General features: G+C 38.5%; 5 protein-coding genes across 8 annotated transcripts in view; 2 read left to right on the forward strand and 3 right to left on the reverse strand.

The window, feature by feature from the left end:
* The window catches only part of ssp3 (SCAPER domain-containing protein short spindle 3), a 212,984-nt gene extending 211,537 nt beyond the window's left edge, over positions 1 to 1,447 (reverse strand). For 3 of the 4 annotated variants that reach the window (XM_083130793.1, XM_083130792.1, XM_083130790.1), the window contains exon 1: positions 1,383 to 1,447. In XM_083130793.1, the coding sequence (XP_082986919.1) occupies positions 1,383 to 1,429 (47 nt within the window). In that variant the 5' untranslated portion in view covers positions 1,430 to 1,447. The remainder of the gene's footprint in view (positions 1 to 1,382) is intronic. The other variant, XM_083130791.1, reaches the window with a different exon arrangement.
* A 17,200-nt stretch (positions 1,448 to 18,647) lies between these two features.
* spz6 (Spaetzle domain-containing protein 6) lies at positions 18,648 to 63,676 on the forward strand. The gene is made up of 7 exons (XM_083131717.1): positions 18,648 to 18,869; positions 43,952 to 44,099; positions 46,726 to 46,840; positions 48,056 to 48,190; positions 52,009 to 52,143; positions 54,453 to 54,725; positions 61,749 to 63,676. The coding sequence occupies exons 1-7, from the start codon at positions 18,846 to 18,848 to the stop codon at positions 62,143 to 62,145; spliced, it is 1,227 nt and encodes a 408-aa protein (XP_082987843.1). The 5' UTR covers positions 18,648 to 18,845; the 3' UTR covers positions 62,146 to 63,676.
* Positions 63,677 to 72,813: 9,137 nt separating this feature from the next.
* Positions 72,814 to 93,245, reverse strand: LOC145995167 (uncharacterized). Its single transcript, XM_083131718.1, has 6 exons — positions 93,080 to 93,245; positions 85,759 to 85,841; positions 83,134 to 83,296; positions 79,786 to 79,871; positions 76,311 to 76,455; positions 72,814 to 75,754 (listed from the first exon to the last, which is right to left on the reverse strand). The coding sequence occupies exons 2-6, from the start codon at positions 85,831 to 85,833 to the stop codon at positions 75,603 to 75,605; spliced, it is 621 nt and encodes a 206-aa protein (XP_082987844.1). The 5' UTR covers positions 85,834 to 85,841; positions 93,080 to 93,245; the 3' UTR covers positions 72,814 to 75,602.
* Positions 93,246 to 99,446: 6,201 nt separating this feature from the next.
* LOC145995168 (uncharacterized) lies at positions 99,447 to 118,900 on the forward strand. The gene is made up of 7 exons (XM_083131719.1): positions 99,447 to 99,566; positions 106,097 to 106,184; positions 107,578 to 107,743; positions 109,798 to 109,883; positions 113,818 to 113,862; positions 115,379 to 115,535; positions 117,005 to 118,900. The coding sequence occupies exons 2-7, from the start codon at positions 106,110 to 106,112 to the stop codon at positions 117,109 to 117,111; spliced, it is 636 nt and encodes a 211-aa protein (XP_082987845.1). The 5' UTR covers positions 99,447 to 99,566; positions 106,097 to 106,109; the 3' UTR covers positions 117,112 to 118,900.
* A 6,173-nt stretch (positions 118,901 to 125,073) lies between these two features.
* LOC145995169 (ciliary microtubule associated protein 1A-like) overlaps positions 125,074 to 130,925 on the reverse strand; it is a 17,519-nt gene continuing 11,667 nt past the window's right edge. Inside the window, exons 3-4 of the mRNA XM_083131720.1 lie at positions 125,921 to 126,098; positions 125,074 to 125,562 (exon numbers count right to left, since the gene is read on the reverse strand). Coding sequence (XP_082987846.1) covers positions 125,241 to 125,562; positions 125,921 to 126,098 — 500 coding nt within the window. The 3' untranslated portion in view covers positions 125,074 to 125,240. The remainder of the gene's footprint in view (positions 125,563 to 125,920; positions 126,099 to 130,925) is intronic.

Raw genomic sequence — 130,925 nt, forward strand, 5'->3', positions numbered from 1 at the left:
AAGAAGTCTTTGAGCTGTTCTGCTTCACGGTAAGCATGTACTTTACTTCAACTTGATGATAAAGGAATGTAAATTTACATTCAGACACTATGTTAAATAATGTATAAGTATAGTAAGATCACCAGTATATGTGGTGTTTTAATCACCATCCTGGAAATATACACAAATAAATCTGATATGTTTATTATACTCTGTTTCTTTTGCACTTGTTTAATAGAATATATAATTAATGCTTTGACATTTGATATAAGTACTAATATTATTACTTCTCTTTCTGATCCTGGGAGAAACTTCAGCTAGAAAAGTAACCCCTTTAGCTGTACCCGATCTGAGCACTTGAAAAGTAAAAATTATTATGTTGCTAATGCCTTCATAATAGCCGACGATTTAAGAGCCAGAGATCTGGAACAAGCTATCAACATAATTTGAATTTAATTTGTAAAATCATCTGAAGAAACAGTACTCCCATCACAAAATGGTCAAGAGAAGTTTGAGTCAGGTCTGTCAATTCATCATAATGAAATACATGCCCACTTGAAGATATATAGTGCAAGGATTATATCTGGAATCAGAGAGGGAGAGAAGGGAGTATGTGTGTGCAACTTGCATAACGTATCAAAATATGCATTCTGCCCAGTGCCCATCCAACAATTTGGCAGCTGTCCCTGAATAATGAAAACCAGATTTTTCATAAATATATTTGGCAAGGTAACATGAACAGAAAAAACAACATTCATTTATGTAAAAGTTGTGAAAAAAGCGAGGAACAGCTAATACACCAATTTTGTACTTGAAAAAATTCAACCTTAATTTCAGGATTTTGGCTGGAAATCTCCCAACAATAAAGCCAATTCAATTAAGGTAAAGATTATTTGACCGTGGCCAGGAGTATGGTAATATTATCCATCCTGTGTTGGGATTGTGACAAACAATTACTGTACATGTCTTTACGTTTTTATATCCACGCTCCTTCAATAATTTAAAACATATTTATTTATTTCTGGTTAGGGGAGTTGAATTGTCAAAAAAGAATGAATTGATTGATTTATACATTGCATATCAATAATTAATCATTCACACTTCAACTATAACCTTACACTATTTTTCACTCAAGCTCAACATACAGCTAAAAGTCATTTCACACCGTCTCATTTATTTATATATGTAAACTTATACATACATATAAAACGTATTCAATTTTATGACTACACACTTCAACATGTGTGTTTACTACTTTCGTCTGCCCTTTAGTTTCGGTTTATTAGATTTGGCATATTCTTCATAATAATTCTTCTAACAAAATTTAATCATGAACATAAATATATATTATCAATCTGCTCTACATTTATTATTTTATTGGCAAATAGCAAAATTTCACTTACCTTACATACGATTCATAACAAACTTCGCAGCTGCAATAATCCGCCATTAAAAAGTTCACAATTAAGTTGTCAGGTGGCAGCAGCTTACAAGCTCTCTGCTGACAGATATCAAGTGCTGCCACCAGACGTTTGTATGCTGAACTCCTTCGCTTATTCCTTCGCTGTTATTCCGTTCGTGTTTAATCCGTTTCACTCTTATTCCTTTCGCGCTTAATTCGTTTCGCGGTTGTTCCTTCCCGCGCTTAATCCGTTTCGTGGTTGTTCCTTTCGCACTTATTCCAGTTTTGGTTACGCGATTAATCCATTTCGCGGTTGTTTTTTCGCGCTTGTTCCGGTGTTCAATTTTGGTTTCGCGCTTAATCCGCTTTCGCGGTTGTTCCTTTCGAGCTTGTTCCGGTGTTCAATTTTGGTTTCCCGGTTGTTCCTTTCGCGCTTATTCCTGTATTAAATTTAGGTTTCGCGCTTAATCCGTTTCGCTGCTATTCCTTTCGCGCTAATTTCGGTTATTAATTTTGGTCTCGCAGTTGATCCGGTGTTCATTTTTCGATTTCACGATTAATCCGTTTCGCTGTTCTTCCTTTCGCGCTTATTCCGGCGTTTAATTATCCTTTCGCGATTAATCCATTTCGCGGTTGTTTCTTTCGCGGTAATTACGGTGTTCAATTTTGGTTTCGCGCTTAACTCGTTTCGCGGTTGTTCCATTCGCGCTTAATCCTTATCGCGGTTGTTTCTTTCGCTCTTATTCAATTTCGCGCTTAAACCGTTCGCGTTTATTTCGTTCGCGCTTGTTCCCTTTTGTTCTTATTCATTTCGCGTTTAATCCTGTGTTACGTTTCGCGGTTTGCCCTCTCGCGCTTAATCCCTTTCGCGGTTATTCCACCGTCCCGAACTCAGTCTGTGTGAGAAATCCTGAGCTGTATAAAAATACCCAACGAAGACGGATCTGTATTTTAGATGTTTGTGTAAATTATACGTATATATGTGTGTTTTTCGTTCAAGATTCAAACGAAGACCTGGGCACAGGTGACTTTTTTTCATTTATTTCCTGTAATCGTCATGACTAACCTAAGTTTTAACCAGTTTTAAGGAATTGGAAAAAGCGTTACGTAAAGGCAAAAAAAATATAAAAAATAGGTAAAGTGCTCCCCTGTGCTATGCACCACGCCATGAAGGCGTATAGGGAGAGTGGGGTTAGGGCACCACACATTCTTGATCACGGCCGAAGGTGAGGGTGATGTGATCAACACCACGCACCTGGCCGCCTTTAGTCCCCGGAGTTTCCTCCAGGTACCCACTTTATGCGACGCTGGGTAGGCACAGGAGCCGCTTGAACAGGTGGAAAAATTTCCCGGTTCTCCCCCGCCGGGGATCGAAACCGGGTCTCTCGCATAGTTGTCAGACGCCCTAACGACTTTTTTTTACATAAAAAAGGAATACCCCCTATGCGGAAGTATTCCCCATCATTCACACGACTTTCACTCATATCAATTGGACTATTTTCTCGATTTTTCTCAGGACAGACAAACACAAATACCCATGGCTTACCCGGAACTCGAACCCGGAACCCCTGGCGTTGTAGCGCGCTGTGCTAACCACCCCGCCACGGAGGGCGACAACGACTGAGCTACCGCGGCTTTATGTGTCGACTTAAAACGAATGAAAATTCTGAGGACAGCAAAACATCATGTGCAGCACGGGCAAATTATTCTAATTGTGGACCGTCACTCGTCACTGTCAAGTGACAACGAGGACATTCGAAGGTGGTTCAAGAAAACCGACACTATGTGTCATTTGTTGCTGATACATTGCGGTATCTTGCTATTCAGGAGCTTGCTTTTCGAAGTGATGATGAGACTGAGGAAAGCCTTACGAGAGGAAATTTCTTGGAACTCTTGAGGTTAATTTCGGAAACGTATTGAACTTGGATCTCTAAATGTAAATAATACTCACAATTCGATTCAAAACGAATTAATCTGAGGAATATCCACACTTACTCTCAGTAAAATAAGCCAGGAAGTGGAAGAGGCGCAACGTGCAAGTGTTCGCATTGATGACAGATGAAACAAAAGAAATTTCGAAGATGGAGATATGTTGTCACTCCGGGTAAGAAAAAGAACGCTTTTTAGGATTCGTCGCTCTCTAATCATTAGATGCAGGCTTGCTCTTTGCATACATCAAGAAAGAACTTCTCTCCCAGGACTCCATAGATGCATTTAATACTGTTGTACAAACATACCTACGATGGAGTTAGTGCTCAGGGGCGGTTACTGATATTGTTGCAGTGTTGCACAACGACCGGATATTTTACAATGAAATGTCATACTTTTTGTTAGTATATTTTAAATTTGTTTTCCTATTAAATATATTGAACATAAACAAACAATTTTGCCTTTCATTGCTTCATAACGCAAATTTCATTACGATCCGTTTAAAGAAAGGAGGCAACCTGCGTGATTTCACAGTGTATGAGAAGACACACAGGTGCGCGTTTCAAAGCCGGGGCAACGGCCTGATCTCTACAGCGAGGAGTATTGGAGCGAAGTTCAACGCTGTTCTTCCTATCCCCTGCTTCAGACGGCTTGGTCGTTGCAATGGATGTACACAGAGCCGGCAATTGCCCCGGGGCCCCTATCAAAAGTAAGCTGTGTAGGGCTTCACCAAAAAAATATTTGAATCAGCTGGCTATGCTTGTGAAAAATTACATAAGAAGTTGTATTTTAAAAATAAAAAAAAATCAATATTGACGGATGTCTACACTCTTCTGGATCAGAAGAGTACAATAATGAACACTCACGTCAGCGGGTGAGAAACGTCCGACTGAATCCTCTTGACTATGAAAATGAACCTCAAATCCACTTTCAGAGTGGAAAGTTTTCTACCAGTGATTGTCAAATCACCTCATCACTGGCAGACAGGATTTTTCCATATGAAACTGTCGCAAAGAGGTTCAGTATTCTAAATGAACTTGCACTGGCAACTCCATCAGAAATTACATCTGCAGCTCACGAGCTTGTGAGCATCTACGAAGGAGGATCTGGAACCCTCGCTAGAGAATGAGCTGATACAGTTTGCACACCTAGTGAGCAGTAGCAATGTCAAACGTCAGGATGACATCCCAATGGAACTGTCTATGTATAATATTGTATGTAAGGACCCGTTCCGCAGTACATTTCCCAATGTCGAAATACTCTTTAGAATGAATTTGGTCTTAATGGTAACAAAGTGCAGTGGAGAAAGATCTTTCTCAAAAATGTAATTAGTGAAAAACAGGCTTCGTGCTGCCATGGGACAGGATCGCTTATCCAATCTTTGTTTATTAAGCATTGAACATGAACTTCTTCGTGAATTGGACTTCGATGATATAGTAGATGAATCTTCGGCGAAAAATTCAAGAAAAGTGTGCCTACTACAAGGTGGCGCAAAAGTTACCATCTGATTTTCTTAGCCTATAGCTTGGGTTTTAAATTAAACAAAGTAGGGTTTTTTGTGTTAAACTTTTACTGATACTTATAAGTTTCATGTCCTCAATTTTTAAAGATAACATCTAATAAATGACCACCATTCGAAATGATGCAAATTTGGCTCTTTTTATTGCGTTTTCCATGGTGTTGGAAATCTGCGGGGAAATGTTTTCAATTTCATGCTGAATATTGTCCTTTAGTTGCTGTAAGGTCTCTAGCATATTCACATAAACCAATGACTTCAAATATCCCCAAAGGAAAAAATCTGGAGCCGTCAGATCGGGGGACCTGGCCGGCCATGACAAATCACCAAAACAGGTTATTACTCTGCCCGAAAAAGTGTCACGCAAAATTGTCACAATTTTTCCACGTTCTTGTGGGGTATACTTATTCATTTTCGCACACAATAAATTTCGTGAGTTGCGCAACCCTTTATAAGTGTTAAGCCTTTGGGAATTTTCTTGAAGAAAGTGTAGTTACTACAATTTCCACAATTAACCTGTCGGTAATTGTCCAGTAGATGAACCGTGCATATGTAGTGACATATTTACTCTTAATTGTAAATAATATCATTTTTAATAAATTATGTACGTAAGTACAGAACCCCCTTAGTATTTACTACATTTTGTAGTAACGGTGTTCACTCTTCATAATATACTGTAGACATTTAGACGCAGAATTTTACTGCTGCTATAGCGCTACAATTTTCGTCCTGTAACTTTCTTTTACTGCGCTATTCTCCCCGCAAACTTATCTGCGATATGTTCGGTTGTGAATGACTACTGATTCTAAAATCAGGTCTACCATTTCAACTGTTGAAAATTGGTGGTTAACATATTGAGCTAATAAAGCTCCTTGTAAAAAATAATAAAAAAATGGGGGGGGGGCACAAAACATTTTGCCCAGGGGCCTCCACAAACCTTGATACGGCCCTGGATTTACAACACACCAAGGTCAGGAGACCCGTTTCGGATCCCCCGGAGTGTGAGGGAAGAAGAGGACGGACCAGCAATAAACACCGGGATTCAACTCTCACTATCCTGTGTCTAAAATGTCCACGTTAGTCAAAGATAAATATTTTCTTTTGGGGAGAATCTTAACCTAATTAACAAAATTTCTTTCCGCACCCCCTCAGCACCCCTAGATGAATAATCCTGGCGCCGCCGCTGAGCATAGGCGTTGACTTTCCGCAGCTCCAAAAAAATTCTTCAAGAAGCGTATGTAGATAAATATAAAAATATCGTTCATCTTCCAATATTTATGCAACCACGTTATTAGTACGCCATGGGAAGAGGCTTGTAAGTAAGAAAATGTGATTTAAAAAAAATGCAATTCGCGATTAAAATTATCCGATATGCCATCTGGTGAGATTTTCAGGGACCACTCCACGTAGGACACTTCGCTGTGTTGAAGCCGTTTAAAGCATGGGGAACATGCGAGAAAGTAACGTCTACTGTTAAGTTTTTTGCTCTAAATCGTTTTGTGGGCCAGGACAAGTGAAAAGGTTGCATGTGTTTTCTACCCCGTGGAATCAACAAAATTAAATTTGTTAATAAATCAGGGAAAACAGAACTGATTGACAAGATTGGCATAACTGAAATGCGGCAAGGAAATTACGAAGAATGCACGAGTCTGCTCACTTTATTTTTCGAAAATTGATTTTATTGCCATGAAAATAAGTTTAAATTGTTCTTTATGAATATAACTTTTTTTTTTTCGAAAACAATGTATTATGCATGTAATTTGCAAAAGGGGCAATTCGATTGAGTGCAAAGATGAAAATAGTTTGAGAATGAATTAATGTCTGTAATCATAAAGGTAAGTTAGAAACAGAAAATTGACATGCTAATGTTACTGTTTCATTCAGTAAATCTATTTTCAGTGAAGACTGAAGATAGCCTCAATGAAATTGTTGTTGTTGTTATTATTATTATTAGGCTATCATTATCCTGTGTTGTTATTAAACCAGCCTGCCTCTTTGGGGAAAGAACTGCAACGGCATGTTTACATTTTTCCCCTGCCCAAGCTTTGCAATACAGGTGAATTGCTTTATTTTCAAATCATTTCTGAGAGCCCCAGTTACAACCGAGGTGCAGATGAAACAGCACTGCTTTGAAGAACCAGTGCGAATACATTACTTTCGTCTACTTCTCGTGTTATTTTTGCCTATCATAATTAAATGCTTCGCTCTCAGTACAGCTTCACCTTCGTTATAGCTCCTGGAATTCACATCGCATTCGCAATATTTAAAAATATCGCGTAATTTAAACGTTTCTTCCATACCAGCCATGAAAACACGCTGCTATTACGTACTACTACTGAATGTAAACAAAGATTTATTCTACGTAGAGCGGCCATATTGGAAGCGACACTGGCGCTCATGTGGTAATTTTAATCGCGAATATCATAACCGTTTTCTAAAGGAGAGGAAATTTCGAAAATGGCTCTACTGACATCGGCGACGGTCCAGTCGAGCCTTAAGGAAGCCTAAACGAACGGCCTGAGTTAGATACTTCCTGCTCTTATTGCTCAGTCCGTAATATACACAAAGGCTGTTGAGGCGGGAAAAGCAAATACAATGTTCAAGTAAACATTGCTATGCTAATGAGCTAATTGTTTTGGTCCTACAGAACCAATTTAAACGGACACTCACCAAGACTCGTGCTTTCGTGACCTAAAACGGTTGTTTGCTTGTACGGCAGACCGTGTACCAATTCACTTTTGCCTGCCTGCTGTCTGCTTCTGTGGACTGAACGGAACAGCTCGTTCAGCTCTAATGAACGACACACGTGCGTGCAAGAGTACGAATGTGAGAAGTTTTGTAAGGAGGAGGTTATTAGGATGACCAATTCTCCCGTATTAGAGCTACTTTTTTACCCTCCCGACTCCTATATTAATATCGTGTATTTCTCCCGTATAATTCATTAACAACAAAGATCGCGAAATTTCAATTCATTGCAATATAATACGAAATCGGTGAGACAAAACTTCAAGTCGACTGCAAGATCTTGCAAGTTTAGCTTTCGGCGGGTGAGATTTTGAATAGTAAAATCAGGAATTGTAGAACAAAGATGTTTCAATATTTTCAGTGATTTAAGAAACAAACAAATTGAGCATCATCCCAGGTTGCAATGTCCACATTGAAAGAACTTTTAAACTGATGAGTAATAAATTGACTGATGAGAGAAGTCAAAGCAGCTGTCACGTTCTATTTGGCATGAGCCAGCTTAGCTCAGGGTAGAAACAAAATATACCTAGGGATGTTAGGATTGAGTAATAACGAAAGAAAACACAAGGTTTACCCACTACGGAAGGTCTAAACCGAATATATTCTGGAAAATTTGCATGTGTTTGTGTGTCTGTGTGTGTGTCAATCCAGCAAATGTAGAACTGTTTGACTTTCCACAAGCTGCAACATTGAAAATTTGTTTCTTATGTCTGCTTTCATTTGTGAGTAATGGTGTGTAACGTCATTGCATTGTAATCAATACTCGGTGGAGGCACATAGTGGTTCAGATCCCAGTTTAAATCGTATATAGGTCCAGTCCTGTCTGCGCATAAAACGGACTTAAAACAAACTTTATTTGTGAATAAGTACTATGCCGTGTTACTAAGACTCCTTTGGGTGTTAAATTGTGGAAAGATATATATATATATATATATACAGACACACATATATATACATATACATACATACACACACACACACATATTATATGTATATATACACACATACGGACACACACACACACTCAATATACTAGTAATGCTAACATCTTCCTAAAAAGATAAACTGTATATCAGTTATTCTAATCGTGAAGAATAGTGTAAATTTCGGTGATGAGAGGTTAGAATGTCTTCATTATAAAAAATATTACGAAGGTAATTAACATTTTAACACTTGTATGTTTTGGTATCAATGAGATCTATTTGAAATTAGGCAAAAGTAATATTTTTCTTCAGTTTTACCATATTAAAAAAAAAACAAATTAGTTGCTTTACTGTCATAAGATTACCTATGTAGTTGATAACACATTTCTTAAGCACCTTTAAAAATATAGTCACATTTACAATACAACTATAATCCACAAAATTTAATCTGAAATTATTCCAAATTTTATTTTATTAATGAGGCGGCGAATTTGTAAGGGTAGGGTGGGAGGGCATTTCGTTAGTTTCTTCATAATTATCGAAATGAAATTGTATTTCTTTCGTTGGAAAGTAGTTGAGTTGTAAGGGTAGGGTAGTTAGGGAATTTCGTTAATTTTCAAAATTAACGAAATGGAATTTTATTTATTGTGGTGCATCAGGCGGTGGAGTTTTAAGGGTAGGGTGGAGAGGGCATTTCGTTAGTTTCTTCAAAATTAACGAAATGAAATTGTATTTGTTTTAATGAAAGTTGAAATACTAGGATCATGAGGTCATTTCGTTAGTTTTCAAAATTAACAAAATTGAATTGTATTTTTTATGAATAAGTTAGTGTAGGGAAGAGTGGTGATGGCATTTCGTTGGTTTCTTCAAAAATATCTAAATGAGCTTGTAACTATCAATCAGGAAGTGGAGATGTAAAGTTAGAATAAACTTTCGATAGTTTCTTCAAAGTTGTCGGAATGAAATTTAAAAACAGAGTCAGTATTATATGTTCTCGTAAATAAAAAGTAATCATTTTTTTAAATCGAGTGGTGGCGTATATTTCCGTTTCACCTAGTGGCTTATCAGCACAGGACCATTCAGCTGCCATTTTAGGAGATATTCTAGTTGAGATCTAGGGACATATCTTTAAATGAAGGAAATTCTGGTCGGTACCAGTGCATATATAAAAACACATATACATACATACATTGTTTTGTATAATGAAAGTCAGGCACGTATCCAATGTGAGGCTCGGATGGCTGAAGCCCCCCCTTCCCCACGAAACCCTGAAAATATATATTTTGAATAGTGTATAGTGGTAATTAATTATACTTCATTAGCAGAACTAAACAACATGTAGAAGTTGTAATATACGGAGAAATTCATCTTCAGGGCTTCTAACCCCCCACCCCAACAATTTCGCCTTTAGATGGCGGCTGAAGGGATGAGACCCTCCGAAATAAAATTCTGGCTACGGGCCTGATGACAGCCACTTGTTAACTTGATTATCTTATGAGGCAGGTATTTGTAGAGATAAAATTGCTTCCAATTATTGACTTTTTATATAGTTAACCCTAGTGCAGATTACCGTAATTAATATTATTAAAGATTCAATACATCTGGTAAAGGTATGTTGTGTTCAAGAAAAAAGTGTTTGCCCACTCTGTTATTTCTTCCTACATTGTTTGTTTTTATGATCATAATGTAACTGAAGTTGCTACACAACTTTTTTCTACCAGTATTTGGTCAATTATGTATATCCTAGTCCAGCCATTGTTTCCCTTCCCCACCGGAAGGGTTCTTGGTCCTTGTAAAACTTGACAAGTCCAGCTGAACATGAGAGCCGCGTAGATGCAATGTGCGAAGAAAACTTTCACCATCGAAATTCGTTATAAAACGAAAAGTTTGTGATAATTTGCAATTGTGTTCATGTTTCGTGTTTAGATTCCCATTTCTCGATAATCGAGAATGCTTCGTCAACAGAGCATTAGTCAAAAACTCCTAGTTCGTGAATATTTCTCTGTATTTTTCTTATTTATTTGTCCATCACAGGACCGAAGTCCCATTTATGTTGAACATAATATACACAAAGACAAAGATAATGTTCATAATTCACACAAATGTTAGCAATAATGTTAATACATAAAATGATGTTAAAATTTATGATAGTGTAACAACATATTATACGTATCTAGGTATACAATTAAAACTCATGCACAGTAAAATCCAATAAAATACTAAGTTTTACACAAATTTTCACCTAATGAATCGAAAAATATGTCCAAATCATGATTAAACGATAGCTGAACTCTTACTATTGGAGAGCTTTGTGCGCTTTTGCGTGTAGAAAGGTGTTCTGTGCCTTGCTGTAAGAGGTGTTACGTAGAAGTTAATTTTCTCTATTAGATAAAATGAAGTGTTTGTCTATCATGTGATTATAGCGATCACCACAAATATCTGCCTCTCTGCTGACAAGCCATTTTTCGAGAAGGTGCATATGGTTGGTTGATTTAGTGTTTTAAGTCCACTTTATGCACAGTAAGGCTAATCGGGACTGGACCTACAGTTTAAAGTGGAATCCGAACCACTATGTGCCTCCACCGGGTATCGAACCCGGGACGCCTTGATTACAAGGCGACGACACTACCACTGCGCCATTTGGGAGGCCCTTAGAAGGCGCATATGGAATGGGCCGGTATTGTTAAGAGGTAGAGTGTTTTTATTTCTGTTGTTTTACGTCGCTTTTCTTCCATGTGTGGCTTATCCCGATGATATGAGGAAACTGACGGATACTCACAAAAAAATACCGGAAATCGAATCGTACCTGAGATCCCTGGCGCTGTGCTAACCACTACACCACGGAGGCCGGCCTCACCCCTTCGAAATTTCTGGATAAACCAAAGGGTAAAGGCCTCCCCGATGGCGCAGCGGTAGCGTCCTCGCCTTGTAATCAAGGGGTCCCGGGTTCGATACCCGGTGGAGGCACATAGTGGTTCGGATTCCACTTTAAATTGTAGGTCCAGTCCCGATTAGCCTTAATGTGCATAAAGTGGACTTAAAACACTAAATCAACCAACCAACCAACCAAAGGGTAAAGTAAGCGAAGTTATTTAAAACACCCAATCAACCCCAAGGAACACAACTCCATCACTCCAATTTTGATCATTGGGCATGCTTAATATTAACGATGACTATAAGAGCTACAATTCATCCATTTAGTTCTGCCGCCTGCTAGCCGGGCGAGTTTGAACTCCGTACTGCCCAGAAGAATGCATGGTATGTGAACTCTCCAACACTCCATCCGGTACGTGGTTATTCATTAGCATTGTTGCGTCATGTTGTCTTCGGCTGGGGCCTCGTAACCGTTCTACATCCACCTTACGCCTCCCCCTTCCAACCAGTCCCCACTCCCATATAGTATCGACTCGCCATATATGCGTAACTCCCTCCACATATCGAGACACATAACGGTGAGGGACATTCTTCACGTACCCGCCTGTTACCGAGCTACCTTGAGAAACCTGATTGCTGGCTGATGTCAACTGCCCCAAGGGAGCCTCATTCTGCACTAATCTCATCAAGAGTCACTCGAATTGCATTATTTTTATATTCAGAGATGTGCCTTTCAGTATCCTACCATGTGTGAGCGACAATCTCGAACTATAGGACCCACAGAGATGAAATCAGCACTTTCTAGTGATGTAGACATTACTTACATGGGTGAAGAGCATAGGTGTCACCAGAATTCTTATGTGTGTCAGGCAGTGATAGAATTTAAACAACACGATTCTGATTCTCCTAGATAGCAGTACAATTGAAACTTGAAATTTAGAGATTTAAATGTGTTGGTATTGTTGGTATCGTCGATATCGTTATTGCCAGTATTGTCTATATCGATATTATCGGTATAGTCGACATCGATAATAAATATTATTATGATTATTTTTATTTAAAAAAAGTGGTAAAGTGCTCCCCTGTGCTTAGCACTATGCCATGAAGGCGTATAGAGGGCATGGGGGCAACGCCCCACACTTTCTTGATCCGGTCGTGAGTGGGGGTGATGTGATCAGCATCACGCCCCTGACCGCCTTTACCCCCCAAGTACCCATGCCATTCGACGCTGGGTGGGCGCCGTAGCCGATACCAACGTTAGAAAAGTTCCCGGATTTGAACCGGCCGGGGATCGAACCCGGGACCTTGAGCATGGTAGTCAGACACGTTACCGATTTTTTTTCTTTATAAAAGGAAATACCCCCTACACGGAGGAATCCCCCACCATTCACTCTTTTTCTCACTTTTACACTTCTTACATTTTCTTTGTTTCTTATCAACTGGACGAACACAAATACCCATGCCTTACCCGGGACTCGAACCCAGAACCCCTGGCGTTGTAGTGCGCTCTGCTAACCACTCCGCCACGGAAGTATACAACTGAGCCTCCGTATTATTAACTAATCAAAATATATCAATTTAATTCCAAATTTATTGGTTGATTACATTAGGTTATTTTACGTCGCTTTTCTGCCGCTTTGGGCTAGTCGCGACGATGAGGTTGAGCGATGATACTTTGAAACTGACGAACTTACACACAAAGAACACCCATTCCTAGTCCGGGACGATTCCGGGATACACTGAGGTCGAAGCACGCTGTGCTAAGCACTCCATCCCAGGGGTAGGCTCCTTCTTTTCTTTGAATAAAATTACTGGATTCGAACCCGGAACAGCCTGGCGTAGCGCGATGTGGTAATCCCTCTATCCCAGAGGTATAGGCTCCTTTTTCATTAATTAAATTAAACAGCTAAAGTCATTCGACATCCATAATAGCTCCTGGATAGGGTTGGAAAGTTATGCCAGTGCAGGCAGGCCCATTGAACGGAACAGTGAGTAAACTGTTTCAGACCACACTCACGTATTGCCAGCAGAGAGTGGATGCTCACAGAACGGAAGAATTCTCAAGGCACTTGACCTTGCAGCACCTTGTCGCTTGCTTGACCTTAAAATGTTTTTCTGGTAAGTGTGGCAGCGCTAAATTTTTCTTTATGCTTAGAGAAAGAAGCTAATCGGGACTTGGACCTGAAGTTTAAGGCGGCATCTGAAACACCGCATCGTGTCCCCACCAGGATTCGAACCCAGGGCTATTTGATTACAATGAAAATGATTTTTTCTGGAACCTTCTTCAAAATCGAGCTCTAAATTAACTAGTTATATGTTTTAGTGATACGAATAAGTATACAGTACTGTTACTATTAATGTTGCAGCAAATAATAATAAAAAGTCTTGGTGCAACAGCTCTTTGATAGGCAAAGTAGCGTTCAGTTAGATTACACGTCATATATCAATCTCACATTTATACATTTTTCATGTGATGAAAGAAAGCGTCGATATCTATAATCCAAAACCGAATGGTCAAGTTGAAGCCACGTTGTCAAGATAGAATGAATGAGTATCAGATAATTAAAACATTAGTTCAGTTGTATCAGTCAGTATCGGGAATTAGCATTCATAAGAAATAAGCGTTTCGTTGGTCAGTTTATGTAAATATCCGAAAACACAACCACATCGATATATAGGCACAGTGTAATATAATACACACAACTGTTGAGGGCTTTTGTTTATAATGTATTTTCATGTTTCTCGGTCCAGGAGTTTGGGCTCTAAACGTATCAAAATAAAATATATTTATCAGCCTCCTTATCTCCATTAGGGGTTGAATTTCGGAAAATTCCTTCATAGTTTGTGCTTGGTATATCCGAAACTTTCAAGTTGCTAGATCCAGGGGTTGGGACTGTACGTTGACGAGTCAGTGAGTCAGGGCAAATTCTTTTGTGCAAGATAAACCTACACTCATTCATACACACTCACATATGTAGATGTATTGTGTAGCAGGTGACAGAAAAGACTCTCAAAATTTATGAGGAAATTCTTGACTCCGTGAGAAAACGTAGCAGACAGTGTGAAAATGATGTCCAACCTGGAGCCCCAAGTTACGCATCAGGCTAGCGGAACTTGACTTGATCATTGTGATGCATGACGCTTCTGTGCAGTGTACCATAAGCACCCATCCGATGCCCAGATGATTAAGGCATGGAGAAAAGCGTTTTAGGTGCCTGGATCGGTGGCTAAGAAGCACGGTGGAGGCCGACAGAGCATTTCTAACGAAATGGTATAACGGGTCACACAAAAAAATAAATGTATCACCTGAAACAAAAAAAAGTGCAAAATGCTTAAGTGCATTATCGAGAAACATGGAGGAAGGTTCATAAAAAACGCATTAACTGATGCATTAAAGTGCATCTCAACAGAAAGAAATATTCACTTGCATCGTATGATGCACTTTGGCGTTACCTTTACGATATACAAAATGCATCAAACTATAAACCTAATTCTTCGCAGAGACCATGAAACACACTATAGTGCATCAATCGATGCATTCTTGCTGCATAAATAGATTTGATGCATTTAGATTTCTGTCGAAGAACCCGAAAATCCATTCAAAGAGCCGCTGCAGCTGGCCATATCAAAATCAACTGCCCAAGAGATCTGAGGACATTCTACAAGTTGCAATGGGGCTGTTCATAAACTTTTCCGTTGGCGGCGCCATTATAGGTCCTTAGAAAAATTCGCTCGTCATTTGAAAATAATTAAGAGCGTATGAAGTTTCGCAAAAATTTCGCGGTTACGACGTCGACCCGTAAAAATTATGAAGCTACGTAACATGCATGCTCGTTCTGACAGCACAATGAAATCCTGAGAGGTAACTCGACAGCAAGTAACAGGATCGTCCCAGTTTTCCCACACTTTAGGTTGAACTCAAGAATGGCAACATATCTGGTACGCAATTGTCACAATTGCAACAATAAAAAATACATGCAGTTAACTACGCCCAAAGGATCAAAAACTACTTCTCTCTTTCTGTAGGATCACGAACTCTTTTTCATTCTTTAACCCGCATTCATCCTTTATTCGAGTCCACTCTCCTTCCCGGCGTAAACAAGAACTCGCGTCTTCATAATTATTATTATACACTAGCTGATTTCCCGGCGTTGCCCTGTTGTTTAATATATTCTAACTATAGCGTAAAATGTAACTAATTTTATTTACAGGTATTTTAAAGTATAAGTACTGTATACAAACTATGAAGTAATATATTTTACAAATTCACTATAATATAAATTGAACAACAATTTATGAACAACATTATAGTTCCACCTCCAGGAGCAACAATAAATAAATTGAACGGCATTGGGAGTGTCACTATTCATCTTAGCGACCCCGAAAACTATGGATACCACACTAATATTGGTTGTTTTACATGTCACCCTCTTCCCACCCCAACCCCTAGGGGTGCCAGGGGTGTCTTGGAGTTGAACGGCTTTGGGAGTGGCCATATTCATCTTATCGACCCCGAAAACTGTGGATTCCACACTAATAACGGTCGTTTTCGATTATTTTTACATGCCCCCCTTCCCACCCCCACCCATACGGGTGCCAGGCGTGTTTTACCCGCAAAGTATTTCTTTCCAGATTGTAAGTCATATGTGTACCAAGTTTGGTCATCGTGAATGTCACCTATTAGCTTAGCGACTCCAAAAACCATGCATTCGACACTAATCTTGGTCATTTTCGACATTTTAAATTTCACCCCCCCCCCCACCCAGATAGGTGATGAACTTGAAGTGGAACGACATTAGGAGTGTCACTATTCATCTTAGAGACCCCGAAGAGTATGGATTCCATACTAACATCGGTCGTTTTCGATTACTTTTGCTTGTCACCCCTCCCCACCACCACCAGGGGTTCCAGAGGTGTCTTACCCCAACAGTATTTCTTTCCAGGTTGCAAGTGATGTATGTACCAAGTTTGGTTGAAATCGCTTCAGGCGTTGGAGAGTTATGCCGGAACAAACATACATACACACATACACACATACATACATCCATTTTTATTTATTAAGATTATTTGCTATTAATAGGCCGAATGTATGAGGTACGTAATGTGCAAGTCTTATTTATCCTCCACCAAACTTGAAATACTTTGTGTCAAGCCTACTTTGAGGTTCCCTTGCTGTACACATTATCGCTTTAATCTGTGGTTTTAAAGTAAAATTAATCACAATATTTTAAAAAATATATATGATCTGATGTACGCGAAACACAACCGTATTTTCAGATGCTGGCCAACTACTGTATCGTGGAATGTTCACTCTGAACGAAGATGAATGACTATACAGAAAAACAATGTGGTGTATTGCAGTAAAATAAAGAACGCTACATTCGACTTCATTGCTTTTATCCATTTGCTTCAGTAGTTTAAACCACCAAACAACCGGTTTTATCTAATTATTCAACTACTCTCTTGTAATAATTTATGAAAAAAATCAAGCTTTCATTTTCAGAGCAAAAAATATTCTTAGGTCATTTTAAAAGAATTTTAAGGTCACTCTACAGGTCATTTTCTGACATTTTTTGGGTCATCAACTTCCGAGCCCTACTGATGACGCTGATGAGAGGCTTTCAAACTTGGGTGTAGCCCATGTTGGACATGGGGTCACGCCGCGGCTGAGATAAAGAAGTTGGAGCTGTGTTTATGACTTACCTACGATATGCTTTACAGGTAGTAATCAGTACATTGGCGTATCCCTTGGTTTACTGATCAATTAACGAACTGTTAAAGAGGATAGAGCCAAATGCTTAGCCCACTCGCCTTTGATGCGAGAGGTCCCGGATATGATTCCCGACGGGAGCTGAAAAATGTCGGCATCCATCAATCAAATTATCTCGATATATCCCATCCAAATACATCTTCTGCGTAATTAGTTATGTATCAAATCCAGAGAACCGTCGACCCATATAAGTTGATGGCCTGGATATCAGGGTTATTCAGATACTAATGAACCAAATTACGCGGATATCTAAATCTGAGATATCAGATTATTTATCATCTGGATTATTCGGATTGACATTATCTCATAATAGCCTTGGTCTTTAAGAACCTATAATAAAAATATACTTCTTTAGCATGTTATTTATTTCCTTTGAACTCATTGGAAGCCAAAGATTATATTGGGATAATATGGTCTTGTAGGACAACGTCAAAGAAGATTTGGCCTCCCCGATGGCGCAGTGGTAGCGTCGTTGTCTTGTAATTAAGGGGTCCCGGGTTCGATACCCGGTGGAGGCACATAGTGGTTCTTATCCCACTTTAAACTGTAGGTCCAGTCCCGATTAGCCTTACTGTGCATAAAATGGACTTAAAACACCAAATCAATCCAATCCAAGTCAAAGAAGATTTATACAGACTACTAACGTTAACGTGCATGAAGTATTAATCAAGAACTTTACTTTTCGTCAATTGGATCTGTCTCTTTTTGTTCTTCAATAAAATATCCAATTCTCTGTCTATTTGACATTAATTTCAGTGCAAAGGTAGTTGTTTTTATACAAATTTTGGGGACCTATTCATGTAATAAAAACAATAAAATATTACTGAATATACATATTTGAAATAATATTATTTTAATTTAATTTAGCATAATTATAATAGTAGAATAATTATAATTTAAACATTTATATTATTATTATTATTATATCTGAGACACTTGGTTCAGACACCCCACCCCCAAATACATTTCTAGAGCTACAACTTTAAAGATCTAGCACCTCTACAGCTTCAGCTACAGGTACAAAATTTTGCAGCGAGCTGCAGCAGCGACGCTACAAACAGCGCACTACTTCCGGCCACTGGTTTTCGATATGTTAACAAATTGAAGTCAATGGTGATTAAACCGTGAGCAGATACGTTCCCCGCGGCAGAAATAAAAGCGGACCCAAAACTCTGACCAAATTCTATTTACATCCGCTCTGGCACGTATTGCTGAAGACACGATTGTCCTACCTCGTAAAGCCTGTTTCGTTTACCCCAAAAATCAGAAGTCGCAGGAGGAGGGAGGGAGAGAATACTAATCAAGCGGATTCCTTTGACACCTTCGGGAAGAAAAAAGAAGTCGACAAAATTGAGCTGCTACCGTAGCCAAAGAGTTCCCTCAACCCGCTCGCTTCTTGACGGCACATCGCGCAACCTTGAACTTCGCTGTGGTTGGATGGCCGCTGGAAAGACGTGTTCAGTTGGCCTGGATTCAGAATTGACCGAGCGGTACTCTGTTCCGTGACAACACAGCCCAATACTTGAGTTCTCCCCGTACCTTCTTGGACACAGCACGCGGAGAGTTGTCCTGTTCGTTGTCCAGCCTTTTGCTGAACCAAAGTGACGATCTTTCTTTATTTTTTTTTTCCTGTTCCGAAGGAAATTCGAGATCTGCTAAGTGTCGTGTGTTTATTCCTGGTGAGACGGTGACCTTTACCTTCGAGCGATGGACGCGAAATCCGTTATGAAGGTAAGTTCAGGCTGTGCATGCAACTGGGGTCTTGTCAGGAATGAAAGGGTTGCGATATTTCTGGGGCGGGTCCATATTTTGTGATTATTTGCCAGGAGGACAATAGTCGTAAGACACACAGTTTCCTAGACTATAACTCGACTACAACCAGTAACATCTTCAAACAAGACTAGGATGGGTTGGTGGTAACGTTAAAACAGTGTAATCAAGGCGTCCCGAGTTCGATTCCCGATGTAGAGAATTGATTGATTGAGTTGCTGTTTTAAGTCCGCCTTATGCACAGAAAGGCTAATTGGGACCGGACCTACAGTTTAAAGTGGAATCCGAACCACTATGTGCCCCAGCCAATGCAGGGCCTCGAATCCCACCATGAAGTGGACATACCCTTTCTATTTTGTTGTTTAGTGTTGCTTTTCTGCCACTTTTGGCGACAATGAAGACGACTGAAGATTAGATGAAATTGATGAAGGGACACTCTCAAAGAACATCCATTCCCAAACCGGGATTCGAACCTGGGACCCCGTGATAACCACTCCGCCACAGAGGTCGGCCAACCACCGAGCGGTTAAAAAGATCTTTGACAAGAACTTTTGATCTCTTTTCACTTCTCTATTTCCATTTTCTCTCTGTTGCTATATTTTCTTCCTCTCTCATACTTTCATTCTATCTCACATTCGCCTCGCTTTTCTGTCACTCTTTCCTTCTTTATTTCTAGTTCTGCTATTTTACATAGCTTTTCTATATTTTGGGTTAATCGAGACGGTGAGGCTAAATGCTGAATTGATTAAATGAATTATGGGGCAAAGGCAATGATACAAGTACATCCATCCCTCAATCTCTCTCCTTGTGTGTATATACGAATCAATTCCACTATAAACGGTTAGTAGTTATACTAATCTAGTTAGTGGCATTGGCTGAAATCTTCTCATGTAGAACATTGATGTGGGCAGGAAAGCTGGCTAGGATTATTTTAATGGAGACCCTCTCAATTGATTCTCATCGTCGCGGTTAGCTAAAAGTGACAGAGAATAGACAGAAAATAAAATAAAAATATCCACACTTTGAATAAAAAGTCTCGTTCGCACAATGTTAATTCGGCATCATCCTGAATAACGTCTTGTAATGCACACCATAAGCTTATTTCTGTTCTACTTCTTAGTGTTATTTTTCGTAATGGAGATAATTGAATCTAAAAACGTGTCGCTATTGTTTCAAGAAATGTTATCTTTGTTGATGTATTTTGTTTCTGTAATTTTTAATTTTCTGCAACTTTTCCTTTGTGCTTCTTTTGTGATCCGTACAAAAAGACCACCATTGCAAGTCAGATATCCAACTATTCGAACCTACGAAGCACAATGAGCTCGATAAGTAAAAATATTGTAGTTGGACATCAGAAATTGCAATACGTATATTTTGTTTTAGTTAGTAATGTGTGTGTGTGTGAGAGTATCAAAAATCGCACTCTAGGAGGATATATTGTATAATGCCCGTATGTGATTACATGCGAGAGTCTCTCTAGACAACTAGAAATTTGTAAAATTGATAATACACTGACAACGCACCTGTCATTTAAAAAAATATTTTTATTACTTTCTCATATCTTTGACATACATTTGTCTGTATCGCTCTCTGTCTCTCTCTTTGTTTCCATCTCTGCCTCTCTCTTTGTTTCCATCTCTGACTCTCTCTTTGTTTCCATCTCTGCCTCTCTCTCTTTGTTTCCATCTCTGCCTCTCTCTTTGTTTCCATCTCTGCCTCTCTCTCTTTGTTTCCATCTCTGTCTCTCACCTTGTTTCCATCTCTGCCTCACCCTTTGTTTCCATCTCTGCCTCACTTTTTGTTTCCATCCCTGCCTCTCTCTTTGTTTCCATCCCTGTCTCTCTCTTTGTTTCCATCTCTGCCTCACTCTTTGTTTCCATCTCTGCCTCTCTCTTTGTTGCCATCTCTGCCTTTCTCTTTGTTTCCATCTCTACCTCTCTTTGTCTTTGTCTTCCCCTTTATCCGCCTGTCTCTCTTTTTGTATTTCTGTCTCACTCTTTCTCTGCTTGTCTCTCTCTTTCTCTGCATATCTCTCTCTGTCTCTCTCTCACTCTCTCTCTCTCACACACACTTTTTGTCTCTTACTCTATTTCTCTCTCTTCATTTTTTCTTTTTAAGTTTTTTTTATGTTTTTCCACCTCTTGGGTTAATCGCGGCGATGAACTGATTGTCAGACAAACACAATGATATGTCCATTCCTTGACCAAAGTTCGAACCTAGAGCCTCTGGCTTCGAAAGATCCCCGTTGCTACCAATGCATAGGCTATATGCCACACACACACACACTCTCAGTATACAGAGCTCTCCAGCCCAATTGACGGTCTCAATCTGTTGAGCAGCAGACTACATAGCCTTTAAATTGTATCTGGTATGGTCTGTAAGCAGGCCGGAAGCCACCTGTGACGTTTCTCTGTTACCTGAGTTCCGCTCATGAAGTTCAAAGGGGAGTCTTCTGAAGTTCGTTCCGAATGGTGGATTACCCTGGTTATTGCTTATGATATAATGCTTCTTCTTAGAACAGCGTAATGATAAAGATGAGCCAGAATAGAAGTATGTGACCTCTCGGTCCTGATAGGTTATACGTAGCTTATGACTAGGGCTCGGATAATTATGCATTTTGCATATTGCATATGCAAATGCATATTTAAGGATTTTTAACTAAAAATGCATATTTCATATGCAGGTGCATATTTGTATGAAAATAAGTTGATGTGCATACTGTATTTGTGTATCCACAACCAACACCGAGCATATACTGTATTTATTTTTCTTCTCCTCGCTTCCCTTTTCTTTTCTTTATCTTTTCTCTGTCTTTCTTCTTTCAACAACTTCAAACAAGTTACAACTTCAATAAAGCATCAAAATAATAGAAGACGTTAAAGAGGCCCTCGCCCAGGTTGAAGATCCTGTGTATGTACAGAAATTGGATGCAGTATTGAAAAATAACAGTGGGTATGCAACAATGGTGAAAGTTTGCAATATTCTGCATACAAATGGACAACGTGTGGATGGTCTGGAACTTGATGTGTCTGACTTTGTTGTCCTAAAATACAGTCCACTTGTATCTTGCGAAGTGGAACGTGTGTTTTCTGAATATAAGACTATTCTAGCTGAAAACAGAAGGAGTTTAAATTTCGAAAATTTGAGACATCATGTTGTTATCAAATGCAATCATGATCTTGATCTGTAATTTATTGTGTTTCATTTAACACAGAACCATATTAATTGAAAAAATCTGTGTAGCGATTGAGCAATCAGAGTAATGCATATTCATTGTCTGGCATGTAATCTTTCATAGTTTGTAATATACAGCATTTATAAATGAAATGGGTTTTTAAAGTGCATATTTAAGTGCATATTTTACACTTTTTTAGTACATATTTGCATGCATATTTTGCGTTTTTTTAGTGCATAACTATCCGAGCCTTACTTATGACTATACCCTGAATTTATTTGTAATAAAATATTTTATTTCTTGAGTTTGTTTTGAAGTCCACTTCATGCACGGAAAGGCTAATCGGTACTGGACCTACAATTTAAAGTAGGATCCGATCCATAATGTGCCTACATCGGGCATCGAACCCGGGAACCCTTGATTATAAGGTAACAATGCTACCACTACGTCATCAGGGAGGCCATTTGATATTTTATGACAGCATAAATAACAAAGTATCGACCAATCACACTTACAGGGCTTACATGCTAACTTTTTATTTTACATACTTTTATGTATTCAATGGGTGCTACAAACTTGTACTAATTTTACAGAAAAAATACATATTTTGTTATTTTTGTAATTATTTAACCTAATACTTCTGCCATAACTTGTGCCAGATAAGCTTAAAAGCGTTTTGTTTTTAAGGCCACATTATGCACAGATAGGCTAGTCGGAACTGGACTTACAGTTTAAGGTGGAATTCAAATCACTATCCAACCCTGGATCCCTTAATTACTAGGCGACGACGCTACCATTACGCTTTCGGGGAGCCCTACATAAGCTCAACAGAGTTATGAGTGTTATGGAATACATGATGTAGAAATTAGTATAGTAAGTCAGCAGAGTTGAAATAAAGAAATTGATGCATAAATGAGGGGGGGGGGGGAAACTTGTTACTTCCATTATCGTTGCTGTATTAAGCCCATTTTGTGCACAGATAGGTTAATCGGGGCTGGACCTACTGTTTCAAGTGGGATCCGAACCACTGTGCAGTGTGACTGCAACAGGTATCGAATCCTGTACACCTTGATTACGAAGCAACATTACCACTACGCCAACTAGGAGGCCCCTACTACGATTAGAATCTAGAAACCCTAAATGAACAACTTTGTCACAAATGTCATTTTGGCTTTCTTAAAAATGAGCAATGAAATGTCATTTCTTTGTTTTAATGTGTATAAATTAGTAAAATATTAAGATTTCAATCTGTAGTAGGTAACACTGTCGTCATGAAAACAAAGGATTCCCGGTGAAGACACATTGCACAGTCGTTTGGACCCCACTTTAAACTGTAGGTCCTGTCTTGATTAACCTATCTGAACATAAAATAGAGCTAAAACAATCTGTATGACATAACTAAGACAAATAATCTTTAAGAATTTGTTTTTATCAACTTTAGAGGGAAATTTCGTGAATCATACTTTCAAATATTCAAAATAAAATTTTGAAAACATATTTATATAAAGGCGATAAACCACACATAACAGAGCTTTCCTTATTCTATAACATGATGTGCCAAGATTTTTGAAATGTGCAAAGATTTGTTTTAAAAAATGGACACTGCGTAAACTTCCTCATTCTATTGTAGTGCATCGTAATCATTGCGTTTAAGCTACGTACTAAATTGTCGTCAAATGTCTAAGAATAATCTGTCCTTGAAAAAAATATGAATATTCGGTTTGCTGGGGAACTGCACGGATTATACTTGCGATGTCACGAGGAAATGGCCACTTAACTCGAAAGAAAAAAGTGTTCACTCTCTACATACCGTTAGTTTGTAAATTGTCACGTTTCATGACAAATCCACATTTTGCAATTTTTTTTTTGCGTGGGAAAAATGGTACGTGGTATTTTAAAAGCAGAAATGGCACTTTCTTTCTCCTTAAATTTATTAATTTATTACCACTCTTATTCATTTAATGCAATCGTTAAATTTATTGCAAAGGTTTGGACAACATCGTAAAAGTATTATCAAATGAACGAACGATGTCTTGCATGAAAACACAATAATTTCACTGAAACAAGAGTGCTTCATTAACCGTGTTTTTCTATTATCTATATGTTACACATGTATTTAAGATACAGAATCGATCTAGTTACAAGTGTTAAACACGCGTTCACTTGAGATACGATGCGTCATTTCTAGCAAGATTAGTAGCACTGTAACGAATGGGTGAATGGCATGTTTTGCTCTGATGACGTAATTATTGCGTAAAGTGAATGTATACGTGATACCTGATAGGGAAATCTGTTACGCTATGCAAATCCAAAAATAGCACAGAACTGAAGACTGGAAATCCAATACACAAATGCACATTTCCTGATCCTGATCTCAGTTGTATTTATCTTTATAAGTAATGAAGCTATTAAGAATTTCTCGCTTCAGTAAATTAAATTAAGGTAATTTTAGTTTCATTTGGGTGTGCTAGAGCAATAGTGTTCGGGGCGTAGTTTCTTCTCTATTTCATATGAAATATTCAAGCAGTTAGCCCGAAATAGTTCGCATAGTCAAAGTACAAAGTGCCTCCCCAATGACGTAGTGGTAACTTCGTAATCAAAGGGTCCAGCGTTCGATAGCAGATGATTCAGATCCCACTGTAGGTCCAGTAGCGATTAGCCTATCTATGCATAAAGTTAATTTAAAATTAACTTTAAAGTAGCAAACACTATTAATTAGGGTGACCAGACATATTCTTTTTAAGAGTATTATACTCTTTTAGAGGTTCATATACTGTATACTCTTTTCAATTTGCAAAAATCCCCATTATTTTACGCGTAAAAATGCCTTAAAATCCACAGAACGGAAAACGTCAAGATGTCAACAAACTGAAGTATTTACTCCTTGACTCAAGAATTTCCTATGAACAATTTCAAGTGCCAATTTCATATTCCATCAACAAGCAAAACATATTTCAAATTCATTGGAATTTAATGAGGGCTGAGCCGATACCACTTTGAACCGATACCGATACTCTTATAGATTTTATCGAAGTTTTAATTTTGCATAATTTCCAGAATAATTAGACTGTCAAGAAGTCGCGCGGGATTTTTGCGGGCCCCGTGAAAGAGCAAAATGCATGCGCACCTTCAACCTATAGACTATACTCTTCTTGGTCAACAAATATCTGGTCACCCTATATTAATAAACCTAATTATTAAAAATTCAATTCATTTTAGCATTGAAAACGATTGCGTGATACACTTGGTTCTCGACGCGTGCTGCTTTGCTGCTTATGGCTGCTAAAATTATTTTTTTCTCTTACTCGATCCTTCTGTCTTTCTTCTTTTAACTTTTCCATGCTTTATTTTTCTACCTTCTTATCTCTAGCTTTCATTCTCTCTCTTTTCCCGTTTCCTCTTTCCATCTCTCTTTTATCTGTTTACCCTTATTTCTTTCTCGATTTCTTCGTTCCTCTGTTTCTTTCTCTCTCTCTTTGTTTCTTCCGCTTCGTATAATTGATTGAGCGATTGATTGTAATAATAACACGTGGCGCAACAGCTCCTGAGGGCCAGGGCCTACCTACCGACTGCCGGCCTCACTCCCATCTTCTGAGGTGAGAAATCATCCAACCAGATACGGGGTGGCCAGCACGACGAACCGCCAGGCGTTGTTGTAGGTTTCCCTGGCCTGGTTACGCTACTCATTCGTAGCTCCTCAAATTCCTCACGAATGTGGGTAACTGGTTCCATACACCGGCCGAAATCTCCTGAGAATAGTTGTTGCGCTTCCCCCAGGAGACTCGAACCTGCACGCGTCCCATAGGCGTATTTACAAACCCTATAGTGCTGCAGAACCTCCAGCGATATGTGGGTTCTGATTGGCTCTCATTCCGGAAGTTAATCCAGTGTTCCCTCAAGATAACGCTAGATGGCAGGGTTGAAATTCACAATGTTGATTTAAGAGATCCATCCCAACAAGATAAGAAAGCTCTTCAAACTGAGGTTAATTGTGAGCACATTTTTTTGGAATTAAGGTTTTGAAAGACAGAAAATCAGAACTCTTCTAGAAGTTAATTGTTTTCTTATTTAAAGTCATATCAGTGCAAACATTGTAACTACTTATGCATATAGTTTCTATGTCACGTCCATGGTTGTGCATAGTTAGAGATCGGTTAGTTCATCCATCCAGCCTAACTATTGCCTATTTTTGGGGGAGCAGGAAAAGGTTTATAGTATCCTTGCCTTGACTCATCTCACCCAACATGTCGCTAGGTGCCGGGGCTTGCCCCGAGTCGATAGCTTCCTGGAGATGAGGCCTGCTCGAAAAATGTTTATAGTATGGTTGATTATACAGAAATGGATTTATTTAGTATATTCCAAGACATGAAATTTCTCCTTTAATGCAGTAATCACTTCGTTTAAGCTACAAGCGCTTTCAGAGATATCAACATTATTATTCACGATGCTTTCATATTGATTTTTATCACCTGAAAACGATTCAAAAACATTTTTAATTTTTTTTTCCATACAAATATATATTTCTTAATATAATTTCGACAATTTGATTACAAATTTTATTTCCAAATAATCACGAGTTTGATCTTTCCGTACTTATCCTGTAAACAGACAAATAAGGAACAACGGACAAGGAATATAAACTCTTCCGGTGCGCACAGCCAATAAGACAGCGTTGTGTACCTCTGGTTCTGCAGCACTCTAGGGTTTGTAAATACGCGTCCCGTAGTCGGAGCCCAAACCCTGAAACCTGAGACCACACGGCCATGGCGCGTGACTCATTGATTTATTTTATTGATTTTATTTTACTTTGTTTTTCTGCCACTCTTGGCTAATCACGACGATGAGGTGGAGTCATTGTAATGAAACTGATGAAAGGATACACACCAATAACACCTATGCCCAGATCTGGATTCGAACCCGAACCATGGAACCTATCTTTTCCACATACTCTTCCCATTGAACTCTTGGTCGTCCTCTTCCTCTCTTGCCTTCTGGTCTGGCCTCCAGCACCTGTCTAGGCTTGCGATCCTCCTCCATTCTTGTCACATGTCCAAGTCATTGCAGTGGCTTTTTTTCTCTATTGTTTCCAATAGTGTTTTTTGCTGTAACTGGTCTCTAATGGTGGTATTTCTAATCCTATCTCTTCTAGTCTTTCCTACTATTTATCGTAGGTATCTCATCTCCGCTGCTTGAAATCTGCTATTCTGTTTTGGTAATAATGTCAAGCTCTGTGTTCCACACAGCAACGTGGGAATGTAGATTGCCTTGTAAATCATCATCTTCGTTTGTTCACTATTTCCATTTTACCAGTTAATTTGTTGTTGAGTTAATAATACACTTGGTTTGCCTTTTGTACCCTATTATTCACTACTTCATCCATTCTTCCATCTGCCGTTATGACTGTTCGTAGGTATGTGTATCTATTTACTTGTTCCAGCTGCTTCTCTTTCCACTGTTTATTTAGGGGTACAGTTTTCTTTCTTTTGTTACCACCATCGCTTTACTCTTATCCACGTTCATGCTCATTCCTTTGTCTTCTATTGTACTCGCTCATTCAATTACCGCCTTCTGTAACTCCTGTCTATTCCTAGTTACCAGGGCAATGTCGTCAGCATATACAAATGACAGTACTTGTACCGGTCTCATCTTTCGGTTTCCTACTTTGTTTCTACCAGTTCTTAGTTTACATTGTTTGATGATTTGGTTCATAAGGATGACAAACAGCAGGGGGCTCAGGCTGTCTCCCTGTTTTACTCCTATTTCTAACCTAAATTCCTCTGAGAATTTCCCTGCTAATCTGACTGTTCCTTTCACTCTGTTGTATACACTTTGTATTCTATGTACCAGTGCAGAAGATGTTCCAATTTTCACCAGTGCATCCTATAATTGTTCCCTTGGTACCGTGTCAAAAGCTGCTCTCAGATCCAAAAAAGCCACATAAGCTTCTCTTTACTTATTTAATGCCTTTTCAATGACTTGCCGCAGTGTAAATATATGATTCTGTGTCTGACGATTCTTTCTAAATGTAGCTCTTCTACTTCATTTCGTAATTACATTTCCAGAATTCTTGTGTAGACCTTCATAGCTACTGAGGACAGGCATATGGCTCTGTAATTCTCGCGCTTGATTGTACTACCCTTCTTGAAAATTGGTATTATTATATTTTCCTCCCAGTCTGTTGGTACGTTTTTATTCTCCCATGCTTCTTTACATATTCTCCACATCCACCGTATAACCTCTTTTCCTCCATATTTTATAACCTCTGGGGATATTTCATCTGCACCTGCCGATTTTCCAAACTTTATCTTTTCTATTGCCAGCACTACTTCAAACAATTCTATTACATTTGCATCTTGGCGCCCACCCTGTTCTCTCTCTTCAGCATTACTTCTCTCTTCCTTTTCTTGGTTCTGTTTGAACATTTCTCCATAGTATTCACTCCTAGGGTTGCCAGACGTCCGGTTTTTTCCGGGCATGTCCTACATCTTAACCTTATATCGGGCGTCCGGGAGGAATTTGAAAAATATCATAAATGTCCTACAGTTTGAGCGTCACATAATATTAATTAGGAAAATACCTATTTCAGCTAAACAAAGAGAAATCATGCAAGTTACGAGTCTATAGACTGCACTCACAAATCTAATAGTGAAATCTGTTTTGATCCAGTCATTGCCCGAAATGGAAATAAAAGTTTGCCCCGCTAAAGCAAAAACGGAAGCAATTAATGAACAAAGTTTTGGGGTCACATTCTATTCAGTGCCTGAACGGAATATCTTGCCTTGATGATTATACTGATGGAACAAGGTATTTCCAATTATTATTAAATGAATTGTAAATCAGTGGGTATAGAGAACAAAGTTATTGAACTATCCCAGATGAAAGTTTCGTAATTGCTGAATATTTGTTCGCCATTCCAGGCCATAATGACAAAGTTGAGAGAGTACTTTCATTAGAATCAGCATCATGGACTCATGACGGAAATAATTATTTCAAAAAAGTCTATAAAAAGTTTGGTACTGGTTCAGTATAATTTCAAAGAGTTTTACTGTTTAGTCTCTCTTTGATAAACCTGATAATTTGATAAAACTTGACTCCTCTGAAAAATACCAGTTAAAACAGGGTTAGGAAGAGAGATATTGTTTAATATTGATTACAAGTTTGGAAATTTTGCATTTAAGAATTCATATTTTGTTAAAGCTGAAAAGTGTCAATTTTAATTTACTTCCTAACATGTTCTATAATGTGTATTGTTTATTGCGAATGTTTTGTGCCCTACATTTTGACTTAAAGTCCTACTTATTGCGAATGTTTTGTGCCCTACATTTTGACTTAAAGTCCTACATTTTGGGACATTATGCCTACTTTTCCCTTATAGCGATCTGACAGAATTGTTTAACATTTCTTTGATAGTTCTCTTCAGTTTATCTTCCAAAATCTTCCCAAGCTTCCATCTTGGCTTGTTTTACCGCCTGCTTGGCACTATTTCTTTTTTGTACATATTCATTCCAGTTATTTTCTGATTTATTTCTGATATAGTTATTCCAAGCTTCTTTCTTCTCGTTAACTTCCTCTTTAACAGAATTGCTCCACCATTTTGTTTTTTCCTCTTGTCCTCATATTGTGGTAAGTCCACACACCTCTTCTGCTTTCTTAGGCAGGGTTTTTCCTAACACATTCCATCTCTTTTCCAATGTATCTTCCCCATTAATTTCATCTTCTCTTATGCTCAATTCTCCTGTAACTCATCTTTCAAATTTTGATATTTTCTCTGGGATTCGTAGTTTGCCTACTTTTATTTTGTGTATCTTTCTGTTTTCTGCTTTCTTGGTTCTTTAAATCCTGTCTTCAAGATGAGTAGTGTATGTTCAGTGCTTAACTCTGCACTTCTATATACCCTAACATTCTGTACAGCATATCCCATTGTCCTAGTATATGTAAAGTAATCTATTGTACTTCGGGCTCCTCTATTTCCAGCTTCAGAAGTTATTTTATGAATCTGCTTGTGTGGGGAAAATGTGCTACTTATGAGCAAGTTGTTATCTACGTATACAAAAGTTTATCATTCGCTCTCCATTTGTATTTACAGTTCATTCAGCTCCATGTCTTCCCATACTCCCATGTCCCATTTCTTCTTTCTCATTTCCTATCCTACCATTCCAATCTCCCATTATCACAATATGCCTTGTAATATCTCTGGCTTTATCCACCGTCTCTTGGAGATTTGTGTAAAATTTGTCCTTTTCAAATTCTTCTGCATCTTGGGTTGGTGCATATACTTGTATAAGTGCTACTTTTTCTTCTAGATCTAAATTTACTCTTATTATTCTGGAGCTCACTGGTTCCCAGTCCATCACTTTTGCTCTGTAATTTACTTCTAACACAACTCAATATATTTCAGAGTTTTTATTGTCAAATCGTAGGGCAACTGATGGTAATAACCCTATGAGACATGGACACACATATAACTTTCCAAGGGTACAAGAAGTCTCAGAAAATCTGACAGAGATTATTTACAAATAGAAAAGTGCAGTTCTGTTATTTCAAGAAGCCCTGTCTAGTTCGCTGCAGTTTTTTAATCTCTCTGCACTCGCGCGTTACACAGTGCAACACCAACACGGGTACTTCGTTGATTTGGTGTCAAGTAGTGTATTTGGTGTCTGCACTGTTTGCACTACGTTCTGGAGTCGTGTAATGTGTGGTGTATGGTCACGTAGTGCGTGCTAACTAATCAAATGAACGTTTAAAGCAGCAGACAGGTATTGTTGAATCTTCTGAACTTGAACACCGCTATTCGTCTACTTGGTTGAACGTCATTTCCTTGCACCAGCCCGACAGTGGGATACACCTACACTGCACCTAGTGTCAAAGAGTGCAGCGAACTAGACGGGACTAGTGTAAATACTCCTTTGCCATAATTAGACATTAAACACCGGTAAGATATTTGCCTTATATTGGTAAGACCAGTTGTGGAACGATTGAAAGAGAAGAATCAGACAGACGAGCCGTGGCCATTGGAATGTGATCTTACAGGAAGTGTCGAAGCGTGTAATCAGTTCAGTAGTGTACCGCCAGGGGGGTCATCCTCCTATAATGTATTGGCGTCTCCGTTTCATTTAATTAGCCTAAAGATCTGCCCTACAATACGTGATGTACTCTTTAATTCGCGATGTACTTGAGCATTAAACGGGTTTTCTCACTAACCTGATTACGTCACATTTACGGCTTCTCTTTTTCGGAGATCCGATTAGATAGTCAGCAGAAATGTCCATGGCAATGAATGAGTGAAAAATGAATCACGTTGTACCGGTGCAAGAGATGCAGTTGATGTGATTCACAAGAGATAACAAGAAAATATACTGTATTTTGTAGGTTTGCAGGAGCGGTCGATTCTTGAAGATATGATCTAATATGCGTTGGTATATTGAGTTGCTAAGGTATGCAACATTGGATCGCGAGTGATGTATTTACGTAGATTTAACTGTGGATAGTAATTATATAGGGCATAAACTCAGATCACCAGCGTTATGCAATTATACGTGAATAATCTCCAGATTGGCCGAGATCGAGCATGTGTAACCTTACTAGGCTTTGACAGAGGAGGCTGAAGGTAAAATTTTCACCCGGGCGAGGTGAATTTTTGGCGCCCGTTTCACCTTGCACCCTGACCCCTTCTACTTTCCACCTTTCTTCAATTAAAAAGAAAAGACATTTTATATATTTACTATTTTAATGTCAAAAATAAAAAAGGTAAAGGGCTCCCCTGTGCTTAGTACCACGCCATGAAGGCGTATAGGGGGTGTGGGGGTAACGCCCCACACTTTCTTGATCCGGTCGTGAGTGGGGGTGATGTGATCAGCATCACGCCCCTGACCGCCTTTACCCCCCAGGGTTTCCCCCAGGTACCCATGTTATTCGACGCTGGGTGGGCGCCGGGGCCGCTTCCATCGTTAGAAAAGTTCCCGGATTTGAACCGGCCGGGGATCGAACCCGGGACGTTTAGCATGGTAGTCAGACGCGTTACCGACTGAGCCACCGCGGCCAACCTTTAATGTCAAAAATAGACTTATTTTTTAAAATTTCTTTTTACTGTCAAAGAGTATGTTTATTGTAGGTTAAGGCATGTATTTTATTTAATGCCTACATAATGACATCAAAATAACAGTAAGCCCTTAGCTTAAATTGCTACATGATTAGTTATGTAGCTCAATTACTTATTATTTTATGCAGCAGTAACTTCAATTATTCCTTGTCAACAATAAATTCAACTCGTTTTGATACAAATGGCCACGCACCCCGTGGAGGTACATAGCGATTCGGATGGCACTTTAAACTGTAGGTCCATTCCCGATTAGCCTTTCTGTGCATTAAGTTGCCTTAAAAACAAACTCAAACAAACAAATAGCCATGCTTATGTAATCAGAAATAAGGTTTTTGGCGCTGCTGGCAGTCGCCCCCGTAATTGATATGTGTTAACCATTTCCTACAATATCTTCTTAATTTGGTAGCTTGGTATTTTTCTAAAGAACATTAGGCTCTTATTTTGTATGCTACTAGCTTACATTAGCGATTATTTCTTAGGTGTGTGTGGAAAGCAAGAAATGCCTCCATATTACTCTGCTGCAATATTCAAATAAGACTTCGTTGACAGTGCCGTTAATATACTGTAATATCCAAGTTATCCTCCTTTGTGAGTGAAGCTACTATTTTGCAATGTCCACATGAAACTCATTTATCACTGACGTTAGTTGTTGCAATATCTAAACAAGCCTCCTTTGCCAGTGACTAAGAAATTGAGTTGTTTCAAAGTCACAAAATATATGAGTCGACTCATACGTATGTAATTAACCTCTTTAACGTTAACAAACAACTAAAGGCATTGATAGTGCACAAATACAGAATATCATGTTTCGGACATGCTTAGCATAGTAGCGAGACATACCGGCTACAGACCGATAGCGACGAGAGCACTGTTTAGCATTCAGACTATGCATCTACGGCTCCGGTTTCATCTGAACGTTCCTGCTCTCTCAAGTATCTTTTTTTTTATGTTCTAACAAATCACGTAGATTGGTTATTTTCGCGTGAAGTAAGTAGTTCTGCGGTTTACAATGACACGGTGACATCCTTAGTATCAGTGCAAGGATTGACCACAAGTTCAGAAGCTCTGGACACGTTTTCGCGGTCAAAAAGTTGAGAAACGACGCATTTCTAGAGCAATCCGTGTCCTTTAGCAACTATGAAAGACGGACTTGACGTAATTGAGGACAAAAGAGAGACAGAGGTGAATTGTTTCCGGATTAGTCACCTGAGTTAACTTAAAGGTATAAATACTATTATGTTTTGTACCTAGCGCTAGGAACGTGGTTAAACACGGTTCGACTCGGGATCGACTCTCGGGTACTAAGAATAAGATTAGCGTTTGTCAAAATGAACCTTATAAAAACAAATTACCATGTGTGTCATCCTTTTAAACTTCATTTTCCTGAAGAAAAGGGGCAAGAAAATTATTACACTACATTTCCCCATTCATACTACAGAGCATTCCCTGACATTCGCTACGAGACTCGGCTTTGGTTTGAGTTGCTGTTTTAAGTCCACTTTATGCACAGTAAGGCTAATCGGGACTGGACCTACAGTTTAAAGTGGGATCCGAACCACTTGTGCCTCCACCGGGTATCGAACCCGGGACCCCTTGATTACAAGGCAATGACGCTACCACTGCGCCATGGGGGAGGCCCTACGAGACTCGGCGACAGTTTTCATATTGTGTACTAACCTTGACTATAGAAGATGTTGATAATGATGTCCCTCTGCTGAAACACATTCCTGGCATCTCCGAAGGAAATTGGCATTTACACGTGCAAGTTCGTCTATTGTAATTCTCCCGATTTCTCGTACAATACTATATTTTAACTCACGGATGGTGTGCGGATTGTCTTTGTATACTTTATTTTTTAGATTTCCCCATTTTTTTTCCACTTTTATTCAGAACTGACCCTGTTTCTCTAAATGTTTTTACGAGGTTTAATATAGTGGTCCTATGGGGAACGGGAACACCAGGAAATTTCGTTGCAAAACGTCGTCGTACCTCTTCACAATTCCTCTTTCCGAAGTAACACTCGACAAGATAAATCCTTTGTTGTAATGTAAACTTTTGTGGTGCCATATTAAGCCACAATCTTCAACAGACGGACACAACACAACTTCCGAAGAAGGATTATACTGGCGTCAGTCTGCAACGCCAACAGAAAGGAAAAGAGAGCGAAGGGAGGAAGAGCGAAAAAAACAGACTGTAGCGTGCGACTGTTGCGGACCCGTTCACCGGGAAAGACAAGCGCAAATGCCAGGCCGCTTGCCGCCGAGTCTCGTAGCGAATGTCAGGGAATGCTCTGTAGAATTTAACATGTGTTTCCGAGTAATTGATCCCCAATGGAAAATCCTGTATACGGACATGGATATTTCATGTGCAATATAGAACAGGAACATGAGACACTCCCTTGATATACCACATTTTGCTCTTTTTTTTTTTTTTTTTTTTTTTTTTCGAGAAGACGTTAGCATGTCGGTCTACGAAGCCAGAGGCCTTAGTTTCGAATCCTCGACAACATGAAGACGTCTCACTGGGTGTGTTCCTAAATATATTTAATCAATTCGCCGTTCCCCATAATCGTTGATTGCTTGATTGAGTTGTGTTTTAAGTCCACTTTATGCACAGAAAGGCTAATCGGGACTGGACCTACAGTTTAAAGTGGGATCTGAAGCACTATGTGCCTCAACCGCCTCCTCATCGTCGCGATTTAGCTATGAAAACAGAAAAGCAACGTAAATTCACCAAACCCGAGAGATACCTGGTTCGAATCCTTAGAACGAGACAACATGACTGATGTTTTGTTATGGTTTTCCAGATTTCTTGTATTCCCGAATAATAATATGCTCGAATAAATTATATATTAGCCTGTCGATATAAATCACGGAATAGTTGAAAGTTAGTCGTTCGTTAGATTAATTGGTTTTCACCGTCTCAATTATTGACCGTTTTTGGCCATAGGTTTCAAAGAATGTGAGACCACGATGTAGTAGTCCCATCAAACATAAAATCTTATCTCTCCTGGTGACCCCAAGTATAAAAAAAGGTATTTTGAACAAAATTAGGTTCACCTCACACCGCCCACTACCATGGCATAAGCCAAACTCTCTCCTGTTAATTACATTTTACTACATTTTCACATATCCAACTTTCTTTTTTTGAGAGAGAGTTGAGTTAAAACAACCCCATCGCACACCTCCCGGACCACGCCACCGTATTTTACGAATTGGTAAAAATTTTACAAATGATTCTGATTGGAACAGAAAAAAAAAATATTTTCGCCCTAAAAACTTTTCGTGGTTATCACTTTTCGATTGTAAACCATGCTTAAAAACTTACAAATCCATATTTGCAAGCGCTCCGCACTTCTATTCTGAATGTTAGTTTTCCAAAAGTACAGCAAGGGCGCACCTGAATTGGTGAGGTCATTGCTGCCGATGAACCTTCATGGCAGATGGTAGAGTCTCGTGCAAAGTTTGAGAATGTGGGGCTTCATTTTTTCCAATGGCAGGTTGCAAATAAGAGTATTTTAACTTTTTACTTTCTCCGTGATCTTTCAATTCAGAGAGTAAATGCAACAAGCTCACTTTAACAAGCACGTCTAACTTACCTTGTGGAAAAAGAAAAAACTGATAGAAGCGAAAAGAGAAATGAAAAATACAGCAATTCTGAAAATTGGAGAAGTGAGAGAAAGAAAGAGAAGCGACAAGGAAGAGAAGAATGAAGAAATACAGAAAAAAGAGAAAGAATAAAGAGAGACAGCAGGGCGAGAGAGAAAAAATAAGGAAAAGAAGAAGAAAAGACAGAACAATTGTTTAAAAGAGAAGGGAAAGAGAGAGAAAATAGGACTAAAAGTGGTAAATGTTGTAAGTGCCAAAAGCGAAAGTGTTGGGAAATCGCATGAAAAACGGCATTTGAAAACGGTATTTGAATTATTGTGGCACTTACAGCGTTTACCAATTTTAGTCTTCAAATAAAGTGATATATTGAAGCAGAAGCGAGAGAAGAGGAGAGAGAGAGAAAGGGAAAGATATATTAATAGAAAGAGAAATCGAGGGAGAGAAACAAAAAAGAGGGAGACGCATAGAAGGAAAACGAAAGCGACACGTGACGTGAGCAGGAGAGTAAACTCGACCACAATGGAACAACTTGACATATCTATTTTATATTCCACAATATATTCTTTATTTTGCATTCTGAGTTAAATTCCTCTTCTTTCCTTAATAATTTGAAAATTTTGTTCGCATTAAGAACTCTGGCACACACACGCACTAGGGTGGCAAATTTTCAACCATGAATTTTGAGGGGTGTGGCGTCACTCCGGGAGATGTTCATGGGATGGATAATATTAAATAAATTAATTAATTTGCATTTTATACAATAGACAGGTCACAATACACAATAAAAATTCACAAATTTGCATGTTTTCTAGTCCTGGCGTATATGTATTTGTCCACTGATGCTGCAGAACCAACCATTTTTTTCATCTTCTTGTGCAAATTTCAAAAACTATTTACAACTATGCTCATAATTAATTGATTTGTATGATTCGCCTAACTCGTATTACATCGGAATGAATTTTGCGATATACGGGAGAAATACGAGACATTCTACTATCTCGTAGAATGTCAATTCGGGTGCCGGGAGGATTATACGGGAGTTCCCGGGAAATACGGAAGAGTTGGTCACCCTAACACATACACACACACTATTAATCTCGTGGGCGTTGTATTTGACTATATTTATATGTTAATTGTGTTTTTTATTCCGTTTATATGTCTGCATATCTCCACAACACAATCATATCGAGATGTGATACACACAGAGCCATCTGTTGAGGATATTTTTTTTATATAATGTGAGGGGTTTGGGCTGTAAACCTATAAAAATAGTAAAGATTTTATAATCCCTTTCCTCCCTCACAGGATGAATTTCGAAAAAGAGAACTTTCGTAGTCATACGTCATAAGAGGAAGATACCCTTCAACTTTCATACATCCCAAAAGTAATATGAGTCAGTGAGTGAGGACACACTTTTATGTATCAAATTTTAACTTTGGGGTGTATACCAAGTCTAAAATTATTACAAATGAGATATTAAATTCCCCACTGAATTTTAGTAACTTGTCACTGGGCAATCTTAAGGGGAGCGAGGAATGATATATTTCATCTGTTCCTCTTGAATAACATAAGTCAATTGTTTTTATTATTATTTTGGAGCGTATAATCTTTGTGAAAGCTTAACCCTAATTCACAACTTTAATTTGTCGTCGCTACCCTCTTGACATAACTTCTCTTAGCCGACCTTCGTGGATGAGTGGTTAGCACAGCGCGCTGCACAGGGCTCCCGGCTTCGAATCCCGATCTGGGAATGAGTGTTCTTTGTTCATCAATTTCATCACGTCATCACTCATCCTCATCGTCGCGATTAACGAAAAGTGGCAGAGAAGCGACGCTAAATAACACAAATGAAAAAGAAATCATAAGATATTTTGATTCCGCATTGCGGATTCCTTGATGCTATTTCACAGCATGCGTAAAAAGAGGAAGCAATGAAAACACGTGGTTTGAAATAATATATTGCCACAAGGAATAACCAACGGAACATTCAAAAGGAGACAATGGTGTTCTCATATTACAACTGTATTGTTCACATTTCCTTATGGGACGAACATTTCACCCACTTTATTTGCGCACACATCAAACCGAGTCTTCGCACATATGACGTAAAAAATATCTTCATGCATCAGTAATTTTCCTGGATACCTGCCGAAGGTGACCTCTCAGTTCAGGAGGTACATTATATGGAGGTTTACGACGCTATTTCATATAACCCAGTAGATTCCGGCAATTCTTAATCTCTCTTGAGGACGGACATCGAAGACAGGGATTATATCAATCACTCAGAAATATGCATTTTGTGTGTTCTTAAAGGAATAAACTTGTAAATAAACTTTGCACCACGCCATGAAGGCGTATAGGAGCTGTGGAGTTAGGGCCCCATACTTTCTTGGTCACGGCCGAAGGTGGGGGGGGGGGGATGTGATGTGATCAGCACCATGCCCCTGGCCGCCTTTACCCACCAGAGTTTCCTCCAGGTACCCATTCTATACTATGCTGGGTGGGCGGCACGTGAACACATGGAAAAAATCCCGGTTCTCCCCCGCCGGGGATTCAACGCGGGTCCCTCGCATGGTAGTCAGACGCCCTAACGACTGAGCTACCGCGGCTCAATAATCTTGTATACACTTTATTTTTAGAAGGGACAATGGAATTTCTGGGTGAGGTTACACGCACTTTAAAGTTATAAGAGCTTGATTGAAATAGAATGTTTGTTTCTAAGCCCACTATATGTAGGGAGAGGCTATTCGAGATTGGACCTATAGTCAGGGTTGCTAAAGACCCAGGAACTCATAAATTCTAAAGGGTTCTATTGGGTTCCGTTGCAGGACCGGAACCTTCTTTAAATTCGGTCCAAGTTGTTCATTGTTACATTGAGAAAATGTTCCTGGACCGAATTTATATTCTTTACAGATAAAAAGATTCTTTACGATCCAGAACCCATTTACGCTTGCTGATTTTCTCTCCTGGACCGGAATTGGATTTATTTAAAATTCCTGTACCTTTATGAACCTTGCCTACAGTTTAAAGTAGGATTCGAACCACTACCTGCTTTCATAGGGATATCGAACCCGTGATCCCTTGATTACAAGCCTACGATGTTACCACAACGTCATCTAGGAAATCTATTTCACTTATCTTTGATTCTGAGTTTTGTTAAAGTCAATTTATATGAACAATAAGATTAATCCGAACTGGTCCTACAGTTTAAAGTGGGATCTGAACCAGTATGTGCCTCCACCGGCTACCGAACCCGGGACCAAGGCGACGACGTTACTTCAGTTATCTAAATTCCACATTAAACTGTAGGTCCAGTCCTGGTGAACACAAAGGGCTACGCGGCTGTGCACAGTATTCTACCCATATATTTCGTAAATCTGGGTCTTTAAAATGATTAGAGCTTCATTTTAGCACTTTTCTCCTAACTTGTTTTGGCAACACTGATTAACCACTCCGCCACGGTGGCTGACGGAACCTCAGTCAATTGACACAACACCATTTAAGGAAAATCCGCCCACAAGTCGTTGTTGTTGTTTTTCTGTAACTGACCAACTGGAGCGAAACCGCGACCTTGGCGGACGCAAATATGCAGTGCAACGTTAAGCTCATCTCGGGAAAACAAACTGTTAAGTAAACGTTGGAATTTTTGAAGCACAACAAATTGATATAAAGACGGTACTCGCTCTCGTACGTGATCTATCATTACGTTTTCGATCTGTTTCGTTGTTCAGCGCTCTGCCGTACACTCGGTCATCAGGCCAAAACGGCTCCTCGCACACTGTCCTCGTGGTTTGCGTTCAAGGTCAGTTATTTTGGCATGAAAATAACCAAGGAACCCGTAACAAACCATAGGCGTGCGCACGGGGAAGGGGGGGCAAATGCCCCCCTAATCATGGAGGTCCGCAGATTTTACAACGGAGGGTCAAGAAAGGTATTTTCCATGGGCCATATTTATTTATTTATTTATTTATTAAACACTACAGGCAAATGCCCAGTTACAGTGTTATGAGGTTAACTGAGTTCAGTTTACATACATATTGACAAAACAAGTAATTAAGAATTGGAAAGAGAAAACAACAAAGACAAGGAGAAAAGAACTACGTATAAGACGGAACAGAATAATCATTACATAACAACAATATATAATACAAGAGTGGTATACCATAAAGTATACAACATATTTGGTTACAATGCTATTATATACAGGGTTCACATAATAAGTTTGCTTTTAGGTCTAAATAGATCAATGTCAGGGGTATTATTAGAGACTATATTGTACAACGCGCACATCCTCCTCATGGGATCCGTTTCAGCCATCCTGGTTCTACCGCGTGAAATTTTAAAGAGGTCATTTCTGGGTCTTAATTTTAAGTATGGAACATAAAAGTTTATTTTTGCGAGAAGTGCGGAGGAGTCTATTTTCCCATTGACAAGTTTCGAAAGGAAGGTTAACTGGTGCATCTGTCTTCTTTTTTCAAGGGACGGGACACTCAGCATGTTGCGTAAGATGTCACCCGAAGTGAATTTTGGATAAATGCCATCTAATTTATATACTAAATAACTTAAGAATTTATTTTGGAGTTTCTCTATTTTTTCGATTTCCTTTATAAATAACGGGTCCCAAACGACTGAGGCATATTCAAGTTTTGATCTGACAAATGTATAGTAAAGTAGCAAAAAAAGTACCATGATAATAGTGTTGCCCCCTGAAAAACACCTCTTGAATATGAAATTATCGCATTCCTGAATCCCCATTATAATAATTAATGTAAATTACTATGACTGAAATCAAATCATACGTGTGAAAATGTACTTTTAGTTTCACATTCGTTTTCTAAGGGGGAGATGTGGCCATCCTTGCCCCCCTTCCAGACGTCCATGCCCCTATATTATTTTATTTTCACCTAGAAATTTAGGATAGAGGAATCTCATCGCCGTTATTAAACGATATTATACTTTTAAGGAAAATGAAGTATTTTCAAGCCGATGAAAGTTCAAAGCAACTACGGGGGAATGGGTGCAGTGGCACAACCACAACGGGCAGGGGGCAATCTTGGACGGAAATCTATTTTAGGGTGGCAAACATGGAAGTAAAGGGAAGCAAGACTAACAGAATCTAAGAATAGCAGGACAAAAGGATAATCAAGATGGATTTAGTTTTCACGTCTTTCTTGCATCTATTTTTTTCCAGACGGCCAAGAGCACCAGTAGGAGGGGTGGGGGCACAGAGCTGCAATCGACTCTTCGATTTCAAATTTTATACAAATAAAAATACATAGGGGTCGGCGGTAGTTGGCCCTGGACGCCGAACGGTCTAAATGGTGCCATGTTAAATCAATATTGTTTTCATTTTGCAAAAATTTGGATCTGAAAATTTTCTCTCTCGCTTCGCTCGCAATTTCTTTTCTGTTTTCCATTGTGAATTACCAGGGAGAGAAAAAAGAACAACTAAGTACTACTGCTACACGTTTTTCTCTTAAATACATGAACAATTGTTTGGAGGAAAAGGAGCGCGCACATTTGAGAGACAATTTATATCATTTTTGCTGTTGGTTCTTTTTGGGGCGTATGAATTGATTATGTATATGTATGTGTGTGGGGGTATATATATATATATATATATATATATATATATATATATATATATATATATACGCACACACCCATCAATGCAATAAAACTAGAACAGTGAGGTAAAATTAGGTTTTTCTTTCCCAACTGGACTTTCGTCAAGGCTTTTGCCCCCCCCCCCCTAATCAGAGGGTCTGCGCACGCTTATGTAGCAAACGTATATTTCAAAACTTTTCCAGAGATTTATGAATACAACGTACATTTGGACAATGGGGATAGATAAGGAAACCTAATTGTTAAAAAATAATAATAAAATAATAATAATAATAATAATAATAATGAACTACTTACAGTTGGAAGACTGAGAGATAAGATATAACTGTATGACTGCATAATTCCCTCGCATTCTTATCTCTGCAATCCAATAATATTGCCTGAACAAGAATCGAACAAAGGGAGGTTGACTGATTGAGTTTTGTTATTTGGCGTCGCTTTTCTGCCAATTTTGGCTAATCATCATGATGAGGATGAGTGATGATATGATGAAAGAACACTCACAAAGAACGCACAGGCCCTGGCCGGGATTCGAACACAGGACCTTGGCGTCGTATCGCGTTGTGCCACGGAGGTTGGCGATTAAAGGGAGAAGGCTGATAAATATGCAATAATAATAATAAGTGAAAAATTTATCAAAATTTGGTAGGACGTGAGAAACAGATAAACATAAAGAAAGGAAATTAAAATAGACAGATTGATTGATTTATTGAATTGTTGTTTAAGTTCACTTTTTGCACAGAAAGGCTAATCGGGATTGGACCTACAGTTTAAAGTGGGATCCGAAGCACTGTGTTATGTGCCTCCACCGGGTATCGAACCCGGGATCCCTTGATTATAAGTATAATAGACGGAGGTAAATGGAAAGAAAAATGAAAATTCAACAAAAATGTGAACAATGAATTAAAGAAAGTGAGTGTCAAATAGAAGAACAAAGTAAAATGGAAGTAAGAATGGAAATGTGTAGAATACCGGTAAACAGTTGCTTTGTAATCAATGAGTGCCAAGTTCGATTCCTGGTGGTTCCTGTCCTACTTTAAGCATTAGATGCAATCCCGATTAGCCTTACTTAGCCTAACATAGAAGCTGTTGAATGGAATAGAAAAGTTATAGAAGTGAGGAAGGTGAATAAAAAAAAATAACACATAAAATAGACCGAAAGCAAAAGCGGAAAGGAAAGTTACACACGATCAAAACTGATGCATATCAAGCTTTTTTTAGACGTGCTTGCCTGAATTTATCAGAGTAAGACACCGTAGTAGGTGAATACGCACAAACAAAAAGCAAGATTGCTTGCACACTTTCTCTGACAATGTCCGCAAAGAAATTCCAAACCGTAGACAGTAGTGTCAGAACCTGCCACTGTGTCAGAACTGTCGCATTGTTTACCCGGGGGGAAAAGAATGCCTTTGATTAACTTACGTCACTTCCTCGTTAAAAGGAGACTGGGCCTATAGGGTCAGGAGAGAGTTCCCGTTACCTTTTTCCTCGCCTAACGGTTCTCTTTCTCCGTATGTAACCTCTTGGGAATAATTGGAGCCTTGGTATGGGAGACGAGTGATTGCACGCGACTGGTTGCATGCGTGTCCTCTTGCAGCTATTATATTACGCACAATTGGTACACGCCCTTAGGCGGATTCTATTTCAACCAATAACCATGGACGTCCGCAGGATTTTTTCCAGGGAGGGGCAAGGAAGGTATTTTTTTCCAGGGGGGGGGCAAACAAGGCACATTTTCCCCAAAAATAGTGTTGTTCCCTAAAAAAAACATTGCTTAAATTTGAATTTATGGTGTTCATGCAATAATTAACACATATTATTGTGGCTAAAATGAAATTATATGTGTGAAATACATAATTTTCGGTTAAATTTCATTTTCCAGGGGGGGGGCACGGCCCCCCTTGCCCCCCCTTCCGGACGCCCATGCCAATAACATGATCATTCCCAGGGCCGGCTCTAGGTGGGTGCAGGGCCTGGGGTATACAATATACGCGGGACCCATAACCAAGATTTCTCCGAGTTCTGAAAAAATCAGAGAGTTTTGTTCCTTAGTCGGAAGTGCAGGTGCCTTATATAATCACAATAAAACAATTAATGCAATAAATAAACAATTTATCCCTGTTACGAACAGGGTTGTTAAAGGTCCAGGGTTCTACTGGGTCCCGCTACAGAACCGGGAGCTTTTTTTTCTCTCGCACAATTTGAATTCGGTCCAAGTCGCGTATTGTTTCATTTCAATCAGGAACTTAGACCGTATTTAAATTGATCCGGAAAAAAAGGTTCTTGGACAGAGTTGAAATACTTTAGATAAAAAGCTTCTTTACGGTCCAGAATCCATTTACGCTTGCTGATTTTCTCACCTGGACCGGTATTGAATTAATTTAAACAACCCTGGTTTCGAAGGTAGTGCCAGCCATTGTAGAGATGGGCACTTTAATGTTTAGCAATTATAGATTTTACATAACATCAACCCAGCTTCATGGCTGTAGTCCAAATGAGAGCATTGCCTTAATATCAATTAATTATTTCTTTTCAGACGTTCCTGCTCTTAGCCATATCCTGGACAGGAAAATGCGATTATCCAGATCCTCCTGAGGGATACTACGCATTCGTGGAGTCCCCCCACTCAGAACCACCGAAAGTGAGGAAGCCGCCTTATATCCAAACCGACATGGGTTGTCAAGGTAAGGGGTTTAAGTTTGTTTGCATTCTCTTCCCTTCCTCAGTCTGCAATGACGTCACTTCCGCGATCGATGAACGCATGTAATGTCCCGTGGTTCATTGGCATCGGCACGCCGACGCCACGCCCTGTGACGCCGCGTCCTCGATATTTTGTTTCGTCGCTTTGCGTCTGTGCTCTACGGCAGAGATTCTCCTAAGAGGGAAATTTCCCAAGAACGAGGGAATTTTAGAGCAAGAAATAAGCAGAAATAGGAAAACATTTGAAAATGTGCATTAATATGTCTGGAGGGAGTGGAAGCAGTCTTATTACTAATTTTAAACTGCTAAAAACAGTAAACTTATTATGTTGATAGTCAATGAAAGAAATAAAGAGCAGAATGTAAAAAAAAAAAAAATCAAGAAAATAGTCGAACTACACGTTTTCGTATTCTGTCACTTAATCCAAAGAATAAATGAAATGGTTCTATGAGTTTTCAAAATTTCAGAAATGATTATGTGAAAGTTTGCAGAACGTAAAATTAATGACTAGAACCTCCCCCAAATTCCCAAGCTTTTTCCTTGACCAATGTGTTTGATTTGGTTTATTTTATTTCGCTTTTCTTCCACTTTTTTGGGGGAGATGCTAATCGCGAAGATGAGGATGAGTGATAAAATTATGAAGGGACACTTGCATAGAACACTCATTCCAAGGCCAGGTTTCGAACCCAGAATTTGAGTTTACTGTTGTACGAGGGCTATTATTTTTTCAACCTCCGATGGTACCTCCAGGAGGCTAGGAAGCGGGGCGTCACGCAGCATGATTGACGTCCCCCCTGCTACTACCACCACCACTGCCAAGGCCAACATTTCAGTTGAAGCTGAGCGACGGGTGCGTAGAGATGTCTACTACAATCGACTCCTCGGTTAAGTGCGAGGTGCGTAGTGTGATACGATTTCTATACCGCGTTTGTTACAACCTGTCCCGCTTCCCGCGCTTGCTGATCGCTGGCTTTTCTAGCAGAAACCACGCCGCATTGCCGCTGCAGACCGCGTGAACTCCGTGCTGGGGAAAGCCAAAGTCAAGCTGTGGCTAAAATACGCGGAAATGCACAAATATACACAATTCCCCTTCGAGAATGTTCCAGCTAAGATGACACTAAACACAAAAAGGACTAATGCAAATATCACCAGAATAAATTCCATCCTGGATATTTTAAAAACGCCCACTAATCAGCACCACGCTTACAAAACAACCTTCTTCAACAAGACACAAACAAAACACGTGAGTTAGACCGCAACGTGGCAACAGCGTCTACGTAAGCGTCTCTCTTCTGCCTTCCATTCGCTCCTCGCTGCCCAGCAGACGACTTTTTCCTCGTTTCTCATTGGCACCGAAACTGTCGATCGATCGCTAGCGCGGGAAACGGGACAGGTTCTAACAAACGCTGTATACAGGTAGAGGGGTACAATGCAGCGCAAATTCATCGTCCAATAAACTGTCTGCCGGAGAGGCATGCTGTCATCGGGCATTGTCTTGCTTCATGAGAATGCCCGACCGCATGTTGCTGCATCAACTCAAGACCTTCTTCAACGAATCCACTGCGATGTGTTTGATCACCCTCCCTATATCCCAGACCTCGTACCGAGTGACTTCCCACCTATTCCCGGCGATGAAGAAGTGATTGGGAGGACGGTGCTTCCACCCCAGTGTGTGGAGCTTCGGCAGACCTGGCTCAACAGACAGGCGGCACCTTTCTTTGCAGTGTATTGGAAAGCTGGTGCATCGGTACGATAAATGTCTGAATTTTCTTGGTGATTAGTGAAAAGTAGATTATACGTATACGTAACTTTTGTCAATTAACCCATTTCGCTATGCACTGTGGTTTTGATTTCATGTCCTATCGGAGGTTGAAAAAAAATAGACCACGTATTTAGCGTCGCTTTTCTGTCACTCTTGGCTAATTGCTAAGGTGAGGATGAGTGATGAAATTGATGAAAGGACACTCACAACCACTTCGCCAGGGATGTCGGCTTGAGCGAAGAATGTAAAAGTTAATTTAAAAAATAACATTCCTATCGGCCTCCGTGGCGGAGTGGTGATCACACCGCGTTATGACGCCAGAGGTCCTTGGTTCCAATCCTGGCCTGGGGATGGGTGTTCCTTGTGAGTGTCCCTTCATCAATTTTATCATCACTCACCCTCGCCCAAAGTGTGAGAAAAGTTAAGTAAAATTAATCAAAATAACACTTCAATATGTTAACGGTGTGGAGTGGAGATTTTATGTTGATACTAATTGCATGTAATATCAATGTAGGCGTGAAATTATACTTTAGATAAGGTTTTATTTTTACGAGCAGAGGCGTACGAATGAAGGTTGTGCGTGAGGCGTACAGCCTATTAGTTAGGCAACTGTCATAATAATATGTAATAAAGAGTGCGATATTTAATGAATATTATATATTATTCTTTTCTGTTATAGTCGTAATCACTTCAAAACAGAATTATATTTGTAATAAACTACTAATAAACAATCAATAAACATCTTGTGGGCGGAGGGGGAAGCTCAGGGAAGAGCCTGAGTTGTCTTCCCCTCAAGGCCAGCTCTGTCAACTGTCAACACTTGAACACCTTTTTCTTTTCTTCTCTAGGTGTCGGTTCAGTTCATCCCCATGTGTCGCTAGAGAATCTCTGTGGCGACCTCAACAAAGGTTATATCCCAAAGAATCCTATGGAGCAGAATGTACTAGGATCGCCATATCCTTTGTAAGTATACACAAAATATACTTACAGTGCATTTTTTTTTTTAAATCTCACAATTGATAGTTTTCAAATGTTGCCAAGGAATGTTGATTTTATGACAGTGAATATTAGAAATTGTTCCATTAGAATAGCTCATACAGTTTATGAATATTTACCCATCAACCAAGCGTTGTTATATTTTTCTAGTGTATGTGTGCGGAGGTATGTGATTTTAAAATATTTCTCTTGTAAATACATTTTAAAAAAGCGAATTAGATTATTATTAACGGTTTAATAAATAACATAAACAGGGTTGAAATTCAATTGTTACACGAATGTATAATAATTCCGTGTAACTTTCGCAATAATAAATATTCACCTATCGTTTCGACGACTTTGTCAGCATTTCAAATTATCGATTGAACTAAGTCAATCAACGGCCTTCTGTCGTCGAGATTTATAGGCGAATAAAATAGTTTTCCCCCCAAATTACACATAATTGTTATATGGTTGTGTAAGAAAAGAATTGCTAATGACATTCAACGATCTAGTTAGAGCACTTGAGAAAGATTCTAAGAGAGATTATATATTATAGGCTGTTTTGAGCAGTTATTGTACAGAAAAAAAGAAAAAGGATCCTAACAAATAATATATGACTTTAAATAGAATTTGAAGCGTATCTCAGTAAAAATTCTCAAAAGTGTTTTACTGTGTTCCAAAACACAGGGAAAGTGACGTACAACATGTAAATGAGAGTGTTGATTTTTCTTTCATTTTCTTCTTGTTTAAAGGTTAAACGTAGTTACAGATACTGACAGACAAACTCGAATGTCTTTAAAGACAATGGTATTTTTGGCTATAGTGAGACATATCTTTCAATCGCACATACCAACATTGAATAATAAAAGTTTAATTCTAATAACCTTGGTTGAATACATTGAATACAAGTCTTTTAAGTTTCAAGTAACGAATCTGAATGGATTCTTAGATTCAGTTAACAAATCCTGTAGTAGAAGATTGGGCAGCATTTCTTGGTAATTTATTTGAGATAGCAAATCGCAGATTCACGAATCTGAATTCAAATTCGAGTAATCCAAAAAATCGTCTACCCGTTTCTATCGATTATACTATTGAGTTCTAAAAAACTGATCAACGAGTAATGAAGATCAACGTGACAAATGATTATTTCAAGTCGTGCTAGAAATATTTTTCTATATTTTCCCTATTTTTGCTTCACAGTGAGCTGATCAGAAATAAAACATTGGATTTCTTCAGTAAAACTTTACCGATACTCAAAGAAGATGAAACGCTACCAAAAGTGGCGAAATTTCAGGAACCTCAACATTACAATTACCAGCATCCACAACATCCAGGGTACGTATATTTAAAATTTGATGACATACATGCTCCTCCTTTTCTCTCCCTCATATACTTATAATATTTATGAACTTATATATGAATTGAAGGGCTAGGGTGTAAAACATGGTAAGTGACATTTTGATCATTTCTGAGTTCATTAAGAAAAAAGGTTATTAGAAGCTATACTGTATATAAATTGTTTTTGTGTTGTATTTACCAATTTCAGAAGGCTTCATTGAGTCTAATGCAAATTGTATGACATGGCAATTTCACTCGAAAATTGAAGGATGGCACATTTTACTTTGTAATTAAAAAATGACCAAAATGTCATGTTTTACATCCGAGCCCTTCAATTATTAACGGTAAAATAAGTGAAACTTTGTCTACTAATAACAAAATTACATAAAGTAAACACGAGAGAATATATTATCCAGTATATAATATTGAGAAAGATAATGCCTTGTGGACGGTCAGCTCAATATTGATGCAAGAGTCTTTAATACATAACTTCTATATCCGAACTGGGTCTGTAATGAAGCAGTTAGAGCCTGAGTCTACTCAAATATCGCTGCATATCAGACAAATGATAAATTAAATTCGCTTTGGTTGAGATTATTAATCGCATTTATATTTTTCTAACATTGCATGCCTTGTATGCCTCTTTTGGCTAAAAGAGACAGAGATGTTTAGATGAAACACAAAAAGGAACATTCATGCCGATACCAAGACCCAAACCTAGAACCTTCAATGGGGAGGTGAGTCGACCACTCAACAACCTCGGGCACCGAAGCTTAGAACACAAGCTGCAGCAGGGATTTGAATTCAAAAATTGAACGTTCATTTAATATATGGTCGGTATTTATTATTATTGTTATACCTATTATTTACGTTTATTTGGGATTACCGCTTAGCAGTTTTTCCTATATCTATCGGTATTGATGCTACAACCAGGGGTTTATCCAGGATTTTTCTCTTGGAGGGCGTGTTCGAAACTTTTTAGGGGTGTAAGTTTGAGGATGTTAAGTGCATATTTTGGACCGTTCTTAAAATGTTCGCCTTAATTCAATTTGTTCATAGATATTTCCAGAGATTAGCCCTTCCCTTCACGTAACATTTCAGAAAAAAAAATGTCAAATGCAGGAAAAGATGGAAAATAGATTTTTGTGATAATGTTAACATTTTAGTCCAACGATTCGAATATTGCTTTCCAGTAATGTTCATTACTTGATTTAATCAATCGTTAAATAAAACACAAGAGATGACATTGAAAAAGACAAAATTTAAACATATCATTACCAGGAATCATTTCATGCAATTCTTAAGCTAGTTATAAGGAAATTAGAAACATTTGCGCAATATTTTTTAACTGTATTTGTATGGTTCTTGTCGTAGGTGTAACTCGGAGTTCATCTTTTGTGGGGTGCCTAATTCATCGATGAAAATATCAGTGCATGGGTGCGGGCGCGCAAGCCCGTCTGAAGTAGTAGTAATAACTACAGATCGTAATATTACTCTAGAAGAAATGAACAAACTGCGAGCGAAGCGAGCAAGAAAATTTTTAGAACTATTTTCTTGGAAACTGATTATGCATATTATTAATTAAACATAATGATAGTATCCCACGATTTTTACTCTTCACAATCTTGCTTTGCTCGTTCGGCGTCCTCTTTTCCTCAGTACATGCCCCCTGCCCCCTCCTCTTCTAGCTTCAGTTAGAAAATATGCATATATATATAATTTTAATAGTTCTATGTAGCGAGTGAGTTCCAAATTCTGCTGGTGTTTTCAAATCTCTGTTTACACAATGATTCACAAACTGAAATAAAGTAATGAAACTCTTTATATTTAGAGCATGACCATGAAGACTTTAAAATATAATGGGAAGTTGAGATGCACGTTTGATAGATACCTGGTATTGCTTTTGAACGAAATCGGTCAAAGAATTTCATATTGAAGTCTTATACCCTTACAAAACTTTGGAAAATGAGCTTGGTGCTATTGAGAGTGTATCTTTCAAATACTGTACAAGAGACTATGGAATTAGGAGTCATGTGCCCATTTACCTTAAAAGAAAACTAAATAACATGTGTAAATAAACGCATGGTATGTTAACTGCAAAGGGAAGGCATGGAATTTTCACTTCTAAATTGAGGTAATGCTTTATTTTCAATTATTTAAAAATTGAATAGCATTTATTTCACTTTCCAGCACAACGAGCACAATGAACCAAACAAAATTTCTCTCTCCACATGCCCTCACTGGTGCGCCTATGGTCAGATATAAATTTGGGACTTAATGTAAATTAAATTTCTTTTTATGTTTAATTTCTTATACTTCCTTTGCTTCTTCTGAAAAGTTGGGAAAAATTAAATATATGTGATTATGTCAGGGAACCGATTAGATATAAAGAGGAAGACAATTTTTACTAAATCTATATCTTTGCAAACTGACAATAACTTTAATTTAATAGGGTGCCAGTAATTTCACAGAACACTACGACTTTAACGCTTTTCTATTTTTATCTGTTTTGCTTATTCGGCACCCCAATTGTTCTTAGCACACAGGCAAGCACCCCACGTGGACCCTCCCCCTTTTAAAACTCTCTTTCTAATATATAATTTCTTTTACAAAAGTAAGAACTCTTAGAGCCACAAAATGGTCACATACATCAACTATAGACGTGAATGAATCACTTAGGTTCTTCATGAAATTCTTGCCGTTTTATATTGAATACTCAGTCAGTAAATTTTATATTGGTACTTTATGAATATCCGTTGGAAGAAATTATACCTACATATAGTGTCACTGCTTTTCTACTCACCACTTTCGGTTTCTTTCTGTCTGGTTTCATTTTCTCTACTTTCTTCAGCCAGTTTTGCAGTAAAGTTTCAGACATTGTTACACTAAGCAGAACGGCAACACACGAACTGAGATGCTACACTGATTTAAACCTGTATCTTTCAATTTCTTCCCTTACTTTTATCGTACATTTTTCACATGAAAGAATCGAAAGGAAAATACAACAAAATATAAATTTAATTGACTTAGGGGTTGAATTTATAAGTTTGTAACGTATTTAAGAAATATTTATTTAGGTATTCAAGCGCTGAACTGTCAACACTGTGTGCGATATATGCTCCTTGTAAAGAGGGCGAGAGGTCAGTTTGACATTTTCCAGATGGCAATGTCCCTTTCCTAGAGCTGACCGAAGCCTTGTCAAGGAAGCTGGTGTTTCCAGGAAATGACCATGGTGCACATTCCACCCTCCTTCCTTGACAATTTGGTTTTAGTTGATCGAAAGGTCCATTGGACTACGCTTCTTGTAGAGCTACAAATGGTTCCTTTCTGTTAATGTTGAAGTATTGTCATTCTATTGTTGATATAGAAATCCATATTTACACCCACCCCCCTACAGAGGGTTGTTCCACTTCTCTGCTTGGGGGTGTTCATCAAAGTTTGGGAGGGTGTTGGAGGGGTGTTACGGGTGTGTGGATAAATCACTGGCTACAACCATTTTCCGTCGTCTTCTTCTTCTAAGAGAACCAAACCCAACAAGCCTAACCTAACCACTACAGATTGTTACTGGTCCAAAAAGCTTCCAGCCAATGGCAATGCTTAAGACAGTTGTAGCAGCAATCACTACCTTAATATATAGAAATAGAAGTAGCACACACACGCAAATTCCTCTGTACTTAAACCAAACTTTCCCAACACAAGTTCACCCCACGAAATCAAAACCGTAGCTGCACTCCCGCTTTCATACTTCAGATTAAAACACCATAACATTTGGGTTCAAATTTGAGATGGTTTTAATTTTATGTGTTACTTTCCAGTGGTCCAGCATACCACCACAGAACGAGACGTGAAACAAAAGAGGAGGAGAAGTTGCCGGTAGAGGAAGAGGAAGCTGATGAAAGCAATGTGACGTCACGGCAAGCTCGGAAATTTTGTGACAATGGAGGAGGAGTGTAAGTACATTTTTATGCGTTATTTATGCCAGAGATTACTTTCTTGCAATTCTAGAGGCACTGAAATAGACGGGGGAACCCCCGAAATAAGTTCGCCTCTACCAGCATACATTCGAGGGCATGCACTTAATATCCTTGTACCTTTAAGTAAACCAGGACGTCAGTTTCTCTGAAGGAAAAATTAAAGGCTAAAGCCAAATCTACGTATTTCATTGATAAGAAACGGGGCGTACGTGTACGGTGTGAAGGTGTACTAACGCAGATTAACCGCCCCCATCAATCCACTTCAAGATCTGGAAAAAAGAAAGCAAACACAAAAGTATACCTTGCCGTACAGTGAACATCTGTCATGTTGAACCAGCACGTAACTGCATTTCTAACTTGCGGTTACCCATTTACCTCTGCAAGTATTCTATGAAATCACCAACAAGTACAGTATTTCCCGTACTACGAATTCTATTACAGTAATCTTTGAGAGGGACGGACACAACGTCCGAGTTGCGTGTTCTGTTTTAATTAAGGAACCACTTCATCACTAAAAAGCACACTGTAAACTACTTGGCTCACTGCCAATTTCCAGGCAGCTGCAACACGCCCAAGACCTGACAACAGTGTTCGAATTAAATGGTGGGATGGGGAAGCATTTTCTTTCCAAGGCTACACATTTCTAAATTCATTTCCAACCAGGAAGTTTATCCCCTCTGCGAATAAATTCGCTATCATGCTTATTCGGTTTTCATCAATAACTTTCAATATTAGAACTTAATTTTAAGGTTGGAAAGTAATAATTGTACTTATACTGGAAGGTCAAATATTTGAAAAAAAGAGAGAATGGAAATTTTGGAATTACAAGTTGTACAAAATTGTACTTCTTAAATAAAAATGGTCTGCCAGTTTTAATAATTATACCTTATAGACAGTACAATTGAATCAGCAGGTTTAAGAAGGGAATGAAGGCCAAAAAATGGCAAAATGACCTTTTGTACTCGACATCATCGGAAAGCGTCGCTTTCTACACGTGAGTGTGAAGAAAGATATTAAAAAGCAGCCCCTAGAGGAAGATAAATAACCCTGAAATCAACGTAAGGTGTAAGAAGGAAATGAATCCCTACAACTTATACAGTTCTTATTGATTTCCCACAAATTTACTTTTTGAACTTATTCCCTTCTTAAACCTGCCGATTCAATTTATTGGCATTGTTAATTTAATGGCACAATTTGAAATTATAATAGTCAGGTCATAATATTAAAAAATATATCTAAATATTGAAAAGGCATCTCTGAACTACTTCCCCACCCCCTTTTGAACGTAACTTATCTATTTTCAATAACCTAAGTTAAACATAAGTTGTAATGGACTATTAGTAATAACTGTTTCTATTCATTTCACACACGCGTGCGCGGATGAATAATAATAGTGATGTGTTATAGCTTTCTGGCTATGAATAAATGAACAAAAATATAATCTAGCGTATAACTGAGAAATTTGGATATGTCTTTATTTTGTTTAGGTGCCAGACTGGTGTAAAAACGAAAGAAACCTTATGACCAACTTTCATTAGCATACGATACTTTTAGAAATTTTTTTCAAAGCTTTCCTTATTTCAGCGAGAATTATGCGGAACAAAAACACGTTTAACTACCCGACCAAGCTTCTTTTTTTTTTTTTTTACAAAAAAAATAAATAAAAGTTTAAAACATTGAATATTGTTTAATATGCTCTTACACGGTAGTCATTTGCATTTCTTGCATCGAAAATTAGGTTACGACAAATTTACGAATAATTGTTTTATTGTAACATCGCTGTTCTTGGCTTTTACTATTAGCATCTCAGGTTAACATACAAAAATTGGTACCTACTGAAAGTTCACTTTCTCATTTCATGTTGATCACATTTAAATGGAATTAACATCGTCATTTGCTTCTTAAAAACTAGTTTACAACTTTCTACTGTATTTTAACGTAATGACAAGAATAATCGTAGGTCTTTGATGTAATAATGTTATTTCCTTCAAAGTACATGATGTTCTTCCGTTACACTTCGTCAAAGTAAATACTTCGCTTGATAAGAATTTTTTTAGCGATTGTTTTAAACCCTGTACACTGCTGAATGCTCTCTACGACATGTCTGGACTTGCAAGATTTTCAAGCGGCTGAAGTCGTTACCCATAATTCCCAATGAACAAGACGTACACATACAGGAGAATCAATTACTGGTAGTGCACGGGCATTGGTTACCGTGGAACGACAAGTGAAGGCCAATCATGCATTCGGTAACAAGGTAAAAATTATTATTTTCTCATTTGCAGATTTTGTATGCTGTACAGAGCATTCCGTGGACAAGCACTGGCGGCTGGCATTGGAGAACGGAGGGATGAGTTTTCCGAGCAGCAACAGCCAGAATTTCGACGGGGGGAGGGAGCTTCAATCAACGCTGTCGACTCCCCTCCAACCCCTTGTCCCGCCAAAGTTGAATATGCAACTCCTGTGTTCGCCAAAAACTATCAGGGAATCTGGAGATACGTTGTTCAGATCCCTTACGAAGGATATTTCACTCAAACTGTGGAAGTGACGAAATGCATGTAAGTACATGTAATCTACATTGTCAGATTTCCTACTTTATTTTGCATTTGAAATGTGTTACATATTATTAGGCAATCCAAATGATAGCACAATGTACAGTCACCGGCAAGAAAAATGGGACAACTGGGTGCTCAAAATATCGCTTCCCTAGAAGAGCGGTGGTAGAAGTTGCCATTGAAAATTTGCTATTAAAATCCACGTACAGCTGTAGAGATAGGCAACACACATAGCGCCTTGCAGGGAAGCGAGCATTTCAGAATCTAGGTGTCCCATCTTTCTTGCCGGTGACTGTACATCAGATACTAATACAACACTTTTCATAAGTGGACGGTAAAAATATAGCAGAAAAGAAAAACAAGAGAAGATTTACTTAATTCAAATCCTTGAGTAAATATTATCTCTAAATGAAATTATACTTAGTAAAACGTAAAGTATACATTAATCCCACAAATATCGAATTATTTACACTTTGTAACTTCGTCAAAGTCATGCAGCTAAAATAATGTGAATCCACATGTTTGGGTATGAATTTATATGAAGAAAATACGTTTTCTCAACTTTTGCTCATTTTGTAGATTTATTTTTTAATGAAATATTGTCTTGCAATTTATCATTTGTATGCAATAATTAAAATATTCCATAACAGTCTTAAAATGTTAGTTTCCTTTAAATGTTTACTGCTATATAAATTCATTACTTCATTCATTCATTAGCATTACTTCGCCTCCCCCATGGCGCAGTGGTAGCGTCATTACCTTGTAATCGAGGGGTCCCGGGTTCGATACCCTGTGGAGGCACAAGTGGTTCGGATCCCACTTTAAACTGTAGGTCCAGTCCCGATTAGCCTTACTGTGCATAAAGTGGACTTAAAACATCAACTCAAACCAAACCAAACCATTAGCATTACTTTCTTCAACAATTCCAGACGACTTTCTTTAGAAGTCTTGAACTACAGTACATATAGTTAATGAAGAGTACAATCAAAAGTTCTTGAGCAATTTTGCAGTGCCTAGACAGAGCGTACAAATGAGTGAGAATGAAGGATGGAGTAACCCAGGGGAAGAGATGTAACAGAAGAACAAGACAGAGAAAAGTGAAAGAGCGTGATAAATAGCAAAAGCTAGAGTTGTGTGTACAAAGGGAGATGAAAAGAGAAAAGAGAGAAGGAAAGTGAGATAAACTTGAGAAAGGTATGATAATAGACAGTGTGTGTGTGTGAGAGAGAGAGAGAGAGAGAGAGAGAGAGCTGGAAAAGGATATAACAAAAAGAGAGATAAATAAAGAAGTAGAAAATGAGGAGAGGAATGAAATAAAGGGCGAACAACATGGAGAGAAACCAGTGTTTTGGAAACATCCATTCCTTTTCACAAACGTCAACTAGAGTACGCGTCAAATCTCCTGCATATGGCGATAGCCAATAGAAGCGCACTGCAGTGGTGCCATATCGAGATCTCACACGGAAAAGAGACAGCGTGGTTGAGCGATACACATTGTCACGGAGAGCACGGAACATTAGATGCGAAGGAATTTTACCCTTGACGTAACAATGCCACTTCTCTCCATCAGAAATTTACGACCGTCGTTGGTTTCCCTGTACTTGAAGCCTAATTTTTCAATATTCTCAAGGTGGAAGTTGTAGAGCCTTTGTAAAATGATTTGTCCCGTAAAGAGTACGTTATATTTTTGGCAGTAGGAAATTCGCCACGATCGTAAAATTCAAAGATGGTTCTACGAAGTACGTCTTTTTGAAAGTCATCTAAGCTTGACGTTCTTTTCAGTACGTTAATGTGCTTTCTAGGTGCTTGAAACATTGGAGCAGGCCCCGATCCACATTGTTTTGCCCTTGAACATATTCGAGAAACAGTAGCTTGATTCACACCACAAGCTTGAGCTGTTAGAGCCTGGCGCTTCTTATAGTCAATTTTACTTCTCTCATCTTCACTCGAACATAATTTTTAAAAAAATGTACACCTGAAAAATCACCTGTCGTGCCTGGCTTCGTACAACACTATATTTTTTCTCTTCTCTCGCTACCACTACCACTTGGTTTACTCGACGACATGCTGCACACAACCACTAAACACACGAAAAAACGAACAGTGACGGTATCCTCTTCGTCAACTTCTTCTAACATCACTGGGAATGAACGTACCCTGTTCCCTTCGCTAATCGGAAAGTTTCGGAATGCAACAGGAACGAAGGGAGAGCAAAAACGATTCAATGCAAATACGTTTATAATAACATTGCTTCTACAGAGGGAACGGTATATGCTACAATCACGCTTGTTTTTCGTACATACTCGCAAATTCATTATCTTTCCATCTGTTGAACTACTGACACTTGAAATAATCTATTTATATCCGAGCGCCAGGTACACGATTTAGTAGCGAGGTGAAACAGGTTCTGAACTAGGCAACGCCGCACGTCCGTGATTCGCTGGTGCTGTTCAGGCGTTCAAGGCCATATGCAGGAGATTTGACGCGTACTTCTAGAACCTGTTACTCTTTTTTGGAGAGGGGAGGGGGTAGTGTGAATTACGACGAATTTACATTTCTTGAACTTTTACAAACAATGTTGCGAGTGTTCGTGATCTAATTGCAGGTGCGGCGCCAGGGTGTGCTTGCGCACCCCCTAATTTTCTTCAGCTCCCCTTTCAACACCCCATTTTCAAATTCTATGTTCAACCGAGTGTCATATTATGTCATGTCGACATATTGAGCGTCGGATGTTAGGTATTCAAGTAAGATCGCTGTTATTGTGTACAACAGGCAAGCATTGGTCCTACTATGAAAGAGAAGCCGCATTTATTTTCCTGAACTGGCGGCAGTTTCTAAAGTACAAATATCTCCGTCAGTTGTCTCTATTTCCTGAACATTGTTGCTAAGAATTGTTTCTTCTGCTTGTGGGTTTCGATAATTATTATAGCTCGGTGTGAGTTGTTTGGTGTTTTTTAGCAATGTTGATAAGAAACGGTTTTATTTTCCGCCTACTTGTTCTTCCTATTTTCTCCAAGTAAAGTTGCAGTGGAACAAAAATGTCAGTTGTTTTCAAGATATCTTGCTCGGGAAATTACTTAACGCGCATAGACGTCCGGAAAGGGGGAGATAAGGGGGCCACGGTCTCTCTTAGTAAATGAGTGTCAACCTAAACACATATAATTTCATTTCAATAACAGTAATTTACGTTAATTAGGCTATAATCTATAAGGCCTTAAAAGATCGCTACGCGGGCTTGCAGAAGACGACAATATGGGGGGGTGTCTGCGAGAACCAATCAGGTCCGCGAATGAGCGAGCCCGGTTGCCACAGCTAGCTCGCTGCACCCTTCTGGAAAGGTGAGTGACCTCTGCCTGTTGCTACCTCCGCCTGTTTGTTCGGCTGAGGAGCAGACGACACGAGAGTATCGGCAACAGTGTGCGAGCGACGTCTGCTGTTAGCCCGAGAAGCGCTCTTTCTAAGGCCTCCTGCAGTGCGTTGCCCAGGAACATGATGAATTCAAGCTGAGGGAGTATTTACTAGTGATGGGCACCATCGACTAATTTCCACCATCGACTAATTAGTCGTTAGTCGAAACAAAATATCGACTAATTAGTCGAAAAAATTAGTCGACTACTTTTTCGACTAATATTAGTCGAATTAGTCGTTCGACTAATATTAGTCGAATTAGTCGTTCGACTAATATTAGTCGAATTAGTCGTTTGACTAATATTAGTCGAATTAGTCGTTCGACTAATATTAGTCGAAAAAGTAGTCGACTAATTTTTTCGACTAATATTAGTCGAATTAGTCGTTTGACTAATATTAGTCGAATTAGTCGTTCGACTAATATTAGTCGAATCAGTCGTTAACGACAAATATTAGTCAAAGTGGAACTATATATTTTTCTTATTATTTTCAAATTCTTCCACTCTTGTGCTGAGCTGAGCCAGGCTAAATTGGACTGTTTATAAACGAATGTTTATACACACACACACACACACACACTATTTCAACTAATATTAAATGTGAGAAAATTTACTAATGTTGCGAAGTACTTACTTAAAAAAATAATTCTCTGCGTCCAAAGATCATGTCGCTCTAACTGGTTTCGTGATCTGATGCGTCAATGCGTTAATGCGACGATTGCGAGATGAAATATTATGCTTTCATAGTGTTAAGCCTTGTCAATCAAGATAGAATCCTCCCCCTCCCCTCAAGTTTTGGCACCCAATCCCATCTATGTTTGAGGGCCTCCCCGATGGCGCAGTGGTAGTGTCTTTGCCTTGTAATCAAGGTTCAATACCCGGTTGAGGCACAAGTGGTTCCGATTCCACTGTAAACTGTAGGTCCAGTCCCGATTAGCCTTTCTGTGCATAAAGTGGACTTAAAACATCAATCAATCAATCAATCAAAACCATCTATGTTTGACTATCAATTAACCAATCATGATAATTAGATGTATAGAAAATGATATATTTTTAAATTAAGTATGTGATAGCAATGATACTTATAATGAAGAGCATGTCTGAACTCCACGAACTCTCCCTCAGAGTGCCCAGACATAAAACACGGAGCAAGGAAACTTTCCACACTGCAACGCCCAGACTCTCGCTGATACAACGTTCAATATTCCAAAGGCTACCGAAACAATTCAACAACATCTCAAACCAAGTAGATATATTCACTGCATATTCGTCTTTTATCACCAACTTGAAAAACATTGTACTTAAGTAATGCATTGTGTAACTAATCTGTTTACCTTGGTACTGTCTTGTCTTGTTTATTATTTATATTTTGTTTATTTTCTTTTCTTTATTATAATTTTTTAATTTTTTGGTCTTGTTTAGTGTTTAATGTGTTCGTTTTAACACCAGTGTACTTTTTACTGTTGTTTCTTTCCGGTTTAAAATGGCTTCTGCTGTACTGGAAATTTCAATAAATAATTAAATGAAAAAAAAAAGACATTTTTTCATCGTGAATGCAGTTCGAAGAAAGTCGGGACGGGGATTTAAAACAAGGACACTCTGGGCTGAATCCGGGCGTCTGATAGATATGCATCAATTAAACCTTTAAAGGTTATAATACTAAAATTATAAAATAACCAAATATTGTAGACTGCAGAGTCCTGGAGCCTATCTCGCTTCGCGAACAACCCATTCATTTATGTAAGAATAAAATCGAATTTCTTGCAAAATCTGAAAAATCGTCAATGTTATTTTCGTAGGTTTTACAGCTTCATATTAAAACATTTCATAGTTGGAGGGGGAAAATGACCCCATTGCCCCACCCCTTGAGTATTAGGCTGGACATGGATGTTCTTTTTGATCAATTCGTCCTCATCGTCGTGGTTACCCAAAGTGACATACATCCTCTGTCTTTCTTTATTATTATCCTCATTTTACATCGCTTTTATGCCTCTTTAGGCTAATCGGGATGATGAGAATGAATTGTGATTACAGGAAATTGATGAGTGGAAACTTACAAGAAACACCCATGTCCACCACAGGATTCGAACCCGGAGCCGTAAAAGGCGTGAATGTGAATGAACCACCCTGCGCGCTCTGCCACCGATGTTGCTGGCAAATTTGTACCCCATAAGGGGCAGAAAGGTAAATTAACATCTAGCGACTGCAGCAAGTTTGAGATCGTTCTGGACAGCGTATATTTTAGTATTTGCCCCACGAACATAATTAATGTTTATTTTTAATTAAATTAATTTTACCTTACCTTGCATCAGAGCTGGTGGATTGTAAACTCTCTTCTTATATTCGACCGGTTTTTTAAGTTTAAGAATATTTCCATTCCAGTAAAATGCATTTATCATAAACCCTCTAATCCATCTGAAGGTCAGAAATGGATAGTTTTGCTTTTAAAATGTTGCGGTGTCTTTCTTGCACCAACAATGTGCACTGGCCTGTGAATACTAAGAAACTCTCGGAACTATGAATGTGTATCCCTTCAGAGAAAACAAAAATAGCGACATGAATGACGGTAGGCATCGCCCCCTGGAGGTAGGGGGGATAGAGCTACAGCAGGGTCAGCTTTCCCTTTGCATACCAGCTCTGTCGCGGCATCAAGGGATAAAAGATTCCAGTCACTGACCTTTCCAAGAAATACCTACCTGCTTTGCTTCCCTTCTTGACAATAAGCCCTCTGCTCAAGTAGTCGATTGTTCGTCTGGAAATGAGACATGTTCGGTCATTTCGACTAATATTAGTCGGAATGTTCCCGACTGAAATCAGTCGAAATGTTTCCGACTAATATTAGTCGAAATGTTTCCGACTAATATTAGTCGGAATGTTTCCGACTAATATTAGTCGGAATGTTTCCGACTAATATTAGTCGAACGACTAATCCGACTAATATTAGTCGAACGACTAATTCGACTAATATTAGTCGAACGACTAATTCGACTAATATTAGTCGAATGACTAATTCGACTAATATTAGTCGAACGACTAATTCGACTAATATTAGTCGAACGACTAATTCGACTAATTTTTTCAGTCGACTAATTTTCATTAGTCGATAATTTTTTCGATGGTTTTAATAATCGACTAATCGACTAATATTAGTCGACTAATGCCCATCACTAGTATTTACCTTTTTGACGGGGTAACACTATTACGGGAGGAAATATGCAATTGGTTTGCCTTGTACAAGCGGTTACTTTCAAATTTCCAAACATGTCGTTGTGCTAAAATCAAGCAAAAATGAAGCAAGTCACTAGTATTCCTGGTTCAATTTCAATGGCACATTACTATAGATGCCTACTAAAAGTTGATTGATATTTGATGTAGTGGCTAAATATTGCATACGTGTTCCATGTTTCCTCTATTTTCAACATCGCACCCCCTCAGCACCCCTGGCGCCGCCGCTGTCTAGCAGGCTATTTCTTGTACTTTTCTATTAACTTAATCATAAAAATAATTGAAAACTGTTTCTTACCTTAATGATACTGATATTGTACTTTTATACGAGGAAGGAAATCTGTGTTGACAGTTCTTAATGTTTTCAAACATGATATTTTCTGCATCATTTCAGGCAAACAAAATGCCACTATATGGACGGATCCTGCTTGTCATCGCCTCGGTGGGTTAGCATGCTTGTCGCGGAGATATATTACCCAGACTCATATTTCCCAACCACTCCAAGATGGCCGCCACGTCGTCCAGTTGCCACGGAGAAGCCTCCTCCAGTCTACGACTTCCAGAACTACCAACAGTATTTGCACAAGAGAGCCGGTGAAAATGATGGCTTGACGTCGACAACCCCAGACCCTACACAAAAACCAGGATACTGCGATGGTATCGATGAGATAGGTTGCTTCCAAGTACGCCTTTATTATGATTGGTTCCTTATTCCCGGAAGTTGCAAGTGCTGGAGGCCAGACTACTTCTCTCGGTATATGAGAAGAAAGGCTGCACCATCGAAAAAGTAAAGATCAGAATAAGGTGCGAAAGGTCACCAAATGTACAAATTGTAAACAACGAGGCAGCAAATTAAGGTTAATTCGCTTCAATCTCTAATGTTATTGTTTCATCCTAAAATCAACACTAAAATATCTCACCATTCTTTCTTTCTTTCCTACGTACATTATCGACAACGTGGCAACAGCTCGTAAGAAATGCTGCATATCTATCTTGTGGTTGTGGTTAACTGTATGAAAGACAATAGTCTATGGCCATGGAGGCGTTCCCAAAATCTTTTTAACGGTTTTAAGACTATTACAATATTTTCGTGCATTCGTTCATTATTTTAGAGAAGCTAGCCTAACGCGGGCATTACTCAATGAAAAGGCAACTGCCTGTAGCAGTAGCTCTTGTTGTTAGTGTTCGAAATGTGGAAATTGTAGAAAGGAGGAAATTTGAAAACTGCTTTTTACTTATCACACCTATGTACTGTAGGTTAATTCAAACTTTTCATTCTAACATGAACATCACATCTGGACTTACAGGGGGCTACAGCCTGGTCTGTTGAGAAAATTGCTTTCAAATGGGCACAAAAAAAAGAATAAGATATTTGAAATGCGATAAAAATCTAAAAAGATATGTAACTAAAACGTTTAACCGAGGCTATAATTCCGGGCCTCTACGTATACTAATCTGGACTTGACTAATATCAACAACTGTACGAGATCTGTGAATCATTATTAAATTAGAAATACTTGTAATTACAGAATTATTGGGAGTGAATTTAGGAATGTAAAAGTGAGTAAAGAAATCTTTGGCGATGAGGGAGGAATTCATTCCATTGTTCCAACCTCCTAATTCGAACACTGCATGTAGTGTATGTACACACTATTCAGGTTGACAGGTTAGTATGTTGTACAATTGGCAATACATTGGAAATGAAGCCTTGTGGTAATATTAAAGATTACTGTAATATGAGATGTTTGATTTCAGGCAGGTGGCAGGCACTATTCAGTCTTTATGAACAATGAGGATCGTTAACTCTGAAGAACGATCTTGGCTGAAAAAATGGACAAAAACGTTATGCAGAAATAAAGGCTGAGGTTCACAACGTTAATTTGCTGTCACGTTCGTTATTATGTGTTGTAACGTCGAATATTTAAACGAACATTAAAAAATATGTCATTAAATTATTTCACTTACGATTCGCCCTGTCTTCGAGAGACAGAATGAAAAGTGAAAACTTGAGTTGAAAATCAAATTATAGTGAGGTAATAATTTATGTATAATTGCTACGTGCATGTAGTAGAGAAACCATAAGGATTGGTAGTTATTGGTCAGATAATAGCTATATTTACAAACAATAGGTGTAAATTATGCTCTCTCCCTCTTTTTTTGGCAATATGTAAGAATGTAGATTGTTTGTTGGGTCACTGCAATAACTTTCTGTTTCTTCTTCATGTGGTGGTGTAAAGTTACGGGAGGTTATTTTGTTGGGCTGGAAATTTACTTTCTTCTGAGAATCTGCTAGTGTCAGTGTAATGAATATATAGTTTTTAACTTTAAAAAAAACTTCATTTGCAATATCGTACTGTTCCATGACAATTCTACAGCACTTTTCATTGTAACACATTGAGTTATATAACGTACAATTAACTCATGACGTCATCCAATGCGTTCAACGATTCTTGCTCAAGTTTGTTGATGTCCATTGAGCTGAAGAAACTTGCTATTATGAACGTAATACTACTCTAAGAAAGTTTTTCTTCGGAAACTCATTTCTCATTCGCTTAAAGCCCTTTGATTTAGATCGATGGATCAAATAACAAGTCACAACACTGACATTTTACATTGAATAGAAATCTAGGTACTAGTCCAATAACTATGTAACTGTAGTATGTTCACTACAGAATATTTAATGGAAATAATTTATTCGTTTCGTGTAAAGATTGATATGTAAATGTGACTTTAAATTATGTATGAGTGTAATTTCGTTTCTAGCGAAATAAAAAATAAAAAATGGTATTGAATAAATGTATTTCTCTGTATATCCTATTTTTATGTAAAAATAAACCTATTACCAAAAGTGTGGAATAGAGGAACAGTGTGACTGCTTTATCTTGATAATGCGAAGCACATGTACAGTCTGGCTGCCTTAGCCGAAACCATGGACAGAAGTGCGCATGCGCCAACTGGGCTTGTTCATTGTTAAAATAGGGGTGACGGCAGAAATCACATACCTCGGGTTACAGAATGAAAACGATGAGCTTTTGTTTGAAGTCGTGCAGAGTCCTGGGGCTAGAAATATGGCGGAGATGCACATTAGAGCTTGTTAACTTTTCATTTTTGTGAAGAAATTATTTGTACTCACTTGTGGAGTGTAATATTTAGAGTTATATACATCATCTTAGTAAACTTAATAATTGCAATCTTGTGTGGTGCAATGACCCACAATCTTCAAAATAGTTGTTACAAGTAGAAATATGAAGGAATATTCGCCGCCATGATAGCATCCCCTTCTCTACGAAATTTTTGGCTTGAAGTTGACCCATATAAAAATGCTTACGTTTCCGGTCTGGTATCTGGAGGTCTGTGGCAGCAAGGACATTTTGGGAAGGTAATGGTTCCGTGAAAATCGTTTGCTGTGGAAACATCAATGAAATAAGTAGAGATATGTTTCAAATTATGCAAGGGTTCAGAATGAAAATGAAAACAAACAAATCTAAACGAAATATCACAGTAGGTTGGATTGTGCTTCTACCTGCTTCCCCTCTAGCGTTTGGAATAGACCTTTGCAACTAGTTTTGTCTTCCTTGGCTGGACTGTATCCTGATGCAATGCAATGATTAATAAACAATAGACTTATTGCATAACACAATATACAGAAAGAGTTGAAGTTACCCGAAATCTAAGGAGGTGAAAACTGGGAAATTTCTAAATTATTCCAGATTTTCTTTTGTTTACTTCCAGGGAATTCTGACGCTTGCGAATACGTTACTTTCCGAGTTTAAAGTGCTATTTTCTACAAATATTTTCTCTATTTAATACTATATGTTAATTGTCTGATGTGGGAGAGGGGTGGGTCAAGTTTCCCTGTTCAAATTAAAATTACAATAGTCATCGATCAACCACAAACAACTGTAAGTTCATTTGTTATGCATTTCCTAACTTAATTGGGCTGTGAAGAGAATCGCTTATACAGGTTGGTCACAAATGATTTAGCATATTTCAGCATTGAACAGAAAAATAACCGAAGAAAAGGTCAGAGAACAGCTCAATTTTTAATTGTTGATTCCAACATTAGATAGGCATTGTGAATTGCGGTAAAGAGTTAAGGTCAAAATACCTACTGGATAATGTATGTGTCATAAATTGAGTATATTTTAAATCAGTGTCGGCGATTAGAAGGAGGGAGTCGTCCCCCACCTTTTGCCATTTTTGTACCCGCACCTTATCTTCTACCAAAGGAAAGTAAACTGTCCTTGCTCCCCCCCCCCCCACACCACCGGTTTTGGAACCCAATCGCCGCCACTGTTTTGTATACATTTTATATTTCAGTTGTTTTATAAATCCGTGATTCTTGAAAGAGAACTCTTTCAGTTGATCTGTAATTGGATGAAAAAATAAAGCTGAAATCAGTGCTCGAAGTTGGGAGGGGGGATGCGGGGGATCATCCCCCGGTTAAGAAAAGTCCCATAAAGCATCCACGTTGATCCATACAAGCATCCCCCCTAAGAAAGAAATTCCCACTTCGAGCACTGACTTAAATGCATTCAATAATTTGTGGCCGCCCTGTATAATGTTCCTGATAGGTAATGCAGTGAAAACTAGATTTGATTATACGAACCATACTATATTATGCCAAGCTCTCTATGGCTTGGATTATAATACAATTAAGTACCTAGATATACTACTTGTACAATGAAACACTGGCAGTGATAAAAAACATATAATTAGGATCTTTAATGCAAAATTACAAAAATATACATAAGTACTGCGACAAATACAAATATAATATCTGACGCTACTTTGACACATTAAATGGTTTAAAGCAAGACCTTCTTTAGATATATTGTTTTGCCACGTATACTATATAAAGTGACATTTATATACGTATATATGTATATACAGGGTGATTATACAATGCTAGAAAAGGTGTTTCGTGCAGCGGTGCGTCGCTGGGAGTTTTGTGTGGACGTGCAGGGTGGTCATTTGGAATAAGGCTCAGTGCAACCTGTGATGGATTATGTGTTACTCTGAGGTTCGGTTTACATTATCTGTAGAAGTTTTGATAGATTATGTGTTACTAAGTGTTAGGTTTTCCATTCTCATTATTGGTTTGATTCTAATATCTGTTTTTCACAGAAACTTTATAATCACCCTGTACTATATGTAAAGTACAATATTGAGTTCAATAATAGTATAAAAATGATATTGTACTTAAGTATGACGAAAACGAGTTGCACAATCGCCCTATATAATAATTGAGTTTTCAAATTCACTTTTCGATTCTGTGAACGACTTTGAACCAAGTCGAGTAATAAAGCTAAGGCCATGTAAACAGTCCAGTCAAGGTCACGCCGCCCACCTACAGTGTTGCCAATAAGCAACAATTTCAACCTTAGAGTTTAGAAGGGAATATAGAGAGCGCAAATTTGTTTTCTGGGTGAGGGGAATGAAGTCGTGAGAGGAAAGGGGTGAGGTAAAACCGCCATCTTGGGATGTGCCACAGTTACAGCTGATACAGTGGTGGAAGTAGGGATTTGAGCGTGGAATGTTAGTTTATAGTGCATACTATCTGTACATTTCAGTGACACTGCGAGTACGCAGCTTTCGGATGCAACAATAAAAGTGGCATGAAATGTTTTAAAAAAAGAAGGAATTGAGAGGTCCCCAAATAAACATACTTACAACATATTTACGTTTATTATACAGGGTGGCTCAATAAGTCACTTAACACCCCCGGTACAAGGCCACTGCAGCGCGCAACATGGAAATGGTGATGACCAATCGTTATCAGGCCAAGGGGGAACCACATTGACGACACCCGAAGGGTCGGCGGCCATCTTGATGTACGCCATCTTGAATTCAACTTCAGAATTTTAAATGGGAAGGGGGTCGTGCGACATATCAAAATGGGCTAGAATTTCACGAGAAATGCAATGGTGAAGGTTTTTTCGACGTATCTTTAACCAGTAAAAAGTTATGACTGAATTCTTGTACCAATTTGCTCCTTTTCGAGGTGTTAGAAAAATGACTTAAAATTTGTTTAGCGCATCGGTAATGCATCGAGATCAAAGTGATGTCTAGGGAGAGAAGTTCGCATGCCATTGCACATTATTTTAATCGGATACATCCATGAAGAGCTGCTCATTATGAATGGTTGTCGCGAACAATTTACAGTGTGACGCTTCCATTGAATTAAAAGTCCTTCACAGTGACAAGGCTAATGTTTATGTTCAGAAGGAAGTTTATAAACAGAATATTCGATGCTTTTTATCTGATAACCCATTTTTGACAGATCAAAGCTGAATGGTTAGTGTTGGTAAGTTAATGGTGTGACGTGCTGTGTGGAACACGATTGGTTAGTCAATTTTCCATCAACGGAACCTTAAATGCTTAGGGCTACTTGGATTTGTTAAATAAACAGTTTTTTTCATCCTTGCTTATGGAAGAAGGTACTTTTTACAGAGTTTTTTCAATAGGGAAGAACATCAGAACACTTATGGGAACGTTATGAACCAGTTTTTGTCCAAAGTTAGTTATCAGATGACAAGGGTCACATATTCTGTTTATGAACTTCCTTCTGAACATAAACATTAGCCTTGTCACTGTGAAGGACTTTTAATTCAATGGAAGCGTCACACTGTAAATTGTTCGCGACAACCATTCATAATGAGCAGCTCTTCATGGATGTATCCGATTAAAATAATGTGCAATGGCATGCGAACGTCTCTCCCTAGACGTCACTTTGATCTCGATGCATTACCGATGCGCTAAACAAATTTTAAATCATTTTTCTAACACCTCGAAAAGGAGCAAATTGGTACAAGAATTCAGTCATAAATTTTTACTGGTTAAAGATACGTCGAAAAAACCTTCACCATTGCATTTCTCGTGAAATTCTAGCCCATTTTGATATGTCGCACGACCTCCTTCCCATTTAAAATTCTGAAGTTGAATTCAAGATGGCGGACATCAAGATGGCCGCCGACCGTGTGGGTGGCGTCAATGTGGTTCCCCCTTGGCCAGGCAATGATTGGTCATCGCCAATTTCAAATTCCATGCCGCAGTGGCCTTGTACTGAGGGTGTTAAGTGACTTATTGAGCCACCCTGTACAAGCATTTCTGTTGTGACTTTTTTAGTGGTATTATTATTAACGGTATGTATAAAATTTTAAATTCAAAATTGTAACATATCGGATTAGGGAGTGTTGAGAACTTTGTGGAATGTAAATTCATTGAACGAACCAAGAGAGACTTCAGACATGGAAAAAGAGTGATGTGTCGTTTGGAAACCAACCATCAGAAATAAATGAGACCTTCCGAACCGAAGCGACACGCCAAGCTGCACGTGTCGCTCGGACTGGGGCGTTTTCTTAATACCGCCTCGGCGATGGTGGGGCATGCACGTTTAATTTTTTTGCTTCAGACTGAAGAAGCCCGTGTCGCTTGTAGCCTCAAATAATGGAGTGTTCAGATCTAATGTACACGCGACTCATGTCGCGTCGGAACGAGCCAGCCAACGTTTACACCTGCCTTAGCGGCAAGACAGGCCGCACAAGCCTGCATTTGGTGAAATCCACAAAGATGCACGTATCGCTTGTTGTTTAGGTATGAATTATCTCTATTCAGACCGAAGTGACAAGCAACACGTGCCGTTTGGAAGCGAACCCTCAGAAATCTATTCAACTTTTCGAACCGATGCGACACGGTAAGCAGATTGGTCTGTTTTCCCAATAGCGTTTATCGTGTCGCCTCGGTCTCTTTGTAGCGCATGCGCGGTGAATGCTTGCTTTTAGGGAGATTTTACACCGAAATGTGACACGCGGTATAGCTTAGGGATTTCACCAATCGAAGGCAGGCTAGTGTGATTTGTCACGCCTATATGGTGTGAAACGTTGCTGTTGATAGGTTCGTTCCCAAAAAGCGGCATGTGTGGCGTGAGCACCTGATAATTCACACCGGAGTGGCAAGCGACAAGCGACACGACATGTCGCTTGAGGATTTTACCAATGAAGCCTTGTGCGGTCTGTCTTGCCGCTAAGCAGGTGTAAATGTTGGCTTGCTCGTTCCGACGCGACACGAGTCGCGTCTACATTAGATCTGAAAACTCCATTATTTGAGGCCACAAGCGACACGAGCCCCTTCAGTCTGATGCAAAAAACATTAACTGTGCATGTGCCACTAACAAACAGAGGCGACACGATGGACTGTATTAAGAAAACGGCCCAGTTCGAGCGACACGTGCAGCTTGGCGCGTCGCTTCGGTTCGGAAGGTCTCATTTATTTCTGATGGTGTAGCTTGTCATGTCGCTAGGGTGTGAAACGTTTGCTGTTGATTGGCTCCTTCCTAAGTGACACGCGTCGCCTGTCGCTTTGGTGTGAATTCTCACCAAAGCAACAATATTCACCGCAGATGCGTGAGCGACACACCGAAGTGACACTATGTATGTATGGTATTGGGAAAATGACCCAGTCCGAGTGACACGAGAGCGACACGTGTAATTGTTGTATCTTCGGTTTTAAAAAATTGCATTCATTTCTGAGTGCTAAGAGACGCTTGGCTTCGGTCTGAATGCTTCCATTGAATTAACGGGCTCCTGTCTTTTGTCGCCTATCACCTGATGTTTCGGTCCGAAATCTACCTATAATCTCGACTTAGGCTTACTTATTGAGGTGGCGTAAATTGTGTTATTTCGTGTTAAACCTTTATACATAGCTCATATTTTTATATAATAATGTTTTGTGATGCATTTACGAGTGTTGGAGTTAAAATGCAATTCCTATTTTGATTCTATTGTTATTTCATTAAACTCTTTCTGTATAATACTAACGTAGCATTACATATGGTAAATGAACACGCCCCAATACATAAAAAGGTCTAGATATCTTTGTTTCTTCGTCAAAACTACTTACTAAGAACTTCGTGTTATTGTTTCTGACGATTTAAACATAAAGAAACATAACAAGCAGTCTTAATTTTCCCGACGAAATTCCCTCTCGCTGAATGTTAACAAATAGAAGCAACAGCCGGGTGGCACATCCCAACATGGCGGCCGCCACAAGCTATTATGACTTCAGCTGACGTCACACACGCTCTCTATATACCTTCTATACTCTAAGATTTCAACCGACGAAATCAACCTCATACGTACGTAGGTACAAAGCGACTGAGCAACTTAGCAGAAGTGTGGCAACCTTGGAGGACCAGGGGTATGGAGGAGTGAAGGGGAAGCTACGACCTTGTCTGGACTGTTTTCGTGGAGAGAGCAATAACAATAGACAAACGTAAACATCTTCCAAATTCACACATATCTTGATATTTTACAGGTATTCATTTTTACATACAAAATAACAAAAATTTTATCTGTCGCCGAAAATTGGGAGAGAAGTAACAAATTCATAATCAAAGCTTTCTAATAATTCATTCTGTAAATGCAATGAATAGAGTATGTAATCTCCCCGAGAAGTTTTGAACAATAATTTATAATAAATACATATCTTTCAAAAACCAAACATGCATAAAAATACTGTGTTAAGATTTCAGAATAGCTGCACGCACCATGAAACAATGGAACTAAAAATAATAAATTAGAATGGCTAAAACAACTTCAATGAACAAAGTGGATGAGTGGGTAGCAGCTGAAAAAGTTCATATGCTACTGTTTACGTCACTGGCGTACGCAGAGGGGGGCTGAAGTGGCAACAGCTTTGGATCATTTTGCATGTCGGAGAATGCTTAACATACACAATCCTGAAAGTAGATTGTGCGACATGGTTGTTCTTAACCATGTCTTCACGCATCGTATTGTGTTGAAAGATTTCTCGATAAAGCACGTTGTAGCCGGTAAAGTCATTGCAATCTTTGCGGCAGTACCTACAGAAAGATACATTGAAGCGGTATGAATCACGTTTTCGAATGTTGACGGTATGAGGGAATCTTTATTTGCATTGGTCTCCTTAAAAAAACAGCTTGTAGCCTCAGCCTCCATCTTATAACACTGTTAAGCCTTGTTTCCATGTTAATAAAACATTAAAATGCTGACCAAAGCAAACTTTTATAGAATAAAAAATATGCATAAAAACGTAACGTTTCCACCCTCTATCAGGTGTTGTGCGATGGAAACACATATGTTAACAAGATTAACTGCATTTATTACACAAACTCACAAACAAAGTAATACTTTACATTATAACGAAACTACGTTCCCCATTCCCGGTTCTGTTTGCACAGACTCTCGTCTAGCAACAGTAGCTTGCTTCTTCTTCCTCTAGGAGGCAGCACTACATTCCTCCCAGAGTTACAAAAAAAAAATTAACAAGGGTACCCATATCTGTCAGGGGGTACCTTAATCCTGGTCGATCTTCTAGGCACATGAGGAGTGGATGTTGGTCGTGGAGCAGCGTCAGCATCTTGGGGTTGATGGACATCAACGTCTGGTTGAGGTGGGGTAATTTTGGAATCTGAATTTCGATTCTCCGCCGCGCCTTCTGGTCCGGGTGGACTATCATCATCCCAGATTTCTGGATGGTTTTGTTGTCTGTGGGTCCTGTGACGAATCCAACGTGAATGTACCACTCTTTGAGTTCCATCGGCAAAGCGCACTTTGTATAGGTGAGTGCCACCCAACCTTTCTACAATATCTGCCTCGTTGAAGTTAGGTGACAAGTGCTTCGGTGATTGAACCCATATGGTTTCGGTAGGTGAAAATGTCCTGTATGGTTTGTTGTGGTTGCTCCTAGGTTTCAAGAAAGGAGGAGCTTCTGTCCTCTGAATTTTCGTCGAAAGCGTTAAATGTCAAGTTTGTGTACATATTTATGACTGTAAATCCAAACGTTTAACCTAACAACTATGAAAAGTGAGTTTTCACTTATAATTATACTCGATCTGCGTCGGATCACAATGTATCTATGAACGTGACAAAGCCTTTGTACGTTTCATGATTATTACTTGTTTCCACATTAGAAGGAATCTTGTTATATATATTTACACCACACTATTTAATTACCCCACCTCAACCAGACGTTGATGTCCATCAACCCCAAGATGCTGACGCTGCTCCACGACCAACATCCACTCCTCATGTGCCTAGAAGATCGACCAGGATTAAGGTACCCCCTGACAGATATGGGTACCCTTGTTAATTTTTTTTATAAGACTTAGACGGTTTATGCTTACCGTGTTATGACAAATTGCGTCAAACCGACACGTTTATGATTGTTCCAACAGTTTGTTGTACGAATGAGGACAGTCAGTCCGAGATGAAAAAACTTACGGAAATGTAAGGTTCTTGCAAATCCTGCAATCCATGAAGAGAAAAGTTCTTTTATACCGACTGCGCAATAATGTTGTGCGATGGAAACACATATGTTAACAAGATTAACTGCATTTATTACACAAACTCACAAACAAAGTAATACTTTACATTATAACGAAACTACGTTCCCCATTCCCGGTTCTGTTTGCACAGACTCTCGTCTAGCAACAGTAGCTTGCTTCTTCTTCCTCTAGGAGGCAGCACTACATCAGGGTCTTCTTCGGACGAATATTCACAATATTTTTTTAAGTAGACCAATGCAAATAAAGATTACCTCATATGCATAAAAGTTTGTCTTGGTCAGCATTTTAATGTTTTATCAGCTTATCGATCATACAGGAATGCACAATTGTCAATTTTTGTTACTGTTTGTGTTTTTGGATGTTTTATTACAGACACGAGCACTACAAATAACAAAACATGTTGAAAAGGTCACAATGCGAAACTCTCTTCGCTTGCATTCGCCTGACTGACTGGCACAACGTTTTTACTGACGTGCGAGTGTATATAAAATGTTTGTTTCAATCAGTGGCGAAGCTTCTATGAGGCTTTTAAGGCTTAGCCTACCCAAAAAATGTTGAAATTAAAATGTTCTTGTACCCTGTAACAATCAAAGTTCGTTAAAACGAATTAAACTATGTAATCCGCACGTTTGGTTCCGCCGATCCTTCCAGATGTCTCGGCAGTCAGGCCAGAAAGAGGAAAGCGCATTCGGTCCGAACTGTGAGGCTTTTGACGAAAAGCCTCGCGGTAAAAGGCAGCTATAGTGTGAGCTCTGTGTAGTTGGGAGGGGAGGGTAAGGGGAGGGGACTTCTGTTGATCAAGGCTTCAAGGAAAGAGTAATTGATACTTTTGCGACCAACAAGAATCGACGCATGGACCTGCTATATAAAAAAAATATAAGGTAGCAGATTTTTCAGCCTGCCCAGTATTTACGCCTTATCTTCGCCACTGGTTGCAATGTGCGCAACGCGCTGTGTTTTCGATATTGCATTTCTCAGTAAAGATAAACACATGAGTATCATACAGTTACCAAATGAAGAGTTCCCGATATTGCTAGTTCTCCGGCGAAAATCGTAGATCCAAGGCAGCAATAAGTGAATCGAGGTATGACAGATTTTTGCCGACAAAAGTACTCTTCTACACTTTCTGATGGGTAATTTTCACTATATTGTTGCCGTGAAGTGCAGCGAGGTCGTTTTGGCACCACATCAATGTGCTCATAAATTTGTTGAACTCGAACGTACAACTCTGCAAAGTTGCTGTCGGCATTTTCTCTGTCTCGCAGAATCAAGAAGGAACATTCACGTAATAGCCAGGGAGGGGCAAATGCCCGCCCTTGCCCTTATGTGGCGGCGCCTATGTTCTGCACTATCCACCTTTAGAATTCCAGCCCCCCCCGAAAAACAAATCCTGCGTACGCTAGTGGTTTACGTTCTGAAAATCTGCTACTGTTTAATTATACCGTTTGTGTTTGTGTGTGTGTGTGTGTGTGTGAAAAGGTGGGGGGTTTACATTAAGAGTTGATCAATGTGATTTAAAAAAATGGTAAAGTACTTACATAAAATTTTCCCATACCGATAACCACTATGATACAAAATGATGCAAAATTACAAATATAGCATGAAGAGCCAAAATGATAAATGAATGACTTTATGGACTTAGCCTTAATAAGAAGAAATTTGTTTTACAAAACCAGGTCAAAGACGGTTCAGTTACATAATTACATAATTTACAAAATGGCCGATAAACCCATGTGCAGTCGTATAACAGCAATGAACTTTCACAATGTGTATAGAGAATACCAATTCGAACAACTTTCTCAACAATGTTTTGCTCATTAATGCCTCGTTGATACCACAGTCGAAGAACGGAGTTCTATCCTGTAAGTATGCAGCCACGCAATACAGACTCACAGTTGACCCTCACGAAATTTTTCGTGTGATGCTCACAGACTTTATTAATAATCTTTGTTTTAAATAAACACTTTATGATCAGATAGGCCAAGAAAGAAATGGGCACCTTGCAATGTGTCTCCATTGAGGATCGAACCCGGGGCCTCTTGATTACAAAGCCACGGTGTTATTACTATGCCATCGGAGAGGCCCAAGGCTATCCTCTGGAGCGTCAATACATCTACAAAACTAACTTGATTAATGCAAAAGCATCAAATATCATAGCACGTGTGGGTATAGTGATAAATGTGTACCTTGAGGAAAAGAGCAAGTTTAGTGATTTCATTCTGCTGCCATGATAGTGTTTGCACAGCGTACAGTCGGTTTTAGACAGAAAAATCCAGTGATAATTTGTGTCACGTGGTTGCATACATACAGGTAGAAAATTTAGTGTTTCTAAGATCACAGCGTCGGAACGAGGTCTCGTATGGGGGAGGAGTAACAATCCTATCTCCATTACTAATGACTCGTGAGATGTTAATATGCACATGTTCATGTCAACCTCAACACAACCATGTGGCACAATATGTTTCTATAAAAAAGGCAACATTTTAAATAGATTACTATACTCTGTTGCAGGAGTCTGTGAAGCAAGTGCACGAAAACAAGTACTCTACGCAAATAATGACTCGAGAGGGAACCCATGAGAAAGGGATTGCATGGAGCGGCCAACGCGACTGCGGATGCCAGAGGTTTACAGTAGCGTGCACTGCTTTGCTCACTTTCTCCCCTTCTCTACCGTTCTGCGCGGCGTTACTCCACATACTCCTGCGACAGACTGTACTTATGTGAATTTTCTTGCTTGCAGAAATGATTACATACGTAGGTTCTTGGAAAAATATTTTTAGCTTCTTTGCAGCAATATCACTAAAACATAGTACAATGTTACTCTACCGTCTCCATCCGATAGAATATTCCAACTTATCTAAAGATAAAAGTTGTCATTTATAACAGTAATTTGACACAACATATGACCCTTCCATACTGCATTTACACAGCTGTTGTCTCATTCTGTTTATCTTCAGCTTCCTCATAATTCCTGTTCAAAGGTTGCATAAGAATGGGTGGCTGGTTTTGAAGTTCCTCTATAACATACTGCCGATACAGTCCAAAGACGCATACAAAGAAATATACGCCAACCACTGGAAGATAATATGAAGCAAGTTTTAAATCAAATCGTATTTCTTGGTCAATGGTCTAATTATGAAAACTTTGGTTACAACTTTCCAGTTGGAGATTCCAGTAACTATTCTTGAATTATTGGTTTGATTGATTGATTTAGTTTACTTCGCTTTTCTGCCATATTTGGCTAATCGTGAGGATGTGGAAAATTGATAGAAAAAATTATTTTTTAAAAAAAGAACAAAAACAATAATTTACTAAATATTTGATTAAGCAAGAATAATGTAAAAATCAAAAACTAAATTGCGATTCTTAAAAATTCTAAACGCACTCAGACTTGGCCCTTGATTAATTCTATAAAATATGCATAAACTAAGCAAAATACTGCTTCCATAGAACTACAAGAAAACCCCGCTCTGTGACCGAGTCCTTGATGTGTGGACTTAATCTCGTCACCGAAGTTCCATGTTCGAGTCCTAGGCTGGGCATTGATGTTCTTTTGTGATTGTCGTTGATGTCTTTACCGACGCGATTAGCTAAAGTGTCATAAATAAATAATACCAAAGGTATACCTACCTCCGTAAACAACAATAGAAATTAAAAATGCCAACGGTTTAGCATCTTGTATTCCGCCTACCAGAAGAATGATCAAAGCACCTGGGATCTGGAATAGAACAACTCCTTCTTGGACCAGCCATGGAACCAACATGAGACGTTTTGACTGAAAGATTCGATAACCAAATGTAAAAAATAATGTATAATTCACAAAAATATCATAACTTCCATTATTATAGCAAACAAGATAATGCACTGTCATTGGCGGATATAGGGATTAGGGATGTTCTCTGGAAGGAACACAGAATATAACTGTAACATTGTAAATATAATCTATATTTTTCTACATATGAAACAACGGAGCTCATACACCCTTGCATTAGATAAACTATTTTGTCTCGCCATTGTTTCCAGCTAGTCAAGGTTTCCTTGAGGTTTACTTTGTGCTCACATAAACTAATATTCTGGACTGGACGTCCCAGCCACTGTCCAATGTACCCCCACTTGGGAATCGAACACGGGTCGCCTTGATTACATGGCGACATCAAAAGCAATAATTGCTCTGCAATATTTGTATCAACAATGGTTAGAAAATGAAAAATAATAAATCCCAGGGCCGGATTTACCTCTTTGCCGCCCCTATGCCAAACAAGCTCATACCCCATACCGTTTATCAAGAATGAAAAATAATCTTTATTTTCTGTATTACTATTTTTACTATTAACGGCAAGCAGTATTAATTAAATGATTATTAATTAATATTAGCTAATATTAATGAGTTCGCCATTGCAACTGAAGAATCATTAGGTGATCCGCCACTGATGACTGATGCCCATGCCTGAGGAACATCGTAGAATTAACAGAGCACACAGTGGGCTCATCAACGGCACTTTCCTCACTTTTTTTCTGATTATATTTCTTCGGAACCTTCTTCAGAAATGCTTCCTACTATTCATCTTTCTCCGCTTTTCTCTTTTTGTATTGTGACCCACTTAGTCTTACTCTTTGATCACTCATAATGAGCGTAATGGCGTTTTAAACTTACCCCCAACAAACGCACGTCCGACACTGACACACGCGAGACGCGACACGCCACCTACTTCTTGCATAATATTCTCGAGCAACTAACAGTAGAATAGTACAATGCGAACCCCTTTAATAATGCTTGCGCCAACAGTTTAATTCTCAACAATTCAACGCGAATCACATGCTTTCGATATGCGGCCAATGCCGGCAGTAACAAGGAACGGCGTTCCTGGAACGCAGTCAAGCCGGTGTTGTCTTTCAAAAGCAAGCGGCAGGCTCCACGTTCTTGCCGCAATCGCCGACCCGGCTCAGCACAATACTGTATATTCGAAACAACAACGTCGGTAATTAAAACAACAAATTAGTAAACTAGCTCCGAGCCCTGCTAGCCTATCTCTCTTATGAAATATTCTTCGTTAACTTATATTTACAATACAACTACATTAAGTCATTCCATTCGTGTGTCCGGAGAAAAAAGAGGCAATCCAAGAATTAGGTATTCCTTATAAATTTAAAACAAGCAATCGTGCCGCCCCTACCAAAGTGCCGCTCTAGGCCCGGGCCTATGAGGCCTATTGGGAAATCCGGGCCCTGCTTTAGACGAAAGCATTTTTTTCTTAACATTTATGCCATGACCAAAATGCTGCCGTGTAAAGTGAGAAATCTTATGGCATTTCAGATGCCATGGCATTTCTCAAGGATAGGCTCGGTCCGTAGCATTTTTCGTAGCGTAACCAATCAGAAGCGACCTCTAGGTCACGAGTGCAGCTGTAATGGCGGCCGTGCGAGATGTAAACAATGTATCACTTCGCATTTTTAAAAGCCGATAACTATTCAACTGAGAGGAATAACGTTTCATGTAAAACAATATTAGGTACAAAACAATGGCGTTCCATAAATATATACTTTACAGCATTTACTGTGCGCGTATGGAAGAATATTTTAGTTGCTTCAATTGTAAACACCCTGCACTCAGCATAGATGGTGTAACTCGACGTGTCTTTCGTACTGTATACGTTATACAGTGTAATCGCAAAAGCTTACCGACATCTTACATGAAATGCTTGCGTGTAAGGTACCATCTGCTATAAGATTTTTGGAAGCATTTACGTAGTAGCATTTATGCTAGGAAAAATGTTAAAGGAAATGGTTTCGTCTAAAGCGGGACTTAGAATGCACTTCCTCAGACGAAACTTTCAGACACATCGGAATTCGAAATCATATATCAATGTAATAACTGGGGAACGGATTTTTAGGTGCAAAATTATTGTCGGGAAAGCGAGAAAAGGTTCTGAAAATGTTTTCAAAAAGGTGCTGATAAAATGCCATTATTCAATGCTCTCTTTTTCTGCGCCTTCTGTATATAATGCGCGCGGACCGCGTAGAGAGCTGTGGTTCTGCCGAATAGGTTTTGTTGAAGTTTGAGTTTTCTCTCGCGGGTTTTGCTACATTATCTTGGGAACTATTGGGGCTGCAAAGATTATATTATACCATTTTATAGCTCTCGTTCTGCTCTACGAAATGAGACTATAGGCTTTTATGTAGATCGTCAAGAAGAGTGAAAATCGTCTATTTTTCTGTCCATTTTTTTTAACAAAACATGAAAGAAAAGAAAGGAAAAGAAGGTGCTGAAGCATCAAACAGATCGGTGTCAAAACGGCTAAATTTTTGGTAAGGTCCTGCACCTTAAAATCAATTCTCTAGTAATAACTACATAATTCTTTGAGGACCTCAACAAGTCTCCAATTCTATTTCTGGCGTCTACACATTTCAGTGTCCAAGAGATCCAGTCATTGTTGAAATATTTGTGATATATCTCTTTGTTGTCAAGAAAAGGTATCACTCGGTAGCAGCTATTGACGGATTCCGTTTTATGTCGCTCGAATATTTTTTATTCGCTGGGAAATAACGATGCAATCACTTTTTTTTAACATTTTGCCATCCCATTTTTGGAGGGGCGCGTGCATCCGGATCCCTCCCACTAAATCTGCTAATGTGAACATCCACAGTGGGGTAGTCAGGGAAAACGTAGATCTAAAGGGCTTAAAACAGTGCTTGAACTAAGTAGTAATACTGGGACTATGTTGTTCCAAATTTAATACTACTGTTAATAAAATTGGTTATTGCTATTATTAAAAAAATAACAGCCATTTAAAGCTCTTACAAATGCTACTGACAGGCAATGTCCTAAATACATTCTTACTGAAACACTAGATTGTTATAGTATATACTTTCAATGTAACAAGAAATATTACCACAGACATTAGGTGGGATATTTTCAAAACTAATATCTTTTCATATGATCTCATTTTCGAGGGTTCTAGGTTAGAATCTTCTTTTGTCTTCTTTCATCTAATCATCATCATCCTCACCAAACCGAATAATCTAAAGAGGCGGCATTAAGAAGAAAAGTACAAATACAATACAGAAATTACCAATCAATAGACAAGAAAAGTGATGGAATATTTACCATTCTGACCCCGAGAATCAATACAATTGATGCAAAGATATTGACCAGGGCTAAAGCAAGCAGAGACGCTGCCAAAAGTTGGGTAACTGCAATAGAAAAGGGACAGAGCAATATCAGTTTGAATCTATCTGTCAAATTTCAGGTCAAGCGAGATATTTTATCAACTATTTTTAGAGTCGTTTCCAAATTTTCAAATTCTAAAATGAACATTAACTGAACTAACTAGCCTACTATAGGGCAAAATATTATAACTCTACCTGCTTCCTGCCACTCAGTGTTGAGTCACGTGGACTCGTGTCTTCTACACTTTCACAGTGCAAATTATTCGCACGGTGCTTTTTCTGTTTGCTTGTGGACATAGGCCTCGACTTGGGGGTAGGGGGGGGGGCAAGGCAAATGCACGTAGAAGGACACGTTTTATGTATATTTAGATACAAAGTATTATTTATGACGATCTTGCCCTCCAAAATTTATCTTAAGTTGGTGCCTCTGCTTGTGGACATTCACCACCATCTTCCCTCCATTCGAAAGTAAAACTCTTCCATGCCGAAAATCTCCTAGAAGCACTACAAACACTAACACCACCACAAAGAAACCTCTCATGTCGCACATGAATTGTATACTAGCGTCAACATCGAAAAATATAAGAAGTACAAGCTTCTTTATGACTTGGGCCCGCTGTAGACCAAAGAATTTCCCTTAGTATTTTTCTTAACATAAAGGTAAAAAAAAAGGTAAAGTGCTCCCCTGTGCTTAGCACTACGCCATGAAGGCGTATAGGGGGTGTGGGGGTAACGCCCCACACTTTCTTGATCCGGTCGTGAGTGGGGATCAGCATCACGCCCCTGACCGCCTTTACCCCCTAGGGTTTCCCCCAGGTACCCATGTTATTCGACGCTGGGTGGGCGCCGGAGCCGCTTCCAACGTTAGAAAAGTTCCCGGATTTGAACCGACCGGGGATCGAACCCGGGACCTTGAGCATGGTAGTCAGACGCGTTACCGACTGAGCCACCACGGCCACATTTCTTAACATTTATGCCATAATCAAAATTCTAACGTGTATAGTGAAAAAAGTCTTATGGCATTAAAGATACCAAGGATAGAATCGTAGCATTTTTCATAGCATAACCAATCAGAAGAGACTTCTAGGTCACGAGTACAGATGCAAACAATGTATCACTTCACATTTTTAAAAGCCGATAACTATTCAACCGAGAGGAATATCGTTTCCTATGAAAAGGTAGCGCTGCTTAAATACATGCTTTATAGTGTATGCAGTACACATAATGTGAAAGAATAAACTCTACCCCTCGGTGCAAGATAATGGTAACCCACAGTTTGACAGAAATTGAGTTACAGTTGTTTCACGAGCCTACATCTTCCCTCCTGTTTTGTCAGAGTTCGCATGTGATACTTCCATGTATGTTTTCTGACGTGAGCAAAACTATACCATCACCACATATTTGTAGCAATATAATGGTTGCCCTCAAGGCAAGACGTCCACCGTGCTGGGGAAGCGTGCACGTCCATCGGAGCAATTGGAAAGTGATCTTGTCGGAGATATAAGTGATTTTGAAGATAGTGATTCATCTTACAACCCATCAAGCAGTGGAACTTCCTCCAGATAATTATGAAAGTACAAGTATTTGTTTCTTTCGTTTTCACTCATTGTGTTGCACCGGAAAAAAAGTTTTGTGTTGAATATCATTATCTTGCACCTAAATTCTCTGAAAAAATGTTTCGGTGTCGCCATTAGAGACTGCTCCCATGACCTCGGATGATAAAGTTGCTGCTACATCAGATCTCAAGTTTACTTTTCAATAGAAATCACCTAAAAAACGACAAAAGGAAATGCGACCACTGGGTGCGGTGCCAAAATAGAAGAATTTGCGAAACAGTGGGCGTGAATACATATCAAAGAAAGAAAAAGGTGAAAGCAGCTGTTCCTGGTAAAATATCCGGTAGTTGTGCACCACTGCAACAATATCAGTAACCGCCCGTTACAAATCATAACCGGAATGTTACAGGAAATTCTTCAGTGTAAAGTGTTGTCTGCTATAAGATTTTTGGAAGCATGTATGCTAGCAAAAATGCCAAGGGAAATGTTTCCATCTAAAGCTGGCTTTGTATGCATTAGCGACCTAGCACCAATCTACAGGGTGATCCACTATTATGTCCCTATATTTATTCCACCATATATCTGTCAGTATCGATGTATCATCAATGTACTGTTGCATTATGCTCTGTTCCATGCCATTACATAATTTTGTCATAGCTGTTGTCTGTTGTAGGTCTAACCACGAAGAAGTGAAGAAAAAGTGAAGATGACGCATAGATTAAACGTTGCTGAAACAATGAATACGGAGAGGTATGTGCACATGCTAGAAACTTTCGTTCATCTCATTGTTGCACTTTAAGCACGATGCCGCACCTCCCCATTTTCCGTTTATTTCACGAGAATGGCTTGGCAATGCCTTTCCAGGCCGCCTTATCGGATGACGCGGAAATGTTGATTGGCCACAGAGAAGCCCACACTTGACCCCATTGGATTTCTTTCTCTGGGGGTACTTGAAAGAGAAAGTGTATGCCAGAAAACCGCGCGATTTGGACACTTTGGAAGCAGTGATAAGGGAGGAGTGTGCGCACGTGCCAAGAGATATGTTACAACGAAACGTTGGACCCCGCCTGCAATGGTGTGTTACTAATGCTGATTATATTTTCAGACACATCGGAACTCGAAAATACTTCCGTAACACTACTTCAATGTAATAATTAGGGAACTGATTTTAGGTGCAAAATTATTGTCGGGAAAGGGTAAAAAGATTCTGAAAATGTTTTCAAAAAGGTACTGATAAAATGCCTTCATTCAATACTCTCTTTTTCTGCGCCTTATGTATATAATGCGCGCGGACCGCATAGAGAATGATGCTTACATGTTGAATTATGAAATGGTAAGGACCATACTACAATATACAATTGAAAGTAACCATGTAACATCATTAATCACTGATATATATATATATATAGTGAAATAAAAATAGGGACATACTATTTTCAATCACACAGCGCCAGGAAGGGGGGAAAACCATAACACACAGAGGCGGTGAGGTTTAGCAACCCCAGTGGCCGGTTCGTCGACGTGGTTGGTTTTAGTTTACACGGCTCTCTACTGTTTTTTGTTTTGGCGGGAAGCCGGTAGAGTTAAATCTTTTGCGCTGTAAACCATACTACGAAAAATACAAGAAACACCAATTAATTTGATACATTGCATATGATGCAAGTATTTACGTTTCGTGTCTCAATCAGGTTCAATTTTTTGAAAGTTCTAAAGAATTGGTTACAACTTACCTATATAGTATTTAACTAATTCATTTTCAGATATTGGTTTGGTCATATATTTCTCTCCGAAGTTAAAGTCGTAGAACGTCACCTTCTTCGCTGTTGGAGTGTATATGTTAAAAGGATCACCAATCGCTATGCTGGAGACGATGACTCCAACAATTCCTAGAATCTGCAACAAGTCAGAAATGCATACTTTTGTTCGCACAATTTATACAAGGCTTATTAAAAACGTTAAGCACATTATGAGACCTTCAAAGAGATCTCTATAGTTACTTCCAAAGAAAAAAATACTTTGAAGGCCTATGAGTGTCAAAATAATGCAATTACAAGTATAAGTTACTATTTTCTAGGAAATGAAACTGTAATCAGTTACTTTTTTGAAATGAATAACAGTAACCTTTCCTCAGTTAGAAGCTTGTTATGCAAGCGTTTTGAATTGCTGACAGCAAGCTCACAAAAGTGGTCTGTTTTTGCAGGCTCACGGGATTTTCCGCTCATAAGAAACAATAGTAGTGGGGATAGTGAAGTGGTAACAGTGCTGCCATCCCATCTCTTTTCGCAAGAAAAGTGTTCATCCCATCAGAGATTATTGCTGGGAATGAAAAATAACGGACAAAATATGGCGAAAATTGGGGGGGGGGCATGCCCTCCTTAATTGCAGCCATTGCTTAACGACATGAAAGTATAGTAGCTGTGATATTTTTGCTTTAGAAAGCATTTTTCTCTCCGAAAGTATCAACAACAAGTACACAATTTATGCAACCAATCAAATCGCGGCGCTGCCTCCGTGGGGGACGACCGAAGTTGTATATTTTTTTACTTTCGTTTTTTTTCTTGATAACGTAAAATTAGTTTTTTGAATGACCGTACTGACAGTCCTAATGTGGACTGCACAAAACGAGGTATGAGTTGGAATTCTAAAATTCGTTAGCTCAGCGCACTACGACGCCAGGGATTCGGGATTCGAATCAAGGCCTGTGTAAGCCTCCCTTCATCAATTTCAACATATCATCTTCGCAACTGTAAAAAAAGTGGCAGAAAAGCAAAGTAAAATAAACCAAATCAATCAATCTACCAGTCGTAGTTTCTGAGATATTACATTTCATTTACAACAATACGGAATTTCAAATTTCCTTTCCTGCTGAAAACGCGTTGAAGCATGTACCAAGAAAAGCTCGAGTGATAAGGGTTAACCACTATATCGGGAAATCCTGTTATTTCCCATTTCCATGTATTAATACTCTAGACAACTTTCCTTGTTGAATTTGTGGTTTCATTGCATTTCACGTATGCTCAACATTATTTGAACCTGGACCAACAACAAATGGAATTCAGTTCAAGCTTCTCGATAACATAACATGAAATTTACTTATAAGAGCAACATTTTGTTCATAACATTGTATATAATTTATCACCGCAAACTATCCGTTAAAAACATATAATCATTCATTTAAAAAAAATATTAGAAATTGGGGCATTGTGGAAATAAACGACCTGTATCGCGAATATGTTCACATGCTGCATATGCAACCCCTAACATACTAATGTTAAGCGGGTTTCGTGCTGTCAAGGGTGATTCTAGAACTGGCCAGTTCGAAAGACATTTAGGTTTCACACAATCTCGTATTTCGGTTATTTTATGTCGCTTTTCTACATCTTGGATTAATCGCTACGATGAGGATATGCGAGTAATTGATGCATTACCCAAGGTTCGAACTTGGAATCTCTGGTTTCATAGCACGTTGCGCTCACCACCCCGCCATTGAGGCCGGTTATACTTTACTGACCAATTACTCAAGAAGGAACAAATATCACTAAAATAGCTTTACCTAGACTAGATTACAAGACTAGACCTTACCTAGATTACAAAAAAATATTTCCAGTAGTCCCAGTTAAGGCTGCGCCGGACGTTTCGCCTGCGGTAGCAAAGACGATTTCGAAAATTCCCTTCCTTTTCGAGAAACCTTATGATATTTCAAATTCTGAGAAATTAAAACTCTTTAAAATTCCTTCCACAGCATTCGAGTGAATTTTCGTAAGCCTAAATTATATTGAAATATATATATATATATATAATATATGTAATTTCAAATCAGAAATTTTCTTGTATTGCATTGGGATATTTTAATCAGGATTAACATCCTTTCATTTTAACATTATTTTCATTTGGCTCCATACCTCATGAATTGACTACTTCTCAAGATAGGATTCTTAATGTTAGCAATAATATTAAAATTTATGTGAAGTAATATATAATGAATAATATAAATCTTTGGAAAGGTACGGCAAATGTCATTTTTGCAATCTGGTGCACAATCTACGGTAGAAATCTAGCTGAGAAAGAATAAAATGATCACGCTTACAGCGCCAATCTCCGCGAAGTAATGGAACAAGATGTCTTTCAGCACATTCTATAATTTAAAAATTAGTTATTTAACTTGTCATTTGTCTACGTTTGCGTCTCTTGTATTTTATCTCCATGTATTCACTAGATTTAAGGTATATAACATTTTTTATGATGGTATTTTTAAACATCTCGCTGCACCTGGCGTATATCTTTGGAAACATAAGTTTACAGAGTTGCTGGCAAGACCAATATGATAAAACAGCTGAAAATAAAATATGACTTACTATTTCAATAATTCCGATCATTTGGGTTCCCCTCTTCAGACCGAAGCAGCAACAACACCAGTCCATCGAAGCCATGGTAGCACCTGAAACAGAGTATATGATATATTCAACGAGTATTGAATATACAGCGTGTTTCAAAAGTCGCGCAACCATAACTATGATCGCTTATAACACGAAAACTGGTAGAGATATTCACCCTAGGTTATAAATAGAGTGACCATAATATTTTGGCCAAAAACGGGACATTCCAAGGAGGTCAGTTTACTCCCTCCTGAAAAATCGGTTAAGGCTAATTATAAAAGTGTTGTTAGTATTAAAATATATTATTATTATTTAAAGTATGGATCGCATAAATGATGCATTATAAACAATAAACACAATGTGATTTTCCTTTGTCAAGAGGGGTAATACTAACAAATGAAAATGATATTAAAGAAGAAATAAAAAGCAGGCTTAATTCAGGAAATGCGTGTTACTTACCTCTTCATAAACTTTTATCCCCTCGTATAATATCTAAGAAACTAAGTCAAATAAACAAAACAGTAATTTTGCCTGTAGTATTATATGGATGCAAAACGTGGTCCCTTACATTGAAAGAGGAGCATAAATTAAGAGTATTTGAAAATAAGATCCTTAGAAAAATATTTGGACCTAAAAGGGATGAGGAGACAGGTGAGTGGGGATGGTTACATAATTTGTATTCATCTGCAGATATTATTAGAATCATTAAATCACGAAGACTTAGGTGGGCAGGCCATGTGTCACGAATGGAAGAGGAAAGAAGAGTTTACATGATTTTTGTGGGGAAACCTAATGGTAAGAAACCAGTAGGAAGGCCAAGACAATGTTGAGATTGACCTAAAGGAAATCGGTAAGGATGGATAAGATTGAATTGACCTTGCCCAGGAGAGGGACAAATGGAAGACTTGTGTTGCTGCAGCCATAAACCTTCGGTTTTGAGAAGGCTAGAGAGTTAGTTAGTTAGTTAGCTGTCAAAAGGTATTAATTTTACAATCTTGGAATGACTTGCATAGTGTTTCTGGTCCCTTCTGATCAAATTTTAACGATAGTCCTACGCTGAAATTGAGAATGCCAGAAGTAATTATCAGAAGCACTAAGTTTTTGAGAACAGCTTCTTCTTCATCAACCGTTCATAAAATTCCACGAAAAACTTAACCCCAAAAATCTGACATACAACGCGAGATTTGTATTTTCAGCTTGTGTCAAGACGCAGGAATTTAAATTATTTTTGCAGATCCGTATTGAAGATACATGTACTACCCTTCTTGGCCATGCTTACTTAACACATTGGGGTCTCACGACGGGCATAGCCCGCAGTGCACTTACAGCCGGGAAGAAATAACCTGGCAGTAACGTCACTCCCTGCTAAGTCAGCGTTGCCAACTACTATGAAAGGAACCATAGCACGAGTAAGAGTACGAGCAGCAAGGATCGCGGTGCAAACTACAGCCGGGAAGAAATAACCTGGCAGTAACGTCACTCCCTGCTAAGTCAGCGTTGCCAACTACTATGAAAGGAACCATAGCACGAGTAAGAGTACGAGCAGCAAGGATCGCGGTGCAAACTACCAATCTTCAATTTAATGTTAGCACTGCTAGATGTTTATTTTATGTTTGTTTATTTTAATTATTTCATATAATTCGGCTTTCAGCAAACCTTCTGCATGCGGAATATTGTGAGATGATAGCCACGACTTCATTTCATCCTTCTGCTGTTTGATGTTGGGATTTTTTTCAGTAACTTGTTGTGGTATGGAGGATTGTCACACACAATAACAAGTTTGGGGGCAGATTGGAAAGAAGCTGTTCTTCGAACCACAACATAAAATGGTTAGCGTTCATCTCCCCATGATAGTCACCAGAAGTTGTTTTTGAAAGGAACACTAACTTCGCCCCTCCACAAATCCACTTTCACCACCGGCATGCACAATAATAAACCTGGGACCCTTTCCTGTTGGCACTTTTAACCCCCCCCCCCCCGAATCTTTGGAATCCAGCCAAACTTTGGGGACAGTGTGGTGTGTGTTCACGAAACTTTCATCCATATAAATGAAAGACCGGCGGTTTGCTCTGTGCGCAGTTCTTTAACTTCACGCAACGCAACGATGCTGTTTCGTTCAAGGAGTAGCTTCCTGCTGTTTACGCTGTGCTTTTTTAAATCTGAATCCTAATTTTCTTATGATCATACGCAACGACCAACGCGAAACCTTAAAATTAACATTTTCTTGCAGTTCCTTCATCAGTTTATGTATGGTGACAACAATGCCTTTCGTGTATTAAACAATGGATTGTTTGGCGCACGACTGCTTTATCAAAAGAATCCAGATTTGTGACACGTTGCTGGGCGTTCGGTCGGTTTTTGCCCGCCGTTGAAAAAGATTTCCCGCTCGCAATCGCAACACTTTTGTGTTTCTTCTTCAAAATTCTCCACACAGATCTTTCACTGACACCTGTCGCCACGGGCGTTCTGTGAACAGCTGTGGTTTTGTTTTCATCGCAATCAAAGTACTTATACACATTGAAAACTATTTCTCTTGTATCGCTGTGCAAGGGCTTACCTTTCTTTACTCCACTGCTCATTCTACAACAATGACAAAACCAACCAAAAAACCCTCCCTAACAAAGAAACAAAATAGCCTGCAATCCCTCGCTCGTAGCTGCGGTTTGTTAGACTAATTAGCAGTGTGGGGGTTTGCACGCCTGCATCACCCCTCTCGGAATGATTTTGATTGGTTTGCACGCCACCTTGTCGTCCGCTCTAGCGAATGAGCCTTCGCATCTGGAAGGAGAGGTGAAGGTGGGAGATGACGTCACTGCCAAGCTATTTCTTCTGCGCTGTAGAGTCAATGTGGACGAACGACGGGCATAGCCCGTCCAGCGGTGTGTAATCGCTTTGCCGATTGAACTGCGTGCTATATTCGTAGTTTGTCTCATGTGCGTGTTCATTCAAGCCTCTTTGTCCAAGTATACCAGAGAGGCCATTCCAGTTGGATATAGAGTGGTCCAATATTCGTTTAGAAGATCCCCCGCAAAGACCTGTTTTTCAAGAGGATGCAAGAGTGACTACTCCTGTAGATTGCAACAGTTCTCCAATGGATTGTTTCTCAATTTTCTTTGATGAAAATATGGTGAAGCACATCAAAACAGAAACGAACAGGTATGCTAATAGTAGTATTTCAAAACTCAAGAGAACTAATAAATTGAAGAAAAACAGTCTGTGGTTATCAATGAAATTTACAAATTTTTTGCTATAATATTAGATAATTATGTGTGTGCTGCATAAAAGTAGCATCAAGAAATACTGGAGCCAAAGGGCTTTTCTTCATTCAACATTTGCTGCAAAAGTTATGTCCAGGGATAGATTTCACTCTATTTTGGCTCCAGGGATAGATTTCACTCTATTTTGGCTATGTTACACCTAAATAACAATGATTATTATATTCCGTACAAAGAGCCAAACCATGATCCATTGTTCAAATTGAGGCCGTATGTTGATTTTCTGTCAGAAACTTTCAAAGGCTCACTTTCTCCTACAGAAAATCTGACCATTGATGAAGGTATTTGTCCATTTAGAGGTAGAATACGATTTCGGGTCTACATGAAAAGCAAACCGGAAAAATATGGAATGAAAATGTATATTCTGACTGAGTCTCACTCTGGTTATGTATTGGGGTTCGAAACTTACACTGGCAAAGGATACTTGGATAATTCAATAATTGCACTCTTTGACCGCCTTACTATGGCAAGGGTCACACAGTATACATGGATAGGTATTATTCAAGTCCATTAGTGCATTCATATCTTTTGAAAAAGGAGACTCTTGCTGTGGGAACAATACAAGGAAACAGAAAACATTTGCCCAAAAAACTGAAGGAAATCAAGCTAGAAAAGGGAGAAATGACTTTCTATCACAGTAATGAACTCATGTTCTGCCAATGGAGGGACACTCGTGATGTATTGACTATTGATACTTAGCACAAAACATGAAGCTACTGTTTCAGAAGTGTCGGTAAAATGTAAGGGACGTCGAGAGCAGAAAATAAAGCCAGATGCTGTATTGGATTATAATCAGAATAAGACTGGAGTTGATCGGAATGATCAACTTGTGAGCTACTATGCTTTCAAACGAAAATCATTGAAATGGTGGAAAAATATGTTTTTCCATTTGTTCATTAGGTCAGTGGTGAATGCGTATGTAATTTATAAGAAAATAGACAGGGAAAATCATAATATGTCTCTGGAAGAGTTCATCATCCAAGTAGGGGAAGCGCTACTGATCAAAGCTGGCGAAGATATTCAAGGTCAAACATCAATGTCAACTACAGCAGATAGGCTAACAGAACGCCATTTTCCAAGGAAAATCCCCCCTACAGAGAAAAAGTCAAGGCCCTGTAGGTCATGTAAAGTTTGTGGAGACAGGCACAAAAAAGAAACTGGCAAGTGGGCAAAAAAAGACACAACATTTTACTGTGACGTTGCTCTCTGCGTTCCTGAATGTTTCGAACTTTTCATACAAAAGCTAATTACCTGTAATTTGTAATTATTTTTTGTTGTGTGCACATAAGAAGTATTCTTATGCAAGATTCAAAAGATGTATTGATAGTTTATGTAGTTTTTGCATTGTTAATTATTGAAATTTCCGGATTACGAACTTAAAATATCTCTATATTAACATTTGTTACAATGTTGTACTTTTTTTTCCACAAAACATTGCTGAAAAAAATTCAAAAATGTCTGAAAATGAAAAGAAAATTTAACATTTTTTTGTTAATTGAAAAGAGGAAGTTTTGTAGATTTAAGAAATGTGTGGTAAATAAAAACAAATTAAAAATATTTTTCTATGATTTTTTTTAAAAACAACCAAAAACCGCAGACCAGAGGTAAAAATGCTGTATTATGAGGCCAGACCCGAATGTATTGCTCTACAAAGGCACACAAAAAATACAACGCGAGACGCAAGCTAACTTAACATTAACAATAAACTGCTGTCTGCTCGAAAGTTCTCAACTACAATGGAACATTTTGATTGTTATAAAGTGCTTGAAATGCAGTTTAGCTGTTTTGCCACAGTGTTGAAATGGCGTTAGTTTAAAAATTCCAACATTTTTAAAGCATTTCTCTCTCTTAAATTTAGACTTGGCTTTCGAGCTAACTCCTAGTATTTTATAAAACGAGACAAATGGTGATTTTTTTTAATCATACCAACTGGACGTATGGTCACACTAGTTATAAAGCGTCGTCTACAGAGGAAATTTGTTTACAACTTTTCAATTTCGAGGTAGAAAAGAAATACGAAATTATCGCAGAGTGACAATTCGCATGTTACTGGCTAATCTATGGTTTGCAACCAACAGGTGAACAGGGGTCATGTGTAGCACTTGATAAGACTTGGGAATAGCGATTTTATGGGAGAAGTGAAAAGTTATATTTTAGTGGCATATAGCTGGGACCAAAAAACACTCTCATTGACTTGCGCAACAAATTGAGTAAAGATTTACGGAACGAACTAAAATTCAAAATCTCTAAGAATAAAATTAGATCAGTCACTCCTAATTGAACAAGCCTTTTATTCTGTACAAGATGTTGTAGACGTTGAGCTTGTTTTGTCTATGCACATGGGCATCGGGAGGGGGAGCCCCCCTGGAAATTGACATCGTTCATTTAAAGATACAAGAAAGCCGAACGTTTGTTACTCTTATGGTTAAGAACAGGAATAAAGTTCATTTAGTTAGTATACATGCAGAATAATCAAAGTAAAAATGCATTGGATCGAAACCATTAAGTGAAAAATACAGGAACAAGGTTATACTCTACCATTTCATACAAAGAACAAATGGTTCCACGATTTTCAAAATTCTAATATTTACAGTTGTACGCGTAGATGAGAGTTCACACAACAAACTTTATGAGAGAAAAAATCCTCCTAACATTTACAGCCTATTCTTGTACGGGACGTGCAAAAGTTAATATCAAAATGCTTTCAGATACTAACTGCATAAAATACAAAAGAAATAATGGAAAATAGTTGTGCTGGTATTCACTCGTTTGGTGGATTGTTATTATTATTATTATATAATAATAATTATAATTATTATTTCGAATAAAATTTGTTTTTATTAGTTTATAATATTTATTATTGTATAATGACATTTATAGCCGTCGTAATAATACTGTTATTTTTTCTGCCATTCAACTTTTATCATTTGCCCGATCCCCCTCCCCTGCAAAAATTTCTGGCGACGCCCATGTCTATGCATAAAGTTCGCTTAAATGGCCGAGATCGAAAATGTGTGGGGCGCTACCTCCATATCCCTCTACGTCGTCGTCTTGCAATCAAGGGGTCCCGGGTTCGATACCCGGTGGAGGCACATTGTGGTTCGGATTCTACTTTAAACTGTAGGTCCAATCCCGATTAGCCTTACTGTGCATAAAGTGAACTTAAAACACCAAATCAGTCAATCCATATCCCTCTAAATGCTTTCATGACATGTATGTGCAACTTTACCTTACCTTACATTTGTGTGTGCGGAGGGGGTGTATAGTTTCCTTTTATCTATTCTTAGATAATTGTTAATTTCCACTCATCAAAATTGTGAAGTTTGTAATATAACTAGTTCAAAGTAATGTTTAGGGTTTCCGCGTAGCTAAATGGTTAATACTCTCACCTTTGGTGTGGGCGGTCCCGGGTTCGAGTTCCCCCAAAGTTTCGGTGTTGATTCAGCATCTTGAGAATAATTGGGGAACTTCAGAACTTCGAAAGAAGAAGTAGCTAGCGGGATCCGGTCTCGAAAGCTCAGCGACGATGGGACTCTGTCACCTAACGAAAAAACCGCTTGGCAAGTCGTTTTTTCCTACGTGCTGGTTACCAGGTCTGGGAGTACAACACAGTCTAAGGGCACTGGGTACGTTCGCGAGCGTGTGTTGGGGGGGGGGGGCGTGATTTCCTGTAGAACGCCACAAAACAACATTGTCAACAAAACATATTCCACGCATGCAGTGAAAACTTAACTACTTAGTTTGCAACACTGTTTGGACACAAAAAAAAAATACGCTAAAGGTTATTCGTGATATATTCACGCTCTTTTTCTCTCTCTTTTCGCGGGAACCACATCGGCCACCTGAAATTAAGTTACACACTATAGTAACAATAACAAAATTGACAACTGCGCACAAATTAGCAGACACAAACGTACAAACATATAAGCTTTAAAGTTAGTTGTGCAAATCGGAAATCGTGCAATTGTTAGAACCAGCCAATACGAGAAGTAAAGCAGAAAAGAGTATTTTTAAAAATCATGAACCTTTTATCCTCTGCAGCACACGCTAAACTTGATAAAAGAACGTGAAATTTGCTGTCATCCACATTAATATCAGACGGTATCAAAAACGCAGAACGTCTTCCAGATTGATCTCAGGTGGCATCAAAAACACAGACTTCCAACACAAGCACGCCTTTTTCGATCTTCCTCGGGCTGTACACCAACGCAAGGTTGGAGAGGTTAGTGCTGCCAGTGTTGATAACTACGACGCCAAATATTCCCTGAAGGTTTCTCGCAATATCCCTCTGAGGGATTTTTATCTGGATGCAAAAGATGTACCTCATTTACTAAACACCGTCTAAATGCTTTAAAATGTCCGTTTCATAGTTATTAAATAAGAAAAACCCTCGGAATTCGCTTCTGGTGCACAAAGAGAAACCGAAGCAAAGCGTACCCCCTTTCTTAGAACGGTTTGTGATGTTTGTAAACATCACTGCTCACAGCTTATTGTTATCCGACACTCCTCGTGGCGCCGTTCCAGGCAGGCGGGAACGGATCCGAGTCGTTTTCACGTTCAGAAGACACAATGGGCTCTTATGGGCAATGCTTTTCTTATAGAAATACGAGCGCGCTGTTGTCAAATTTCTAAAGTAAAAAAAAAAAAAAGTAAAGTAAAGTATTCCCCTGTGCATAGCACCACGCCATGAAGGCGTATAGGGGGTGTGGGGGTAACGCCCCACACTTTCTTGATCCGGTCGTGAATGGGGGTGATGTGATCAGCATCACGCCCCTGACCGCCTTTACCCCCCAGGGTTTCCCCCAGGTACCCATGTTATTCGACGCTGGGTAGGCGCCGGGGCCGCTTCCACCGTTAGAAAAGTTCCCGGATTTGAACCGGCCGGGGATCGAACCCGGGACCTTGAGCATGGTAGTCAGACGCGTTAGCTTAAGTAAAATCGGTAAATGCAGTTTTGCAGGAAATTTTGTAGAGAATACGATGGTGAACACAAAAAACTGGTAACTTGCTTACATAATTTTAGATAAATTAAAAACGCAAATTTTCTGTGAAAACACAATTTTTACATTGTTTTCATTCCTAACGTTGAAACATGCCGTAAAATTGAAGCATTCATTATTAAAAAAATTGACACTGTTTTTTAATTGTCGTAGGTGATGGTGGTACTCAGAATTTATCAATACTTTAAAGCATATTTGCATTAAAAAATATTCAAATAAAGTATGTGGAGATTTTTTATATTCGTGTAGTAGAAAATGTCGTCGCTGGCCATTTCTTGTTCTGTAATTCCAAGTAAAAACTTCCAGCGACAAAGTTGTGGAGAAAATAATGAAATTATTTTTTATAACCACTCAAAGGTTCCCAGAAATATTACTTCCATGCATTTGGAGTTTCTTTTTAACCCGAACCGCGCGCGAAGTAAAGAGACGTTGTCTGGCCATCTTGAGCTGGCTCACCGCAGCATTCCGGCTAATCACCACCAACTTTTCGAGTTATTTTATTTCCATTCAGTAAAAATATGAACTTCATGCAGTTTGTTATAATAGAATTGAAATAACTTAAATTTAATAATTGACAATTATTTCCAATGCTGCTGTTGTGAGCAACATTAGTGCTGTCGCAAATACACGTTGTTTTTGTTTACATTACTGTCGACATTAATACTGAAATGAAGATCACCTTTCAGTTTCCAACGTACACATAAATTCATAGACGACATATTAACCTTTGAAAGGCTTTCCAACACGTGACAAAATATGGGGCTTCAAGATAGAAATATGACATGCCTTGCTTGAGTCATTTACGTCTTATCAGTTCACGTGGGCCATAACTCATTTGTTTGTTTGGGTTGCAATTTGAATCAAACCCATGTGCCAGGTTCCCCTTACTTGAGTGAGAGTAGACTTTTTCCCTCTCTCGAAAAAGTGTTTTCAGTTGTGTGAGCTCTCAGTGATTTTTACTTTTTTAAGTGATTTCTGAAGTGTCATATTCGTGCATTACACTCGCGTGTGTAGTGATCGCAATGGATCATAGTAAAAAGGGTAACTGTAACGTTCACAGTATAATATTAATATTAATAATTACATATAATTATCATTATATATACAAAATATGTAACACCTTCATTGTGAAGGAAGGTCATCATTTCCCGGCGACATGAGCTAGCGCTGTATTGGCAACACTGTGCGGTTTCTCCATAAGCGCCGTTGTGTCTTCTGAACGTGAAAACGAAGTCGTTTTCACGTTCAGAAGAGACAACGGCGCTTATGGAGAAACCGCACAGTGTTGCCAATACAGCGCTAGCTCATGTCGCCGGGAAATGATGACCTTCCTTCACAATGAAGGTGTTACATATTTTGTATATATATAATGATAATTATATGTACTTATTAATGTTAATATTATACTGTGAACGTTACAGTTACCCTTTTTACTATGATCCATTGCGATCACTACACACGCGAGTGTAATGCACGAATATGACACCAGAAATTACTTAAAAAAGTAAAAATCACTGAGCGCTCACACAACTGAAAACACTTTTTCGGGAGAGGGAAAAAGTTTAAACAGACCAAAGTAGATCTCTCACTCAAGTAAGGGGAACCTGGCACATGGGTTAAATTCAAGTTGCAACCCAAACAAACAAATGAGTTATGGCCCACGTGAACTGATAAGACGTGAATGACTCAAGCAAGGCATGTCATATTTCTATCTTGAAGCCCCATATTTTGTCACGTGTTGGAAAGCCTTTCAAAGGTTAATGTGGTGTCTATGAATTTATGTGTACGTTGGAAACTGAAAGGTGATCTTCATTTCAGTATTAATGTCGACAGTAATGTAAACAAAAACAACGTGTATTTGCGACAGCACTAATGTTGCTCACAACAGCAGCATTGGAAATAATTGTCAATTATTAAATTTAAGTTATTTCAATTCTATTATAACAAACTGCATGAAGTTCATATTTTTACTGAATAGAAATAAAATAACAACTCGAAAACTTGGTGGTGATAGCCGGAATGCTGCGGTGAGTCGGCTCAAGATGGCCAGACAACGTCTCCTTACTTCGCGCGCGGTTCGGGTTAAAAAGAAACTCCAAATGCATGGAAGTAATATTTCTGGGAACCTTTAAGTGGTTATAAAAAATAATTTCATTATTTTCTCCACAACTTTGTCGCTGGAAGTTTTTACTGGGAATTACAGAACAAAAAATGGCCAGCGACAACATTTTCTACTGCACGAATATAAAAAATCTCCACATACTTTATTTGAATATTTTTTAATGCGAATATGCTTTAAAGTATTGATAAATTCTGAGTACCACCATCACCTATAACAATTAAAAAACAGTGTCAATTTTTTTAATAATGAATGCTTCAATTTTACGGCATGTTTCAACGTTAGGAATGAAAACAAAGCAAAAATTTTGTTTTCACAGAAAATTTGCGTTTTTAATTTATCTAAAATTATCTAAGCAAGTTACCAGTTTTTTGTGTTCACCATCGTATTCTCTACAAAATTTCCTGCAAAACTGCAGGTGCCGATATTACTTAAGCTAAATTTGTAAATCCAGAAATTTCACAACAGCGCGCTCGTATTTCCCATAAGAAAAGCATTGCCCATAAGAGCCCATTGTGTCTTCTGAACGTGAAAACGACTCTGGTGTAAATTATAAAGTTCGTGTGTGTTTGTGCGCAGGGCAGGGCAGTGTCCAGTATGGGAAAACCGCAATACAAGCAACATTATCGGAAGGAGTGGGAAAAACTGTACAAATGGTTGGCCCCTGTCGATAGTGACACGGCGAAAGCGTATTGTAAGGACTGCAAAGTAAAACCAATCTGTGGTAGAACTGTATGCCAAAGCTACTGATCTGAAAAATCATTCGGAAACACAAAAACAACATAAACTCAGATCTGGTTACTTCTGTTCTGCAAAACAGCAGAAAATACAGTTCAAACCGAAAAATTTAAACACTTCTAGTGCCGAAACTAGTTTAGCTTTATTCATTGCCGAACACTGTTCTTTGCTAACCGTGAATCACTTGTCCGAATTATGTATGCAAAGGTTTGGTGACAGCTGCAGTGCAGCAGGCATTCGCCTGCATAGAACCAAGTGCACAGAAATAACAAGCAACGTTCATGCAGTGCATTTTCTCGATGATTTAGTATCTGACATCGGCAATCAGTATGAAGTGCAGTGTTCAGAGGAAGAGGAAAGTGACGAGGAAATGTTGTTTTTATAGGCATACACGAATTTTTCAACTTTTTGCTATTTTTTAGAATTAAATTTTATTTAGAGACTTTTTCAAGAGCATTTACATTTCATTTAGCGACTTTCTAGCGGATTTTCTAAGGAGTTTTAGCGACTTTTACGTTCAAGTTGTTGGCAACACTGGCGGGGAGATCGTTGATCAGTCAGCTGTTTTCATTGTGTGCCAGTTCATGCGTTGCAAGAATTGTTACACTGTCAAAAGCTCGTTCCTGTTTCAGAGCAAATTGTTTGATTTCATGATGAAAGGGAAAACTCTACACAGCGAAAGCATATACGTAATATTTAACGTTGTTGAATATTTGGGGGGAAGTAAGCTACAAAGCGCGCAGCGACTGCAGTAATAAAACGGACACAGCAGAAGGGTAAAACGTCTGAAATACGAAGCAGGGCATTGTGGACTGAGTGAGTACTGTTATTTTCTTTCATACTTTATTATTCTCTTGATTTCGTGTGATTTTCTTATTTTGGTCACTCGGTTATTAAAAATGAACAACTGCTAGATAGATTACAACTGATTTTCTGCATGTTGTCTTTGGATCGGCTACCTTTTTTGCAGTAGCGGTTTCAGATAAAATTTTCATCCGGGCGAGGTGTTGCCCCTTCTTTTCCACCCTGGTGTTTCTACTTTCCACCTTGCTCCAATGTAAATCATGGACATGGTATTTACGGTTTTGATGACGAGAAATAATAGCCTTATTTTAAAAATACTTTTGAGTGTTACTGTTAAAGAACATGTTTATTGTATGTGTTATTTAATACATATATAATAACATCAAAGTAACAGTAATCACTTAGCTTAAATTCCTACATGATTTTGCAATATGCTTATTAAGTTATTCAGCAGTAACTTCAATTAATTCTTGATAACAATAAATCCAACTATTTTTAAAAACAAATAGCCACACACCTGGTAGACTGGAGACAGACATACACACACACACACACGCACGCAGTGAAACCGCATGCACGAGACAGAGAGGAAGAGATGATGACAGGCAGCGAGGGAGAAACAGAGAGAGAGAGAGACATGGAGAATGAGACGAGAAAAAGATAGAGACTAAGGGGAAGGAGACAGAGAGGGGGTGGAAGAGAGGTGGAGAGGATTGGCACAGGGAGAGGGAAAGAAACAGAGAGGAATAACATAAAAAGCCAGAGGGAATAACGGACGTAAAAGTAGCAGAGGCAGAGATGGAAGCAACTCATTTCTTATTGTGAGGTGATAGGTGAAAGTGTATCAAGTTTACGCTTTGTAGAGAATTGTAGACGTAACACACAAACAGAACACTTGGTTCCTTGGTATACCTATTGAGTATAAAACTACGTCAAAACGCGAATATTCACCAAAATAACAATGTTTGGGAGGTAGGGGGGGGGGAATATAAAAAATCGGGTTCCGAAGAAAGGGGAAAACAAATTAAAGTCTCGTTTATTTGGCTGATTACTATGCATGTGTGCGATGATGTAGTAGTGGTGTATTTGCTTGCCAATGTTTAAGTCCATATCGTGCTCACATAAACTATTCGGTCGGTTGGTTGATTGATTTGGTGTTTTAAGTCCACTTTATGCACAGTAAGGCTAATCGGGACTGGACCTACAGTTTAAAGTGGGATCCGAACCACTACGTGCCTCCACCGGGTATCGAACCCTAATCGGGACAGGACCTACAGTTTCAAGAGGAATGCGAACCAATGTGAAATATGCCACCGGGGATGGTGTAGAGGTTTGTATTCTCGTTATGTGACGTCCTTTTCTATCACTTTTGACTATTCATGTTGATGAGATGAAATTGATTAAGGAAAACTCACAAAGGAAGCCCAGTCCAAGGAATTTCTGTAGCGAGATCAACTTAACGCCTTCGACCGCCGCTGTCGTCTTGTAAACAAGGGATTTCTGGTTTGATCCCGGTTGAGGCACATTGCACAGTGGTCCCGCGTAGTTGTCCGAGTGGACTAACTTAACTTTGCCAAACGAAGTGCATGTGGGATTTCGCGCGCACGACTAAAAATCCCTTTAACCTTTTTGGTAAAATTTTCGCAAGTTGGTACACTGTCGACGGAAAAAAAAAAATAGCGTGAGTCCATCCCGCGTTAAAAGTTGAGATGAAAAAGCAACAAGGCGGGGCTGGCGTTTGTCGTACGAAGTTGAGTCCAAACTAGACGCCATCGGCGGGAGAACAACCAAGCGGAAACACAACACCGTGTTGGTTTGTTTGGTTTTTGAAGTAACTGGACCTAACAACACGTAAGGATTCATTTCGGCCTCCATTTTCTTTGCTGTTTATGATATTGGTGACTAGTTTTTCACATATACCGTGTCAGATGTTTCTTTATGAGTCGTGTTCATATGGGGAAGTGTGTGTTAGGATTGAAGAGAAGAGCTTATACACAGTGGGGAAAAGAGGTTTTTAATTCACGGGAGTACAAAAGTTGACCTTCAAACACGCACCGTGTCAGATGTTTGTTTATGTGTCGTGTTCATATGGGGAAGTGTGTGTTAGGATTGAAGAGAAGAACTTATGCACAGTGGGGAAAAAAAAGTTTTTAATTCAGGGGAGTACAAAAAGTTGACCTTCAAACACGCGCACCATCGCGCACACAAACACGTGTGTGTGTGTGTGTGCAGAACGTGAGCCATTTCATTGTGTAACAGACAGTGTGCGAATTAATGGGGGGGATGCCGGGGATTCCCCCCCACAAAATTACATCCCTGACAGAAGGAAAAGTTTTTAATCCCTGCCAGGGATGTTTTTATCCTCCCAATGAAAATGGAATTGAAAGTATATATCATTTCTTAAATGTTCAACAAACACCATTGAAATATAATTCGGAAAAATAGTTATTTAACTTTTGATAGGTACAATTGCATCCTACTTCACATCTGAAGTTCTATTTTTAAATAGCCCATTGTTTACTATTTACATTGTCATCGGGTGCAGAGGTTTTACAAGGAGCTCCCAAACTAATGCCTTTGGTCTGTCCATTGTTAACTACGAAAATCTACCGCCATGCCAAATATATTTGATTCATAAGCTTTATTCATTGTCACCACACGCCGTTACTGAGTTGAACAGATTTTCTTGAATGCTAAGTTTTCTTTTCGTCGAATTCAACGGAAAAGAGTAGGTACATAAAATGTATTCAATGTCTAAGTATGGCTCTTACATCTAGGGGGGGGGATGCAAATTCGGTGCAGGGGAAGCGAAAATCTATTCTCGTCCTGGGCGCTGAAATCTCTAGTTCAACTCTGATAAGGAAATGTTTCCTTTGGAGAGTCCATTAATATATATACACTATTATGGAACCCCGCTTTGTAATAAAGGGGTCCCGGGTTCGATACCCGGTAGAGGCACATAGTGGTTCGGATCCCACTTTAAACTGTAGGTCCAATCCCGATTAGCCTTACTGTGCATAAAGTGGGCTTAAAACACCAATTCAACTTATAAATCAAACAATTATAGAACCATAACACAATAAAAGTATGAACATTTAGTTATCATTATTAATAAAGAGCAATAATTAAATAAAATCTAACACTTATTAAAAACATCTCACTTACCTTTTAATTTCTTGACATTTTGAACCAGTTGTTAAAGGAATTAATTTGCTTAGTTTATAAATGTAGCAAATTAATTTGTATGTTTATAAATATAAATATATATAAATAAATTGATTAATCAATGTTATTAATTAATTATTTAATAATTCGGGGTTGCCCCCCCTCAAGAAAATCCTGGGTAAGAGCCACTGATCTAAGGTACTTAGAACTGCAAAGCAATAATTTAGTTTACTAATTGGTAACATATACAAATTTGCATACCAAAAAAAAAAAATTACCCCCATCATATGAAATCACAAATACGCCACTGAATGGGCATCCCCCAAAGCAAGAAGCTTAAGTCGCACACTGAGAACAGACCACGAGACTTTATATTCACATGAAAGAAAAAAATTGCATAAGCTCTATTTTTTTAGAATTTTATGGTTCATTTTGAGAATGTAGGTTCGTAATTCCGGAACAGATGGAGTTGTAGGTCTCATTTGAAAATTAACATTATGCAAAACCAGAAACTTGTAATGTGGAAGTTGTGAGCAAATGTATTCATTTTCATGTCTAGAAATGGAACCGAGACAGTGGCGGCGATTAGGTTGGCAAGGGGGCAGTTGCCCCCCTCACTATGCTGAACCGTATCTACCAAGGTAAAGTAAACTGTCCTTGCCCCTCCCTCCGCCCCTAGTTTTGGCACCCAATCGCCGCCACTCTATTAAGATGAGTCTAGACCTTGCAATCTCTCGTCTTGTGTCGTGTGTGATGAAGCCGTCTCATTCTCGCCTAGATTTGTGAATGTGCCTTGTTCTCGTGTCGATTTGTAAATGCCCGTCTCGTCTCAGTATAGTCTCGAAAATTGTCAAATTTATTTTCAGTCCACTTTATGTTCAGGTAGGCTAGTGGAATCCGAAACTGCAATTTGCTTCTAACGGGGATCGAACTCGGGACAAGGCGACAGTGGCACGTTATCTTATTTCTAATAACGAAATATATATACTAATATTATAATCATGTAATCTTACAAACTTTGGTAGCGTATAGGGGTCATTAAGGCAAACAGCTTTTCTTAATAACTGTTATGCATGACGCCTCGCTTCGACGCCACGAACTCTCAGAATTGTCTCCTGAATATATGCGAATTTGTGTTTGCAGCACATTTTCGCAATTGCCAGGGAGAACAAGAGAGGAGGGTACAGAGTGCCAGTTGCAAAGTACACAAACTCTTTCGGATTTGATTTGATTTGATTTAGTTTATTTTATTGATTGATTGATTGATTTAGTTTATTTTACTTCGCGTTTTGTGCCTCTTGGCTAATTTGCGAAGATGGGGATGAGTGATGAAATGATGAAATTGATGAATGGACATTCACAAACAACCAAGCCCGACCGGGATTCGAACCCGGGACCCTTGGCGTCGCAGCGCGATGTGCTAACCGCTCGGCCACAGGGTCCGGCTTAGTTTATTTTACTTCGCGTTTTGTGCCTCTTGGCTAATTTGCGAAGATGGGGATGAGTGATGAAATGATGAAATTGATGAATGGACATTCACAAACAACCAAGCCCGACCGGGATTCGAACCCGGGACCCTTGGCGTCGCAGCGCGATGTGCTAACCACTCGGCCACAGGGTCGGACAAAACTCTTTCGGAAACAGGGACGCCAACTTTTGCAAAACATTGGGTGGGCTCAAACGCTTGAGATCGAAAATTATCTCATAACTCCCCCCCCCCCCCCCACTTCCACGTATCATGACATTAATGCACATCAACAAAGCATCCTTACTTTTGAAAAAAGTGTTATTTACTGCTTTACTATTCCACCACGAATCAAGATAACAAATATGTAATAACAATAACGCGAAAAATTATCGGGTGGGCTCGGACCCCATGGGTCCATATAAGTTGGCGCCACTGTATCGGAAATTCGAAATGGTGCTATTACATAGTGATAATAAAAAAAATCTAAAATCCGATGGGGGGATCACTAGGGGAAATAGTGTGATATCATGTTTACAGGTCATCATAAATTAGAAATGTTTTAAGAGAGAGAAGAGATGGGGGCGTAACAGAGGAAATGCGGTGTTAAAAAAAACTGATAATTTGGTTTGTGTGGTGTCGAGCAGGGGCAAAAGATAATTAAGATGGGCTATGCTTCGAGTTTTCAGCAAGGTTCTCTCTTTAACCTCCTCCTTTGTTCTTCTGGTTCTGTCTTTCTTTCTATAGTTTTGATTTCGTCCGTTTCTCTGTCAATTTATCATTTTTTCTCTCTCTCTCTTACTTTGTTCCTTTTTCTTTATCTATCTTTCTTGGTTTTTCCTCTAGCTCCCTTTCTCTCTCAGTTTCTCTGCATGTCTCTTCCTCTCTCTGTTTTTCTATCTTTCTTCCTCCGTTTCTTTCTTTCTACCAGTCTTTCTCTTTTCTCTGTCATTCTTTCTCTTATTATCTCTGTTCCTTGAAGCCTAATTTTCTATCGGTTTGTGTCTAGGCATTTCTGTTTTTCTTACATTTGATTCTTTATCTCTCCCTATCTCTCTGTTGTTCTACTCTAGCCGATCCTCAATTTCTCCGTGTAATGCAGGTTATTTGTAGGGGATGGTCTTGTCTCGTGCGTAACTGTGTGTTTGTGTGTGTAAATGCCTGTCTCGTCCTCAGCCTTGTCTCGTGCGTGTCTGTGGCCTCCCTCATGGCGCAGTGGTAGCGTCGTCGCCCTGTAATCAAGGGGTCCCTGGTTCGAAACCCGATGGAGGCACATAGTGGTTCGGATCCCACTTTAAACTGTAGGTCCAGTCCCGATTAGCCTTACTGTGGATAAAGTGGACTTAAAACATCAAATCAATCAATCAATCGTTCGTGTCTGTTTGTAAATGGCTGTCTCGTTCTCGGCCTTGTCTCGATTTATAAACACTCGTCTCGGAATATGTAGCATAAATAATATATACAGCGCGTCACAGCACAAGCTTTCGCAGGGTAAGGAGGTCATTTACAGAAACTTTCTTCCTTGATAATATTTTTCTGATTAGAAAAAAATATATGCAGTCATGCTGCACAATTCACAAAATATGTGACCAATATAGAAATTTGGGACGAAAGCGATGCCGGAGGACGGAAGAGGGGACCTGCACCCGACAAATCCCGAAACCGTGCGATTCTCCTCCTAGCCTAGCCTGGGTTGGCGATACCGACGTTGGAAAATATCATTGTCAGTTATCGAAGCAGGAAGAACGCTTTTGGGGGGTACAGTGGAGCGCATAAGTGGTTACGTTTCTTCCAGTTTTGAAATTCGAACGTCTCGGGTCCTAATTGTGCTAGTAAGAAAATTCCAACGGTTCCGCATTAACTCTTGGGTCGTTTTCCCTTTGTGGGTGAATTGGGACCCAGAACGAACTGCCGCAACGCGAAGAAACCGCAACCGTTTGAGTTTCGTGCGTGTTGCATAACCTCAAATTTAAAAACGGGATATCTCGTGCTGCGATATGACTAATGAAAAATTTCCTACGGATATCCGTTCGTGGGAATCCGATTCGGACCTTCCGGTACAGTTTTTTGGGACCTCGGTACAGTGAGGTGCATAATAATCACGAATTTTCAAACTCTAATATCTCGGTTTCTAATTGTGCTAGGAAGGAAATTCCAACGGTTTCGCATTCAGTGGAGTGTACCCTTTCAGAGAATCATCTTCCCCAACCTAGGTGAGATTGGCGTCGTCGTCGAAGAAAAATATAACAATAGGTGATATCTACGAAAAAAATATCACGTTGGCTTTCATGTAGAATTTTACAAGGAATGGAAATTATTTATTTTATCACTTTTCATTATCTGAGGGCCTCAAACAGGGGTGCTCATAAGCGGGGGGATTATGGCGCAGATTGCGCCATCGAATTTTTTGGGGGATTTTTTCCCTTCAAATAATATAAAATTCAACTTTTATATATTTTTCCAAAACATATGCAAAATTTTACACCTTAAATGCACCATATTTAATCCATTAAATGAAGAAAAGAAAGTGTTTAAGGATGTTATCGAAGGGAGGGGCTGGGAGAGATATCCACCTCCAAAAAATTAGGCCTTATTTTACACATGGGTTCTGGGGGGTTTCTGAATTAAACGTTGGGGCTGGGGGCAGTATCCAACTCTAGGTCTTAGATTATGGCGGGTATTTAGTTAGAAGAGGATTGAGCATTAAATTGAGGGGGGTATCTAATTCTTGGGTATTACTATTGTCTTAGACTGTTGCGAAATTCTTGTGTGGAGACTGAGCATTATTTTTTTGAAGGAGGCAATATCCACTCTTCAATATCAACAGTAAGTCTAAAATTGGCTTGGAAATGATGGTGGTAGGATTGATTTAATTTAAAGGGGGAGATAGGAAGCTTTTGATAAAGTGTTAAATCTTAGGTTCTCACGGAATTTCTGTAGTACAGAGAGTTCGAACATTAAATTTTGAGAACTGTATTTAGCGACGTTTAGACTCCGAACGTGCCAAAAGAGAAGCTGGAAAAGACTAATTAATTATCTCGGGATCCTAAGAAAGTACTGACACCCCATTAAATTAATATTCTTGAAAGCCTGCAAAGAGATGGATATAAAAATGTTCTTGCTCGCTTCGCTCGCAATATTGTGTTGCAAGAATGTGTGTTTATTTGTAGCTTTGCTGGGGTGAATGTGAACTTTTATACTATAGGTACATTACAAGACATAAGCGATATTCTCGATATTCATTAATAACATCACTTAGTGCTTAGTGTGTATACTGCTTAATTTAAAGCAGGTGCATCATTTGGAACAAAAATATATCTAATCCGCATTTCTAACTTCACGTTCACAGAAAAGAAAAATCTATATTTACCACAAGAAACCGGGGGAGGGGGTTCATCCTGAGCTTTACTTTGTTGGAATTACTATATGGTTTGAGTGCGCGAATAATATAATTTGGGGGGGCACATGGCATGATTTGGGGGAGGGGATGGGCACCCCTGGCCTCAAAGATATAGTTCTCACAGGGCCTCACATTTTCTAATGATGGCCCTGACACGAGAGAAATTTAGAGAGTGAGTGAGTGTGAGTGTGTGTCGAGGTAACTTAATATATATGTGTGTGCAAACAATGACTTAACTACACATACCTAACAACCCCTCTCACTTTTCCCACTAAATTTAATTTAATCAATGAATATGAAGCATATTATAATATCAAAATAAGATATTATCTAAGAGCTCTATTCTTGCAGGTATTTATTCACAATGACTTGCCTCAGAAGATGTTGTTGTTGCTGCACTTTGCCAGTTGGAGCCATAGTCATTGGAACACTGGACATTGTAAGTTTTTCATTCTTTTCGTGTTCACAAGCTATTCTCAACGAGGTTGACAGGTTCAACAATATAGTGATGTTCGTGGGAGAGGAGAGGTGGGGTACATTAAAGAGTTGTGTATTCAATGACTTCTGACTTTGTACAAATAACATACAGTGTGTTTAGGGCAAAACCAGTGACGTGGCGTGACTTTTTCAAAAGTGTTACCGGCCATCAGACGTTATCATTTCCACCCTAACCCCCCCCCCAAAAAAAAAATGTGCCTTCGATATAGATTTTTGTTCATTTCGGTCTTTTCTTGCAATCAGCTGAGTGATTTAGCCACAATCACTTCTAGAAAGAACTACCACTCATGAGAGAGTTACCGCGAAAGTCCAGTGAATGGTGGTCGAGCCTTGTCAATTATTCATCTCTGTTTCTTTGCAAAGAGGTTGAAAGGGGAAGAAGAACCACACATTTCTCGGGTCAGTTTGACGTTTCTTCGGTGAGCAGACGACAGAATGTCACTCCTCCAGCGGTTTGAAGGGAAGTCCAGCTGTACGTAGTACTGTTGCCAACTTAGATTTTTGGAGCAAGGTTTGTTCAAATCACGAATTGTACCAAGGAACTATCTTTTCGTCTATTACCTAACTGGTCTAAGTTGTAGTTAAATCCATCCTTGGCTTTGCAGTCTACCTCTAGTTGCTTCACAGCAACACAGAGGTTTTAGGCAGGATTTAGCTCTTTTCTGCCAATCCAATATGACAACACTGGCCTGTGTCAGGCAGGCTGACCGGTAACTGGGCCTCTAAACAGACATATGAATAACCCCATAGCACACTTGTCCCAAAGTCTCTCCCCGCTCTTCCTTTGCATTCACACCCTCTCCTCTTGTTACCTCTTGAGGGTAGCGGAATGGCCTCCCTCTTCGCTTTTGTCGGCTGCAGAAAAAATGTCCTCTGCAATATACACTCGACTGCAACGCTGTCGGTTAACCTATTTTTAATTCTTTTACATTTTGCTGTTACCTGCGGTAACACCGGTTACATGCATGCCACGCCACGCCTCTGGTCAAGACAGTATCATGCTTTTCAATGGCTGCTTTGCTGTGTAACAATTTAGCTTCCTTTTCTAATTCATATATTCATTTTCATATCATTGCAATAAATAACTAAAGGATGAGTTTAACGCAATGAAAGCAGATAATTTCAAAATTTTGTATTACAAGCAATTCGAGTTTCATGTTTTTTTGTAAATTTCTGAATATGTCAACCACCCTCCCTTATCAATATGGTGCATAACTGTTTTAATACAAGAATATGCAAAATGAGTAATTTTCCATGTCCTTAGGAATAAGTGATAATTATCACTTTCTTGTAACTGCATGGAAGAACATTAAAGCAATACTCTTCTCTTTCAGGTTTTCTCTCTTATTGGTGTGGCTATGTTAAGCCTTGTAATTCATAATCCACCCCTGTTTTTCCCATACCAACCAGAAACTGAAAAACGATTTAATCATGTTAAAGGAACCACAGAAGAAATCCAGAAGCCTGTTGATCTAGACAGAGTTATAGAATGGTTGAATGGTAAATATGAGTATTTGAAGTTACTACTGCTATGGTATATAGTTTTGCAATACCATATGTTGAACACTTAACTTTATTGACAGCTGTTTATTTATGTGTGTGTGTGTGTGTGTGTACACACAGAGCATTCCTTGACATTCGCTACGAGACTCGGCGGCAAGCGGTCCGGCGTCAGAGCTTGTCTTTCCCGGTGAAGGGGGTCCGTGACAGTCGCACGCTACAGTCTGTTTTTTTTTCGCTCTCTTTCCCTTTCTTTGACGTTGCAGACTGACGCCAGTATAATCCTCCCTCGGAAGTTGTGTTGTGTCGTGTCCGTGTGTTGAAGATTGTGGCTTAATATGGCACCACAAAAGTTTACATTACAACAAAGGATTTATCTTGTCGAGTGTTACTGTGGAAAGAGGAATTGTGGAGGAGTGCGACGACGTTTTGCAACGAAATTTCCTGGTGTTCTCGTTCCACATAGGACCACTATATTAAACCTCGTAAAGAAATTTAGAGTAACAGGGTCAGTTCTGAATAAAAGTGGAAAGAAAAACCCACGTGTACTTACTGAGGAAAAACTCGATGGGATAGGACAAAGGTTAGAATAGTCTCCTCGGAAATCTATCCGCCGCCTCTCACAAGAAACGGGTGTTTCAAAAACCCTCTAGGTTCCCCGATTTGTCAGCCTGCGATATTTATTTATGGGGAAATCTAAAAAATAAAGTATACAAAGACAATCTGCACACCATCCATGAGTTAAAAGAGAGTATTGTACGAGAAATCGGGAGAATTACAGTAGACGAACTTGCACGTGTAAATGCAAATTTCCTTCGGAGATGCCAGGAATGTGTTGCAGCAGAGGGACATCATTTTCAACACCTTCTGTAGTCAAGGTTAGTACACAATATGAAAACTGTAATTTTAATTGAATTGAATTGAATTCAAAAGTCTTTTTATTTACTACAGAGCGAGATTCAGCCTGTCGCGGACCCCGTTCGCCGGGAAAGACAAGCGCTGACGCCGGGACGCTTACCGGCGAGTCTCGTAGCGAATGTCAGGGAATGCTATATATATATATATATATATATATATAAATAGATAGATATATATGATATGGGTACAGGGTACTTTATGAAGATAGACATTAATTTTGGCAAATCATAATATTGCTGGTTACCGTTAAATCCCGAATATGTGATATGTAGTCAGAGACATGTGAATTTGTAACTTTTATGATTGGTGCTTTAAAGCATTGTGCACCCTGTCCTACACACAAATACATAGATTGCAGTGTTGCTTAAAATTAAGCCGAATTCTTGCCAGGCATGGGGTAAAAATAATACATAGACCACCAACAAGGCCAGAGCCCTACTCACTCCTCCCAGCGAAAGATGACTTGGAACTCCACATTCCAGGAGTATATCACAAACCCTGTGGGGACAATAGGGGATGGGAAACAGAATGCACCACTAAACAGCGACATAATGAACTTCAGAACTGTTCCAATCAGAAAAGTCGGGACTAGCAGAACACAGCATCACCATTTCAGACATTATAATAACAGTCAGATGTTCAGGTTACTGGGACAGAAGAATAAAGGAAGCCATAACCATTGCATGAGAAAACACGAATCTGAACAGGGACATGAGATTCCTCCCCTTCTCCAGACCACTAGATAAGCTAAAATCACACAAATGAATCAGTATTTCACATTGTGCCACTGCACGTCACACATCCACCTTTTTTACTGGTTTACTTTGCCTGTAATTATCGTCATGCACTTTTAATTTACCCAGTAGATGGCATAAAGTATTTCAGGACAAGCATGTGGGATTTTCGGCTACCAATGAGGCTCGTACCAGTGTACAGCTAGAACAGCGCATGCTACATTGAAAATTCAAGTGCTTTGGATTCAAACTCACCTATTTCCTACAACTTTCCTCTCTTTCCATATGTACGTGTATGAAATAAATTTGACTCTTGTGCATGGCTATAAGTACAATAAATACACTTAAGAGATTAATACTGTACGTATATATCCTATAAAGTGACTTTTCTGTATGTTTCAGGTGTCAAATCTGTTGCAATTCTTTATGAAACATCATTTCTTATTCAATTGGTTTGTTCTGTTCTTCTCATAGTAGCTATTATTTTGGTAAGTACTTATGATTTATAAGCAAAGAAAACAGTAATTGTAATTTGGGAATCTTAACTGAAAAGATTGCTTGGCACAAAAGCCAGAGATTAAAATATGAGCATTCTTTGGTTTAATTAATTGTATTGCATAATATTGTCACATGTAAGGTTATTTGAGGACAAAATAGAGATTCTTATATTTTCACATTGGTAGAATGCAGTCATGTGGCATACCAGCATTATAAAACTACTAGAATCAAGGTTAGAAAGAGATTGATCTAAAGAATCAACAGCCTGGATGTGTGTGTGTATACAGGCTGTTTCTGTGACCATGTTACAGACTTGCGGGGATGATGGAAGGGAACAAACACAACAAAATGAGATAGGGAAATGTTCCAGTCCAAAGTTGGAACCATAAAAGAAAGGGGAAAGAAACCACTGTGCATGACCTGGAGAACACGTAATGTCAAACTCGACGTGTGTAGTCTAGAAGCACGAGTGTCGCAGCTGCAATCAGTGCATACTGGCTGATATGGTGTTTATGTATGGACGAGCAAATGGGAACTGTAGAGAAGCAGAGAGGTTGTATCGGACCATGTATCCAGGGTGCAGACATCCAGCGCACACCTTGTTTCCCAGACTTTTCCAACCATTACGGGAAACGGGGCAAGTGCAACCTCAATTCCATGAGCAAGAAGGACAAATAACTGCAAGGACACCCAACCTTGAAGAAGCAGTGCTGGTGGAAGGACAACCATCCATTAGTACACGACCTGTGGCACGTGAAATTGGTGTGGCCCATAGTACTGTTTGGAAAGTTCTGAGGGAGCAGCAGCTGCACCCTTACCATCCACAGCGTGTCCATGCCTTGGGTCCAGCTGATTTCGCACCCCATGTCATGTTTAGTGAATGGTTACTGCAGCGCTGTGTGGTCGACCCCCTGTTCAATGCCTATGTGCTTTGCTTTTCACTAATGAGGCCTGTTTCACGAGAGACAGGATGCTGAATAGTCACAATAGCCGATGAAAATCCCCGTGCCACAATCGTGAAGGGCCATAAAGACAGATTTCTTGTAAACATGTGGGCGGGCATTGTCGGCGAACATTTAATAGGTCCGTATCTTTTACTGTCACGATTAACTGGACCAGTGTACACTGTGTTTCTAAGAGACATCGTCCCCGAGTTATTGGAACATGTACCACTTCTCATTCGTCACCACATGTGGTTTCAGCATGATGGGGCCCCAGCCCACTTCATAGCTGGTGCTCGTGATATTCTGACTCAGACCTTCCCACAGTGGTGGATATGAAATTTGTAGCTAGACATAAACAGGGTTTAAAAAGAAACTGGCTTTTTTGAATGCGCTTCTTTCTTATTTTGGTAGGCTTATTAAATAAATCTATGTAGTATAAACATATTCTCACAACTAGAGTAGTAGTTTTTTTTTTTTTAAAATAGAACCTGATAGTATGATATGATTTTCAATGTTTGAATTTGTTATACGAACATGTACATTGAGGCAAGAAAGAAAATACTGCTCTACCATTTGAAAATCTAGCATCAAATCTCTTTACATTAAATTTTGTGTAAACTGATTTAAATCTAATTTTATATTTGACATAATTGAACTATGATTATGCCATAGTTCATATATTAATATTAATTGAGGGTGCATATTGATTTCCATATAAACTTTAAAGATCACAAATGTATTTGAGTGAAATTTTTGGGTTCAGAGCATCAACTTGTAAGAAATACATTTACTGGTCTCGCAAAGGGTGAGAACTACTGCAACAAGCAGCCAAAATACATCACTAGTTGCTCCGTGACCAGTTTAGCGGACATTTCACCAAATTGTACATGATGTCCTGGAAAGCCAGAATACAAACGGTCAGATGTGCTCAGTAGGACTACAAATTTAATTCTAACCCTAGCTTACCCATGCCATACAAGAAACTTACATACTAGGGGGGGGGAGGGGCAGCTCACAGGCCCACACTTTCTTTTTTATCACTAAAATTCAAGAAACCATTTTATTATTGAATCACTGTTTCCTTTGCTGATTATATACGTTAAGATATTTATTCATTATAATAATTACAAACATTACTATCATTAATAAAAAATAATAACCAATTATTGAAATCATTCACTAAAACACAAAATCCAAAACTTTTTATTAATGCTTTTTTGTTTGTAGAAGTGCAGTTGTTTATTACATATAATAATTACAATAATTACCACCATTAGCAACCAATTGTACACTGTCACTGGCATGAGTGTCTCGAATGAGACACATTCAAAGATGGTGCCTGATATGCCGCCTAATTACATTACTTTTTAATGTTTTATGAACAAAAGTAATACAGAAATATTGGGAACGTCCTAGGGAACAATGTAATTTATTTTCAAACAGTTGAAAAATCTAAAAAAGAGATGTGGTGAGCCTACAAGTAAGACTTTGCCTTTTGTCTTTCTGATTTTGTCTTAAAATAAATAACCCGAGATTATTTCTCAGTATTTCATTGATTAGCAGTTTTATAATCAAGTGGATTTAACAAGATGTTTTATGGTGTAATCAAGGAGTCCTGAGTTTCATCCAGTGTTGTATCCTGAAAATTTGACCTGGTTTACCGCAACAATTCTTATTAACTATATATATTTATTATACATCACCCTATCTAGATGAATTATGTATAATTAGAAATTAAACACCAATGCAGGCATGCAAGTAAAACAAAAACACGAGTCCAACAACTTTAAAATTTTCTGACAATTTCGATATTTTTTATAAAATTTCCATTTTCACAGAATAATTGGAGCCGAATTTCCCTTCACCAAGGGAAATTTTCCTTTATGTAGCAACACTGCCTCTGCCAAGTATGACACAGTAACAGAAAGGAACAAGCAGTTTTCTCCTGCCAGCACTGTTTCCAGCAGTTAACTGACTGTGCAGGACACATGATTTTAAATAGCCCCCCCCCCCCCTTGCACTTTTTCTTTGGCTCCCACGCCCTCCATGCTAACAATTTTGGAAGAGACCTGGTCATCAGAAGGATGCGATGGAGAATGATAAGTGGTGTCATAAACCAGTCTTGAAGTTCTTTAAATTCGGGTTTAAAAGCTTGTTTTATTAGTTTGCATAATATATGATGAGTGATTTTTCACGTAAAAAAAAAAGAGAAAAGTTGGTTTACCAATGGTAAACACTGTAACATGAGGAATACGCCAGTAGATCAATCCCAGTAGAGGTGCATTGCACAGTGGTTTGAATTGCAGGTCCAGTCTCAATTATCTGTTTCTAGTTTCAAAACCCTGGGATTTAATTTACTTGGAATTGCATTTCCTAATCTTCGGGAATTCATCACATTCAGGCAATGGCAACATCATGATTGAGAATTGGGGGATTACTTATCATTCTCTTGGCATCCCCAAATAAGCAATAACTAATCCTGTAGAATCACCTAACCTTAAAAACCTTCAATTTACTATGAGCATAAACGAGACTTAACTGTTACCTAGTTAAATGGCTAACTCTCTCACCTTTGGTATGGGTGGTTCCAGGTTCGATTTCCAGTGGGAGCCCCAAAATTCTGACATTGAGCCAGCATTCTGAGGACAATTGGGCAGCTACTTGAAACAAATTAGTAGCGCTACTGATCTCAAACACCAGACGAAAGTGGTGATGTGACTCAATGTGCTGATCACATCATTCACTGAAGAAGCCCTCCAAGGGTTATTGTGCCTTGGATGTTTTTTTTTTCTTTTTTCAATTTTTATTTTACCAATTGGATTGGAGTATATAGGTTGTTTTACAATATGTGTAACACTGTTTCTTACTGGAGAGATCATAAACTGATAATTAATGCTAGGTACTCTATTTGCCTTTTCTGAAGTTCGTAAAATATTGCAAAATGACATGTTTGAAATTCTTTTTTCACTATTTTTTTCAGGAACCTAGTACAGGGATAATTTCATCTCCTTGTAGGAGTTTACCCGTAAGTTTGTAAGAATGTGATATATGTGATTTCTAAAGTCATTCTTTGAATTAAATAAATCTTTAAAGAAGATAAGTTCCAAAACAATTACATGAAATGGGAAATAATGTGTTGTAAAAAGTAAAAAGTCTACTTTCTTCATTAACTACCACATTGAGTACTGATACTGTACTGACAGAGTTAATATAATCATTGTTGAAAATAGATGAACTGTATTGGCTTAACAGGTCTAGATCTGTAAGAATTTAATGTAGTCATGGGTGTCCGGAAGGAAGGAAAGCCCCCTGGAATATGATTGTCAGCTTAAGTATACATTACACACACATTATTTCATTTCAGTCACAGTTAATTGTTATAAGTGACTGATAATTTCAAGATACTGATTTATCACAGAAGTATGATAACTTCAAACTGAATGAGTATTCAGGGGAATGCATTGTTTGCACCTTGTGGAAAAAAAAAAGAAGATCCCTTGCTTGCCTCTCTGGAAAATATCTACTAACAGTGGAAAAACATCAAAATGATTTTTTTTTAAAGGGATGCCTTGCCTGTTTCCTCTCTTATTCTCTCTATTAGGTCACTATTTCTCCTTTTCATTGTGCAGATCCAAGAAAACATTGCACATCAATACAACGATGTATCAAGCTTGATGTTACACTATCAACTTTCCATTTACACAAAAAGCAAAAACGAATAAATAAATTAGGTGTCATTGTAACAGAGATGTAGTAGGCTGATGTGTTTCCAGAAAAAATAAGCAGTGGGCTCATTTTAATTCAAACTTGGATAATTTGAATTACTTGTTAATTCGAACAGAAGTTCATTTCCCTTGAAATCATCTTTAATGGTAAGTTTTTGTTAATTCAAAATTGTTTTGTGTCCCCCTGGAATTTCGAACTGAAAAGAGTCTTCTGTGTATATACATTTATGTGTGTGTGTATGTAGCCTAATAACCCGTGGCATTACAGCCTGTGAGGTCCAGTGCCTACCTACCAACTGCCAGCCTCACTTTCATCAGACGTGGTCAATCATCCAACCAGTTACAAGGTGACGTGTGGTCAGCATGACAAACCCCCAGTCGTTGTTGAAGGTTTTCTATGTTTGGGTTACACTACTCATTTGTAGCTTCCTAATTTACTCACGATGGTGGTTGGCCATACACAGACTGAAATCTCAGGAGAAAAGTTAAGCTTCCCACAGGCGACCCAAACCTGAGTGTGTCCCGTACCTAGATCTCAAAGCTTGCATCTTGAACAGCACGGCCACGGTGTGGGACATACATACCCTAATTCAATGTCTAAAAAGACGAAACTGATGGCAATCTACGTGCATGGTTTTTTAAATAAATAATTTGGATGGTTTCATATTGAGAGCAAGTTTTCCTTTAAGGTGCGGAACATTTGGTGTGGGGGCATGTAAAAGTTTCGAAAGGGACAGTGCAGTCCTAATAAATAATTATGTTTCTGCATAGAGTACTAATTTGAGGATTACTATTACTACTGTTATTATTTTGCAGAGCAAACGCCGTATGTTATTGCCATGGTTGGTTGATAAGATGATCCAAATTGTTGCAGCAGTTGCAGTGGTTGTGTTCGTATTCACAGCAGAACCTTTCTCGAAGAAATCGATGGAACTTTTGATGCCACTCATACTTCTACATTTCCCTTTTGCAGGTTTGTACCTTGAAATCTCAGTCCAAGAATCACTTTTTAATTATTTGATGTATTTTCAAAGGTCAAACTGGAAAGAACTTTGTATCCTTCAATTTTTTCAATGCTTGATTTTAAATAAAGCTGTTAAAATATACTACCATTAAATATTTAACTGTCTTTAGTTTTCTGTTTATAAGTTCAAATATTTTATTCTGCATTGTCATCAGCAGCTGTAGAGTTTATTCATGTACCATTAAGTAGTAGAAATCTACATAAATATATTTATGAAAGCAATAGAACAAAATTACTTTCTAGTCATTCGATTTTTAACATATTGTAGAAGCATATCAACTTTTTTACAAAATAATTAGCGGTTATTTGTATATTGTAGGAAAGATGTTTGAAATGTGATGAAAATCCATGAGAACAAACAAATATATCAAAATAAATTTAAATAATCAAAGTATGGAACTCAGCCAGGATGGTGAAGAGGCACAAGGTAGAATTCACACTCACTCTATACATGTTGCTCAGTTCCACTGAGTATGTTCTTGCGTTCAAAATTTGAATTTAAGTCCACTTTATTTACAGATAAGCTAACCGGGACTGACCTACAGTTTAAAGTGGGATCCAAACCACTGTGCAATGCACCTTAACTGGGTATCAAACTCAGGACCCCTTTATTACAAGGCAACGACGTTAGTACTATGCCATCAGGGAGCTCCTCGTTCAAAAGTAAATAAAAGGAGCAACACATTTATCACTTCTAGGTGATTCATGAAGCACCTCTTCAACATTATATAGTGATGTGGATGTCGATTGAGCATCACTTGAGAGTTCAATATCGGGAAAAACGTTCGCAATAACGTCACCACACTGCTACGATGCACTTTCAAATGGTGTGAAATTTTTTCAATTCTCACGAGACTCAATACTAGACTTTTTGAAAAAAAAATAAATCAAAATTGAACTTTGTGGTTGCTTAGATTGTTTAGACATATTGGCGGATTGCAAACAACACTGTAAAGATTTATGTTCAATTAGAAACACGCCAATACCGCTCTCAAAATCTACTATGAACGTGCACGATAATTCATATCTGGATTGTCTCGCAGTTCTTACCAACAAAGCATTTCATAATAGTTAAGCTTATTGTCGTTTGAACTCAGAAATTCGAACGTGCCGCGGTAAAAAATGGGAAGGTGGACTGGTGACATTCTTGTCGGCCTAGCCTCTCTCTGCATTAGCCACTTACAACAAACTGTGGATTCGAAAAGACAATAAATATTGCGATTTAAAAATAATTAGATGCATGAGATCATTGATCTATCTGTCACTGCTAGACTCACTACTCCTCAGTGCACGTCACTGAAAGCAATGCAAAATCAAAATGCAATTTAATGAAATGAAATATAATTCTGACATAACACAAATATCAGTACTGGTTTTCATTTGCTAAAAGTTTGAACTTAAATATATTTTTGTTTCAGTTATCAACTTGTATACCTGGTTTCCTGTTCTTGGAGTGTACAGAGAACTTTGTGAAGAAGAGATGCACTCTGATCAACGAAGACTGATGCAGAAACCTTCTGACTAACAACAAAGGATAACAATGAACATTTACATAAGTTCAAATGTTTGTGTTCAAATTTTTGTATATTTTTATTGAAAAATTTAGTATGTTGGAAGTACCTGTTACACACGTGAAACTAAAGTGCATAAATATTTTATGTCATAAAAGAGCAGATGTAAATACTGACAGATGTAAATATTCTAAATGAAATACTTAGTTTATGAATTAGCCTCTGATAATACTGGAAATAAGCTATGCAAGTATAACATAGCTGCTTCCATGTGTAATTGTCTGCCACAATTTTAAATAGACATTAGATAAAGAAGGAAACCAAAAATTTTGACAAATAATATGGAGAAAAGAACATGAATCAAATATTCATTATCATTAATGAACTACCTCATTTATGTTTCTATTTAGTTATTTTTTTAAAGTTCTTTCATACTTCTGATGACAAGAATGAATGGTGATTAGATAAAATACACGAAAGAAATAAATAAACGTCATGCCCTAGTTGGGACTCAAAGCCATAATTTTTACCAGCGATTTAATGAGTCAAATCTTTAATGTACCCGCCCACTGTGTTGGCTGCCATATAATCATAGTCATAACCTTTATGTATCTGTCGACCCATTTATACATAGGTATGAACATCATCAAGACACATGATTACATAATAATAAAAAAACTATAATGTATGGAATCATTATAAAAAAGTAAAACTGTTTCTGCAACTGCAAAAATCTACTGAAAAGCACTAAACGTTAGCTAAGTGTGTTTTCAAAACAGCCCTGCCATCGGCTTCTTACCAGCATGCACTGCAGAGTGACGAAAGTCGGCACATCAATTGCTTCTTATGCTCCCACGTAAATTAGCTAGACCTCTAATTTAAACCATATGGTAGTCAGATGTGAATGACTGAATGTTACTGTGCCTATAATTTTATAGATGTATTATAAATGTACATGTACAATGTGACAATTCCAAACTTTTGTAAAGTTGAATGGATGCTAATAAATAAATAAATCCATCAATCATAGTTCATAGTAGTAGGTGAATTGTTGCAGTAATTCTATGCCGATAAGTCATTGTCACAAATAAGGGACATTTTGGCATCCCGTTTTATATTCAAAAGAAACTGGGACAGAGACTCGAAAAAAGAGGACTATCCGGCTAACATGGAATGTCTGGTCACACCAGTGCTTCCCAATGTATGTGTCGTGGCACCCTGGGGTGCCGTGCCTGGGTTACAGGAGAACCGTGAAATGTTCCAAAATTTTCACTGAAATGACCCTTATTCCAAATATGGGCTTTTTCAGTACTTCTTACATGTAAAATGTTTCTGAATTTGGAATACGTGTTTATTTTTTTAACTTCAGACAAGCAACCTAACCAGACTAACTGAATGTTACAAGTGTTAAATAGGCCTACATTCTGACTTGGGTGCCACGGAAAAATTTTGAAACACTAAGGGTGCTGTGAAATGAAGAAGTTTGGGAGCCCCTGACACATACCATTCTATAAGATGTATTGCACCAGTTTACACTATTTATACACTGCATTTATAATACTGAACAATGAAAAATATGTGCATAGTATATACTTTTCTTTTATGAATATTATAATTATACATGCATATAGCCATTTAAAGAAAGCATGTGTATGTGTATGTAATATTCTTTGAACTCCTGTATGAAAATATTTAGAACACTAAGGTGTATATGATGAATAGATAGCATTTTGTTTTATTTGCTTGTAGTATTTCCTTATATTCATACTATATTTAAGACTTAGAAGAAAAATAAATGTTTAAATCTCTAATTGTTGCTTTGGCTTTGTCCATGTTAATACCACCTGCATATGGCGTTATTTGATTCATGTCATTGATATACAGGATGAATAACAGTGGGCCAAGTATAGACCCATGAGGAGCATCTATCTTTGAGAATTTAATCTAGAAGAAAAAGGTTTAATAGATGTCTTACATGTCTGCTCAATTTGAGTTCATTGCATTATCAGAAATAAATGACTTGATTAGGTTAAATGTGCCTCCTCGAATATCTATACTAAACACCAGGGGCGGTCCGTGAATTTTACAGCAAGGGAAGCACATATCGTAAGAAATTTTAAAAAGCATTATTATTATTATTATTATTAACGCCTCCTTTATAAATTCTTCTATCACTAGATTGTAGAATTCATCGTCTGCACATTCAGTTCAGTTTTAGTAGCTTCTTCTCAATCACTGTCGTTGGTTATTTCTACATTAACTGTGAATTCGGTGAAATGATGAAAAAGATCGTTCAGCACTAGACACAGGAATTGTTTAAACCAACGAACTTAACTTGAACAATTCAAAAAAGCTTTCCTTCAAGTAAATCAAAGGTTTTTGTACTCCCATCGAGATATATTAATCTGAGGAATAAGCAACACTTACAGTCCTGCAGAATTAACTTGAGAGAAATGACCACTCTGTGAGTGATGCAACTGTGCTTGAATTGGCTAGAGTGGGGGACTTGCCTCTGTAATGGGCCAACGGAAACTCTAATGTTCGGGCACGCGAAATGTTACCAACTGTTGAAAGGACTCACGTGCAGTGACTGTTGAAGCAAGCGAAGTGGCAGTGTTTCCAAATTACGGATTAAAGGTAAAGAATAAACTGTTTATCCATTTATTGTGTAAGATAGAATACTTATAATGCTTACAATTTTCTTAGCATGTCCTCTTAATACAGTGATATTTCCGTTACACAATGTACTTATCTTTTAAATCCCCCATCTCCTGTTGTCAGCTGATTGCCCGTGATTCGCGTGAGAGTCAAGCGTTCGCTGTAGGTTGGTACTCTGCAGCGGCGTTGGCAGCCATTTGTCTCAAGTTAATTCTGCGGGACTGTAGTTCACTTCTGTGACGAGCCATGTCAAATGTTGACCATAACTCAATTTCAAAGAATAAAAAGTGTCTTCAGGAAAACTTTTTTTGCAATCTTTTTATAAAATAATTCTAAAAACTTTAATTTCTATTTTTGATTCATTATCAACAGCGCAAACTGCAAGTTTATTCTCATAGTTGCAAATGTTGTCAGGAGAATTTCAGTGCAGATTTGAGTTTGCCAATGACGCTGTGTTGTTTAAGTAAATTCTTCATGTCATCGAAACCTGAACTGCTCCACACCCCCTTTTCATTCGAAAATAGGTCCTCCCAGATGGTAGAGTGGTAACATCGCCTTGTAATAAAGGGATACAGAGTTCGATACTCGGTGGAGGCACATAGAGGTTTGGATAAACTTTAAACTGTAGGTCCAGCCCCAATTTGCCTGTCCATGCATGAAGTGGGCTTAGGAGCAGAACTCATTTGAAAATGGGATCCAAAGCCAACAATAGAGTTTTAATGCTCTTCTGCAACCACCTTTATTCCACATTGGTCTGGATTAAATTGTCGAACATATTTTTTCGCTATTATACCCGGTAGTCTAAATCGGACATTGATCTACCACCAGAAATAACCCTCTCTTCTCTTCAAATCTTCCTGATCTCAAGCCCTGGACGAAGAGTGTTTCCAGCTCCCACCTACTCTCTCCCCTGCACCATTAGCTAGCTGGTGCAAGACCCGGAATGAGTTCTGTGGATTCATTTCCTTAGAGTCAATTGAACCGCACTGATTTAGTCAACTGTTAAGTATGATTTTTAAACCTATGTTTTTCATACAAATTCCAGAAATAACGCACATGAAAAGTACTGGGATAACTGACAACACAAAATTCACTGTAAATGAAGAAAAATTATTGCAAAATATTCTTTTTAGGAAGATTTAGTTCAAAAGAAAGTGTGAGGCTGGAATGAGTATCGGTCATGCATTCCCTATGCCGAAGATCTATGAAGAATGCTGAATGCTCCCTTTCCCGAGGATGAGCGACACGGACACACGTCTCGCAGTTTTTACAACAGCCCTTAGAAGTAGATATACGACTACATAAGAATATTTTGAATGAAACTGTAAAAATAAATTGACCACATAAACGCAGTTAATACTTCTACTTCGTAAGGGAATGATTCCTTCCATACATTCCATGGAATGCATTGTATGCATAAGTGTATTGCGAATGCTTTCAACAGATCTAGGAATACTGTACTTGGAATATCATTATCCACCAAGGCATCAGTAATTATTTTTACAAATTGTACAGTTGCAGTTGTTGATTTATCTTTTGAAAACCATATTGATATTGAATTTAGAGCATGCATTTTATTGGAGATGATTTTTTCAAGTATTTTGGAGAAAGCTGGTGTAATTGCAGCGATGTGTGTTAGGTCCCTTTTTGCAAATTGATTATAACAATCTTTCTAAAAACTCTTTGGGAATACAGCATTTCTTATTGATGATCTTAAAGCAAATAGTAGTGGTTCGAATAGACAGTGCACATTTTTCTCACTAGATAGATAGACCAACCATCAATGCAATGCGATTTCTTTTCAGCTTTTTTTTCTTTTTGACACAAGATGAGAAATAGGGTAAGATAGTGTAACTTGTCCCATATTTTCAAAGGATACATTATTATATATAGACCATGTTAATCTAGTATAATATACAATTTATGATATGTGAAAAAATGGTTCTCATTTTGGTGTTTCATGATTCCTATGTTTATTTTTCTTTGGGGTCTAACATAAATGCATATCAGTATTCTACTAAGATATTTTGCTTGTATTTACTCTTTTATCTCTTTCCCAAGTGAGCTGTGTGTTGGTGAAGACTTTGACCATATTCATCGGATATCTTCCCCTTTGATGTCGGTTGAAAATACCTCTGCAATTTCTACCTAATGTTTTTCTCATGCTCAGATGACCCTGCTCCATTCCTATTTTTCTCAGAAACCAAAGTGCATACCTCACAGGGATGTCAGTAAGGGAAGCAAGGACCCCTTTGAAACCATGTGACTTGACTTATTTCCTATTTCTCCTATTGGAGCATAGGGTCTCCGTGAAGCATTTCCATCTTGTCCTATTCTTCTCCAAACTATTGACCTCCAACCACGTCTTCTCTTGTTGCAGAAGCTCCTGCTCGATTGTTCGATGTAGCTATTCTCGTTTCACTCTTCAGGCCAAAAGTAGTCATCGATTGATCAGTCTAGCTATGCTCGACTTTGGTTTCTTACTAATTGAAATTTCGGTGAGTGTGGGTTATCAGCCCTCAGCTCCCTAGTACCCTGATGGGACTGCCATCTAAGACTGAGCACCTGCTGACTTTCATGTTAGTATGTTTTATGGTGTGGTTTATTGATCTTTCTAGGCCTTCCACACCATGTGGTTTCCTTTAATTTTCCATGGTTTAGGAAGAAAAACAATTTCAGCAAATTATTTTGTTTTGCATGACGATCTTTTTAGCTATTGTACCATACACACACAGACATACTACATATGTATACAAACACACACACACACATGCATACATATATTTCCAACTCTGGCCCACCCAAACATATCACCCTAGCTATGTCTCTGGTATCACAATTGACACATGAAAGCATGAGCAATTCTAAACCTTTTGCTGTCCCTTCTCCCATCGACACTTATGGGGACAAGGGCAAAGTATCCACATATGCCTCCCTTCTCCCCTTCAGTCAGTAACTAAAAAGAGGCTTAGCAACTCGAGAGCAACCCTTGTTTGTCAGTGCTTTGATAACCCACGAGTATGACTTAGCAGCAGAAACATAAATTGTTGGTCCATTTTGCATGGAAAATGTATGTACATGCAAATCTTTAATTTTTTTGTTGTTTAATTTAAAACAATATTTTATAAGAAATGAGGTACAAGTTTGAAATATCCAATTCCTTTTAGACTTACAGTTTTGTTGCAGTGATGTATTCATCACATTTACTGCTGGTAAACAAAGTTTTCTCATATTTTTTTATGCATTCAGCTTTAATATGCAGGAGATCGTTCAATATATATTATGCAAACTATTAAAACAAGCTTTTCAACTCAAATTTCAGTAAATTATTTAAAGAAATTAAAGACTGATTTATATATGCCACTGATCATTTTCCACCACACCCTTGACAACCTGGTTTCCTCCCCTATTGTACACATGGACGTGAGGGAGGCAAAGTAAAGTAGGAAGGGGGCAATTTAAAATCATGCGACATGAGTGGTCAGTTCCACTGCTGGAAACAGCATTGGTGGAAGAAAACTGCTTGTACCTGTATGTTGCTGTGCTGCGCTTGGCAGAGGCGGTCTTGCTACATAAAGGGAAATTTGCCTTTGGTGAAGGGAAATCCAGTTCCAAGCTTTGGCAAAAAGGGAAATTTTATTTAAAATATCAAAATTGCTGGTAAATTTTGGACTCGTGCTTTTGATTTACTTGCCTTTATTGGTGTTTTGTTTCTAAATCATCTACATAGGGTGGTGTATAATAAATATATATATAGTAAATAAGAATTTTTGTGGTAAACCAGGTCAAATTTTCAGGATACACCACTGTTTTTGTCACTTATATTCATTTACACAATAAGTATGTCATTAAAAAAATATTTCCTTGCATTGGTATCATCCAGGCCCTGAACTAAGTGTACTATTTTATGTATTAATAATAACTTGAATATTAATTTTGTTATTTTTAAACCATGTAGTGGTGGTTCCTCCATGGAACAGAAGGAACAGGCTGTTCCCTCCTATCTATCACCCATTTCAGCTATTTAAATTATCTATATTAACATAATAAGAATGCTTCCTTCTCGCGATATCAACGTTTCCAAAAGTAATGCTGAAGAAAATCTTTCACCATGGCTGGACGTTTGTTTACTTCATCTGCCCTCATTGCATTGACAGCATAATCTGCCTCATCTCTCCACCCTCTACAGCCTGACACCAAGTATTTCTGACCACACGCGAAGGTAAACGATCCCCAAGCTCCCACAGAAGCTGAACTTCCTAGCTGTTCCCTCCGAGAGATATAGCGGATCCGCTTTTTTCCAATCTTTCTGCTATGTGCTGAAGTTTAATTGCGTCGTGGTGATACTTTTGAGCGGAGTAAGGTCATAATTTTCTAATCTCATTACGAACTAGCAACTGACATTCATAATGAACTGGAAAAATCTTCTATAGTCTAAGCACCTGCTAAATGCCTTAAGCTACTTTGGCTAAATGCTACGAGCTTCTGAGGGAACAGCTCCAGTCCACCTGTTCCTACAGCCCCAAGACCAAAGTTTCAACGCATGGAGTGGCAGTACAAGAAAGCGAATATTGTGAGTGTTATATGATCAACCGGCTGAAGACAAAAGCTTTTAGTTCATCAAACTTTGCAGAAAACACAGCAAGCCAACACCTATCGTACCTGAATTAAAAGCTAAAAATGAAATCGTACACAAGGCATTTTCAAACGATTTAATACAACTCTGTAAAACAATTAACTGGAAATACTTGCAGTAGCTAATTATATTGTTGTCCTTGTTTGTTCCTGAGAAGGAAGTTCGGAACAGTTGGGTTTTGTCAAATTAACAACCTCTACAAATCTAGTGTATGTTATGAAAAAACTTGTATGCAGTTATTGCATTGAGGACGTTTGAATTATAAGAATACTCACCTCTATGAAAAAAACGTCAACTTAATCTACGAATAAAGAGATGAAACAGGTTTTGATAAAACATTATTTCTTTTTCCTCTGATCACTCACTATTTTTTTTCTTTTTTGTGCATCAACAATTTTGTTTTTAATGCTTTCATTACATTATATCATATTTTCTTTAAAATTAATATTGTCATATAATTTTAACGTGCCTCAAATATGTCACTTCTGACAATTTGTAATATATGCATCATATTTATTTGGTTCATATCAATAAGGGTTGAATTTTACTTGGTCTAATGTATTATATTAACACACACACATGATGGGGGCAAGTGCAGGTGTCCTGTGCAACTGCTTGATTTAGCACCGCACACCACTAAAACCATGCCTCAGATTTGACATTTAAAAAAGTATCAAATTAATAGTTCATAACTCAGAATGTATTTGATCAAAAAATGCACAGCATTAACAAACATATTGTGCCATTTTTTTTTTTTACAATATTGTATTATTGGAAAAGTCATCGTGCCTTCTTTCTGAATGTCCAAACGTTAGTTCCAGTGTTTGCATCAGTTGACTGGAAATGTATCTATGAATCTTCACACTTGCATGGTCTGGCATTCTCTTCTCTTGTTGTTTCTGTATGGACTGAATCTTCTTCAAAAATAACAGGTGCAAGATAGTCGGAGTGTTTGGAACCAAACGAAAACATTGGCACTCCTGGCTTGTTTAGGTTGCACATTTCTGGTGAATAAGCTCCAGGTCCTGGTGAAGCGAAAGCTTTCTTGTAATCCAGTCTTATTCCCATTTTTACATCAGGTGACTTAGTCTTGTACAAATCAGTGTGTACAAGCTTGTAATTGTTTGGCCCTGGTGTGGCTGAAGACTGTTTCATCTCATGTCGAGATTTCCTATTGAGAAACAAAGTGCTGTTGAATGCAGTCTAAACTGTAAGGTGCAAAAGTAGACATACCAGAAACTAGATACAATTTAATGAATATATTTGATCTTTGGGTTAAATGCTAGAGTATGAAAACATAATTTGTAATTTTGCCACATAAGTTTCTGAATTTGAGACTTGGCCCGTTGCTTGTAACTCTATATTCACCATTCACCCGTCATCATCTTCATTAACCTAGAGTTTGAAACTGAAATACAAGTACTATTGATACAGAAATATGTATAAATATAATAATTATATCAGAATTATTTTTTCAGCATTACTGATAAATGCTGTAAAATTAGTGCTACCACTCCATTTATACTCACATCGCTATTTGAGGGCCTGAGCCAATTGTAGATGCAATAGCATATTTATTGGGACCTGGCGTAATACTTCTCCCACCCATGGGTGTTCTCAAACCAAATATATATTTTGGTGAGTGCGAACCAAGAGGAAGGTACTCCTCCGGCCTATAATTGTTTGGCCCTGGTGTAGTGCTTTTCTCTGGAAGTAAACATCACATACATATTTTATTAGATCATGTTATGGAACATTTAAATCAAAAAGAAAATTAACTAGCCTCTTTAAGTTCTAAAAATTTATGTCTATAAGGAACAATACTGAACTTTACTGAAGTCAAATTGACATGTTTTTTTTGTACTAAATTTAACATTAACATTAATGTTTACTGATTTTTTCAAAGACGAAGTATTATAGAAATGATTGTTACATTAAATTTGAACCTTGATGAAAGTAATTATAACTTTTCGGAGTTCCAAAAAGCACAATTTATCTATCAGCAAAAAATAAAGATGTAAAAAGTACCTTCACAAGCATCCATGTTTCCCATCAACAAGGCATTTTTCATTTATATAAGAAAGAGAAAGTATTGCAGAATAGTGGTAGAATTGTGATAGTAAATTTGAAGGTTTCTGAAGGTAATTAGCACTGTTTGCAATTCCGAAAAGTCCCACTTATCCCAATAAGGTGAGCAAATAAGAATAAAGACACTTATAAGAGAGTAAGAAGGAAAGGAAAAGAGAGGAGTGAGGGCAGAGGAAAGAAGAATATAAAAACACACCGAGAAAGAAAGAAAAAGGGAGTCGAAGACAATAAACGAATGGCTGGTTGCAAAAGAAAAATCATATAGTTGTATATGGAAGTGGAAAACCATTCTCAAGCAAACGCACAGTAAGTAATCACTAGAGCCCGGAGGTTTGGCAAAATGCCTTTTTATCTACTGGATATATTGATAATTTTTTTCCGGATATACGTTTTTTATGTTGTTTCGAATGTTTTAGAAGCCTTTTCATTTTGCCTATTTGGGACCCCACTGCCTATTTTTAATTATAATGCCTTTTTTTGCCTTTTTCAATTAAATTGGACCATTTTTTTTAAAAAAAAGTGTGTATATAAATTATTTTTCTCCCAAAAAAACGTTGTTGGCATTTATTTTTCTTCCGTTTATTATGTGAATAAATTTCGCTTTATTTAAGTAATATTGCACTCAGGCATGTTTCAACATTGCTGAAGGAGAAAAGTATTTCATGCTGAGTTAGGATATTGGCTTTCGGTTAACATTTCCTTGTGCATGATTGACTGCTGAAAACCTGTTGCAGAACATCTGCACAATTACGTCATCACGTCCAGTGTCCATGTCAGGACGTTATTACAGCGCCTTGAATAACGTAGTGTGGAAAACGACCCAAAAAACCGGTTCCCTGAGACGATGACAAGTAGATGGCAGTGCGATCGACCCAGGTGCTAATTTTGTTATGAAAGTAATGCGGCTTAGTTAGTTTTTGGAATATATTGTGTAGATTTGTTTCTCTAGAAAGGCGGTATGTGAATTGATGGAAACAGTTATATTTGTGGAGTGATTTGCAGTCACGAAATGGCATTAATTTGGAAAGAAAAGTAAAATAAAATTAATAAATAAATAGCATGCGTAACACAAGAAGAAACATCGCAATGTGATTCCGGACGTCAGGTCTTGGACTGTGTATTAGAGTTTATTTTTCTATGTTATTAGAATATAAATAGTATCCTGAGAGATATTTCATACCGAGGCGACAAACCACAAATGTCGCTTGAAAGCGAGCAGTCGGAAATCAATGCAGCCTTTCAAACCGTAGGGACAAAAGCTCTGACTGCACCGTGTCCTCAAGGAGATTTTACACCAAAGCGACACGCGACAAACGATACGAGGATTTCACACCAAAGCGACACGGGTCATTCGGTCCAAGGCAACTTTCATACCGAAGTGACACATGTTGCTTGGAAAGGAGCCAATCAAGAGCAACATTTCACATCGTAGCAGCATGACGGGAAGCACAGGCCAGCGTTCGGTTGGTGAAATCCTCAAGCGATAAGTGTCGCGTGCCGCTTGTCGCTTTGGTGCGCAATCTCACTAAAGCAAGACACTCATTGCATCGCGTATGCGCGAACAACAAACCACGGCAAAATGTTGCAAGCTATTGAGGAAATGGCCCAGTTTGAGCGACGCAGAAGCGACAAAGCGACACGTGTGGCTTATCGTGTCGCCTAGATCTGTTGTTGTAATGTGCGGTTTATCGTGTCGCCTATCTGTTGTTCGCAAGCAACGCTTGCTAATAGACTGAAGGCACCATGTCGCTTGTCACTTAGTTGGGAACTCCCCATGTAGCGCGTCGCTTCGGTCTCAGCACCCTTCCTTTAAGGAGCTTTCCGACCGAAGTAACAAGTAGCACGCGAATACACCATATGAACGTGTCGTTTGCTGTTTGGACCCTCATGTGCAATGAATGCTATTTTACAGTCTGGAAGTGTGTGCCAGTGTGAACATCCCGTGTCGCTTGTCCCATTGGTTTGAAAGTTGCCTTACACTCATGTCGATGGCACTAAGAAAGTTTTGTGGGGTTCCCCTTGTCGTTTCATGCAATCATCATTATCATCATCGCCGCGATTAGTTTAAAGCGGAAGAAAAGAGACAGTAAATATCAAAAATACAAATGCTTCAGTGTGTATATCTTTAAAACAAATGATGATGATGATAATAATAATGAACCTAATTCATACACAAAAATTTAGTTGCCAAGAACATTCCACGCGTATTTTTTCTCCCGTATTATTAACGAAAGTATGACGATAACAGGACGTGGTCGACTGTCTAGAATGTTCGTTAATATCTTCGCGACCACTGTACCAAATATCATAGCAATTACAAGGGCGCCGACTTTCCAAAATTTCTGTGAGTGCATATCAATGGCGGTTAGATCTGTAATTATCAAGTATTGTATACTTTAAACAACTTACATGCACAATGATTGCAAGAGGCAATGATATTATCAACACGTTACTAAAAGAAAATACCACATTCATACAAATTAAAATGAAAAAATCTTCATAAATGCAAATAATTTTAATTGTATTGCAGAAAGAACTATGCAAGGATTTTGTTGTGAACAGAAACTACAAAATGACTAACTTTATGTACCAAATAATAATAATAATAATAATAATCATCATCATCATCATGATATGTTAACTTTCAATATAAAACACATTCCTTCTTACGTCATTTGCACTTATGAATTTGTTTGCAATTTTGGAAATGTCAATATTTTTAGTCATTTCTTTATGAACATGCAAAATTGCCAAATCATTCAATCTTTTTTGGGTCATTGTTGACTGCAAAAACGTTTTCAATCGTCTAAGTGCTGAAAATGACCGCTCAGAGGTACATGAAGTAACAGGTATAGTTAAAATCACCCGTACAAACTTCACAAATTCTGTGAGCATTTCACGTCTTCTCCACTTAAAATATTTGTAATGTCTGACAAGTTGCCACTTTTTCTTTGTTCGTTCTGCACACGTAGAACTGCAGAATTCGATCAGCACCAATTTGACCGATAGCAAAATAAGTTCCAAAACCTTTGTTTGAAATCTACGATTTAGCGAATACACAGCCACATCAATTATTTCAAAAAAATATTTGTCTGTACATTTCCTCCGGCGTTTGATACGTATGAGGATCACTACCTTCGTCATAGCGTTTTGGCATCTTCCTTTTTCTAGGCAAAACTGGTTCATCAATGTTCAATTCCTCCGCTTTCCTCATGGTTTCATTCCACAACTCAAACAATATATATCCCTTTGTGAAGCTAAACTTGCAGACAAAGTTTCAACCAAAGTTTTGATTTCTCGGTATGACAATGATTTCTTCTGATAAGAAGAATGAAGTTGTTTAATCCTGCCGAAAACTGAAATTAACATTTTCAGGAAAATAAGAAATCTGAATTGATGTAGGTTTGAAAAATATCAACTAGCCTTCCCACCGACTTCACTTTTTTCTTCTGACAGATCTTCCAAAAATTTCAAGAAAACGTCATATTTACTTTCCACCTTGTAGGACAGAACGGTCGCAAAATCAGTCTGGGAATGTTTTTTACAACACCATCTTCGTTGTCTTCTTGTAGCGATTGAAACACTGCTAGCCTCTTTGGCGAATGTCTTACAAATGATATTAAATCACAAAGAATCACCAGAAAGTCTCGCACATAACTGATACCTTGCAGCGCATACAAAATTCAATTTATGCGCCGAAAAATGAACAAATATAGCTCTCGGCTCCAACTGAGTAATCCTACTTTGTAATCCTGTTAAATATCCACTGACAGTACTCGCGCCATCATAACATTAACCACGACAGTATTTTATGTCGAGAGATAAACGTCTTATGACATCATGGACGACTTCAAACAATGTCCTAGAACTTGTTGAAGCTACTTCATAGAAGCCCATAAACACGTCTTCAACTTGCAGATTTTCATCGACAAATCTGAAGCACATGGATATTTGTTCCTTCACTGATATGTCGGAAGTCTCATCTACAATGAGAGAAACATTTTGTGCCGCCTTAATAGATTTCACAATATTTTGCTGTACATCGCTGGATAATAGAGACAATTACATTCAATATATCGTGAGAAACCCACTTGTATGTATAGTTCGCTGCAGCCAAGATTTCAACTCAGGAGCATCTTCTGCTCTAAACAGCAGCAACTGATGAATATTTGATGATTCATCGGTATGACCCCGAATTGCTATTCCTTGCTGACTTAAAAATTGGACGGACGATATTATCTTTAAAATCGCCTTGCGTGCATTTTTCACATCTCCTCATTTGTGTTGAGATAAGAGATGACACATTGGTTCCTTGTTTCGTAGTTGCCAGAGCAGTCACGGACGAACAATGAAGTGGACATTTTTCGTGAACCCTGAAATGTTCAATTGCCTTTTGCGACTGGGGAAATCCATTTCGAACAAATGCATTACTCGAATCCCTGTCTG

This window comes from Lepisma saccharinum, chromosome 11, assembly GCF_977018435.1.
Source record: "Lepisma saccharinum chromosome 11, izLepSacc3.1, whole genome shotgun sequence".
In the NCBI taxonomy this organism is placed as follows: domain Eukaryota; kingdom Metazoa; phylum Arthropoda; class Insecta; order Zygentoma; family Lepismatidae; genus Lepisma; species Lepisma saccharinum.

Bases quoted from the DNA above. Each gene is read 5' to 3' on its own strand.
- spz6 (XM_083131717.1), top strand. From the start codon at position 18,846: ATGGACGCGAAATCCGTTATGAAG. The intron at 18,870-43,951 runs GTAAGTTCAGGC...ATTTCTTTTCAG, and splicing joins ACGCGAAATCCGTTATGAAG to ACGTTCCTGCTCTTAGCCAT. The intron at 52,144-54,452 runs GTAAGTACATTT...TCTCATTTGCAG, and splicing joins TGTGACAATGGAGGAGGAGT to ATTTTGTATGCTGTACAGAG.
- LOC145995167 (XM_083131718.1), bottom strand. From the start codon at position 85,833: ATGGCTTCGATGGACTGGTGTTGTTGCTGCTTCGGTCTGAAGAGGGGA. The intron at 83,297-85,758 runs GTAAGTCATATT...GACTTGTTGCAG, and splicing joins TGATCGGAATTATTGAAATA to ATTCTAGGAATTGTTGGAGT. The intron at 76,456-79,785 runs GTAAATATTCCA...CGAATCTTTCAG, and splicing joins TGATTCTCGGGGTCAGAATG to TCAAAACGTCTCATGTTGGT.
- LOC145995168 (XM_083131719.1), top strand. From the start codon at position 106,110: ATGACTTGCCTCAGAAGATGTTGTTGTTGCTGCACTTTGCCAGTTGGA. The intron at 109,884-113,817 runs GTAAGTACTTAT...TATTTTTTTCAG, and splicing joins TCATAGTAGCTATTATTTTG to GAACCTAGTACAGGGATAAT. The intron at 115,536-117,004 runs GTTTGTACCTTG...TTTTTGTTTCAG, and splicing joins TCTACATTTCCCTTTTGCAG to TTATCAACTTGTATACCTGG.